Below are 144179 nucleotides of genomic sequence, written 5' to 3'. Positions count from 1 at the left end.
GCCCATCACTGGATTCAGCCATATCATATGCTGATCACTCAGGCAGGAATAGTTAAGACCACAGAGAGTGCACATGCAGCCTGATTCTTCCCCTCTCCCTTGACCTTCTGTGAGTTCTGGGCTATAGCCATGGCACTCAGTTCTGCTCTTCTTCCTTCCTTCCACCCCTCTTCACCCTGATTTGCCCAGCTTCAGATATTTCACTGCACAGATCTCTAAGATGTGTTTGTGTGTTGCACGTGGAATTCTTTGCTGAATTATAGCTGTATAACATTGTATTTTGAAGGGGAGAGATCCAGGGGACCCCCTTACACCACCATGCTTCTGATGTCACTATGATTTAGCCTTTGTTTTTCTTTTTGTGGAAGTTTTGAGTTTTTTTATTTGTTTTGCTTTGTTTTGTTTCTTAGTGAAGGCACTGCACAGAAGGCTCCTTAATTGATAGTCCCTCCCCCACTTCACTTTAAAATAGTCCCAGTTTGGAAAATAAATTATATGCTCACTTAATATATGAAACATAAGAGCGGCAGGTAAAGTCATTCTAATGCTTGCCATTGTCCACACTTTTTGACCTAATTAATAAATGTATTAAGAATTAATTATGGTTCTTTAATGAATCTGTGCCAGTTTTTAGTTATTTAGCAGTTACTTAACCACATATTTATACTACTTAAATTTCATTCTTTTTGATAAAAAGCTCAGATTTTTACTTTTCCTTTAATGCCTTTATAAACATAATCTTGGAAATAGCCTCTTGCTAAGAATTAAAAAGAAAAACAATATTCCTTTTGAACACATACCAAAATAATGTGATATATTTTAGTTTAATGTGATACGTTTTGAGAAACTAGTGAAGTTTTCTCTGCCATAGCATGTAGGAATATCAACAACCTCATCTATGCTTCTTTCACTTAACAAATGCGGAGGGTTGATATCTGGCAGTTACTCTGCTGGGCACACTTTTAGGTTGGTGGTACAAAGGAAGTGGTGAGGGTAAAGAAATTTAAAATGAAATGGAGAAACTTCCAGTTAAATGTAATATAAATTCCATTAAAAAGACAAGAGGAGAACAAAGTAGACAAAGGATGTCAGAAAACTTTTGGAAGAGGGGAATCCAACAGAGAAATAGTAACTGGCAAAATGACTAGAAAAAGTTCACATCTCATCTGATGTCAAGAAACAAGCCAATCAATTCCTCCCACAGAATCTAAGTGTAGAGGCAACAGGAAGCTATTAAACTACATGTTTCAGTAAAGTGAAGATTCACATAAAGAAAAAGGAAGAAATGAAAATACAGGAAACAGGGGACCTGAAACAGGAGAGCAACAAAGGAAAATCTCAGGATGACAGCTTACCCAGGTGGCTGCAGGGGACCAAGACCTTCAGGAGAGAATTCTGCAGGGCTGAAAAGAAAAATGAATTGATAGTGTTTGAAATAGTGTTTTAAGATTTGAAAAACTTATTAATAGACTCGACAGATCTGATGAAGCTTTTTAAAAAAATAGTAAAAAGTACATTGAAAATAATGTCATTAAAATTACTAGAGTTGTGGCGAGTGACAACTAAAATTAATAAATTAAAAGTATCATGAAGCTCAAAAAAAAACTTGGAAGAAAAGACCTTGGCTTGAAAAATAATTAAACTCTAATCAGGGTGTAAAAATATAAATTGAGCCCAATCAAATGATGAAGAAGACGAAACATGAAAAAGACTTCTAAAGAACCAGGTAAGGGGTTGCAAGACTAAACCCAGATGAGAGTGTAGACTTCCAGGCCCCCATGTACAGTGACTACAGGCATGATTCCAGAGTGTCCACTTGCCACTTGGCTAGAATCACACTGGGAGTTTACAATCCTTGAGTAGTCTAGAATGTTTGACCTCTGAGCAAACATAGTGAAATAGCAAGTTTTTCAACCTGGTTAAATGCATTCCTTTTAACTTGGTTAAGTGACTTGACAACTCTGAGAACCTTCAGAATTAAGAATAGAAGTCAGGAAGTATGACAAACTCTTAGCACTCATATTTTTTGTATTTCATTTAAGATAATCTGTGTTTGTTTTATAAAATATTTATAATGTCTAAGAAAAATCTGACATTAAGTTGTGATGTTACGGTCTCACGTAGGAAAATTTCAGTTTGTAAACAGTATTGGAAAGTTTAAGATAATGTTACCCTATAAACTCAATTTATTAAGTTTGTAAGAGTTGCTAAAGTTCTCAGTAAGTTTTGTTCACTTGGGTTATAAATCTGTCCTCTTAGACATATGGAAGGCTAAAGTATCAAATATATTAAATTTAGAAACGAAGTTTGAATGTTTAAGGCAATTAACAAACTATTTATTAACAAATAGAACAAATTATTTAGAAGAATTTAATCTAGTCAATCTGAATTAATTGAATTTTAATCCATAAACAAGTAAAAGAAAATGTTACTCATAAAAAAAAAAACCACTTGACATGAGGAGACATTTTTCTAAAAAGGACATACAGATGGCAAACAGACATATGAAGAAATGCTCAACCTCACTAACCATCAGAGAAATGCAAATAAAACCCACAATGAGATACACCTCACCCCAGTCAAAATGGCTATCATCAATAAATCAACAAACAACAAGTGCTGGCGCGGATGTGGGGAAAAGGGAACGCTTGTGCACTGTTGGTGGGATTGCAGATTGGTGCAGTCACTATGGAAAACAGTATGGAGGTATCTCAAAAATCTGAAAATGGAACTACCTTATGATCCAGCAATTCCACTCCTATATATCTATCCAGAAAAATCCAAAACTCCAATTCAAAAATCTTTATGCACTCCTATGTTTATTGCAGCACTATACACAATAGCCAAGACATGGAAATAACCGAAATGCCCATCGGTAGATGCCTGGATTAAGAAACTGTGGTACATTTATACAATGGAGTATTAGGCAGCCATAAAGAAGAAATAAATCTTACCATTTGCAACAACATAGATGGACCTAGAGAACATTATGTTAAGTGAAATAAGTCAGACAGAGAAAGACAAATACCATATGATCTCATTTATATGCGGAATCTAAAGAAAAGAATAAGTGAATGAACTAATCAGAAACAGTTTTGGAGACAAAGAGGAAAAACTGAGGGTTGCTAAATGGGCGGGGGGGTGGGGATAAGGGGGAAAGTGAGGGGATTTGAAAACAGTCGGTAACCACAAGATGGCCACAAGATTTTGAAAATTAATTTGGGGAATGAAATCAATAATGTTGTAAAGATTTTATAGGGTATCCGATGGACACGTGACCCATTTGGGAGACCACCTCAGGGATGATGTAGATGCCTGATCACTGCACTGTACACCTGAAGCTGAACAATTTGCCAACTATAATTTTACATACATATATGTATATATATACATATGTATATACATATATATATATATATATATATGTATGTATATACTTACAAGAAGCGGAGTACAGCATTAGGATTAGAGACAGTGGAAAAGTAATGGCTGTGTGCGATGTCAGAGGGATAGTGGATGCGGGGAGGGGGGTTCACACAGTGTGAGGGATATAAATGATAAACGTCTAAGTATTACTTTGTCTTGTGCACCTGAAACTAATAAAAAAAATAACTAAATCTCAAATTTTAATATTTATGGTTATATATGCATCTGTTCAGAATTGGTTGTACCACATCACTTCTTTTTTTAAAAAAACATATGCTTTAATCTGCTAAAGTAAACAATTCAGATCTTAAATTCATTAATTACATTGGCATGTACTCAGGCATGTACAAGTTATCTATATTTGTAATATATTATAATTAAACTAATGCAAGTTAAATAGTTAATCAATAATTAAATTTCTTGGTGATTGTTTGATCTCTCCTTCTCAAGTACGTCCATTTCAAAGTTTTGAAACTTCAAATGATGATTTAATATTAGCTCTTATTATGAACACTTCATTTATTGCTTTAAAGTAGTTTAAATATATATTTAAAAAACCACTTGAATTGAAAATATAATATGTAAGTTAAACAAAGGCTTAATGAAAACCAGGTTTTGTAATAAATAACTTTAATTAATATCAGTTTAAACCCCTAAAATTGTAAGATATTCTTTCCATGTCCTCCACATATATGTGTATTATATATGTATATATATGCATGTATGTGTGTGTATATATAAATATATGAAGACTGGGTTATGTTTTTTTCAAATGTGTTATTACTTTATAGTTAGACTTCTCTGGCCTCAATTTCCTTGTCTTTGTGAATAATAATATCTCCCTATAGAGTTATGGAGAAAATTAGAGGTATTTATAAGAAAAGTTTTTTCTGATCAAACCTAAAAATGCTACCCATGTATAGATGTTAATTCCACTTTATAACTGTGGTACCTATGAGGTACAATATGAGGATCCTACAGAGAGCCAGCAAATTTATTAAATAATTTTCAAAAATGAGAACTGAAAAAAAAGTTAGAGATTAGAATTATTTTTGCCTGATAAAGTAACACTGCATACATAGATAAAGGATTTTTACGCATAATGTGTTGGAACAAGACTTTTAAGTGCCAACTGATATGCTCTTCTACTCCCCTGTATGTGGCCCTGCCCATTCATTCAGAGATACACAATACCACAGGAATGATTTAGGATGGGGACAATTTTTAGAAATCAGGTTGTTACTTCCAAAAACCCACAACAGAGCTAATAGGCTTGAAAGGCAAAGTTTTCAGTTGTAAGAGGTAAACTCTAAGGAGAAAGAAAAGTGTTTTTTGAGCACCTAAAGACAAATGCTTGGTGGTCTATGCACATAGATTGTACAACACTAACCATAGAATGTGGAATGATGAATGATAATGCAGAAGCTTAGTTTTTATACACATGTGAAAAAAATGTTTTTTTAAAAGCCCTTTGGACAAAAAAGAAAGGAACCTACAAATATAAAGAGAAGAAAAGAACCTGGACTCAGATAAGAGAGCACCATTTACGCCATCCACTCAACCCTGGGCTGAACTTAAATTCCTTTATGAAAGAAGGAAAGAGGAAGGAAAAAGAAAAGACCCTTGTTTGACAATGTATTTATCCAAAAAAAAAAAAAACATGGGTGAGACAAAATTCACAAGTGTCTATATTGACCTCTCAGTGACTAGATTCATTCTCCACCAATTGCAGGAATGCAGGCTCAAGAGTTAAATGTGATTATAAATAAATAAATTTCCTTTTTGCACCAACTCTGTAACTATGAAATTACTACCCACTACAATAGCATGATGACCTTACTCTCCATCTCCACTGAGACAGAACAAGAAGAGAAAAATTTATGCTGAATTTCTAATTATTTCATATTTTTAGTTATCTATGCTCTTCTAATATAAAAACTTTTGAGTTGACTGTATTGACAATTTCTTTGCTATTTTATTTCATAACAAATATTCGTATAGGCAGAATTTCCCAAAGACTGAAATATGTACAGCAGGAGATAAGCAAAAAAAAAAAAAAAGTAGTACTTAAATGTACATTCTTATCTTAATATATAATGAAAAAACATTACTTGGTTATACAATTTTAAAAAGAAGGAGAAGGCATGGTTCGGTAGAATAAAACTGAACTAGAATTTCAGAAGATGACTGTGCCAACTCAACAACTCTATAGTTGTAACATCTTGTGCAGGTCAGTCTTTCTGGTCTTCAGTTTATTCGTCTTTAACCAGGGAGATTGAATTATCAGATCCTTATACTTCTAATCCTAAAATTCTATTATTTGGATAATAGTCTTCAAAGCATTTATAGGTATCAATTTATTTCAGTATTACCACACTCAAAAAGAATATAATAAACATCTCCCATGTGCCAAACAATGATCTGCGTGCATCAATGAACAAAACACATGAAGATTCTTGTCTTCATGGGGCTTACATTTTAGCTCACATCCTGTGAGGTAAATATTATTTCCATTTTACATTGGAAGTTTAAGGTCAGATGTAGGCAATTGCCTACATACTTAGTAGGAAGCAGACTTAGGCTTCAGGCTCAAGGCTTCTGATTCACAGGTTGTGCTCTTTCCACACTATACACATTGTAAAGGACATAAATCAACAAGGAAACAAGTTGGAGAAAAACAGAAGCTGTTGCTAGCTGAGATGGTTATTAGATATATAATGTTATCATATGCTCTTATTTGGGGTCTTTGATGATGCTGATCATTTTTTTACAGAAATGAAACCCCTGATGGCACTAAATGAGGAATAGGTCTTATGAAACAGATGGCTTAGCAGATGGTAAATTGCTCCTTTTCTTCTTGGCACCTCCTGCTGAAAGTATGTTATATGCAGAATAGTTAGGTATGTTTGACTTCTTGGGTCTTAACTAGAAGTTGAGATGGAACAGATGCTGCTTCCTTATTCTGAACTCAACAAATTCACAAGTACAATCTGCAGCATTTCCTTTTCTGCCACTCTTCTCACATTGTGTCCAATTTAATGGACTCTAATTAAAATATTCTACATTGAAACATGGCCGAAAATGAGTCAGGTGTTTCAGGGAAAGTAAACCACAGAAATTATTAGAAGTCACCAATTTCTCCCATTAATACGCATGGCAATCATAACCTTTGGGCAAGTCAATATTACATTAAATACATCTTCCAACCAAAATGTATTAGGAACAACAATGTGCAGGCCATTGGGATAGGTTCTGTGGGAGATATAAGGATGATGAGATGTGATCTTGGTCTTCAAGAATTTCATAGTATAATGGGGGGCTTAAATAAATGCACAAATCATTATAACACAAGGCACAGTGTGGTAACTGGTATAACAGTGGGTCAAAGAAAGAGTGGAAATTGAGAGGAAGGAGATCTCATTTTCTCTTGGTTGGATTGGGATGTGCTGGGCATGGTAGAGTTAGGATGAAAGCACTTGCTAAGGTCAGACTTTGCAGGATGATGAAGATTTCTGCAACTAGAAATAATAGGGAGGACTTTCCAGATCACGTGCTCAAATGTGGAGGTGGGAATGTTTACAGGAAAATTCCCAACTTCGACTAGAACATATAAAATACCAGGGATGCCAAAAAATGTAAACACATTTTAAGCGATGTTATCTACGTATTACTTTTCGAAGTTGAATTAAATTAGAGTAGCAATGTGCAGTATGACATTCACTCAAAAGATGGTGTTAATCAAATGAATGCTAGCGTCACCCTGTGACAGACAAGTTAGTCAAAGAAAGCGGCGGAAGCATGGTTGTCATTTGAGGAGAGTAAGACCATTTTGAACTGGTATTTGAAATTTGAGAACGTTGTGGAAGTACAAGGACAATGGAGTTGTGAGTATGCAACAGAACCTGCAACACGCCTAACAATTGCATAAATTCATGATAATTTTGAGACGCATGGTACTGTGTGAGGAAATTGAATAGGCATGCTCAGCAATACAAGTGGACATTTTGGTCAGTGTTGCTGAAGCAGTAGTTCGCCATAATCAGAAGTGTCTAGACGCTGACAGTGACCACTTTGAGCACCTCTTGTAATTGCAAAAGTCAAACGTGACTTGTATTTATCTTTTGTTATCGGTATATATTGAATATTACAATTTTAATACAGTTTTTTTCTTTCTTAAAATGTGTATACATTTTTTGGCATCCTCTGTATATGAAGAAACTGGATTGTAATGACCTTGCAAATCAAGGCAAGCTGTTTGAGCTCAGATCAGGTTGTAATAGGGAATTACTAAAGGATTTTGTCCGATAAGATGACATGATCCATTGATGTTTAAGCAAGATTAGTTTCTCGGGAGCTGGGTTGGATTACTTGGGAGAAAAACAGAAGGCAGTGAGACCAATTAGGAGGTTCTTGTTATAGTCCAGGGAAGAGATAATGAGAGCCTGAAGTAGATCTGGCACTTGTTAGAGAAAGAAGGCAATGAACAGGAGAGATGTTGAAGAGGCATTCACTATTATTTCCCCATTAGAGGGGAAAGCCTGTACCTTTTGTAATAACTGCAAACTAAGACTTGATCAAAGTTGCTAGGAACATTAAGTAACTAAATCACTAAGATAGGAGCACTTTGGTTGATTTTCTTTCCCTAATTTCATAAACTGTTAAATAATTTTATATTTATATATAGAGAGGAACATCCTAAACCCTTTTTACATGAGGAATCCAAATGATATAAAGGTCTCTTGAGCACTGAATTATTATTTAAGCACAGCCTAAATGGTAAAAACCTAACATAGAATTCAAAATAAAGTTTCTTTAATATACATCATATTATGTATTGTAAGGTGCCCTCTGATTCTTCATTCTGATTATATATGAACATGCAGTGTCATAAAATGAAGGTGTTATTAAATATTAATGGACTTTCCTCTAACCAATCTTCTCTCTGAAAGAATTAATACAAATATATTAAAAACAAACTGAATTTTTTATGGTATGTGTCATCCAAGATTTCTTTTAAAAATAATCTCTATCTTTTAGAACTAAATAACTAAAATCAAATACATAAATAAAAATTGTGCATGGAATGATATGGAATGGAATTCAACATCGGAAATAATTCTTTCTTCTGGGTTTGGATACACCACCATGGAATCGATACAGGCAAAGCTTCCCTGGGCCACACAGGAAGATGGGAGTGGTCTGCCATTGCCTAGATCCTATGGAAGGGTTAAATCAAGCCCATATGCTACCAAGTCTTGCTTCAGTCCATCCCCAATATTCCAGTCCACCACAAAGAAGAGACGACTTTTACAACCCTGAACTTCAACCACCAGAAATAATGTAATGTCATACCCCAGGTTTTAGACAAATATAATTATTCACTCTTCTTGGAACACCCTCATAAACTCCCCATAAATCCTTCTTACATCTTCACTAATGCAAGTAATCTTTCCCAACTCTAAGCCCCTATGGTACTATATCTGAGCTATATTTTTAGGTTTGCCATTTTGTAGCTTTTTAATATTATTTTAAGCATAGGTTATCTTCCCTAAAAAACCGTAAGTTTCCTGAGGGCAAAGTCAAAGTCTTTGTTTTCACAGCCTCATAGATTTCTAGTACTGGATTTTTTCCACAGAAATCACATAAGAGGAGCTGGTGAAGAAATGTCTAAGCCTTTACTTTGCAAAGAGCACTTCGTTGATCTCTAAAAAAAAAAAAAAAAAAAAGTTAAGAAGGTTCTTTAAAACTTACCAACCCTGTTATGTAAAAGTGAATGAAATCTGGATCTCAGTGTCAATTACCATCACTCAGATCTATCTCAGGCTTTATCAACATTTCTCAAATAAAATCAAAACTGGTGTTAATGTTATTCTTCCTTACCTCCTCATTTTTCCCCTCCCCTAGGCCTCGATTATAATTTTTAGAATAAATAATACAATATAATCTAAGTATTTTCTTTTTCTCAAATTGAAGTTTTGCTTTTAGATGATTTTTTTTTTCCTTTTTTAGCTTGTCTTTCCCTGCCTTTATATAACCTTTCCTTTTTACAAAGATCTCTGCCCTCATGGGAAGTAATCATTATATTTTTAACTATAAATGGAAAATAAATGTTAGTGTATTACATTGTGGACCTTCTGCTCAAATTGCTATTTGACAGAGCTTAGACAACTGACTTACATTTCCATGCCTCAGGTGCCCTCCTATCAAATTCCCGAAACAGTGTGTGACATATATATGCTTATTTTTCTCTAACAGAGCTAGCTTTATCATGAGGCAACTAAATTAAATATCAGTGATATTATAGGTTATGTAATTTGGTAACTTTCTGCTCCTTAAAGAATTTCTAGCCAATTGTCAGAAAATCGAATTTCCCATTATTGGGGAGGTAAAGAGGACTTATGTCTTTGAAAATGTCAGCCATGCCTATGTAGCCCAGGTATCATCTGAATTCACACTGCCTTTGAGGTATAAATAAAATTAGAAAGACTCCTTCACCCCAACTTCTATGTGAAGTCCAATGATTTCTGCTAATTCTCACTGAAAGCTCCAAATCTCTGATTTTTACAAGTATGTCTCAGTTCCTGTAGCTATTCTCTTCTTTCTCCTCTATACAAACCCAAATTTGGGACTCAGCCCAATTTCCTTGGTTACTCCTTCTCCAAACTACTCACTCAAGGTCTGTTTCTGTGGCAGTCCTAAATGAGGGTTTGGGTTTATAGTGGTGGGTTCAATATGTTACTGTGTTCTGTGCACCCAGTCCCCTAGAGGTGTGTACTAAGGGGATTTACATAGAGCAATACAAGCAATTTCAACTGGATTATGAGTCATGTATTCTTGGACATTCTTAACCACTCCAAAGCTGGGATTTCCCACTTCCTTCAGAGCCTGTGGCCTCCTGCCATGTGATTCTGCAGCCTTCTCCCCTAAAACAGACACCATTACCTGCCTCCTCCCCTTCCTCTTTTTTTTTTCTCACCTACACCCAGCAATCCAAATCCACATCTTACTCAGGTTTTTCCTGGGCTCATCACATTCCACCTAAAAAGATGTTTATGAAGGTATTTTTCTAAATAAAGCAGTTCTGTTCACAACAAGAATTCTGATATCAGTTAATAAAACATTTTCTCTCTGTTACATTTATATGTTTTTATCACCACAAAAATGTAGATTCAAGTATATACTTAATTTAATCTGTTTCACAAATATTTATTGAGCTTGGGGAAGGGAATTTCTGAAAATTCAGAGGATTCAACTATGAATCCTGCCCTGAAGAGATTTAGCTCTTTTTAGCTATTACAAATAGAAGGTCAAAGGGATAAATGATGTAAGAAAACTCAAGATGAGGTGCTATGAGCATTTAGATTTAGATGAACCTTATTTGAAAAGGACCAAGGAAATGTTTTCAAGAGTTGCTAATTCCATGTTCAATTTTGAAATGGCCAGTTAACCAGACAGACTATCTAGGAATACAATGGAGAGTACTAAAGGTCTTTTTGAGAAATTTTACAAGTTGTTATAACTTTGAACTTTACATTCAGAGTAATGTCAGATGGTTTGTAAAGAATTGAAGTTTTGGGGAGAGATCCAAGATGGCGGAGTAAATAAACACTGTGCCAGCTTCCTTCCATGAACACATTGAAACAAAACCCTTACATATGCTGCCTACAAAAAACTCACTTCAGATTGAAAGACTCATACAGACACAAATAAAGGGATGGAAAAAGATATTTCATGAAAATGGAAATGAAACAAATAAAAAGCTGGGATTGCAATACTTATAGCAGACAAAATAGACTCTAAACCAAAGAAGACAAACAAGAGAAAAAGAAGGACACAGTAATCCCACTTCTGGGTATTTATCCAAAGAAACCCAAATGCTACTTTGAAGGGATGTGTGCATCCACATGTTCACTACAGTATTATTTGCAATGGCCAAATGTGGAGGCAGCCTTCATGTCTGTCAGTGGAAAAATGGATAAAGAGGAGGTGGTACATACTTGTATATATACAATAGAATATTGCTTGGCCATGGAAGGGAATGGGCTCTTGTCATCTGTGGCAGCATGAATGGACCTGGAGGGTATTGTGCCGAGTGGAGTATGTCAAACAGAGAAAGACAGGTGCAATGCGATTTCGCTTATATGTGGAATCTAACAAACAAAATAAACAAACAAACAGAGACAAACTCATAGATACAGAAAATATTTTGATGGTTGCCAAATGGAAGGGGATTGGAGGTGTGGGTGAAAAAAGGGGAAGCGATTAAGAGGTACAAATTTGTTATTACAAAGTAGTCATGGGGATGTAGGGTATAGCATAAGGAATTATAGTCAATAATATTGTAATAACTATGATGTCAGATGGGTACTAGATTTGTTTCATGATAGATGGGAGACAGGATTGAGGGCAGGGTGAAAAAGGTGAAGGGATTAAGAAGTGCAAAGTGGTAGTTACAAAATAGTCAAGGGGATGTAAAATAAAGCATAGGGAATATAGTCAGTAATATGGTAATAACTATGCATAGTACTAGGTGGGTACTAAACTAGTCAGGAGGATCATTTCTTAAATTATATAAATGTCTAACCACTGTGCTGTACACCTGAAATTAATATAAAATAATATTGATTGCCAACTGTAATTGAAAATTTTAAAAAGGGGGGAAGGTGAAGGGAAATAAGAGGTCCAAAGTTCCAGATATAAAACAAATAAGTCATGGAGATGTAATATACAGCCTGGGTAATATAGTCAATAATATTGTGATAGTTGATAGTTTTATAGTATCAGATGGTTGCTGTACTTACCATGGTGATCACTTCTTTAGGCATATAAATTTTGAATAACTATGGTGTAACCCTGAAAGTAATATAACATTGTATGTTAGCTATATTGTTAATTGAAAAAATCTTTAAAAAGAACTGTTTTGCCCTCTACAAATTCCGTGTAATTCCTGGTTCACTCTAACCATATAACTAAGGCAAAATAATGATGCCTATTTAGGCAAAATATGTATATTATCTAGAAAGACAAATATACATGCTAGAAAGTTGTTAACATAAAAGTTATTAAATACAAAAATATATGATTAGGTTTTATATTTAATTAGATCATTTTAATTTTTTCATCATTTTGGTAGAAGGATGATCTAAATGAAATGAATGATTCTGCTAAATTTAGAGGATACCAGCAGGAGAAAACTAACTCTCTCCATAATCAACTTATAGTAGAGAACAATGGCCTTGGATTATAGGGCAGAAAAGATGAAGCCATGTGAAGCACTAGTAAAGCAAATTAGGTATTTATAATCTTCTGACTATTGAAATAATAACGTATCTAAATGGGTTACCTACCTAACTTGGTATCACTAATGGTAACAGTTCTATACAGATGTCAAAATGAAGATAATGGATTTATTTAGATATTGGATTCATTTTTTCCCATTTTATTGGCTATTGGATTTTATATTCCTTTATATGTAGAAGATATCAAAAATAAAGATATTTTCAAGGTAAACTTTTCACTAATAAGAAGAGGCATCTCTGCTACTATTACAACTCTATCTGGTGGTAAACTAGCATAAAAGCTTTCAACAGTAGATAAATGTTTATTAAGTGCCCACTCTGTGGCAGCACTGTGCTAGGTGTTAGATGGACTTCTAAGAACCAGGTGATCCCCACCCTCTTCGAGCTCATTTTCCAGTAAACGAGAGACCTACTTTTATACTAAGCAATCCCATTTCTTTTCTTTTTTTTTAATGGCTATGAATATTAGGAATTTTTTTCTTTTATTGAACTAAAATCTGTCTCCTTAAAATTTTTATCCAAGTTCTGCCTTCTGGAATCATGAAAAATAAATTGAATCTGTCATAAACCTTATCTTACAGGCAGAAGAGGCCTTTGAAAGATTACTTCATCAAAGTCACAAAAAAGAAATGTTAATAGGACAGGACCAAATATAGGGGCCTGCAGTCTACCATTAGTAAAACCTTCTTAGTTAACATCATTTTCCACAGACTGAAAACATTTTTTACATAAACATGTTCAGTCGTAATTTAAAAATATATCCTAAAAAATGTAACCGTAAAAAACAGGTTAAGAAAGATGGCATATTCATTTCACACAATATTATGAAAACATTGTATTTGTATTTAACTAATGTTTACACAAGAGTGTGTAAAAATACAGGGGCCTTCGAAGAGTAGAATATTAAGTGGGAGAAGAATTCTAGAGCAACCAAATAGCTGCATATTTAACACGTTTATCTCCATTCCCTCACAAAATCCCACATCAATGCCAGTAATTTTTAGAGTCCTAAAACCCAAAGGACAAAGAATATGAAAAATAAGAAGACAGCAGACAAGAGAATCAAAAATAAAATTTTGACTTTGAAAAGTAACAAATTTCTCGGTGACGTCATAGGAATGGCGGCAGCGGGGCACATTTTCTGAGTTCTCCTCCGGATTTTATTACAAACGGGACATATAACCCATCAAACAACTCTTCGCTCATCAAGCAGAACAGCTAAGAGACTCCTAAGAGACTCGTGTAAGGATTACTTGAAGGTGCGCAAATTGGGCGAGCAGGGGAAGAAAGAAGGGAGCGGAGAGGAAACGCGCGGTCTCGCGGTGGAATCAAGCCGGCGGCGGCGGCTGCGGCGGTAAACCGCAGCTCTAAAGACACAGGGAGATATAGAACACGCAGAACAGGGGGAGACTCGTGGAGGAACTTACTTGAAGGTGTGCGCGGATTACAAGCAGGGGAGGAGGCAGGACAGCGAAGTGGAAGCGCGCCTCCCCACCCCCACCCCCGCGGAGCCGAGGCCAGCGGCAACCGCCGCCGCGGCGCCAGGACGACGGAGCGCAGACTCGTGGAAGGTTTGCTTTGGAGTGCGCTAGTTAGTCAAGCGGGGGAGGAGAGAGGGGCGCAAAGTGAAAATACTACCCCCCCCCAGCGGAGCACAGGCCGTACAGCAACAGCTGCGCTGCGTGGCTCCCAGGTCGGAACAGAGGCTCGTGGAAGGTTTGCTTTGAGGTGCACTAGTGGAGCGAGCGGGGGAGGAGCGTGCCCACAGGAGCAGCGGAAGGCAGCACCCGGGGCTCTAGAGTCCCACGGGAGCCCAGGGTGCAGCGGGGAGCATAGGGTCCAGGAGGTGGGCTGCGTCCCACAGCTGATCGCTCCCGCCGGGGCGGGCAGCTCGTGGGCCCTAGGGCAAAGAACTCAGACGCCACACCTGGGCCCCTCACCGCGCTTTTCGAATCCTCCCCCCGCCCTTCCAGAGACGTAAACTACCCCTAAACTGAGGAGTAGTGTCAGATTACAGAGGGGCGTCTGCGCTCAGGCGCTGGGAAGATTGGCAGCCGGCTCTGACCTTCGGAAGAGGCTGAAAGGAGGGGATTTTCGCTGGACGAGGAGAGAGGAGACTCCCACACCCCCAGCCACCACCTTTTCAGGCCTGCGGGAGGAGTGTTAGTGGCTGGCCTGGGAGGGAGGAGACCCCTCCATCCCCAGGCCCCACCCTTTCTAGCTGGCCTGGGGCGGGGCAAGGGCAACCGCGGAAGCAATCCCTGAGTTCAGCAGTAAGCGGCAGACGCAGCTCCCGGCTTTCAACAGCTTAGAGATCTCCCGCCCGCCCCCTCCCACTCACCCATGGAAGGAGGGCCCTAAGACTCAGGAGTACTGGGCACAGGGCTGGTGGAGCTACTCTCAGCGTGCATTTGTGCAGGAAAGGACAGAAACTGCATGGTCTCTGTGAAAACTGTCATCCAGACCCCTCAGCCCCTCGCATTTAAATCTACACTCCCAAATTCACTCTGGGCACCAGGTGACTAGCGATGCCTGCGCACTAGGCAGGGAACTCTTTGGCACAGCGGAGGACAACCTGGAGATCACCTGGTGGGCTTAAGCCAAGACTGGTGCTGCTTTCTGTTTTGCTTTGCTTGGTGGTTTTTATTTTTTTTATTTTTTATGTTTTATTATTATTATTTTTTTTAATTTTAATTTTATTTTTTTTATTTTATTTTATTTTATTTTATTTTGCTTTTGTTTTTGTTTTGTTTTGTGTTGTTTTGCTTTGTTTTTCTCTTTTTTCCTTTCTCTTCTTTTTCTTTTTTTTCTTTCTTTCTCTTCTTCTTTTTTTTCTTTTTTCTGCTCGTTGTGATTTGCTTTGTTCTGTCTTTATTTCTTTGATATCTTTGCCTATGTTGAGTGGGGATTGTCGGTTGTATTTTACATGTGAATGTACTTGATTTGTTTTCCTTGTTGTTGTTGTTGTTGTACTTGGTAACTTTATTTGTGCTGAAACTGCCCTACCAGGGCCCAGCTTAAGAGGCACAAGATTCAACATATCCAGAAGCCAACTCTGGACCAAACCAGAGTACTACCGGGTTTGACCTACAAGTCACCCATGGAAGGAGGGCCCTAAGACTCAGGAGTACTGAGCACAGGGCTGGTGGAGCTACTCTCAGCGTGCATTTGTGCAGGAAAGGACAGAAACTGCATGGTCTCTCTGAAAACTGTCATCCAGACCCCTCAGCCCCTCGCATTTAAATCTACACTCCCAAATTCACTCTGGGCACCAGGTGACCAGCGCTGCCTGCGCAATAGGCAGGGAACTCTTTGGCACAGCGGAGGACAACCTGGAGATTACTTGGTGGGCTTAAGCCAAGACTGGTTCTGCTTTCTGTTTTGCTTTACTTGGTGCTTTTTTGTTTTCTTTTTGTTGTTTTTTTGTTTTTTTTTTTCTGCTTGATGTGATTTGCTTTGTTCTGTCATTATTTCTTTGATATCTTTGCCTATGTTGAGGGGGGATTGTTGGTTGTATTTTACATGTGAATGTACTTGATTTGTTTTCTTTGTTGTTGTGGTTGTTGTTGTTGTACTTGGTAACTTGATTTGTGCTGAAACTGCCCTACCAGGGCCCAGCTTAAGAGGCACAAGATTCAACATATCCAGAAGCCAACTCTGGACCAAACCAGAGTACTACCGAGTTTGACCTACAAGTCACACACCCAGAGGGAATTCTCTAAAGGCACAAGAGCCCATAGAGGCCAAACCTCATTTAAGTGGCCAACCCTCACCCAGCAGAACACCCTGTGGTGAGCAGAGCCAAGTTTCACAACTAGACGGCCTAGGAGTTAAACCCACCTACTCACAAGCAAAAAGCAATTAAAGTTCTTCTTGAACAGGACGATATACTAAACACACGAGCCACCTGTGGAGCACATGCAGAGAAGAACGAAGTAGTCCAAGTCAAATATAAAGGACACATACTACATAAGATAACCCAGCAAGAACTAAGAGCTCTAGGGGATCTTCCTAATACATCAAAGCAAACACAGAGAGTCAGTCAGAATGGGGAGACAAAGAAACATGTCCCAAATAAAAGAACAGAAGAAACCTCCACAACTGGAACCAAATGAAGCAGAGGTAACCAACATGTCAGAGACAGAGTTCAGAACACTGGTGATAAGAATGTTTAAGGAGCTTAGAGAAGACATAAAGAAGGATATAGAAATCATAAAGAACAACCAGTTAGAGCTAAAAAAGGATGTAGAAATCTTAACGAACAACCCGCTAGAACTAAAAAACACAATTACCGAAATTAAGAACTCACTTGAAGGAATGACCAGCAGGTTAGATGAAGCAGAGGATCAAATCAGCGACTTAGAAGACAAGTTAGCAGAGATCACTCAAACTGAACAACAGAAAGAAAAAAGAATAAAAAACAATGAAGATGGGTTAAGAGACCTCTGGGATAACATCAAGCGCAACAACATGCGCATCATAGGAATACCAGAAGGCGAAGAGAAGAAGCAAGGGATTGAGAACATATTTGAGGTAATAATGTCCGAAAACTTCCCTAACCTGATGAAGGAAACCAACATACAAGCCCAGGAAGTGCAGAGAGTTCCAACCAGGATAAATCCAAACAGGCCCACACCAAGACACATTATAGTTAAAATGGCAAAGCTTAAAGACAAAGAGAGAATCTTGAAAGCAGCAAGAGAAAGGCAGAAGGTTACATACAAGGGAACTCCCATAAGACTATCAAATGACTTTTCTACAGAAACATTGAAGGCAAGGAGGGAGTGGCAGGAGATACTCAAAGTGATGGAACACAAAGGCCTACAACCTAGATTGCTTTATCCAGCAAGGCTATCATTTAAAGTTGATGGAGAGATAAAGAGCTTCCCAGAAAAGAACAAACTGAAAGAATTTATGACAACCAAGCCAGCATTGCAAGAAATACTAAAAGGACTTCTGTAAATAGAAGAAAGATGAAAACAATTTACTACAAATCTAAAAATGGCAATAACTATGTACCTATCAATAATCACTTTAAATGTAAATGGATTAAACGCTCCAATCAAGAGACATAGGGTGGCTGAGTGGATAAGGAAACAAGACCCTTGTATATGCTGTATACAAGAGACTCATTTCAGATCAAAAGACACACACAGGCTGAAAGTGAAGGGTTGGAGTAACATATTTCATGCAAATGGAAGCAAAAAAAAAGCTGGAGTTGCAATACTTATATCTGACAAAATAGACTTTAAAATGAAAAACATATTAAAAGACAAAGATGGGCACTATATAATAATAAAGGGATCAATCCGACAAGAGGACATAACCCTAGTAAACATCTATGCACCTAACATAGGAGCACCTAAATATATAAAACAGGTACTGATGGACATAAAGACGGAGATCAACAGCAACACTATCATAGTAGGGGACTTCAACACACCTCTGACAACAAGGGACAGGTCCTCCAGACAGAAAATCAATATGGAAACAACAGCCTTAAATGATACTTTGGAGCAGTTGGATTTAATTGATATTTTCAGAGCATTTCACCCCAATGCTGCAGAATACACGTTCTTCTCAAGTGCACATGGAACATTTTCTAAGATAGATCATATGTTAGGACACAAGACAAGCCTCGATAAATTTAAGAAAATTGAAATCATACCAATTGTCTTCTCTGACCACAGTGCTATGAAATTAGAAATGAACTACAGGGGAAAAAAAACAGGAAGATACACCAATTCATGGAGGCTGAATAACATGTTGCTAAATAATGAATGGGTCAAGCAGCAGATCAAAGAAGAAATCAAAAGATATCTTGAGACAAATGAGAATGAGAACACGACGACCCAAAATCTATGGGATGCTGCGAAAGCAGTCCTAAGAGGGAAGTTCATAGCACTGCAGGCCTACCTAAAGAAACAAGAAACATCACTAATTGACAGTTTATCTTCACACTTAAGGGATCTGGAAAAAGAACAGCAAAATAAACCCAAAGGGAGCACAAGGAAGGAGATAATAAGGATCAGAGCAGAAATAAATGAAATAGAAACCAGAAAAACAATACAAAAGATCAATGAATCCAAGAGTTGGTTCTTAGAGAAGATAAACAAAATTGACAAACCTTTAGCCAGACTCATTAAAAAAAGGAGAGAGAGGACCCAAATTAATAAAATCAGAAATGAAAGAGGAGAAGTGACAACAGACACCACAGAAATACAAAAAATTTTAAGAAATTACTATGAGCAACTATATGCCAACAAATTTGACAACCTTGAAGAAATGGACAATTTTCTAGAGGTGCACAACCTTACAAGGCTAACTCAAGAAGAAACAGAAAGCCTGAACAGTCTGATTACCACCAGGGAAATTGAATCAGTAATCAATAATCTCCCAACAAACAAAAGCCCTGGACAGATGGCTTTACAGGTGGATTTTTCAAAACGTTCAAAAAAGAATTATCACCTATTCTCCTCAAGCTCTTCCAAAAAATCCAGAAGGAAGGAAGACTCCCAAACACTTTTTACGAAGCCACTATCACCCTGATCCCAAAAGCAGACAAAGACACCACAAAGAAAGAAAACTACAGGCCGATATCTCTAATGAACATAGATGCAAAAATTCTCAACAAATTATTAGCAAACAGAATTCAGCAATACATTAAAAAGATCATACACCATGATCAAGTGGGATTCATCCCTGGTATGCAGGGGTGGTTCAACATCCGCAAATCAATTAGTGTGATACACCACATTAACAAAATGAAAAATAAAAATCACATGATCATATCAATAGATGCAGAAAAAGCATTTGATAAAATACAGCAACCTTTTATGATAAAAACCCTTAAGAAAGTGGGAATAGAGGGATCATATCTTAACATAATAAAGGCCATATATGACAAACCCACAGCTAACATCATACTCAATGGGGAAAAGCTAAAACCATTCCCCCTAAGATCAGGAACAAGACAAGGTTGCCCACTTTCTCCACTTCTATTCAACATAGTACTGGAAGTTCTAGCCACAGCAATCAGACAAGAGAAAGAAATAAAAGGCATCCAAATTGGTAAGGAGGAAGTAAAATTATCATTATATGCAGATGATATGATACTATATAGAGAGAACCCTAAAGACTCCACCAAGAAACTATTAGAACTGATAGATGAATTTAGTAAAGTAGCAGGATATAAAATTAATATTCGGAAATCAGTTGCATTTGTATATACCAATGATAAAATAGCAGAAGGAGAAATTAAAAAAAACAATTCCATTTACAATTGCTCCAAAGACTATAAAATATCTGGGAATAAATCTAACCAAAGATGTAAAGGATCTGTACTCAGAAAATTATACAACACTGAAGAAGGAAATGAAAGAAGACATAAATAGATGGAAACACATTCCATGTTCATGGATAGGAAGAATTAATATAGTTAAAATGTCCATACTGCCTAAGGCAATATACATATTCAACGCAATTCCTATCAAACTACCAACGACGTTTTTCACAGAAATAGAACATATAATCCTAAAATTTATATGGGACCATAAAAGACCCCGGATAGCCTCAGCAATCCTGAGAAATAAGAACAAAGTGGGAGGTATAACGATACCTGATTTCAAACTATACTACAAGGCTACAGTAATCAAAAGAGCATGGTACTGGCATAAAAATAGACACATAGATCAATGGAACAGAATAGAAAGTCCAGACGTAAATCCATGCCTATATGCCCATCTAATCTACGACAATGGAAGCAAGAATGTACGATGGGGTAAAGACAGTCTGTTCAATAAGTGGTGTTGGGAAACCTGGACAGACACATGCAAGAAAATGAAGCTGGACCACCTCCTTACACCATATACAAAAACAAATTCAAAATGGCTTAAAGACTTAAATGTAAGATCTGAAACCATAAAATATCTAGAAGAAAATATAGGAAGAAACTTCATGGACATTACCCGGAGTAAGATTTTCACTGACATATCCCCTCGCGCGAGGGAAGTAAGAGAAAAAATAAACATGTGGGATTACATCAAACTAAAAAGTTTTTTCACAGCAAAGGAAACCATCAATAAAACAAAAAGGGATCCTACTGTATGGGAAAAGATATTTACCAATGATATATCTGATAAGGGATTAATATCACAAATCTATAAAAAACTTACTCAACTCAACTCCAAAAAAACAAACAACCCAATTAAAAAATGGGCAGAGGACTTGGGGAGACATTTCTCTAAAAAGGACATACAGAAGGCAAGAAGACATATGAAGAAATGCTCAACCTCACTAACCATCAGAGAAATGCAAATAAAAACCACAATGAGATACCACCTCACTCCAGTCAAAATGGCTATTATCAATAAATCAACAAACAACAAATGCTGGCGCGGATGTGGAGAAAAGGGAACGCTAGTGCACTGTTGGTGGGACTGCAGATTAGTGCAGCCACTATGGAAAACAGTATGGAGGTATCTCAGGAATCTGAAAATGGAACTACCCTACGATCCAGTAATTCCACTCCTAGGCATCTACCCGGAGAAATCCAAAACTCCAATTCAAAAATCTGTATGCACTCCTATGTTTATTGCAGCACTTTACACAATAGCCAAGATATGGAAACAACCGAAATGCCCATCGGTAGATGACTGGATTAAGAAGCTGTGGTACATTTATACAATGGAGTATTACGCAGCCATAAAGAAGAAAGAAATCTTATCATTTGCAGCAACATGGATGGATCTAGAGAACATTATGTTAAGTGAAATAAGTCAGAAAGAGAAAGACAAGTACCATATGATCTCACTTATATATGGAATCTAAAGAAAAGACTATGCGAATGAACTAATCAGAGACAGTTTTGGGGACGCGGAGAAAAAACCGAGAGTGGTTAGATGGGTGTGTGGGAGGGGGTTGGGGATAAGGGGAAAGGTGAAGGGATTTAGAAGCAGCTGGTAACCACAAGATGGCCTCAGGGTTTTTTTGAAAATTAATTTGGGGAAGGTATTCTATAATGTTGTAAAGATTTTGTTGGGTATCCGATGGACATGCGTCCTATTTGGGAGACCACCTCAGGGATACTGTGGATACCTGATCATGGCATTGTACACCAGAAGCTAAACATTAATGAATGCCAACTATAATTTTATATATATAATGTGATGGTTCAGTGTGAGGTCGGAGGGATAGTGGATGGGACGTATATATATGTGTGTATATATATATATATACACATATATACACACATATATGTATATACACGTATATGTATATATACGTATATATACATATATACGTATATATACATATGTATGTGTGTATACGTATATATACATATACATATATATGGCTGAAGGAGCCAAAACATTAACTGATTTATAATATATACTTTCAGAAAGACTCAAAAACTGGAAATAAGTACTAAAGGTGGGACTAAAAACAAAAGGATTAGTTGGAATCTATACATATATGTGTACAAACAGACTTACTTTTGTTATCTTTTATTTTAAAAGAGGGAAAGATAAGCCAAAAAAGATTTAAAAACAAAAAAAAACAGAGAAATATTTGTCCCTTCAAAATTCTGAAGGAAAAGTTTTCCCTACCTACACGTCTATGCCTGGAGACTATTAATCAAGAAAGAAGGCATATAATTTTCATTATAAGCCTTGAAGAACCATTTGACCAAATCTTTTTAAAACAAATAATATTTGCATAATTTTTAGATTTAATAAAAATTAATAAATCAAAACTGACTTCTAAACATATTACATAGAAGTCTCAAAAATAAGGGCAAGAAATATACACAAATGTCAGTGAAGTTGTATTTAGATTATTTGTTTCGTTATACTTTTCTGGGTGATCCAGACTTTCTTTGATGAACATATACTACTAATATAATGAAAAAAAAAATGTAAATAAAAAGGAACCAAATTGAGCATAACTTGATCTTTGAGCCCCTGATATTTCCTAATGTTTAACACGTTATTTCTATGTACACAAAAATCTACTCTTCAATTTCTTTTCCAGTATTCTTCTAGAAATTGTTGTTAAATTCATTGTTCTATTCCTAGAAGATGCATTCGTCCACCCATATCTAACATACACACCACACACCCCTCCTCACCCCCCCAAACACACACCTTATATAATTGAAATGGATATTATCCATCTCTGCATCCTTTCTATCCTATTCTGCAGGGCCTTTCAAAATCACCAATAATTGGCCTGTGACCACAACCACAGTTCTTTCACACCCTGGGATTCAGTTTAAGACTAAACATTTGAACTTAAAACAACTCAGTGCTCTCTTATTTATCTTTTCATAGCAGCCTGGAATTTACACTATATTTTTCACTTGGAAGATTCACCTTTTTACTGGAAGAGGTAAAAAATAGATGGATACTCACGTATTTTCATCATGATTATTTAAATTTCTGAGATTTGAATTTTTTGCTTCAAATTTAGATTATTGGAAAAAGTCTGTTTATGAAGAGGAAAATTTTCATTTTAAAAATATTCATCTTACCAAAGATCTTAAAATATCAAATACATCTCTATACTCTCTTTCATATGTTCTCCATTATTTCTTTTTCTATCACTAGTGTCTGAACCCAATCTTATCAGCACTCCTCTGGATCACTGAAATGACCTTGAAATTGGTCTCCTGGGTATCAAGAGTTCCCTCTCCAAACCATTATCTGGATTTGGCACCATGCCCCAAATGGCTTTGTGCTTTCCTGCCTAATGTGTCTCCTTAATGATGCTCAAATTGTCCTGATGCTTGGAAACCTCTTCCCACTTCCATATCTGTTACTCAAAGTACTGGATCATTTCTCATGCTCCAGGTCAAATTCCAATTCCATGAACCATAACCAACTTAAACCACTTGGAATTAGTCTCACTCTTTAGCTATTTTCCCTATAAAACATCTTTGTACTCCTATTATTGCTCCTATTTCCATCTGTTTCAAGTTACAGGTCATCATTGAGTCACCCAAAACATCTAATACAGGATTTTATTCATAGTAGAGGCACAATAAATGTTGAATTAAATTTTAGCTCAAATGGCAACAAAGTTGGATCAAGTCAAAAGTATCTGATAATACCAAAAGTAAGACCTACATGAAGACTGCTTGCCTTGCAGCCATTGCAACTCCTATCTTTTCGTAATTTTTTTTAAAAAAACTTATTTATCTCACAGGCATTTGGCAATTATTTAAATTTCAAGATCTTACTTATTACTTTATTATTTAGTTTAGAGAGATGTTAGTTCACATGGACAATTTATCTTATTTTCTTTGGCTCATTTTAGCTTCTTCATATGGCAAATCTATTTTTCTGATATCTAGATGAAAGAAAATTAGTCTGTCAACTGAGGTGAATAATGCCTTACATAAAGGACAAGTCAACGCCTGGATAGCTGTAAAATTCCATTGTTGCCCTCCATTTCCTCATAGAACATTTCAGGGAAATGAATGGAAATTAGCTCAAAGGGCTCCAACACTTTAATCACATTTTTGACATTTAATAAAAACATGTAAATAGGGGAACAAGCCATACTTTGAATTTCAGGATATTTCTGTAAAACTGACCAGGACTCTATACCAAAAATAGTGAACAAAAAACAAGTTTAGAACCAAGAATGCCAATATAAATTCCATAATCCAACTTTTTAAAGTTGACCTTCCTAAACCTCCAGTGGAATGGCCCTGTTTTCACTTTATGAATTGTTATAAAGATGCAATATTTAAATGTCACAGAATTAGTCTACTGAAAATTTTGCACATAAGCATGTAGTTTTACATAAAATTTTAATAAGAAGTTTTCTGTAAGTGTTTAATTCAACTTTGATGTAGCTGAACTGCATTCTTTCACTTCATTAAATAAGAAACTATAATATTTATAGTATTCTCCAAATAATTGGGATAAAATATGTTCAGACTGTCCTCAATTCATTAATTAATATATTATGTATCAGTCAGTGTTCCCTAGAGAAACAGAATCAAGATGATACACACACACACATACACACACAGTGGGATTTCTTTTAAGGAATTGACACAGGATTGCAGGGAATGGCAAGTCTGAAATCTATAGGGCAAGCTGGCCAGCTGGAGACTCAGAAAAAATTTCAAGTTACAGGATTGAGTCTGAAATTTGCAGGGCAGGCCAGCAGGCTAGAAACTCAAGCAGGATTTCTGTCTCAAGTAGAATTCTTTCTTCTCCAGAAAGCCTCTGATTTTGCTCTTAAGACCTTCAGCTGATTGAATGAACACCGCCATGTTATGGAGCTAACCTGTTTTACAGAGTCAACTGATTATAAATGTTAATCATATTACTAAATACCTTCCCAGCATCATCTAAACTACTATTTGACCAACCCCTGGGGACCACTGCCTAGCCAAGGTTGACACGTAAAGTTCACCATCACACATTCAGTCAGTAAATATTTACTGAACACTTCCTAGGGGCCCAGTACTACTCCAAACATAGACTTTCCCCTCAAAGCCATCACATTATCAGTGGAAGGCAAACAAGTAAATCAGCAATTACATAACTATGGGAAGTGTTGTGCTAAAGGAGCTAAGGAGGCTAGATTAAGGGCATCAAATTCAGCCAGTGATTTTGACAACCATTAGAAGAAAGGTAATGATTGGACCAAAATTTTGAAAGATGAGGAAGAGTTACTGAACTAGGCAGGAGAAAGAGGGGGGACAAAAATCATATGCAAAAGTAATCAGCATGACAAAAGGATGCTTGTGCATTTGTCTAGAGCAAAGGATGCGTGTGCCACCAAGGCAAAGAACTGAGCTGAATAAGTAGTCAGATGCCAGAACATAAGCCATGTTGCCTGAACCGTATCCTGAAGGCTATGAGAAGTCAACGAAAAGGGGTTCTACAATCAAATCAGCTTGTCAGAAAGATAACCTTGACTGCAGGGCTAAGATGGGCCAATGTTGGGAGAGTAGGGGTAAAGAGGGACTTAAAGCACAAAGACTAGTTTGGAAAGTAGAGACAGATAGCTAAGAAATTGTGAAGATCTGTGGCAGTGGAAGGAAAAGGAGCAGAGAGATTAAAAGATTTTAGGAAGTAGAATAAAAACGGTTTAGTAACTAACTGATATGGGCTGAGAGAGATGGAGTCACATGTGATGACTTCAGGTTTGGGATTTGGGTAAAAGCGAGCATGATGGTGCCATTATCAAAAATCTTGGTTAAAGATGTAAACTATGATAAGAAAGATAGAATAAGGTAAAAGGAGAAAATAAAGTAAAGAATACGCCAACAGCTACTATCACATCTTTCTACCTCAAGAGAAGACGGTGAAAATAATTTCATAGATTTCTCCCTAATCCTCTAAATTTCCTTCTACATGGCTAAACCATGCTTCGTGCAGAACAAAATTGGTTGCTTAATAACTGAAGTAAAACTTTTGGGTGTGTTTAATACTTAAGAATTTACTTGCAAACGAAATTACTTTGCTAAAATTATTTTTGCCTCCTCAGAAAAATGTACAAAACACTCCAAAATTCTGAATGAATTAGGTGATAAATAGGGCAACAGTTAGTTTCCTGTCCAAAACGTGGAAACAAAATTTCCTTCTGATAATTAAATAATGAAAATAACACATACTGAAATACATCAGAAATATGTAGAATCTCTAAGAAACAGATTGCTAACTGTAATAGCAAATCTAAACAATGCATTCATTTAAAATTAGAGCAGAAATAAGTTAACATAGGGGCCACCTAAGCAGCTCTCAAGAAGGACACCCAGTGAGTACTAACACCTGGTCTTCCTGGCATGTATGTTCCTGCTACTGAGATGCATGAATAAAGCTATTACAATTTGATGCGATTAAAATTTCAAACTGAAACTCCTTGTCCTTTGATTACACACACTTATGCTAGGTCACATGCTTAAAATTTGGCTTCTGAAGTAGATATTTATTTTCAGTTTGTCCCATACCAATTTCTTCTGAACAGAACTCCACATTCCCTAAACTCTTCTTCTTCTTCAGGGAACTTCTCCTTCTCTTATATCAAAGTAACAAAGTACCTGCCATGTTCTCAAAAACTCAGCCCCCAGTTACAGTAGAAAACAATGAAAGACAGAGCCAAGGAATGGACAGAAACATAGTCCTGATGACATCATTGAGCCCTTGGGCCAAACCATACCTGAAAGCCAGCCATACTTTTCAGTTACATGAAGCATTAAATTCCATATTTTGCTTATGCCAGTCTGAGTTTCATTTCCTGGAACATGCAAGCTAAAGTCCTGATACTACGCATTATTACACAATGTATAGAGGCTACATCCCATCTCTATGTTACCCATGAACTTGAAGCTCTATATACAGTGAGTTGGCTCTTGTCTTATAAAAAATTAACTGAAATACCAAAACCACAATACCTACATAGGACTCCAGTTATTGCTATAAAGTCTGACCTTCAAGTCCATTAAAGTCTATAAACAGCCAACTAAAAAGAACACATTCTTCTCAAATTACAGTCTTTGTTTTTAAATTGCAAAGCAGAAATAGAGGAAGTTTTTATCTTTTTCATTTGCCAAGTTAGAGAAAATGAGAGTGACTTATTTTTTTTATCTTAATTCATATAGGACTACTGAAGTTTAGTTCACATAAAATATTGCTATTACAAATTCTTGAAGTTGACTATCAGCTTATCAAACTGAAATCAAGATGGCTGAAAAATCTCATTGTGCAATTATGCAGAGTGGCGAGGAGATCATAAATGTGGCCCTCAAAATACTTTTCAGGCAATTAGAAATGCAAACACTTCTGAAAGTCAAGAACACTGCAGCTCCCTCCCCCATAGAAGATTCCATTTTTTTTTTTTTTAATTTAAGAAAATACTCCAATGTCTCATTACTGAGTTACTAAAGTACTCATAAATGCAAGTCAGAGACAAGGTAGATTATCTCCAAAAGTGGAATAAAATAAACTGAATGAAATTTAGCACAATTCTGCATTAAAATGTGCTTATGAAGGCATAACTCAAAAATAAATTATGTATAAAATTGAGTCATGTTACTGCTTTGATGTCAAAACCAAAATGTCTCACAGAGTTCACATGTAGAGAATTGTTAGTAAATACAGTAAAAGAATATAAGCTTCATTATTTTTGATAATGATTAAATTTTAAAATGTATCATAATTTTTATGAAAAGTTTTGTCCAATGGCAAAGACTTGCTTTCCGTTTTCCTACTTTAGTTTGACAACTTAGATCAATGACTACATAAATTTGATTATTTGAGGTCACATATCATGATTTCAAATCAATATTCTATAAACCTTGAGAAAAAGAAAGCATCTACTTATATCTCTACACAATCGTGCACGTAAAAAAAAAATTGTAATAAATAATGAGGTCATCCTCAAATTTTACACTATATCCTATCCAACCTCATTAAAGAATGGGTAGAAGGAATTTGGAGAAGAGTCTCTAATAGAAATAATGTGCCTATATAACTTTTCTTAGGCAAGGTATCAGGGGACATAGCATTTTAAGAGTATCATAAAAGATCATCAAGCAAAGATGATGAAAAAGTGTATTCTAAACAGCAAAGTCACAGAAAGAAATAGTTAATAATAACCAGTTACCATTGATTAAAGATTTTCTCTACACTAAATACACTTTATCTGTATTAGGTTATTTATTCCTTGAAAATGCTGAATGGTCGTCTAAGCTTGCACACCAAGTGTCCCTCTTCTCCATAGAAATCATTGACTGTGCAATTAAAACATCTGCCTTGGAAAAATGACTATATATTACATGGCATAAACTTTTCAGGAGGCTCACAAGTAGTTAGACCATAAATGAATGCCAATGTTGATAATACTGATAACATCTCTCATCTCACAAACCACTTCCATCGGAAATGACACTAGTATTCCAATAGCTCATCATTTCTACAGGACTACCTTAGTTCTCTTTCAATACGATGAGGAAGAGAAAGAAAAAAGTGATAATTCTAGCTGTAAGTAGTGTCCTCTCTCCCTTACATAGGTGTACATATATGTATATAAATGTGTGTATAGCTACATATCACAGATAATATTCCATAATAACCAGTGCCAAAATTAGCTAATTTGCTATGTTATTGGGGAAACATGACCAATGCCAATCAGGATAGCTCCCTCTTGAAGCAAGAATCCTTTTATTTTATGGTATCATTTTTCTTCATTGGCCTTGTAAATTAAAATGGTTTTGCCTCAAGAACAATGGGAGGGATCTTAAGTTTTTAGTCATCATTTAAGGAGGTAAACAATGAAATAGTAAAATAAATATTATCAGTTGAACCCTTCTTTCCAAATAATCCTTATGTAGAGACCTTGTTGATACGGAATTGGACTAGAATCCCATCCACCTGGCCTCCCCTCAATTCCTAGAGCATCTACTAGGGCAACTTCAGAGAGCTGCTAGAAATGAGTGATGAAGCCACACCAAACTGGGAGAGCAAAGCTCCGAGTCAGAGACCGTACAAGTGCAGCCCTGTGGGCCATATCTGCCCTGCAAGTGTTTTATTTGACTCACACTGGGTTTTGTTTTGTTTTGTTTTGTTTTCCGTTTTGTTTTTGTTGCTATTGTCAGCATTTTAAAATTGAAATTTTTTACATAAAATTTCTGGATTCTCAACTTTTATTTAAAAATCAGATGATCTGGCTATACTGAGGCTGCATTTCCACATGTGGGTAACCAGCTAGATCTGTGTGGCAGTGACTCTTTCACCTATGTCGTTTGCCACATTTCCTATCACCCCCTTTCATGTTATAATTTATAACCCTAAATTATGATTCCTATCTGGCCCTTGTAAAAGTTGACTTTGTGACCACTGACCAACCAACTAATAAAAGTTAGGCTACCAACAAGCTGACTAATCTTAAACAAGTTGTTAAATTTCTTAGGGACTCATTGTCTTCACTTGACATTGAAAAGGGAGTATAAGGCACACGGTATCTTTCTCTCTGAGTCCTCTAATAATCTAAAATTTAGAATAATCTCTTGTTAGAAAGGGACTGCCTACTATAACTTCTATTATTAGTGTAATCTTGTCTCGTTTGTCATTAAACTAAATTAAAAATAGTTTTCTTAGGGCATTTACTCACAAAAAGAATCCACTAATTTAGGAAAAAAGAAATAGACTTCAATCTTAAAGCCCTTGGAAGGGCTTATCCATGTCAGGCTTGATCTGGAAAATTCTGACTGGATGAGCAGTCTCTCTGAACACCTGGAGACTGCTGACTTCAATTAGATCACAGCCAGTATTGTCCATTGTCTGTTTTAAGCCTAATAAAGAAAAGGGAAAAGTAGGAGTTTATTCCTTCTTCAATTAAATCTTCCACACATCTTCAATTAATCTTCCTGATTTAGGAAGTGATTTTATCCAGGATTTACCCAAACATTCTTTACTATAATTACTCTACATTATCTAATGTGGATTTGTTTCCAATCTACTATTTCAAAAAAGTAAGTCACTTAAAAAGTACTTAGTAATTTTCTTGCTAGTATCGGACACTTTAGATCACATTCTCAAAAGTATATTGTGTATTTGCTGGATTAGACTAGAACAAGTGCATACATAACCAATATCTTCTGGGATCATCAAACAATCAATGTAAGGTTTTCCAGGAAACCAAATACTGAATAAGCAAACTGATAAGAGTATTAATTGTTCGATGTTCACTTGTAATTATAGAAGGTTCTTTTTATTTCTACAAGTGAGAAGGGTTTAAGGCATTGCTACTCATAAAGTGCAGTTTGTGAACCAGCAGCATCAGCATTCCCTGGAAACTTTTTAGAAAAACAGAATCTCAGGCAGGTGCCGCCACAGACCTGCTGCTTAGGACCCACATTTTAGCAAGACCCTCAGGTAATTTACACATAGGTTACAGTTTGGAAAGTACTTGTCGGGGCACAATGGAAGAGTAATGGGTAGGCCTGAGTTCTAACACTGATTCTGCCACTTATTGGTCATACTTAACTTCACCTCCTTCCTTCATCTGTAAGGAGAGACTAAATATTAATTACCTCAAGGAATTTTCCTTTATTTTATTTACTTATTTCACCTGAAAATCCTGGCACAGAGTAAGTCCTCAATAAACATTTGCAAAATCTAGCTACTTGAAAAACAGGTAGAATTATTTTGTAACCCCCTATAAAAATTCTCACACCACTTTGAAGTTAAAACTCAAATGTATTTTTACAATTTTTTTTTTTACCATGAGCTGAATCTGTTCATTTTGATTAGATGTGGAATTACTTTCTTTGTTATGTCTTCTCAGAACCTCAAATGGAGATTAAAAGAGAACTGGTTTCCTTCCTCTTGCCTCTGTCTTCTCCCAACTCATCTTTAAACACAGATGAAGAAAAGAGTCCTAAAGAGAAAAAAACTGAATGAACACTTTTTCAGGACCTCCAAATGAATGTAATGAAATTAAACCCCTTTAAAGCCCACATTCAACCCCAGAGGGTCCATGTCATTAAATGGTTACATGACAAGATGGCAGCAAGAAGCAAACTTAGCCACAGCACAGATGAAGTATTGGGGTAAAAGCCTTGATCTGTTCAGAGAGAAATAACCAGGGAGCAGGAGTTTGCTAAACTAAATAAGGAAAATCAAAACAGACAACAGGAATAAATGTAACAATGATACCATAAAGGACACCTTTGAGCTAAAATATGAGATATGCGCGATCAACAGCCCCAGGCAGCACCTGACATGAGACCCACCCTTTGACTACCCTGGGACTTCAGCTTTTGAACTATGGACCAAACCTACCAACTGTAAAATAGCCTATCATATTCGTACTATGAATGAACTTGCTCTTCTAATTTGGGGAAAAATAGGTTTTCTACAAACTGTGAGCTTAACCTAATTGGTAAGATTTAACATCTTATGGTATAAAATAGTTAAACTTAAATGACTCCCTAGTTACCATGTGCTTGTGGATCTTACATATGGCCACTTTAATGCTTTCACCCAATGTCATTAGACTCATAGTCCCGACTTGCCAAATCACAGACCTTGTATCCTTTCTGGTATCTTTTGGATATTTTAAAGCAGATGGGGAATTCCTCACGTCGAATTTGTACAGCTTCCTATCTCTGCTGCCCTTGTGCTCTCGTTCTTAACATTCCTCTTAGCTAATTCTGCTTGGCAAGGAATCCACATGGTGTAGTAACTTGACATCCTTTGAGGTGTCCCTTTCTCTACTCCTGGTGCCAGGCACACCGTCCTACCTGCCTCCATATTCCTGTCATAAACACCACCTGAAACTCTATTCTAGTCACCAATACATTATATTAAACCAATCTTGACCTCCAGTCCTCACCTAGATTGAAACGATTTCCACTTTTTCATCTCTTCACACATAAAGACAGAGGGAATACCACAGCAGAAATGCATGGGCACATAGTGATAAAGTGCTTTCAACTTGACTATAGAGCCATCTCTTTTCCAAGGTCATAAGCACCCACAACAGTCTGGGCAGGAATAAATTTTAGTCTCACATCTGTATCCTACACTTAATTCTCCCTTCCCATTGTAGCAGATACCTTCACTTGTTGCGATGATTTTTTTTCTCTCAGGAGCCCTCTTATCTCTTCTCTCTCTGGTTTTTTTCAATAACTCCTTATAGCCACTTTCTAGTCTTCACACATGTCACAAATGTCAGTAAGAGTCTGACCCTGGGTCTCAGTCAAATTGGGTAAAGAGTTGGAAATACAGGGAAGACCGAGAGGAAAAGGTTTCATATATCCATGTACTCAGTCCTGATTTTACTAGCCCACATTTTAAAACTAATTAGTAGCACATTTTGAAATATTAGAGATATAACTTTATATTAAAATCGTCCTGATCAGCATTTTATATGCAAATATTTCCTCAGCTATTGAGAGCACTTTTCTCAAAGTCTGAGATAAATCTCAATGTTATTTGGGAAAAAAAGTGAAGGTAGAATATGAGCCCAATAAACACAGTGTCAGGGCCCAGAGCAGGCTACCCCCAAATATCTCATAATGGCATATTGATGATTTCAAATTAAAATTACTTAAGAAAGTGCCAAAGCTACAACACACTGACCTCTCTTTCTTTCTCTTTCTTTCTTCCTTCCTTTCTTCCTTCCTTCCTTCCTCCCTCCCTCCCTCCCTCCCTCCCTCCCTCCCTCCCTCTCTCTCTCTCTCTCTCTCTCTCTCTCTCTCTCTAGCGCTATCTCTATATCACTGTGCCTGTGTGTCCCCCTGAAAGCAGGGGATAAATCTCCCCTGTGAAAAGCACCCTCCCTGTATCTGTAGACACCATTATCACTAGAGTTAAGAAATCCAGAGCCTAAGAGCCTGTATAAACAAATCTTGTTGCCTCTTTATTAATTTACTACCCAAGCCCAAACTTTATTTAGATTCCTCACTAATGAATATCCAAACCTTGCTTGGATTCCTTGCTAAAGAGCACTAACTTCTTTTTTGTCCTGTCAATTCTTCACAAATTTATTCTTTGTGTAAAAAGTATAAAACACTGGCTGGTTCATTTCTCTGAGCATCATTTATGATTCTCTTGTGAACACATATTAAATTTTCTTTTCTCCTGTTAATCTGGTCTTAGGTTAATTTTATTACTAGTCCAGCCATAAGAATTTTAAAAGGGTGGAGGGGATTCTACCCCTTCCCAACGATAGACTTCAAAGTTCACACAGACCATTAAATATGCTTGCAAATTAACATGCTAAATTAAAAATGCAATCATTAGTCTTTAATTTTCAATAGTATACACTTAAAAACTGAAAGAATCTTGGAATATACAAGACCAACTACTTCATTTTTGAAACAGGAACTCAGAGAGGTAAAATGAATTCAAAAGTCACCAGGCTTGCAGCCACTATGGAAGGCAGTGTGGAGATTCCTCAAAAAATTACAAATAGAATTACCATATGACCCAGCAATCTGTCTCCTGAGTATCTACCAAAAAAATCTGAAAACATTTATCCATAAAGACAAGTGTGCTCCAATGTTCATTGCAGCTTTATTTATGGTGGCCAAGACATGGAAACAACCAAAATGTCCTTCGATAGATGAATGGGTAAAGAAGTTATGGTATATATACACAATGGAATACTATTCGGCAGTAAGAAAAGATTAAATAGGACCATTTGTGACAATATGGATGGATCTTGAGATTATAATGCTAAACAAAATAAGTCAGACAGAAAAAGTAGAGAAGCACGTGATTTCACTGATATGTGGTATATAAACCAAAAACAACAAAAGTACAAGACAAGAAAATGAGAAACAAAAACTCATAGACACAGACAATAGTTTAGTGGTTACCAGAGAGTAAGGGGGATGGGGGGAAGGAGATGAGGGTAAGGGGGATCAAATATACGGTGATGGAAGGAGAACTGACTCAGCATGGTGAACACACAATGTGATTTACAGAGGATGTAATACAGAACTGTATACCTGAAATTTATGTCACTTTACTAACAATTGTCACCCCAATAAACTTTAACTAAAAAAAAAGTCACCAGGCTTGACTCAAACTGAAACCTCCTGATTCTTAGTTTGGGTCTCTTTCCTTTACATCCATTACCTTGTAAGTCTAGCCTGTGGGGTTAAAGTATTTTGCCACAATAACCTATTCATTCAGTCAGCAGGTATTTATTGAGCTTCTACTATGTTCTGGGTGATGTACAAAAAAGGATGAGTGGAAATCTAAGTTCAAACCTCAGGTCTTCCAAAACCTGAGGTGTGTTCTTATGCAAGTGGTGCGTATATATACCTACACCACAGTATCCTCATCCTAAAATGAGTGCAATAGTTAAATCATCTATAAGGTCTCTTTCAGTTCTCAGCTTCCGTAATTCAATTTTGCAGCTATACAAATGGTAAACAAAAACCCTCAGGAATGAAGATTTAAAGTTTCATAGATACTTAATCTGAAACCAAATATAAGATATTCACTTGGCAGATTTAGGTCATTTGGTAATATCTGATGAGTATTTTTTTAAATAAAAGAAAAGACTATGACAAATTATCACCTGTCACTATGTCCAAACAAATCAAACTACTAATAACTTTAAAAAAATAGATTTAATGTATATCTTACATTTTCAATAGAATATATTTTAGAATCTGTCAAGATAAAATGATTTCAGTCATGCCTCTCTTTAAAAAAAGCTGTTTGATAGCTCTAAACATTTAGAATTAAGACCCTAAATGCATTTTATGTAGAATTTCTAATGGACATAATAAATTAAATTTGGCACCCAGCTGAATTAGATTCATTTAATAGATAATATCTAAGGCCAACCTAGGCTGGGGAGGGAGATAGATTTTGATGAGCGTTTCAATATTTCAAGAAATGCCAGAGGTTTAGGTTTTTAAAATAATCCTAAATATGCTTTAAATCAAGTCCTATAAACAAAAGGACTGGCCATTTTATTTATTATAGTAAAGGAAGAGACTATGTTTAACTCTAGTTTTTTCTTATAAATCTATGATTATGGATCACTGTTAACCAAACCCTTTCTTATTACAAATGAGAAAAACAAGTAGTAGGGAGGTGGATGTTTTTCAGAAGTTCACACAGTAGAACCAAAGCTAAATCTGTGGCCGTCAATTCTATTCCACCACACTGTCATCCACTTTTAAGTTTTTTCTCTTTTTAACTTAATTGAAGAATAATTGAAATGCAACACACTATTTAAAGTATATAATTTGATAAGTTTTGATAAATGTATATACTCATAAAACCATCACCACAAATGACATTGTCCATCATCCCAAAAGTTTTCCTCAACCCCTTTGTATCCCATCCCTCCCTCAACCTCCATCCCCAGATGATCACTCATTTGTTTTCAGTCACTGTAAAATAATTTATGATCTTCCAGAATTTTGTATAAATGAAATCACACAGTATATGGTACTCTTTTGGACCTGGATTATCTCACTTGGCATAATTTTGAGATTGATCTATGTTATTGCACGTATCAATGTCCATTCCCATTTTATTGCCGAGTAGTACTGCGCTGTATGGATATACCACATATTTATCCATTCACCCACTAATGAACATTTAGGTTATTTTTGGTTTGGGGCTATTACACATAAAGCTGCTATAAACATTTATACAAGTTTTCATGCAAGTAAATGCTCTTGTTTCTTTTCAGTAAACTTCTACAGGCAGAATGGCTGGGTCATACAGTAAGCATATGTTTAACTTGAGAAATATCTGTCAGTTTTCCAAAGTAGTGGGACCATTTCACATTCCCACCAGAATGAGAGTTCTAGTTTCTCAATAAACTTGCCAACATTTGGTATGCTCAGTTTTGTGTGGGTGTGTGTTTTGTTTGTCTGTTTGTTATTGTTTTTGTTTAATTTTAACCACTCTAAGGTTATACCACCTCTATTGTTATTATTTTAACTCCTTGGATTTTCTTGACACAACTCATGTTATTCTGCAAATTGGGGAAAAAGAATGACACACAAAATGATGTGATATGTGACTGAAAGACAAGGATAAAGGTATTTTTTCTTAAGTTATTTTTAAAATAATTTTTATTAAATTTATTAGGGTGACATTGGTTGGTAAAATTATATAAGTTTCAAGTATACAATGCTATAATACATCAAGCATACAATTCTATAATACATTAACCTTATGTTAAACCTAAACCAAATTTAATTGCATTGTGTGCTCACCACCCAGGGTCAGTTCTCCTTTCATCACCATATATTTGACCCCCTTACACTCTTCTATCACCCCCCTCCTTCCTTACCCTATGGTAATCACTAAACTGTAGTGTGAGTCTATGAGTTTTTGTTTGCTGTTTGTCTTGTTCATTTGTTGCTTTCAATTTTATATCCCACATATGAGTGAAATCATATGGTTCTTGACTTTTTCTATCTGATTTATTTTGCTTAGCATGATAATCTCAAGATCCATACATGTCGCAAATGGCAGCATTTCATCTTTTCTTATGGCCGAATAATATTCCATTGCATATATGTACCACATCTTCTTTATCCAATCATTTATCAAATAAGAGGCAATACATCCTAACTCATTTTATGAGTTACCATGATACCAAAACCTGGTATGGATAACACACTAAAAATAAAAACTACAGACCAAAATGTCTGATGAATACAGATTGGGAATGTCGCTTTTTGTGGATTCTTTTATATAGAAAACTATAAAGACTGTTTTATATAGAAAACTATATAGATTCTTTTATATAGAAAACTATTATTCTTTTATATAGATTCTTTTATAGAGAAAATAAAAACTATTCTTTTATATAGAAACTATAAAGACTCCACACATATAAAAAAAAACTATCAGAAATAAAAAACAAAATCAGTCAAATTGTAGGATACAAAATCAATGTAGAAAAATCCATTGCATTCCTATATACTAACAATGAAATTTCAGAAAAAAAAATTATTTTTACCACAATGGTACATACCTAATGTCGGTATTTATTAACAATTAAAAATTGACTTAACTGACAGAAAAAGCAGAGAACCACATGATTTCACTGATATGTGGTAGATAAAACTGAAAACAACAAAAGAACAAGACAAACAAATGAAAAAACAAAAACTCAGAGATATAGACACTAGTTTAGTGATACCAGAGGGTTACGGGGGAGGGAGGTGGTAGATGAGGGTTAGGGGGATCAAATATATGGTGATGGAAAGAGAATTGACTCTGGGTGGTGAACACACAATGTGATATATAGATGATGTATTACAGAATTATACACCTGAAATCTATGTAACTTTACTAACAATTGTCACCCCAATAAACTTTAGTTTAAAAAAAAGAAAAAATTGACTTACAATATATACTACTTAAACATTCTCAGTCTTTTTAAAAGCATTATTTTTAAATTGACTTTTCTTTAACCTTTTTAACTTCTCTTTTCCTAAATAGAATCAAGTGGTTGAAAACGCAACCACCCAAGGGACAAGAGTAGATCATATAAAACAAAATAATTCAAGAAATAAAATAACAGCTATTTATTGTACACCAAATTGGCAAAAGTTTTTGAAATGACAATGTCTAGGATTGGCAAGGGTGGGTTTGGTAAATCCAATTATTAGTCCTGGCACAGACTTTTTAGAAAACAATTTGGCCATTTATAGTACGAGCCTTAAGTGTGTTCATATCATTTAACTTCCGGAAATTTTAAAACTCTAAATAAATAATCAGAGATATGGACAAACATTTATCTTCAAGGATTTCAGCATTATGCATGATTCTAGGAAATTGGAAATAACCTAATTTTCCAAAAGTAGAGGAATGGCGAAATCAATTATGGTTCATACATGTGACATTATGCTGCCAATAAAAACCATGGTTTTGAAGATTAACCACATGAATAAGTGCTACTCATACAATATTTAGAGGATGGGACAAAAAGATTGCCACAATTTTATAAAGAAAAACAATGTACATTAAAATGAAAGAAGGAAAGATACCAAAAGTTTAATAGTGGTACCTGTCCTTGAAGAGTTTACACTTGAGTTGGTAGATATATTGAATTAGTAGTTGTGTTACTTAGATCTATTTAGCAAAATGCAAGTAATATATGATATACGAGGTCTGACAATGAAGTTTGCAAACTTTGTTGCAACGATGTTGCTAATCTTTTTTGTTATCAGAGGGATTACTCATTATGAATTTGTACCAATTGGACAAATAGTTAACCAAGTTTACTACTTGGAAGTGCTGAAAAGGCTGTGTGAAAAAGTTAGATGACCTGAACTTTTCGCCAACAATTCATGGCTCTTGCATCGCAACAATGCACCAGCTGACGCGGCACTGTCTGTGAGGGAGTTTTTAGCCAATAAATAAATAACTTTATTGGAACACCCTCATTCACCTGATCTGGCCCCAATGACTTCTTTACCTGAGATAAAGGAAATATTGAAAGGAAGACATTTTGATGACATTCAGGACATCAAGGGTAATACGACGACAGCTCTGATGGCCACTCCAGAAAGAGTCCCGAAATTTCTCTGAAGGGTGGACTAAGCGCTGGCGTTGGTGCATAGCTTCCCAAGGGGAGTACTTCAAAGGTGACCATTCAGCAATGATGGATGTAGCACTTTTTCTAGGATGAGTTCTCAAACTTAATTGGCAGATCTCATACAAGTAATATATAGAAGCACGAAGGCTTATAAATTATCTCCATGAGGGAATATCCTTTGAACTGAATCTGGAGGAATAAGTAGCTTTCTAGATGGGAAACTAGTAAAAAGGCATTCTTTGAGGGAGAAATAATGTATGCAAAGCCCCTGAGTTGTTTGTATCCTTGTTATCTATTTCAAGGGCTAAATGTCAATTAATGTTTGTTGAGTACATTAAAGAATGAATTATATAAAAACACAGTTTTGTTCTCTCTGACTGTTCTTTGTCTCTATATTTCAGTCATTAAAGTCTACTATTACAACATAATGATACATTACAAATTTCAAAATTAACAAATTTCATATCAGTTATGTACATCTTAGGATGTTTCTTTCTAAAATCATTTTGGAATTTCTTAATTTCATCAGTAATTGATCAGAAATCTATTAAATTTTTAATGTAAAATGAGCTCATTCTGAAACACCAGAGGGCTAATCACCACCTCTTAAGAGTATTAATTCTTTTTCTTGCTGTATATCTTAAGAAACACCTGACGTTTCGACCAATAGCCCTTTATCTATTCACCAACTATGAATCAAAGGAATGACTGATTGATTTTAGACACCTTTTCTTATGTAAATAACTTGCTCAAGTTCATAAGTGGCAGTGCTGGGGTTTGAACTTATATCTCGCTCTGTTTTCTTTCTATTACACCAAAGAACTACTTAAAAACATTTGAAGATTGAAGGGATATAAGAAACTTAGAGTGCCTAACAATGCACAAATCAATACTAGGTTAAAGTAAATATGAATCTTTTTTTCTTTAAGTAATTGCAGATTTTGCAATTTTTTTTAACCTTGTAAACAGCAGTTACTTTTTCTTTTTTAGATTTTTTGGGGGGAAGGGGAACAGGACTTTATTGGGGAACAGTGTGTACTTCCAGGACTTTTTCCCAAGTCAAGTTGTTGTCCTTTCAATCTTAGTTGTGGAGGGTGCTGTTCAGTTTCAAGTTGTTGTCCTTTCAGTCTTAGTTGCGGAGGACGCAGCTCAGCTCCAGGTCCAGTTGCCATTGCTAGTTGCAGGGGGCACAGCCCACCATCCCTTGCGGGAGTCGAACCGGCAACCTTGTGGTTGAGAGGACGCACTCCAACCAACTGAGCCATCCGGGAGCTTAGCGGCAGCTCAGCTCAAGGTGCCGTTTTCAATTTTAGTTGCAGGGGGCAGAGCCCACCATCCCTTGCAGGACTTGAGGAATTGAACTGGCAACCTTGTGGTTGAGAGCCCACTGGCCCATGTGGGAATCGAACAGGCAGCCTTCGGAGTTAGGAGCATGGAGCTCTAACCGCCTGAGCCACCGGGCCGGCCCCAATGTGAATCATTTTTAAGTTAGCAACCTATATTTTATTTGGCGCCAAAAGCATAAATATGAAAGTACTTTTTTCTGTTAACAGCAACATTTCCCAGTCTTATCTGCAGCACTTGCCAACAACCGACATCGTGATGAATTTTACAGGGGTAACTGAAAAACTAACAATGTGTTGGCCAGTGTGGAAATTTCCCGCTGGATCTTCTGTGGTAGTGGAGTTACTCCTCAAATCTAAAAAGCCTAGAGTCTGCAGAATACCAAAGACTGGCCTCTTTCCTATGTATTTGTCAAACCATGGCCAGGAGTTGCATCTACTCAGTTCACTTTCTATTTTGACTTCCGTGGTAGTGAAATAGACCATGATCAATTCATAAAAACATTTGATTATTAATTTACTTACACAATAAACCCTTACTGAGTACCTACTAATGCAATCTATATGACAGGAACTTTTGTTCATTTATTTTAAAATAGTCCCATATAACCAAAGAAAATATTACCAATAATAGTTAGCATATATATCCTGAGCAAATATGTTTAGGTCCATTTCTATGACTCAGTTTGCATACGTTCTCTAAGGAAGACATATGAAAAGAATCTATAACTACTTCCCAGTCCTGTAAAAACCCCAGACCTTATCAGGAGGGATACGTGCCTTTTTCACCATTTTTATCCCTAGCCTTACGCATATGTTTGAATTGGTGTTAAAATAAGTTTGTTGAATAAATGAGCTCTATAATCTTTCAAATCTTTTGACATCATCCTTAAAAAAAAAAGTAGCCTTTGGATCAGAGACTCGGCTCCAGTCCTAACAATATGCCAAACCATCTGACTTCTTAAACAAGCCACAGTAACTGACTGCTTCCATGAGTCAGTGAAACTGAATGGATGGCTAGGGTGTTAAGGGATGGTACCAGATGTTCCTCAGCATAGCAGTAGTGGCTTTCAGCTCATTTCTAAAAATAATTGCTTTAGAATGAGCCCTGTGTGTAGACCAAGCCTTCCACCAGAGAGCTCGTGATGAACAAGCCGTCTTTTGGAGGTGACACTGGGAAGTACTTGCAAGTGGTCCAACCCCTGGGAACTATGAGACAGATGTAAAAACACTCTGGGGCCCTGCTCTCAGAATGCACGTATCAGTTCCAGCAGGAATGGCATAGTTGAAGGACTAGATGGCCCCACCGAGTAAGTCAACTGAGAAACAAAACTGACTCTGGGCAGTGAAGGGAAATACAACATGAAGATGAACTGGGTATCCTGGGAAGCCAGACAGGTGGGCCAGATGGAGACCTCCACAAGAAGTAACCAGTTTAGCCCCCCTTACAGGAACAGTGAAGCATGTTTAGAGGGAGTCGTGGAAGTCTGCAGGCATATAAAGTCTGTAAGCTGGGTCTGGGAGAAGAACACCAGACTCTAGAGGCAGTAATTACAAATGGCACACAGGTTAGAGCAGAACACAGCATGGTTGGACTAATGTTGAATCTGATAGTCATGAAATTTCCCCAAAGAGCTGTTAAAATCACCCTGGTGCTCGCTCTTTATACCAGTCCTCGGATTCTGTGAAATTGATGACTGTTTTTTGCTCAGAGAATCCAATTATTTGATTCTATTTTTAACTTTACCCTCAACTCCTAAGCTATCTAGGGCCAATTTTTTCAAATGGTTCTATGGGTGACTCCTTTGAATAATACTAAATGAACACTATCAAAAATAACTTAGATCCTACTTTAGTGGTCCAGTGATAAACACCGATCCCAAGGTTATCTGGTCTCCTCCTTCCATTGAACATGCAAAGCACTCAGGTAGGTGCAGGGAGGTTGAATGACTTCTTTGACATAGCACCACTAGTTAGAGGTAGCATGAGGACCAGAATCCATGTCATGAACATTTCTAGTTCAATGCTTTCTTCCCCTACATAGTGCTGCTTCTACTATAATGTGAACATATTTAGCTTTCCTTGACTACCACTTCCTATCTTGCACAAGACTGCATGAAATTATATTCTTATCAGAGTACATTTCCCAAATAGCTTACTTACTAAATCTCTCTTAAAGTGAGTATCTTATTTATTGGAGTTCTGAGTCTTGCCTTTCATTGATAAAAACAAAGCAAAAAGTACAATGCCCAATAGTTTTATACATCTCTAACCATATATGGCTCAAAGATGGTCAAATGCAATTTATGTATGGTAGTCACTGTGAATAGTCAATGACAAAATCACAAAAATCTTTTAAGTGGCTTTATTGATAAAGATATTAAATTTGATAGGATTGGAGAAACTAAGCAATTCACATTAAAATAAAGGCAGCGATGTAAAAATGCAATCAAAATTACCCAAGTAGGCATCCCACTTCACCTACTAAATAATTCTAAGACCTCGAACTCAAGCACTATGGCCCAGATTCTAGAATAACAAGAAGAAGGAAGAGGAGGAGAAGGAGGAGGGAAATTTGGAACTAAATAGCTTAAAAGACTCCTACCTAAATGAAGCCTCCAGAGCTCCATGTAGATATACTCCAATTCTGGTAATAACAGGTCTAGGATATAAGCATGGCTTGTGGACATAAGTCTGTGTGATAATAATCGCTAACTTAGGGAACAACAACCATATGACAGACATTTTTTCAAAGATATATATATATATATATATATATATATATATATATATATATACACACACACATATATGTGAACTCATGGAACAATTGTCACAGAAACTTGGTAAGATAAGCAGCATTATTTTCATCTCCATTTTCTAGATGAGGAAACTGAGGCACAGAGATTAAGTAACTTGCTAATGTCACACACATAGTAAGGAGCAGAACCAGGGTTTGAATCCAGTCTGGCTCCAGAGCCATGGAATTAAAATACTGTTATACTGCCTCTCTGATGATGGGTGACCTGGCAGGTTTGGGTGGGGGATAATGAGAGAGATTAAGAGATCTGGGACGGTCTTTTAAGGTAAAATGGATAATAGCTTCTAATTATAGCATCCTTCCTGTGGTTGTTTTCTTAAGACAGTTTATAACAAGGAGGCACCAATATTCATCCAGTTGATCGGGTTAAAACCCTTTTGCCTAAAACCCATTAGCAAGCCCTCTTAGGTCTCCCCTGAAAACAAATCTAGAATCCAAGCCCTTCTAACTCCTCCACTGTTACTACTGGGTGCTTCTGCTTCATCTTCCCCTGAAATATCGCGACTGTCTGCTCATTAGCCTCCTGGCTTTCACACTTACCTTTTTACAGTCTAATCTCCACACAGCATACGGAGTAATCATTTTTAAAACATAAAAAGTGATCACATCGTTCCCCTACTCAAAAAGCCTCCTATGGCTGGCTTCCCGTCACATTTAGAATAAAATCCAAACTCCTTACTAAGACCTGACGCTACATGATGTGGCCCCACTACCTCTCCCATCGCATCTTCACCCACCCTTCCTAACGTACTCCACTAACTTTCTGGTTGTTCCTCAAATATGCAAACTCATTCTCACATCAGGCCCCGGTCACTGGCATTTCCTTTTACCTGGAATGCTCTTCCCAGAAACATTTGTTTGGTTGGCAGCTTCATATCATTCAAGTGCCTGACTAAATGTCTGTTCCACAGTGAGAAATCCCTGGCCACCCCACCTAAAACAGCTCATCGCTTCATTCACTATCCATGACCTTGCTCTTCATTTCTCTTCAGAGTATTTGCCATTACCCAAAATCACAGTTGTAATTTATTGGATGATAACCTTTCTGAGGGCAGAGACTTAGGGTGTCTTGTTAATTGCTTTATCTTTAGTGCCTAGACAGCACCAGCTATAATAGAAAATGTTCAATAAATATGAAACCAAGTGAATTAATTCCTCCAAGCTCCATCATTTTGTGATGTTACAATACTCACAGGATCAGTGGAGGAGGCTGATATGCTGACTCCGTCAGATTCTGAAGAGGCCGGTAACTTCACCACCTATCTGTCTTAGGGCAGACTGCCTGGACTGGCGGCCCATATAGCCCCTTTCTTCTCACAAGCAGGTAGATGCTGTACGTCCTTCTTTGGTCCTGCTCGTCTCCTACATCCTCTTTCTCCAGTGATGGTCGGAGAAGGCTTTCACTGCTCTGTTCCCTTTGAGATGGACACACTCTCTCCCTTTTGGACCTACTATCCATTTTCTTTTTATGGAACAGATTTTGCTATCTGAATAAAACTTCCTGAAGTCTTATACTTCTGCTGCAATGTTCTGTGTTTTTTTTCCTACCAAAATATAACTGCTATGTATTTTCTGGATGAGAGCTAACTCATTAGCATTAAACACCTAGATAATTACTGCATTAAAATCCCATGCCATGTGGAGATGTAGAAATTAAAGCTGCCCCCTGCTTCCTTTGCTCTTCACAGTCTCTGGAAACTTTCTAGACTGCCGTGAGAATTCCTTTTTTTTTTTTTTTAAAGTAACAAAGGCTACCTGCTCAGCTGTCTCTTATTCTCTAGGTATTATCTATTCATCATTAGAAATGATAAGTTGCTGGCTGAGACTGATGTTTGTCCACTGAGATGGAAAGTTTCGAATAATTAATGATATCATTTATTTTTAAAACTTGCAGCAAGTCAGGTGGCATGCATACATAATATATGGAAGAAAAAGCTGCTTCTTCCCAGAACCTGATTCCCACATCATGATGGAAGGTCAAATAGGTCCAACATTCCTAGTACATGAAAGTTAAAAAAGAAGCCCTTGTTTCTAGTGGTAGATCAGGAAAGTACCCTAGCAGAGTCTGTTCACATATTCTAAATGCATTAATTCCTCACTTCAACATCTATGGAAGTAACCACTATCTAGTGATTTAAAAAACCATAAAACGGATATAATCCATTTCTTTTCATTAAATATCCCACTGCAACACCTATGATTTGACCTCCATATGTATAAGCAACAATAAAACCAAAAGTTTCTAAACTGGCTGATTTCTCAGCTCAGCCATAGGAGTTGAAACAAGTTAGCTCTAAATTTCCAAAATAGTATTAAAAGCAACAGTCTTTTTTCTGTACTAACTGGGACTGTGAATTTAATTCTCTAAAATCAGATCTGAAGTTGTGCCCTCTGCTAACCTGCTGCTAAGATTAGATCTACACATTTTAAACTCTATTTAAAGGAGAGATTACAGTTTCTGTGAGCCTGTCATTAAAATAAACTACCCCCAAGTAAAATATAATCACAATGAACCAGGGAATTAAGGTGAGATACTCACTAATTCATTCAAAGGACAAGTTAGCTTCCCTGCTGTTAGCTTCAAAGGTTGTAGATAATAAACTAAAAACTATAACCAAATTGAAACAAAGGGAAAGAACAATTTAACTCTTGACACCGATATAGGTCTTTTTATCATGTCTTTATATCGAAGATAAAATAAAGACAAAAGTGTTAATATTCTAATCAGGAGTGACATTAAAAATATTTTACAACGAATATGGTACCAGCACTGACCTAGCAGAATAGACTCAGTCTTCCAGAGTGAAGAAGTAGGTTCTTGAAGGACCATTTAGTTACTAATATGGGGGAGGTCTAGTGGGTTCTAGGGGAAGATTTGGGGCCAAGGCAGTGGGGGATGAAGGTGGGGCCACTCAAAGAGCCTGGAATAGAAGCTCTTTACCAACCAGTAAAAAAGTATTTCAATGTATTTAACTCCAGAAGGACCATACAATGCATGGCGATTGAACACTACCCTTCACAATACCAGGAGCTTTGAGTAACTAAAGAAGGGAGAAAGGAAGGGAAAGGAGGAGCAATGAACATTCCCATCCCTTTGAAATATTTTTTAACTTGCTATTTCTCTTCCCTTTGTGAGATGCTACTGATCCCTCAGAACTCAATTCAAATTTCACTTATGAAGTCAAATTCCTCACTCCCAACACAAATCCCCCACCCTCCTTGTTCTCATTCTCCCCTCACTGTAATTATATATGTATGTGTATGGGTATTGGCTCAATGTCTCTTTCTCACATTAGACTCTAAGCCCCAAGGGGGTCTTCGACTTTGTCTTTTGGCTCACCATTTTCTTTCCAGCAACTAGAAAAATACTTGATGTACATTAAATAATTTTTGAATAAACAAATAGATTAGTTCAACTTTAAAATGCTACATACCATATAAGACAAAATGAAAGAGCAATTAGTCAGTCTACTCACAGTAAGGAAGGAAGTCGTGCAAGGAAAAAAAAGAGAGATAAAGATAAAAATACCTAACACTGATTGAGTTCTTACTATAAGATATTCTCTGTGCTAAGTGTTACAAATGCTACCTTATTTAATTTTCCCGAAACCCTATGAAGTAAGCATTGCTTTGATTGTCCTCATTTTGTAAATGAGAAAACTAAGGCTTAAAGGAATAAAGTAAAATGCTAAAATTCCAGAGCTAGTAAATGGTAGACCAGATACTTGAAGCCAGGCCTGTCAAATACCAGAGGCTGAATTCTTCATCTTTACATGTTCTGCTTCTCCATGTTTAATCCATTTTACAAATGCCCCCTTCCTTTGGGGTAGATGAGCTGGCAGATATTTTTTGCTTCTGTACAGGATTGGATTAAGTATGCATAAAAACAAAAGTGATGCATTTTAAGAGGAGAGATAACTTGACAAGAAAACTGCTGTAGACATGTTCTGGTTATCTACTCGATGAGCAGATGGTGTACTTCTGAGAAATATCAGGATATATGAGAGAAAACATTTAGGCAACTGATGTGTATGTGGGTGCACATTTCTGGCTACAGCAGATGCCTGTTGCTTTCTGACATCTGCCAGATTCCACTCTAAGTACCAAAAAAAATACAGCTGATAAAGTTATATGGATTGTGTCTTTGGATATCAGTAAACTATACTTACCAGTCCTATGTGGCATCATCTAACCAAGGAACTCAAAAGCTGAAACTGGTCTCTCAGGTACTGTGGCACAATACAAAGAATGTAGACTTTGGAATCATTCAAGCCTGAGTTCATAATCCTGGGCCTCCCATTTGCATGCTGTATGATCTTGAGTGATGTTTTTAACCTCACACAGCTTAACGTTTTTTACTCAGTGAAATGATACAGTGACATACACACACACACACACACACACACACACACACACACATCCCATTTCTCTGAAGAATCCTGACTAAATGTTCCTTAAATTTCTGATGAAACAGAACAAAACAATTTTAGATCTAGAAAGTTGGAGGGTAGAATTGGGCCTTTCAGGGGAGCAGGCTTGAAACTGAAGGATAAGTAGAGTAGGGCTGGAAATATCCATAGGGCTAAAGACACTCTCAATTTGGAGCAATCACTTAAGAAAGGGCTCAGAGGAAGTAGACAAAAGTGTAGGAATTGGGGCTGCTGAGAGAGAACCTGAAAAGTAAATTCCAGCGACAGGCTTTGGGGCAAAGCTAATTATTGCTCCTTTTATTGTAGAAGACTTCCAAGTCTCAATTCGTGGTGTTTAGTTAAGGCTCAAATGAGAAGGGGGATACCCTGAGACAATGGCCCATTGAGTGGTAAGAACAAAGGGATACTCTAAAGCCAGGCTCTCTAGTTAGGGAAGATTGGAAGCCCTTTAAAGGTCAACTCTCAGAGAAAGTCTAGGAACTCAGAGAGATCCCCATTATGCAAGCTCACAGAGCCAATGATCTTAGGTCTGAGGATGTTTACGAGAAGGCAGCAGGTCCTAGGGTCGGTTAACTGAACAAAGCCTGAGGGTAGGTAAAGTCCATTTTCATCTTGTCTCCTTTACTTCCCACAGAGAAACTTTACAGAAATTTAGATCACTGAGATAACGCCTCTGCCAAAATCTTTGCTTGGTTCATGAACATACTTATATGTTTTTCCTGCAACTAACTGATTACACATCCATGCAGTCAATGAATGTCCATCCATGAATCATCAGCACATCGATTCTTTTAAATCATCCTTAATTACTTTGGCCCAATTGATAAGTATTGGCTTTACTGTATGCATCAGTTCATTACTAGGCAGTTATAAACAAGAATATATTAGTCAAGGAGGTGTTTCAGAGAACTAAAACCAATAGTATGTGTGATGTGCGTAGAGAGAAAGAGAGATTAATTTATTGATTTATTATGAAGAATTGGCTCAAGGTTTATGGAGGCTGAAGTGCCATGATCTACAGCCTGCAAGCTGGAAATCTAAGAGAGCTCATGTAGTTCAGTCTAGTCCAAAGGCCTAAGAACTAGGGGAGCCGATGGTGGAAGTCTCAGTTGGAGGGCAGAAAAACTGATGTCCCAGCTCAGCAAGTCAGCAGAAAGGGCAAGTTCTTCCTTCCTCTGTCTTTTTGTTTTATTCAGGCCCTCAGTGGATTGGAAGATACCAACCCATATTGGAAGTACAATCTGATTTACTCAGTCTACTGTTCAAATGCTAATCTCTTCTAGAAACATCCTCATAGACACAGCCAGAAATAATGTTTAGTCAAATGCCTGGACACCCCATGATCCAGTCAAGTTGACATATAAAATTAACTATCACAAAGAGTCTTGGTCATTATTCTGAGGATCTTATTTCTAAGACCTCTTAAGAAAAGTTATGACATTAAAAACTGGAAATGCTCCTAAGAAGTCATTTAAATTGTTATAGCATAGGCCAGGGGTCAGCAAACTTTCTATAAAGATTTAGATAGTAAGGCCTCTATCACAACTACTGAACTCTGTCTTTGTAGCACAAAAGCAGCCATACACAATACATAAATGAAAGAGTGTGGTTATGTCCCAATTAACCTTAATTTATGGACACTGGAATTTGAATTTTACATAATTTTCATATATCACAAAAAATTATTTCTCTTTTTATTTATTCTTCAACCATTTAAAAATGTTTTTAAAAATTCCTTAACTCACTAGCCATTAAAAAATGTTAGAATTTACTAATCCTTGGTCTAGGCCGATAATTCTTAAACTATGATTTTTGGTACCTTGGAAACTGCAATGTAGCTCCTGATTATATCTGATTCAAAATTGTGAGTTCCTTCTTGTGTTGTATGGGCTGGATAAATAACATGAAATGCCACAGACTTATTGTTATGTACGTGTGAAATTACCTGCTAGAAACCTACTAAATGATATATTAAGCACTACTTAAATGTCGTTATAAGAAGTAAAACTGGGGAGTGACCTCAGGGGCATAGTGGCATGAGAGGTCCCTGTGATCTCTCCCCTTGAAGTTACAACAAGTTGAACAGCTATAATTCAACAAAGGATTCCCTGCTCAACACACAAACATGTCTGAGAAATCCGAGAATCAAAACATCTGAAGGTGGGCAAATCCAAGTGAACATGGGAGGAGGCAAGGGAGAAGAGCAGAGACCAGTGCTACAGACTGAGCCCAGAACTCACTGTAGGTCCCAGGAGAGGGGAGGAATCAGGGTGCAAGGCCTCTCTGAGGCCCTGAGCATTCCTGCCCGAGTGATCTGCACATAGTGCAGCTGAACCCAGTGATAGGGCAGAGACAGAACACAGAAGTGCAGCAGCTGTGGCCTAGCAGCCAGCAATGCCAGGCAGAAAACAAAGCCACAGATCCTGGTCTCTTCCCCCCCAACCTCCCAGAGCTCGCCCCAGAAGATAACATAGCAGAGAGTGATAGGATACACAGCAGAATAGCTATAGCCCTGAGAACTGGGGAAACAATTCCTGAGTGGTAGATGCACACGTTGGCTAATCCCAGTGACAGGGTGGAGATACAAAGGCAAGGCAGCTGTGGTCTGGCAGTTGCTATTATTGACAGAACAAAGCCACAAAAACACCAGCAGCCTTGACCAGATCCCAGTGAGGGCACCTGGGACACCTCAGGCGCTGCAGCACTGTGTCTGCCTGCAGGGGTAACACAAGGATTTCACAGGCTCAAAACCCTGATAACCACCACATTCTCCCACAGGGGTGGTGCCCTAAGAATGAGGCAACCTGGTCAAAGAGGAGAGACCCATCTTCTCAGGGAATGTAAGGCATTTTCCACTACCCCCTTCTCCCTCCCTAGAGATACCAGAAGAGCAGTGCAAGAGAAAATAAAATGCTGGCATTCCAGTGCTACCTACTGGAAAAGGAAAGAAAGACCTCTCATCAACCTGTTAAAGAGGTATCACTCTTTAAAAAAGGGCAAAAAAGCAGAGTTCATTCCCATAAATGACTAGGCAGAGAAATAATCCATTACATACCATGAACAACCAAGGTAAAAAGGCAGCTCAAAAAGAAAATTTAAAAATATCCAGAAAATAAACTTAAAGACTTGGAAATACATGATTTAAATGACAGAGAATTCAAGATTGCAGTTCTGAAAAAATCAACATGATGCAAGAAAACTCACATAGACAGTTTAATGAACTCAGAAATAAAATCAATAAACAAAAGAAATACTCTAATAAAAGGACTGAAACTTTAAAAAAAAAATAGAAATTTTGGAGCTGAAGAACTCAATAAAAGAGATGAAGAATGAAAATAGCAAGCTTAGGAAACAGAGCTGACAAAATGGAGGAAAGAATTAGTGATATTGAAGAGAGAAATCTGAAAATGATGTAGACGGAAGAAGAGAAAGACTTGAGAGTAAAAGAAAAAATGAAAGAACTCTCCAAGAACTATCTGACTCCATCAGAAAGAAAAATATAAAAATAATGGGTATACCAGAAGGAGAAGAGAGAGGGGAAACAGAGAGTCTATTCAAACAGTCAATGAGAACGTCCCAAACTTATGAAAAGAATTGGATCCTCAAATCGAAGAAGCAACCAGAATACCTAATTACCTCAATCCAAAAGGCTTTCTCCAAGGCATATTATATTAAAATGGTCAAAAATTAATGATAATGAAAAATTTCTGAAGGCAGCCAGGGAAAAAAAGACAGTAACCTATAAAGGGAAGTCCATTAAATTATCATCAGATTTTTCAGCAGAAACTCTACAAGCTAGGAGTAGAATGAAATATTCAAATTATTAAAAGAGAGAAATTACCAGCCAAAAATAAGATATCCAGCAAAGTTGTCCTTTAGGTATGAAGGAGAAATAAAGACCTTTCCAAGCATACAGAAGCTGAGGGAATTTTCTACCACAATGCCTACATTACAGGAAACAATGAAAGGGCTTATTTCACCTGAAACAAAAAGACAAAAGGATACAAAACTATGAGTAAGATGACTAACAGAGAGACAGAAGCTGGAAATTGCAGCCCTTATTCAGAATAGGGTACTATACAATTAAAATGTAACATAAAGGTTAAAGGAAATAAAAATATTTTTAAAAGAGAAAAGAAAATACCTACTGCAACTCGGAAATGAACTCACAGCATATATAGGGATAATTTGTGACAACAAAAACATAAAGAAGGAGACGGTAAAGGTCTGAATTTGTAAAAGGAAATGGAGATAAAATGAATGCAGAAGAAAAAGGGCTACTGTATATATGAAACTTTCTTTTGCATAAACTTAATGGTAATAACACAAAAAAGAAATCCAGAACTAAGATACATAACATAAAAAAGAGGAAACAAGGGGGGGAAATCATAGAATAACACCAAACTAGAATAACAGACAGAAACACAAGGGCAAAGAAACAATGGAGACACTGAGCTACTAGAAAATAAAGGTAAAATGACTACAGGAAATCCTCATATATCAATAATCACCCTAAATGTAAATGGACTGAACTCACCAATAAAAAGGCACAGAGCTGTAGAATGGATCAAAAACAAAACTCAACCATATGCTCCGTTCAAGGGATACATCTCAGCTACAAGGACAAACACAGACTCAAAATCAAAGGGTGGAAAATGACACTCCAGTAAATGGCATCTAGGGAAAAGTGGAGGTAGCCATACTTATATCTGATGAAATAGATTTCAAGATAAAAAAGGTAACAAGAGAAAAAGATGGACATTTCATAATAGTAAAGGGGACAATACATCAAGAAGACATAACTTATCAATGTATATGCTACCAATCAGGGGGCATCAAAATATATAAAGCAACTATAACAGAACTAAAAAAAGAAACTGACAAAACCACATTTATAGTAGGGGACCTAAATTGACAGCTATAGATAGATAGCTGTCATTGACACCTATAGATAGATTATCCAAACAGAAAAGCAATAAGAAAATATCAGCCTTAAATGATACATTAGAACAAATCAACATAATCAACATTTACAGGACATTTCATCCCAGATCACCAGATTAATATTCTTCTCTAGTGTACATGGAACATTTTCAAGGATAGATTATATATTGGGCCAGAAAACTAGCCTCACTAAATTGAACAAGATTGAAATAATGCCAAGCATATTCTCCAACTGAAATGCATTGAAATTGGAGATCAACTGCAAAAGGAAAGCAAAAAGAAAAAAAAAACCACAAATATATGGAGATTGAACAAAATGCTACTAAAAGATGACTGGGTCAAAGAAGAAATAAAGGAGAGATTAAAGACAGAAACAAATGAAAATGACAACGACATATCAAAATTTGGGGGATACAGCAACAATGGTAATAAGAGGAAAGTTTATATCATTACAGGCCTATCTCCAGAAACAAAACAAACAAACAAACAAAATAAAACACGAAAAACAACCTGTCAATACATTTTAAAGAACTAGAGAAAAAAGAACAAATGAAGAGCAAAGTCAGCAGAAATAAGGAAACAAAAAATAGTAGAGCAGAAACCATAAATAGGAAAAAATTAAAATATTTATAATGTCTATACCATCCAAAGAAATCTATAAATTCAACACAATCCCTATCAAAATACCAATGATATTTTCACAGAACTAGAACAAATAATCTTAAAATGTATATGGAACCACAAAATACCCTGATAGCCATAGAAATTGGAAATTTGAGAAAGAAGAACAAAATTAGAGATAGCATGCTGCCTTATATAAAACTATACTCCAAAGCTATACTAATCAAAACAGCTTAATACATAAAACAGACACATAGATCAATGGAAGAGAATAGAGAGTCCAGAAATAAATGCATGCCTATATGGTCATTTAATGTATGACAAAGGAGGCAAGAATATACAGCAGAGTAAAGACAGTCTATTCAAAATTGATGTTGGGAAAACTGGACAGATACATGCAAAAAAATGAAACTGGATCACCTTATTATACTATATGCAAGAATAAACTCAAAATGGATTAAAAATGTAAATGTAAGACCCAAAATCATTTAAAAAAAAAAACTAGAAAAAACATAGGCAGTAAACTCTCTGACATTGCTCTTAGTGGTATTTTTCTGATATATCTCCTCAGGCAAGGAAAACAAAAGAAAGAAAAAGTCAGACTGCATCAAACTAAAAAGTTTTTATACATCAAACGAAACCATCGACAAAACAAAAAGACAGCCTCATGAATATGAGAATATATTTGTCAATGATACATCTGATAAGGGGTTAATTCCAAAATTTATAAAAAACTCATACAACTCAACACTAAAAGAGTCCAATTAAAAAGTGTGCAGAGGACCTGAACAGATATTTCTCCATAAAGGACATACATATGGCCAATAGACATATAGAAAGACACTCACTGTCACTAATCATCAGAGAAATGCAAATTAACACCACAATGAATCAACCCACACCTATCAGAATAGCTATTATCAATAAATCAACAAACTACAAGTGTTGACAAGGATGTAGAGAAAAGGGAACCCTTTATACTGTTGGTGGAATTGCAAATAGGTGCAGCCACTATGGAAAATGGTTTGGAAGTTCTTCAAAAAATTAAAAATAGAACTACTTATGACCCAGCAATTCCACTTCTGGGTATTTATTCAAAGACAGCCAAACTAATTTAAAAAGATATATACACTCCTATGTTCACTGCAGCACTATTCCAATAGCCAAGATATGGAAGCAACTCAAGTGCCCATCAATAGACAATTGGGTAAAGAAATTGTGGAAAACACACACACACACACACACACACACACAGAATATTACATAGCCATAAAAGTAATGAAAACTTACAATTTGAGACAACATTAATGGACCTAGAGGGTATTATGTTAAATGAAATAAGTCAGACAGAGAAAGAGAAATACCATATGAGCTCCCTTATATGTAGAATCTAAAGAACAAAATAAACATACAAACAAAATAGAAACATATTCATAGATACAGAGAAAAAAAACTGATGGTTGCCAAAGAGGAGCAAGGTTGGTGAACTGGGTGAAAAGATGAAGGGATTAAAAAATACAAATTGATAGTTACAAAACAGTGATGGGGCTGAAAAGTAGAGCATAGAGAAAATACCCAATAATGTTGCAACAACTATGTATAGTGCTAAATGAGTACTAGACTAATGGGGGAATCATGAAATTATATAAATGTCTAAATACTATTTGGTACACCTAAAACTATGTAGTACACCTAAAATATAAAATAATATTGAATGTCAACTGTAACTAAAAAAGAAATATTTTTTTAGTTAGAGCAGAATTAAGTGAAATAGAGAACAAAAAGACAATAGAAAAAACTAAACGCAACAAAGAGCTCGTTCTTTGAAAAGATTGATAAATTGGCAAACCCCTGGTTAGACTCACCAACGAAAAACAAAAGAGAAAAGGCACAAATAAACAAACAAACAAAAGTTACTATGCAGCCCACAGAAAAAAAAAGGATTATACAAAAATACCATAAGAGATGATATGCCACCAAATTCAACAACCTGGAAAAAATGGACAAGTTCTTAGAAATTGCCTAGACTGCCTAGACTGAATCACAAAGAACTGGAAAATCTAAATAGACTGGTCCAGCCATCAAAATCCTCCCCAAAAGCACAAATCAAGGGCCAGATGGCTTCACCAGAATATTCCACCAAACATTCAAAGATGATTTAATACCTGTGCTTCTCAAACTCTTCCAAAGAACTGAAGAAGAGGCAATACATCCTAATTCATTTTATGAGGCCAACATTACCCTGATACCAAAACCTGATATAGATAACACAAAAGAAGAAAATTATAGACCAATATTTCTGATGAATACAGATGCAAAAATCCTAAACAGAATACTAGCAAATCAAATACAACAATACATTAAAAAGATTATACAACATGATCAAGTGGTGGGATTCATTCCAGGGTCACAAAGATGGTTCAACATATGCAAATCGATCAATGTAATACACCACATAAACAAAATAAAGGATAAAAATCACATGATAATATCAACAGACACACAAAAAAGCATACAACAAGATACAAAATCCATTTGATTAAAACACTTAACAAAATGGGTATAGAAAAGTACCTCAACATGATAAAGGCCATATACGACAAACCCTCAGCTAATACCATACTCAATGGTGAAAAACTGAAAGTTTTCCCTCTGTGATAACGAACAAGACAGGGATGCCCCCTTTCAATGCAGTTATTCAACATAATATTGGAAGTCCTAGCCAGAGCAATCAGACAAAAGAAAGAAATAAAAGGCATCCAAATTCGTAATGAAGAAGTCAAATCATCACTTTTTGCAGATAACATGATTGTTTATATAGAAAGCCCTACAGACTCCCCACCCCCCAAAAAAATCCCTATCAGAAACAATAAACAAAAACAGTAAAGCTGTGGGATACAAAATCCATGTACAAAAATCCATTGTGTTCCTATTTACTAGCAATACAATTTCAGAAAAAGAAATTTTAAAAAATCACTTTGCAATTGCAACTAAAAGAATGAAATACCTAGCAATAAACTTAACAAAGGATGTGAAGGACCTATACACTAAAAACTACAAGACATCATTAAAAGAAATTGAAGAAGACACAAAGAAATGGAATATTCCATGTTCATGGATTGGAAGACTCAACATAGTTAAAATGACTGTATTACTCAAAGCAATATACAGATTTACTGCAATACCCATAAAAATCCCAATGGCATTTTTTTAAGAAATAAAACAATTCAAAAAAAATAAAAAATCATCAGACTTGTATGGAATCACAAAAGAACATGAGTAGCAAAACAATCCTGAGAAAAAAGAACAAGGCCAGGGGTACCACACTCACTGACTTTAAATTACACCACAAAGTGACAATAATCAAAACAGCATGGTATTAGCAGAAAAAACGGACTTACAGATCAGTGAAGCAGAATTGAGAACCCAGAAGTAAACTCATATATTTATGGGACAAATAATTTTCCACTAAGGAGCCAAAAACATACACTGGAGAAAAGAAAACCTCTTCAATAAATGTTTCTAGGAAAATTGGAAAGCTACATGCAAAAGATGGAAACTAAGCTGCTGCTTGTCACCATACACCAAAATTAACTCAAAATGGATAAAAGATCTAAATATAAGACCTGAAACAATAAAATGCATAGTATAAAGCATAGGTACTAAACTTGTGGTCTTAAGAGGATTTTATGAATTTGACTTCAAAGGCAAGGGAAGTAAAAGCAAAAATAAGTGAATAGTACTATATCAAACTAACAAGCTTCTGCACAGCAAAAGAAACCATCAACAAAACAAAGGGGCAACCAACTGTTTTGTAGAAGGTATTTGCCAACAACACCTCCTATAAGGAGCTAATATCCAAAAGTATATAAATAACTCATACAACTCAACAACAAAGAAAACCAACAATCCAAATAAAAACTGGGCAGAGAACCTGAACAGACACTTCTCCCAAGAAGACATATAAACACTGACAGATACATATACGTGTATATATATATATGTATATATATACACGTATATATATATGTATATATATATACATATATATATATACATGTATGTATATATGTATATATATGTATATATATATATGAAAAGATGCTCAAGGTCACTAGCTACCTGGGAGATGCAAATCAAAACCACAATGAGATACTACCTAACACTTTTAGAATGGCTTTTATCAACAAGACAAATAATAACAAGTGTTGGAGAGTCTGTGGGGAGAAAAGAACCCTCATACACTGCTGATGAAAACTGCTGGAGGAGTATGCAGTCTCCTGAAAAAAATAAGAATAGAATTACCATGTGACCCAGAAATCCCTCTTTTGGTTATTTCCCCAAAAAATCTGAAAACATTTATCCATAAGGATATATGTACCCCTCCTGTTCACTGCAGTATTATTCACAGTGGCCAAGACATGGAAACCAACGAAGTGTCCTTCGATAGATGACTGTGGTACATATATACTCAGCCATAGAAAAGATGAAATACTGCCATTTGCAACAACATAGATGGATCTTGAGATTATTGTGCTAAGCGAAATAAGCCAGACAGAAAAAGTCGAGAACCATATGATTTCACTCATATGTAGGATATAAAACTGAAAACTACAAAGGAACAAGACAAACACAAACTCATAGACACAGACAAGTTGAGCAGTTACCAGAGTGAAAAGGGGCAGAGAGTATAGAAAAGGATAAAGGGGGTCAAATATATGATGACAGGAGATTTGACTTTGACTTTGATTTGACTCAGAGGTAAACACACAATGCAATATGCAGATAATGTATTATAGAGTTGTACACTTGAAATCTATACAATTTTATTTACCAATGTCACCCCAATAAATTTTTAAAAATGCTCATGCAAAGAAACAAAATAACTGATCCAATCAATACTAGAATTTTTCCCCACCTCTTAGCATTTTTCGTTTTTGCAAAGATTACATTTTGTATCCCCCAAATTACTTCATGGACATTATACATCATAACAACATACTGTACTTTTATTCCATACCACTTTCCATAATTATAATTGTTTAACGTCTGTCACGCCCACTAGATTATAAACTCTGTAAGGTCAGTGGTCATGTCTGGTTTTTCACCTCTGCGTACTTAGCCCATAGCAAATCTGAAACATTGTAGGTGTGCAATATACATTTTGGGGCTGAAAAAAATGAATGAATTCCTTCTGGTTATAGATGGCTTCAATTCTTGTTTTTTAATCATAAAGAGTGTTTCTCTTAACTTCAACATGATCAATCGGTTGTTGATGGGTGTTTGAAATCCTACTGTTTGCAATGATGTTATGTTAGTACCTTCAGTATTTGGGGTCTACAATTTTGCACTGACAGGTCTTTAAGACAAGCATGAACTGTGATTCTAATATGAGTCATTCACACGTGTCCTGTTAAAACAGTTATATGAAATTCACTCCTTGGGTGAGGAGTGGAAGATAGAGGGGTGGCTTAACAGGGATGCTTTATTATTACCTCTAAGTTCTTATTCCACTGGAAAATGGTCAAAAGTTGAGAACAATTTGTAAGAGATGTGCTTTGGGGATGACAGGGACATATCTCTTTTCGTTTAGGACACCCTCTGGTTCAGAGGTTATGAACATTTGAATTCTAGAAATTCTTGCTTCTTCTCTACTACAAGTCTAGAATTTCAGAACATTTCTGTTAAGCCTCACTTCAGCTCCAATTGGGGTGATGCAGTTTATACTGTTTCTAAGGCAAGATGTGAACAGAAAGAAGTCCTCCCAACTCAAGATAATAATTCCAAATCATTAGCCCCCTTTATGTATTGTTTTTACAAACATGCAGGTACAAAATGGAGCTCTGGGGATTATGGAGTGGACCTCCATGTCTTAAAATCCAGGCCTCATGTGAAACATGAGAAAGACTTCTTTGGAAAACATCAGGACCACTGATCTGTACTCAATAGCCTCAAACACAGTTTTGGTCTAATTAACTTCAGTATTTCTAGCACTTAGTCAAGAAAGATGCAATTCCAGCTACTCTTATTTTAAACTATTTCACTAAGGGTAGCATTAAGGTAATTTAGGTAAAAACAAAATTTAAACAAAACAAGAAAAAGCAATGTTAATTACTTCAGGGAAATGTGTACACTCCCTCTTCATTGAATGCTCAATGGTTATTTGTTCTAATAGCTCTTTAGTGAGTATTTATTGTGCACATTCACAAGCTGCTCATCAGAATTGCTGATTCAAAGATAAGAGAAAATCTGCAAAACTGCCAGTAAGTTCACCAGATATAAAGAATCCTGAAGTCTCTTATGTTCTTAACTCCTTTGGCAACCTTTGCACAAAGTTATCAATGAATCTAAAAGACCCAGTTCTGCCAAATTCCAAGTGAAACTGATACGTACTCAGAATTTAACCTGCAAGTTTTACACAATTGACCCAATTTGCAAAGTTGTAAGAGGTGGCTAAATTGTTCCTGACACTCTATATAACAAGTCCTTGAAAAGAGATAATCTTGTCAAACTGTGATGTCTAACTATCTCAAAAAAAACTTAAGGAAAGGAAGCTTTTTTAATGTGGAAATGTTTATAATGGGAAGAACTGCTTGGATTAAAACTGTCAGAACATTCTAGTATTCTAATACTGGGGAAAAAAATCTGCCCAAGATTTGCCTTCCATCTATGGAATAACTATACAAATGAACATCTCTCAGAAAGACCCTCTTCTATCCATATCCAGCCTGTTCTCCTCTTCTTTCAATTCTAGCTAAACCCTCCCCCTTCCAACTTCTGCCTGAGTCATCTCCTAAATGCATCAGCCATATAGATTGCCTTTTTCTCTAAAGCATCATTTTCTCTGCTGCTCATTATATCTCTTTATTTCTTGGTTGCCTGGCTTTTGTTGAACTGTACTCTTCTCTATAACCAGAGCATAAACTCCAGGAGGGTTAGGAGAATGCATTGTTTCCTTTTAAACCAGGAGAGGGGTGTTATGAAGAGCTCCTCATAGGGTGCTGTGAGAGCACCAACACAGACAGGGGGATTCAGGCTGCCCAGAGGAGATATCCCAAAGCAACCTTCTCTCACTCCTAGGTCTCCACTTAACCCAGTGATACAGCAAAGGCTCTGGTTCTCTGTCTTCCTACTTTCTATACTTACCTCCTTTTGAAACACATCCACCTACACTCAACACATCTGGTTCTGCATCACTGATAAGACTTCCTTCATTTCTGTCTTGTAAGGATAGAAAAGGCTGGGCTAGAAACTAGTCTGCTAAAGGTTTAATGGGTTTTCTGATGTATTTTCATTTTTTCAAACACCTCTGCATTACATATGCTGTGGTGCTACTGCATATGGATTGGTTCCAGGTCACTGGCTGACAACCCTGTACTCCAGTTCCGGAGTGGTATTTCAATTGCAGACTTCACTGTCTGTTGAACAAGTATGTCATTTGTGTCAAAACAGAACATAAATAAATAATAATGCAGAAGACCTTCCACCAAGGGATTTTTGTGTTCTGCAAACAAATGGTAGCATTATACCCACTTTATGAGTCGGTGGCTCAGGATAGAGAAACTTTATGTATCTAAAAAGCATAGAAATGAACTTCCATGGTTTTCTTTTCCTAAATTAGGAGAGGCTTTCTCATTTGAACAGATATTTGTACACCCATGTTTATAGCACCATTATTTACAGAAGTCAAAAGTTGGATTCAACCCAAGTATCCATCGATGGATCAATGGATAAACAAAATGTGACATATACATACAATGGGTTATTATTCAGACTTTAAAAAAGAAGGAAATTCTGACATGCTACAACATGGATGAATTTTGAAGCTATTTTACTGAGTGAAATAAGGCAGTTGCAAAAGGCCAAATATCGTATGAGTCCACTTATATGAGGCACCTAAGGTAGTCAGTCAAATTCATAGAGACAGAAAGTAGAATGATGATGGCTAGGGGCTGGGAGAAGGGAGGAATAGAGAGTACACTGTTTCAGTTGGAGAAAATGAAAAAGTTCTGAAGATGAATGGTGGTGATGCTTACACAACAATGTAAATGTACTTAATACCACTGAACTGTACACTTAAAAATGGTTAAAATAGTAAATTTTATGTTATGCATATTTTACTATGATAAAAAGGGGAGGCTTTCTTGATCAATCTCAGTAATACCTCTTTCTTCCTCAAAAGTAACAAAAAGATGAGAGACTGAAAATGGGATCTTGCCCATCTCTTCACTTGGCTAACCTCAGCCTAGCTGTTCTACTGCTGAGTTATACAAATAGGACTGAGCCTTGATTGTTTTCTATTTAAGGTGTTAAAAATAAATAAACTGACTAGAGAAAACACATATTTTAATACAACTTAAAAACTTTTCTTTAAATCGCTATAACCTTCACACACCAAGTAGATTTTCATTTACTCTGCCCCTAAATATCTGAAATTCCATGGGACATACAACTTGAATTCCACAATAGAAAATAGGAATCAATATGCATATATAACTTAGGAAAAAGAACACACTTCCTTCAATTCTTTAAGCCAGTGTTGTTCACAGTATAATCTAACAACATCCTGCATCTCAGTAACTAGAAACCTATTAAAATTCTTATCCTAGACCGACTGAATCAGCATCTTTGGGACTGGTGACTTATAACATGCATTTTAAATTAGCTCCTCGAAGTTACATTAATGCACACTAAAGTTTGAGAATCATTAAACTAAAACAGAAAGGATACCAGTATCAGAAATATGTCTCCTTAGAACAGCAGGATAAGATGATCAGATAGGAATCCAATCGGAAGACAGAAACACGAGACTGAGTACACCAAAATCAACTTATAACCTGTCTTTGCCATGCCTAACCCTGTACTCACTGATCCTTTAACTAAGATAGACAACACTATAATGATGTCACAGATTTTAACAACAAAATGGCAAAGAAGCAAAAGCTCTCATGGGGAGATGTTCTGAAAGGAACAATCTGTCTTTATTAAGAGTTTTGTAGAACTTGAAGGAAAAATCTAGTGTGTCGTGTGTCAATGACAGGAATGGGAACAGGGCACAGTCCCTTGGTATTTTCGTCTTCGATCATCTGCCCAAACTCAACTTTGTATTATATAGTGATTATATTTTATTTGAAATACCTAAGTAACTTCTCTACAGGGCCACCCAAAGATTTTTATGCTTTGCTTCCTTGCAGTTTTCTGTCTCACATCTTCGAAAATTGTAGAGTGTGTTCCTATAGCCAAAAAATATCAGGTGGAAGGTATCAAAGAAATTAAAAGAATGCATAAAGTGGTTTTGTCTCTCTATGAACTTCTTTTCTATCCAAAAAAAGGAGGGGAGGAAAGAGGGCTTAAAATCCAAAGCAACAAAATATTAGTTAAAAATATTGTCAGTTATGCAAAAGCCTTAGTGTTCACACAGCCTTGTTCACGGTCCCAATATGCTTCCTATAAAGAGAACCTAAGAACACCATGGCTTCAAGATCTTTCAGAGTCAATGTGGTTTGAATGATAAGGCTCACTTCTCTTTAGCTCTTTTTTTTTTTAATTAAAGTTATAGGGGTGACAACTGTTAGTAAAATTACTTAGATTTCAGGTACAATTCTGTAATACATCATCTATATATCACATTGTGTGTTCACCACCCAGAGTCAGTTCTCCTTCCATCTTCTAATGTCCATACTGTGCTTTCATTCTGTCTTTTCTGCCTGTATGTCTACATTTAACTCTTTACCTCCAAAGAAAGAATGCTCCCTCAGACTGTGACCTTATAAGAACAGTTCCTCTTTTTTATCCTAGTTTCATTCATGAGATAAAATGTTATCAGTTAGCAAATTAAAAAAAAAGAATAAATCACTTTGGAGCATTCATCTAGTAGAAGGTCATCATCACTCCGCACCCCATCCCTTGGTGTTTCATATCCATGCCATACTCCCACATACTCTGGGTTCAGAAAGAAGCATCTGTCTGAGTAGCATGTGAGGACATCCATCTCTGGTACCAGAGAGAAGGAAGGGGCATTAAGAAGGAAGAGGCTTAAGGTCTTCCTGACTGAATGGATGGGAGAGAGGAAAGAATTCAGCTTAATTCAGAGGTTTCAAGCTGGGTAATAAAGTGCACGGTGACACCACCAGCAGAAATAGAAAAGAGAAGAACTGGTTTCGAGAGCAAAAGGATGTGTTTCACGTTAGATATGGAATTTTCAAACTGATGATAGGATGCTCAAATAGAAATGTATGACAGATAACTGCAGATACAATAACAATAGGGGACAGGCCTGGAGATGGTGATTTGAGCATTTTCAGTTGTGCAATGGTTATGTTATTATAGTGGATGAAACATCTGAAGAGAAAGTAAAAACAGGCAAGCACAGCATGTGACTGGACCTTTAAAGTATGACAAAGAAGAGCAGTCATTGAAAGGGAGAAGAGAACAGTAATCAGAGAAATTGGACCAGAACTGTAGTGACTCAGAGTTAACAGAGGCCAAGGGAGGAAGATATCCAAGAAAGTGGGGATTTCACTTTCATGAAGCATAAGAAAAAAGATCAATGAAAATCGGGACCAAGGAAAAATATTAGGTTTAGAAATTAGGAGGCTATTAATATGTTTCAGATGAACTGGTTGATGGTAACAAGGAAGTGGAAAAGATGGGTGATACCACCCATCTTTTGTCACATATTACATATGTGATACATATCATATATTGCATATGTGATACCACATATGTAATTTCAAATTTTCTAGTAACCACTTTAAAAAATAAACAGATGAATTTCATTTTAATAATATATTTTGTTTAACCCCAAATTTCAATTTGCAATTAATATAAAAATTGAGAATTTTACATTCTTTTTATCTATCATCTTCAAAATTTAGTATGTATTTTACACTTAGAGTACATCTCAATTTGTTTGCTACATTTCAAGTGCTTAATAGCCACATGTGAAAAGTAGCTTCTTTATTGGATATGTCAGAGTCAGAGAATGTAAACACGCCCCACGCAACATGACGCAGACAGGAATGGGTCGTGAAAGCCATGACCAATGTTGGAAGTGGGAATAGGTAACCTAAATGGATTATCCGAACCTCAGATGAGAAGTGGAATGACAGTGGCAGAAAACAGCCCTAGAAATGACATTAGGGAACAACAGTAGACCTCTGTATGCAGTTCAATGTACTAGAAGGAGAATGAGAAATGTGGAGGAGGCCACAGTAAGAGGGTTAAGGAGGAGGTTATCCTATTTGGAGTTATATTTTAGTTATGTTAAAAAAAAATATTTGATTATGAATAACAGCAGTGTGGAAATAAATGAAAACCAACCAAATTAAAACAAGCAGAGGCCATATATTCACAGCTAGCTAGAGCAAAAGAGTTAGCTGTCACTTGCATTTTGGCAGAGACTCAAATTAGGAAAGCTTTGTAGGAGAAAAAAGGGAAGGCTTCAAGTATGCTTTGAATGGAGGCTACTGGCATGGGGAAGCCATAGGCTAACTTACTAGAAGTGGGGCATGCTATGTGATTGGTTAGAGTATATATTTGGCTTTCTCTGTTTAGTCCTAAATTGGAAGCATGGGCAAAAAGTAGGGAAGTGGTTAGTTATTTATCAAGTCCAAGCCATTTGGGGCAGATTATAACAAGGGTTATTGTTTGGTCTCCTTCATTGTTACTAGAGATAGCAGTCTGACTTCCTAAAAGTCTGATTTATAGCAAGCTGGCTGCCTGAGCTACTTATTGTAAATAATGGCTTAATGTCCTGGGAATGTTGCTACAGATGATGGTTCAGAGTTCCATCTGTATATATGGTCTGGCCATTGTCCATTTGTATATTCTGTCTCAGTAGCCTTGCTCTGTTATCCAATGGAAGACAGTCCTTTTGAATTTAGTGTAGCTCAGGAAGATCCCATATTGGTAGTCAAAAGACCTGGGTCATAATCTCCATTCTTTCATTAATTAGTCATGTAAACCAAAAATTATCATTAAACTTCTCTATACTTCAAATTTTCTCATCCAAAAATTAAGAGAAATAAAAAGTTTTCAGCTGCAGAAAATAAAAAAGGAAGGCAGAAAGGCAGAAAAAAAGAAAGAAGGAAGGAAGAAAGACATCAATTACAAAGCAGAGAAAACAACACTTCAATATAGATTAAATATACTTAAACAAGAAATTGTAGACATAAAAGTTTTAAAACTCAGTGTAGAAATGAACAATCAAATGCGAAGATGTAATTAACCAAATGGGGGATATGGGGGGGAGACAAACATATATAAAAAATTAACACTAAATCACAAGCTATCTATGTACCTTCCAACATAGGCCTTAGGTGAGAATCAGAGAATATCATGTGAAATTCATGAACTAAACAGAAGCCTAAGTAAGGAAAAGTGGCACAAACGGCATTATATTTTTTTAAAAATGGTAGAATTACTATAAAGGTAATTTATACAAAAAATACAAACCTTCCTAAATACCAAAAACAATATTTAAAAAAATACAAAGGAAACATGATACAAATGTAAATAACAGAAACCAAAACTATCAATGATATTAATGAATTCAAATGGACTTACCTCATATATTAAAAGAAAAAGTTACTTTAGCGTAATTTTAGGGGGTTTAGCATAGAGCAAAACTCAACTCTATTCTGTATAAGAGAAACCCCTAAAACAAAGTAAGAAAGTTTAAATACAAAGAGATAGGCAAAGGTATATCAAAAAAATGCAAACAAAAAGAAGGAAGGAGTTCTTATCTTAATATCTTACAAGTTAGAATTCAGTACCTGAAGCATTAAAGAGGATAATAAAAGCTAAGTCATTATGCAAAAGACCATGAATCGCAACGGAAATATAAAAGTTTTGAATATTTGTGTACCAAATTTCATAGCAATCACTTTATGAAGCAGAAACTATTGGAGATGCAAGAACAAATAACCAGAATCACATGATAGTACACATTGTAACATACCACTGTCAGTCCAAAATAGGTCAAGTATACAAAAATAAAGATACAGAGGCCCTAAACAGCATAACCAATAAAGCAAATTGATGAATATATTTCAGACTTTGCATCCAAAAATAGAAAATGTATCTTCTTTCTAATAGCACATAAACATTCATGAAGATAGACAATATATTATGGTCCCAAGAAAATGTCAATGAGCTTCATAAAGTGGAAATGATAAGAAGATCATTCTTGCATATTAAAAATATAGAAGTTAATAACAAAATCAAAACATAAATAGGCCTTTCTAAAGTTAAATAACTCTCTATTAGACAACTCGAATCAAAGGGGAACTGAAATTTCAGATTTATAAAAATAATGGTAATAAAAACAATATATATCAAAATCAATGAAATACAATTAAAGCAAAGATTAGAGAAAAAAATCACAGCCATAAATAATTACCAAAAAAAATAAAAATTAAAATAAATATCCACTTGAATTAATAGAAATACATCTCTTGTTTTTGAATAGGATTTATTTACTATCACATAGATGTCAATTTTTCATGAGAAATATAACATTTAACTTGGGAGCAGTTAAAAATAAACAGAACACAGAAAGAAGGAAACATTAAAATAATTGCTAAAAATCGGTTATAAACAGAAAAACGTAGAATTAATAAATGAATAATTGCTGGAAAAATTAACAAAATACAGAATTCATAGCTAATTAATCAAACATAAGAAAAAAGCACAAATACACAAAATAAGAAATGACAATAACCACAAAAACGAGAAATTTTTAAAAATCATAACAGATTGCCTATTACTCTGTAAATAAAACGAAAATCTTAGATGAACATATACATTCCAAAAATTGACCCTAGAAGATATAAAACGTTGAACAAACTAATTTCCATCAAAGAAATATAGATAGTTTATCAAAACACAAGCCCACAAAAGCACAAGACCAAAATGGTGTCACAGGAAATTTTAGCAAACCTCCAAAGATCACGTTCCAATGCTTCTATGTTCCAAACCAAATGTGCCTACCTTCCTCTTAAATACATACCCCTTTAACTTAGCCCTACCCTACATGCCCACTATCATTTCCTGAGCTCAGATCCTCATAAACTTTGCCTGGATTTTCCATTCCTTCTTCCTCTTATTTTACCTGCGGCTGATACTCAGGTGTTATTTTTTTGCAAATGAAAACATGACCATGTATTTTTTACTTTCCTAATTTTATACTGGTAATTGAAGTTATAGGTGTGAAAATTACAATTGGAAAAACTCTCTGCTACCATCTTAAACATACTCTGATTGTCTAATAAATCTAATTATCTGCTTTCTGAAGCAGTTCTGGAAGTCCTCTTTCATGAGTGTCTTTAGTTGCGCATCATGACTGCCTCCATTTCCTGAATCGATTCAAAACGTTTTCCTTTCATGGTCATTTTGACTTTGAGGAAGAGCCAGAAGTCACATGGTGTCAGATCCCGGTGAATAAGGTGGATGAGGACACACCGTAATGTTTTTATTTGACAGAAACTGCCACACCAGAAGCGATGTGTGATATGGAGTGTTGTCATGATAGAGGATGAAGTAAAGACACCAACAAAAGAGGACTTCCAGAACTGCTTCAGAAAGTGGCAAGAACGATCGGATAAGTGTAAGTGAAGGGAGGAGGAGTATTTTGAGGGGATCAATGGCAATGTGTCTTTTACTGTAATAAAATTTTTTTTTAATTTTAAACATTCACCATATTTTTCAATCATACCTCACAGATGGTACAAGAGAAAATTTTGAGTAAGTAATCATGGGATATAAATTTACTGAGCAAAGGAATGCTTTACTTGAATATAGTTTGCTGTCATTTAATTTGCACACATTTGTAGATTATATTCATTTATTCACAAAAATTCAAGTAGTCCTCTTTTAAAACCTCAAGAAGTGAAAATGTAAATTTATGAGAACACTGTGATACTGACACAGAGCAAGGAAGGATTCCACCATGGTTACATTAAAAGGTAGTTTCTGGGAGTGATAAACTGGAAAGGAATCCAAAATCTTGAAATAAGTCCCAGCTCCATATATTTGACCCCCTTTAACCTCTTCAACCATCCCCTTCCCCCCTTACCCTCTGGTAATCACTAAACTGTCGTCTGTGTCTATGACTTTTTCTTTGTCTTGTTCCTTTGTTGCTTTCAGTTTTATATCCTACATGGAAGTGAAATCATATGATTCTCAACTTTTTCTGTCTGACTTATTTCGCTTAGCATAATAATCAAGGTCCATCCATGTTGTCGCAAAGGGCTATATTTCATCTTTTCTTATGGCAGAGTAGTATTCCATTGTGTATATATACCACATCTTCTTTATTCAATCATCTATGGAAGGACACTTTGGTTGTTTCCATGTCTTGGTCACTGTAAATAATGGAAGGAGAACTGACTCTGGGTGGTGAGCACACAACATGATATATACATTCTGTATTATAGAATTGTACGATTGAAACCTGTGTAATTTTACTAACCATTGCCACCACAATAAATTTAATTTAAAAAAGAAAATAAGTCCCAGCTCATATAGATGCCAACAGCGCTTAGTTCCCTTCACCAAAGGCTTACTAAAATTCCATGCATTGCAAAAAATCTAAAGTCCTGCCTTGATACTCAATTAGCATTCAGTACCAAGCAATTAATTATTCAAATGGAAAATCTGATTATGTCTTTTAAAACCACTGCATTTTCCACTTATTTTGAAGACCAAAATGTATGGAGTGTGTATCACTCAGGTCCTGGCAGAAAGAGATGGCTCGCTTAAACTAGGTAATTGAGAATTTAACAACGAGACTACAAAAGTGTAGAAGGATTCCAGGAAATCAATTAAGAATAATGCTTTACCCCAGGGCTAGCAACTGTAAGGAGGTTATTACTCCCCTACATCTGATGGCATAAGCCATTGAGAGAATGGCTACGCAAACCTGGAGAAGGGAACCTGGCAGGATCTATAGCTTCTGGGTGAAACTGGGACCAGCCAACCTACTATTATCTACCAGGTAGAACCCCCAAAGAACAAATGTCCTGACTTCACTCTCCAGGGAGATTTCCATTGGCTGAACACACCCAGATGCTAGAGGGCAAAAGAACTCTGATGCAGTCCAGATCGGTCAGTCCCCTGGGGTACAGAAAGGGTAAAGAAGAATAAGGAGTGAATTTGGAGATCAAATGGAAAATGTCCAATACAGTACTCCTTTGAGGCAGTTAACAGAAAATCTAAGTCAAATTTGTCTAAGCAAACAAGGGAATTTATTGAGTTACGTATCTGAAAACTATAAGAGTACCTCTATCTTCAGGCCCAGTTCACCAAGCATCTCACAGCATCTCAAAGGATGTCATTGAGACTCAGTATCTTTCCATCTCTCATCTCTACACTCTTCCATGTAGACTTTATTCAAAGTGGAAAGATATCTAACAGTTTCAGGTTGAAGTCCAGAAGAAAAAAAAAAAAACAGTAAAAGAATAATAAAATAAGTGAGGTAAAAAATACAAGGTTCTTTCAACAGTTTAATCAGTTCCTGGGTTTGATTCTCACTGGCTTAAATCAAGTCACCTGCTCAATCCTAAACCAACAAATTTAATCAAAGAAACAAAATATGATGATTGGCCTGTGCTGAATCACATGCCTCTCCTTAAACTCAATAGTTTAGGCCACGCAAAGCCCAAGGACAGAGGTGGGGAAAAGGTGGGCACTGTTAAAATTAGGAAAAATGAATGGTAGGCAGCCAAAAGACCACAAATGACTGCTAAGGTCTATTTGATAATCCAGTTCTCTTCTCAACTCTAATTATCATGATGTTCAGGAATATATGAATCTACCAGTTTGGACTGACCAAGTAACAGTAGAAAAATATAGTAACAACTTCCACCTTTCTTTTAATTTCCACATTTTATGCCAAAAGGCCATGACACATTTATTTATATGTATATATTGATATCTGTGTAACTCTGTATATAACACTTCCCATTATGCAGTAATTTGATTTGTTGTGCTATTAAACATTTATATTAGCTTTCTGGATCTATAAGCACTATACATACCATAAGCATTCTCTTGAGGTTGCTAATTCCTGAAAAAGAGAAGCCATTTCTCTTTTGTTAGTTTAATTTTCTTTGCAAACTATTGGTACAGGAGGATGAATTAATGAGTCCCTTTGGTGTTAATGAGAAAATACTTTGGGGTATTTTTCTCTAAAAAGGGACTATTTTTTTCCCAACAAAAATGGTTTTCAAACCAAAATATCACACTGTCACAGAAATTTAAAGCTGAAAAGATATGGATCTTTTGGGGAACTGAGAATCAACAAAGTTCAAGTGACCTAAAAATAGGTGGCATTTTAAACTCCAATATTGAAGAAATGAAAGTCTATGTTCCAGAGAAATTACGGTATCATAAGGTAATACGAGTAGATGTGCTCTCTTTTAACTTGCAATCCATAGTGAATTTTATCACTTGAGTGGCAAAGGACTCTTAAGGCTGTGCCTACGTGTATATTCCCCTTAAGTCATCCTGTTTAGGGTAGACATAGGATTCAGTTCTCTCAGATCACACTGATAGGGTAAATGGAGTTTTTTATTACATCTGTGTATTTGCTGATAAGACAAAATTAAGAATGCACGTATTTAATCATCATATTTTCTCTAAAATGATACAGAAAAACATTTATTTTTAGCGATCTACTGTGCTTTTTTACCCTTCGTCTCAATTATGAACCTATATATTAGTTTTTAAATTGCTTACCTACACAAAGTACATTAGCTTCTCGTAGGTTTGTAGTCTGCCTTCATGTTTATTCCTTTACAGAAATGAGCACATCTCTAAAATTATCCAATAACAAATGTAATGCTAGATGCTTAGCAAAGCAAGTGGGGAACAGGAAATCATTTTCTTTCAGCCTGTTTAACAAGAAACAAAATGAGATGTACCTAAATGAAAACTCAGAACTATTCAAGATTGCTTTCCCTTTGTCTCCTTCCTCCTCCCTGGTGGTTAGTGAACTGGGGGACTTACATAATGACATTATAACATCCAGGTAGAAGGGTTGTCCACCTTGGATTTTAAATGGTCTCATATTTGAAAGCTGATATCCTTGGAGATCACGTTTCCCCACTGTGCTGATAATTCACTGAGATGTGCAAGCATCCTCTTCTGATCTTGCACCATCTTACTTAGTGGTGTTCTCATCCCACTGAGAGACTCATAAACTTCCTGCAACTCTGTTGAGTCTTTCTTTTTCACCTATATGCAGCACCCTTTTGTTCTTGTGGACACAGAGAAATGGTGGCTGCTTTTTTTATATACATCTTGCACCACAAAGGTCTTAGGGATGTCAGCAAGCACTTGCTATGCCATACCAGATCCCCAGCATTCTCTGCTCCTTTACTCGTCAGTTGCTATGATGTGGTAAAGCTCAGTAAATCTACCAAAATCCCAAAGAGAAAGGGTGGCTCATAGAGAGGCAACCCATCAGAGGAAGAGGGAGAGAAGGGATTCACCACCACTCTGTCCTCTCCCAATACTTGCCCCAGAATTCATTCCAAGGGAGAAATATTCATAGAAAATGCCAAAGCTTTCTTGCCTTACCCATATTTCTATTCCCACTGTAAATCTTTACACATATTTATAATAGCTGCTTTAAAAGTCCTTCTCTGCTGATTCCATCATCTCTGCATTTCTAGGTTTGTTTCTATTGATGGATTGTTCACCTGGCTATGAGTCACATTTTCATGCTTCTTTGTGTGTCTAGTAATTTTTAATGGATATTGATTGATTTATATTTCATTAAAAGAAGTTGAGTTTTGTTATGGCAGTCAGTTAATTCACTCAGAGATTAATTTGATCATTTTGAAGTTCCTTTTTTAACTTTGTTAAGGCAGGTCTATAACAGACTTTACTCTAGGGCTAGTTTTTCTTGCCCCTAATTTTTTATGAGTAAAATTATAAGTATATCCTTTGGGGGATTCTCTATTGAATTCCCTGAGTGTCAAAAGGCCTTTCCACCCCAGATGGTCAGAACTCAAGCATCTATGAACCCTGTAAAACTCTGATGGTTTTCAGCTTGCAGGTTCCCTGTACTTGTTCTTTCCCTGGTGTTTATTCTTTGTCTAGCCTTGTAGAGTCTCAATCTATAAATATGTACACCTTAGTATTCAATCAAATAGTCAAAGGGATATCTATGCAAATTTATAGAGTTCTTTGCCTGCTTAGCTCCCTCCTTTTTGGTCCTCTGCCCCATAAATTCCAGTTGCTTAATCCTTCCTGAACTCTCATATCTGTCTTCTCAGCTCAGCAAGACTGCCACACTCTGTGTTCCACCTCTGTGCTTCACTATCCAGTAAGTGCCTCCTGGCAGATAAACTAAGTAATTGTAGGACACAACTAGCTTAATTCCCTTCTCTCAGACACTGCAGCCCTGCATTGCCTGTTGTACAATCTCTGAAAACATTTATTTCATGTATTTTGTCCAGTTTTTTGGAGCAGTGGCTGTTTATTATGGAAGGGTTAGTCTGGCACCAATTAATCAGTCATAGCTGCAATTAAATATCAAACATTTGATTTTCTCCATTTATACTATTATCAAAAATCCTTAAAATAATGAATATCTATCTATGAATGTGCCCAACTGAGAACAGAATCACCATTTAATTATTTGAATCAGGGAAAAAGACAACAATTCATAAATCATACGTCATACCTTATCCCCAATTTCCATAGATACATATATAGATTGCATAGTCAAATTTTATTACTACAGTGATGACTATAATCCAGATATGTGGTTTAGAAAGATGTGACTAGAAGATTGGTTCACAAAATAAGACAAAAGAGAAGTTACTGGGAGAGAGAAAGAAGACGGGAAGTAAAAATGGCTTCCTAGAGAACAAAGGAAAAGCAACTTCCTGGAGAACAAAGAAGGGATTAACTTCTCTTTTCTAATAAAATTGAAGAGTTTCAGACTTTAATAATATAGGAGATTGCAGTCAATGACAGGATAGGGAGCTAAGAGTTGCTCACTGCATGGCCTTGGGAAAATAAACAATAATGCACCAGAAGAGGGCAAATAGAAGCTCAAGCGAGAAAGATCTACGAGGATTTTCATTGCCTACTAGACCTTGAGACGTGATGTGATAAAGCTAGCCTTAGGAAAAAAGTATGTCACATGACCCAGGTGAACATAGGTCTTACATCAATATTAGAAGAAACTGAAATGAACTCTTAAGATAGAGTTTCAGGAAATTTTGGACGGTGTACAACCTAAATGGATAAAGACGTCAAAAAGTCTCATATATGAGTTCTGAGATAAAGAAAGGCATCAATGTTTGAAAAAGACAAATAGGTTTGTAAATACGAGATTGCCCAGAAAATTTCAGCAGCTATTTCATTTCATATATATTTCATTCAATACGCTAACATTCTACTTGGCATTTCTTATATAAAACGTATTTTTGTTGAATCTTCTTAATAGAATCTATCATAAGAAACTTGCTCACAATTCCATTCTCTCTCTCCATAAACACTGGGATAGGAGATTATGTGAACTCAGAATATTCCAAAAAACCAGTTTCCTAGTAAATGATATAAAGATTTCATTGACTCTATGCCACTAATTCTGAGAGTCCTACAGACATTCTTTTGTTATATAGTTATCCTTAATGAGTTATCTTTAATATGGCCAGAAATAAAAACCAATGGCAAAGCGTGGAAATATTTTATTATACAGAGATAACCAATGTGATGGTTATTGTTATTACTTGTTATTGTAAAATTATACTGTATTATTGTGAATTTTATTTTTCTCTGAATCTTTACATTTTAACAAGGGTACTAGTTCTTTTATCTGTGAAACTGATAAAAGCTATAAAAATAATTCACTTTTCCTTCATATCTAAATCCACAGGTATAGAATTAAGGAAGATTCAACAGGATAAAAGTAAAACATCACCAATAACCATTCATGCAATCTTTTTCCAATTAGGATGTTTCTATGACTTGTTCATCACTGAATTCCCAGCACCTAGATGTGCCTGGCACAAGTAGATATTCAATAAAGATTAGGTGAATAAATGAATTACAGTTCTCTATTCATGCTAGTCACCATGATGACAATGTAAATGAAAACAATAAATTCTGGATTATCGACTAATTAAAGGCCTGTCACAGAAAAATAGCAACAACAAAAAAAAAAACTTTCCTAACATGATGGTGTTTGGTTTTGTTTGAGATTGTTGGGGAAGGGGTTGAAAGTGGGCAAAGAAATGGACATGAAATGGTTACCAGCAAAACCCTAGACTGCAAGGGTCATATAGCTCAAAGGAAGTCATCTAGAGTCAATGACTCATGCAAAATTGGAGATAATTTTTTTACTCAGTGCTCAACATGGAAGTTATTTTGCAGAAATAACCATGGTAGATAACAAATATCCATAAGTTCTAGATCTTGGAAATAGCAAAATAAAAGCTTCTGTTGATAACTGAAATTAAGGCAATTTCAAAACAAAAGACATTTCATGTGTGAAATGTGTACAATTCATATTATAACATGATTTAAGTAAGATGTGATGATTCAGCTCAGAAAGACACTGGCTGTGGACCAGGGTGGAACCCAGTAAGCAATGCAGAATTTCTAAACATTCCTAGTCCCTTGAGTTGTTCTTCATATAACATGGTCTCCAGATGCTTTGCCATCATGGGCTGTACTGCTCCAAATGAGCTTCATTGTCTTAAAATGTGCCACTGAAGTACAACACAATTGTGATGGTTAATTTCATGTGTCAACTTGGCTCAGCAATGGTGTCCAGATATGTGGTCAAACGTTATTCTGGATGTTTCTGTGAGGGATTTTAGGATGAGATTAATATTTAAATTGGTGGCTTTTGAGTAAAGCAAAATGCCCTCCATAATGTGGGTGGGTTTCATTCAATCAGTTGAAGGCCTGAACAGAAAAATAGACCCATCTCCCTGGAGCAAGAGGAAATTCTGCCAGCAGATGATCTTCAGATTTGAACTGCAAAATCAGCTCTTCCTGGGTCACCAGCCTGCCAGCCCACCTTGCAGATTTTGGATTTGCCAGCTTCCATAATCACATGAACCAATTCCCTAAATCTCTCCATGCACGCACACACAAACACACACACATACACACGCATCCTACTGGTTATGTTCCTCTGGAGAACACAGATTAATATAACTAGTATGAGCATATTTGTTCTACATGCACAGAACATCACAGAAAGATTGTTCCAGTCATAGGTACAATGAAATCAACAATTAACACAAGATAAAAGACAAAAACCAAATGTAAATCTGGGAGAAGAAAAATAAAGAGAAGACAGAAAATTACATTTACTTTTTTAGCTGTCACATGGTTTAACTCACATTTGAGCTCAAAGGAAAAAAAAATGTCTTTAAGGTTAAAAAAAAATTGCTTCTGAAGTATCCAATTACCATGATCCCTGCACCTGTCAAAAAAGCATTTCTATTCCAAGTTGAACCAATAATATGGCCTACTTTTTTGGAATACTACCTTTTGTCTGTTGCTATAACTTCCAAATGACTTTTTTTTTTCCCCATAACTATTTCCCAATCCAAGCTGTGGTCCCATTGCCCAGAACTAGAATTTACTTCCAGGTCCTTCCATACAACCTGGTTAATTAAGCTTTGCTCAGCTATATGTGACATATGTGTCATCCCTTACTTTGAGTGAGTGTGATATCTACACGCAAATATTTGTACATTGTCATTCATCCACTCAAACATATTTACTTAGTACCTGTTATGTACTGTTATATACCTGCCAGTACTGAGCTAGTTATTGAGCACACAGTCATGAACAAGACAGATATGGCCCTGCCTTCACGGATCTTATATTAAGTGGAAGACAGATAATAAGAAAATAAATTATAACTGTTATGATGGAAATAAATGGAGAGCTGTAAAAGAGAAGAGGTCACCTTTAAGCTGAGACCTAAAGATAAAAAGAAAATTGAGAGAAGAGCATACCAGAAAACAGCAAGTACAAAATCTCTGAAGTGGGGAAAACTTGGAGTGCTTAGAAAGTATCAGAAAATCTATTTAGTTGAATCCTGATGACTGATGCTAAAAATGCAGTAAGATACATACATACCAGATCATAAAGGGGTTTATGGTGAATTTACTAAGAAGGATCAAAGCATAATGCACAAGAATTACCATGGTGCAAGTGGCTACAAGCAGAAGAGAATGTGTGTGTGTGTGTGTGTGTGTGTGTGTGTGTGTGTGTGTGTGTGTGTGACTGGAGAATTTGAAAAACACACAATTCCAGAGTGAATACAGTACAGACATAGAGAATTGTTAGAATATGATTGTAACGTAAGCTGAAACATAATCAATGATATTGAAACCTGCCTGAAGAAGTAATCTGTTAACAAATCTAAAATATTTTTAAAGGTACCTCTCCAGCCATCTATTAGCATGTGTATGGCGGGGTGGGAGGGGTGGGGAATTAATACATTGAGTTCTCACTATCTTCCTGTCACTGCTTCAACAATGATAGCTTGTATATCGGGCTTCCATTTTAAAAAATTTCTGAAAGCTTCAAAAAGAGCAATTTTATACATATATATGTATATATATTATATATATAATATGTGGAGAATATATATAAAATCCTGAAGCAACTCCCGTTCTACTAAGAGAAAAAGCCTCCAATAGCCTACAAACCCTGTACTTCCATGCTTACTCTGTCCTGCCTCACTGTCTTCCTTGCTGCTTCCTAATACATCAAGTGCCTTTGTTCTGGCTGTTCCCTCTGCCTGGAACTCTTTCCTCTCAAATAGGCTGAATCCTTCATCTCCTTCAAGTCTTTGTTCAAATGCCATCTTCTCAATGAGACCTGCTTTGACCATATTATTTTGAAACTACTACACTCATCCCTCAGCACTAATGCCTCTTACCCTGATTTACTTCTTTTTCCATAGGATTAGTCACCTTCTAATATACTATTTCATTTACTTATTATGTCTATTGCTCATTGCCTGTCTCCCTCCACCACAATGAAAGGTCCCGAAGGCAGGAATCTTGGTGTATTTTTTTGCTATTTCTTCTGAAACAGTGTCTAACCCTCAAAAAATATTTGCTCAATAAATTAATTCATTCATATATTAATTGCATTTGGAAATTTGACCACTCTCTGTCTACCAATAATCAAATGTCATATCTAAAGTGAGTAGGATCAAAATTAAATCTAGCCAAATATGCTGCATCTTCCAATGGATTTCATTAAAGAGGGCAATATACTAAATCAATTATATATTTCTAGAATCTGAAATTCTCTTTTGGTGCTGCCATCAATAAAATAAAAAAGAGTTACTGTTTAATAATTAAAAGATGATCAATCAGTCTTTTTTTTTTTTAAAAAAGTCCAAATTGCATTAAAAATGGGTATCAGACCACTCCAGAATGTAGTAACAAGGAATACTATTTATTAGCATCAATTGAACTGTCAATTTTTCTTGATTATAATCATGACATGTTCCCTGGCATAGTATTCTGAGACACTGCCACAAAATGAGAATCTAGGAAGTGTGTATGTTTGCATCTTTGTAGCAGTTATGACAGAACACCTGAAGATAAGTACACTGAGCTATTTCATGTCAGCATCTTTAAACTGTATTGTTTTTAAAAAATCGTGATAGATTTCCTCCAAAATATCCTCATTCTATTTCCAAGTCCTTTATGTAAACAAAGAAAAACAAGGGGAAAAATGGCTGGCTGAGAATAGCACTGCAGATGGCCCACTGTGTGTGGCCAAGCATTGCACATCTCAGGAACTGCCTCATCTCTGGAAGTACATCACACATGGATTATAATGTAAGTGCACCACCAACACCACCCCTGCCCTGCCCTACAGTTGGGTCTGTTCAGAACTAACTGGCTTAGATTAGAACTGAAATCAGTGATCTTTCCTCTTGGAAAAACTAATTCAAAATTACTGAGCTAATCAATCCTAGACTATAAAATATGAACTGATTTACATTAAAACAATATCCCCAAAACATTTATAAGTAACTAAAAAATGGAGGTGTTAAAAACGCAACTATCTTAAAATGACTCTGTATGACAGGTTGCAATTCCCATCCTTGAATCCTTGTTTAGTTGGCAGTAGGTTTTCTGTAAAGGGCAGAAAATTTGATACCCACAATGATCTTATAGCTCCCTCAAGTGGAAAAATATGAAACTGACAATGCGTTTCTTCTTGAGGTGTGTGATATGAAAAATAGACTTGGATAAATGAAGATGTACCAATCCTTATCAGAAGAGCTCACAGTTTGACTTATTTATTTAATAATGAGGATAGATTTTTGGCTGATCCAGCCATACTTTCCATTTAGTATTCCTATTCTTCTCTGAGTCAATTCAGGTGAGTCTGAATAGAACTTTGAACAGAATAAGGCTAACTACTTTATTTGTTAGCAAATCTGTAATCTAAACCTCTTGCACCATGTGTTTATGAATGAAATTAAGTGATCTGATTTTAGGAAAAATGGTTCAAGGCTATCTTTAGATGTTAGCGTAATAATAAATATTTTTAAAATAAGTTCCATACATATATACTTACAAATCATATCTTTAAAGAGCATGGTTTTAGTTGACCCTCTAAACCATATGGCATGGTAGAAAGAGTACTACATATACAGTGAGATAATGTGGATTCTAAAGTTCGTTTTTGAACAAGTTATTAACCTCCCCATATTGGTTTCTTCATTTTTAAAATGGCAGAGTAGAAAGAGCAGAGGCACTGCAATTGGTGGATTCTTAGTGCAATAGTCAAGATTTTTTGGTTCCAAACCATAAATTTACTCAAGCTAGCTTAAGCAACAAAAAGGGATTTCTTTTAAGAAAAAAAGGGGGAGGAAAAAAATGCTGAAAAATTAAAGGGAGGAGTATTAACATACCCCTGGGGTTTTAATCAGTTCTATCCACCCCTTCCTGATACACACATCCCATTCTTAAACCCCATATGAGGATGAGGCTTTGTTGAAATTGTTCACATTAGATTCAAGAACCAGAAAGATCCTGTCTACAAATATTTTTTATATAGTCATAGATTATTTGTGTAAGTCCTTCCCGAGTGATAATATACAAGTTTCTGAGATCCAGATAGACTATCTTTTGCATATAGTGTCATTAGCAGCTGTACATGTTATTTGGGAAAACTTGGGAAATCCAAGAAAAACTATTTAGAGATATGCTGCTTCTGCTCCTGCTTTATGTGGCTACCTTGATTCAGCTAAGTGTTTGTGTTCTTTGCTAAATAAATCAGGCATTTAATCTCTGTGTGTGTGTGTGTGTGTGTGTGTGTGTGTGTGTGTGTGTTCACACAGAGGAGATGGGGGGGGTCTTTTCTCACCGATCTATAACTTACTTGAAATGACATGCTTACATAACTTGTATGTCCATAACTAAAATGCTTCTACCTACCTCACTTTTACACTTGCAGTCTCCAGAATCCTTTTACTTTTTCATCTCTCTCTCCTTTAATTATATTGCTCTCTCCTCTTGAAATACACAAACTCATCTCCTCCTCTCTTCTCTTACCCCCATCAATTCCCACTACCTCATCCCCATAAAAAAAAGGGATCTAAGCAGACACTTAGTAGGTATCTACAATAATAGTACTTACCACTGTGCCATATTTGTTACTTTTTATGTCTGTTCCTCTACTGGACTTGTGCTGCTCAAGAATCAGGTGTTTTTCTCATCTTTACATCTCCAGAGCCTAGAAAAGATGTACATTTGTTTGTTTAGAAATGGAATTTGACAGCACAATAAAATATTCCCAGGATCCAGGCACCACTTCTTGTGTGCTTTGGCCTCTTTTCCTTCCCATATATTCACTTAATTTTTCATGCTGCTTAATTTGGAAAAGTTATTTAGAAAAGACATTTATAAAGGTCAAACAAGTAAACAAAAAATTACAGCAAGAAGTGAAAAAAGGTGTTTTCTTTCTATGTCCCCTTTGCGAAGCACCATATGTGGGACTAGTTTCTCAAACATGAGAAGCAAAACTAGTTCCCTCACTTTCTTTCCTCACCCCTCTTGTCCTACCTCAAAGATTGGGTGCTCTGTCCCCCTCAAAGTCCAAGGGCATTTGGGAAGTAAAGAACAAGGTTGCCTCTGGGACTTAACTACCGTGACTACCTCAGTTCAGGGCCATCACTAACCACAGATTTAAAAAAATATCCCAGCCTGAGTTTTGATTACACCTGCTTGAAGTTTATTTTTTTCTGTTACCACTGTGTATACAACATATAATAAATGTCACTCAATGAATGCTGCTTACCCTATAACAGCAGCTACTTTCTTTTATTGTCATGGCCATACCACGGCAATTTTAGATGTGGGGTGGTTGGAGGTTACCCTGGTGTTAGAATTAGGAAGAAGAGTAGACATGCCCTGTAGTGATGAAGGCATATGCTACTCAAGAATGGCTTCACAGGGTAGCATTCTCAGGGCAAGTAAGTGCCACTGTCCAGCATCTGGTTCTCAGACACTGAGCTGCTTAGTCCCTCCAGAGATAATCAGATCCTTCATAGCAGATCAACTGTAAGAAAATTATATATTTTATTTACTAGAATGTCTATACAGTTCATTTTTAGTAGTCTGCTTTTCTTTTCAGTGACAGCACTCTCTTTCCTAATAAAAGCTATTCTCTATGGTTATCGTTTAACACAAATCAATTGGTACCATTGATTAAACCTTCCTGATGTGTTATAGTGGCTTGAAATTTATCTTTTAAACTTACATTCTTCTTTGCTGCATTTTCTCAAGTCTCAGTAAACTGTTCACCTATTTGCCAGGATTTTTCACAAAATAGTGTGGCAGCATACACTATATTTTGGGCTGGGTCTTCTATCCAGGTGCTGAAACAGTGAAGGGGAATTTGATCTCCCCAAAGACACATCGCTGGAGCAGGAGCAGAATAACTACTACCACTTATTTTTGTTCAAGAAGACTATACGAAACTACACATAGTTAAGCGGCACGGATTTTCATATTTTGAAATAAAGTAAATTTATATTGAAATAAAACTTACTCTCAGAACCAGTTAGTCCTTCGATATAATAAAAATACTCTCTCCGGCAACTCTGCCTGCGAAGATCTATTAAGACCAAATTGGAACCCTAACTCGAGCTTTTACCAGCTGGAAAACATGGAGCAATTTATTGAGACTCTCTGGGCCCGTTTCCTCAGTCTCTAACATGAGAGTATATGAGACACAGCGGTTAGGTTTTCGAGTCAATAATTAACGGGGGTGGGGGGTTGGGGGGCGCGTGGAGCCTAAGTCACAATTACCTTTGAAAATAACTTGAATTACCCGTAAGTACAGTGTATTGACTTTACTGTACACATCATACAGTAAATCTTATGGGCACTAAATTTTGAGAAACCACTGAAACTAAAATATTAAGAAGAAAGTATATATGCATGCGTTTAGGCATTAAAGCCATTCTGGTTGTAAGTTAACCCTAAAATAACCGTGAATGGGTTATGGATAGAGAACACAATTCCAGTGCTTAATAAACGTTACTGTCCTTTATTTCTTTTGCCCTTTATCCTACCAGGAAATCTCCCAAAGCAGTCGTTTTAGGGAGGTTATCTCCGAGACACAGGCAGTGACTTATCCAGCGGGTACTTTGAGTGAAGAACCTTTGTAACTCTTTGATAAGAGTTCTCACCTGTTTGGGGCACTAGCACTTACTCGCGTCTCACCAAACTGAAGGATGAATTGTTTACCCTAGATTAGTGCTCGGGCCACTGCAATGTAATAATCACACATTTCTTAAAAGTAAACTTTTACACACATCACTAAGCCGGGAACGGTAGTCAACCCCCCTAGCTCAGGAACGCTTAGCCCACCCCTTCCGGCTTCCGTAGTCTCGCTCAGTATCGCGAGACCCAGGCAGAGCTCCGCCGCGCCGCCGCCGGGCCACCCCGGAACACTTCCGGGAGGCCACTCCGACGGACTGTGATGTGTGCTTCCGGCGGCTCCCAGGCTGCTTGGCAGCCTTCGCGACCAGCAGTCTAAAGTAGTGGGTACGGAACCGGGGGACTAGGAGCCCTGCAATCTCTAGCCATGGACCGGGACCTTCTGCGGCAGTCACTGAATTACCATGGGCCATCATTGCTCTCCATGCTCCGGAATGAACAGCAGGACAATCCACACTTCCGGAGCCTCCTAGGGTCGGCGGCCGAACCTGCCCGGGCCCCGCCGCCCCAGCAGCAGTTACAGGGCAGGTAATTGGACCGCGGCGCGGCTGCAAGACGGGGGAGGGAATGCAGCTCGGGCTCCGCTACTGCAGCGGGTGGTGAGTCCTTAAGGAGCCGAGCCGCGGCCGTGAGCACGTGACGACCGCGGCGCTGGTACCGAGGGTTGGATGGAAGAGGGTCCGCGCTCCTAGTGTGACGGCCATGCGGGATGCGGGCTGAACTTTTTATCTGGTAATTGCCTGGAAGAGGCGCGGATTCTTTAACCAAAATCCCTTGGGCTTTCGTATCTGGGGCTGCAGGCGTCACTCTTCAAGTTTCCCCGCCCTCCACGTACGGGCTGGCGAGTTAGGGAATCCCTGGCTAAAACTTCTGCGAGTCTGTACGGGCAGGACCTTAGGATGAACCCGATTGGGCGATGAAAGCTTTCAGCAGAAACTTGAACATACTAAAAGATTTTGCAAATAAACCAGTTTTCATAAATTTCATGAGTTTTCATAAAACTGGTCTCTTTTTTTAAGAAAAGAGAAGAGAGTTGACAACGTTGAAATACAAAAATTCATTTCCAAAAAAGCGGATCTGCTTTTTGCACTTTCCTGGAAATCAGATGCACCTACAACTTCTGAAGTTAATGAAGACAGTGAAGGTGAGTTGTATCTGAAAATCGTTTGATTGCGCTTGGTTTAACAGTACTTCACATACAGCCGAACACAAAACTATTGTAATTTTGTTAATTACTTTTTTCAGATCATTATGCAATCATGCCACCTTTAGAGCAATTCATGGAAATACCTAGTATGGATCAGAGAGAACTGTTTTTCCGAGATATTGAGCGTGGCGATATAGTGATTGGAAGAATTAGCTCCATTCGGGAATTTGGGTTTTTCATGGTGTTGATTTGTTTAGGAAGTGGCATCATGAGAGATGTATCCCACTTAGAAATCACAGTAAGTTATTCATTTTTCAGTTACTTGATTGCTTCTGTTTTTGATAGTCATCTCAATGCAAGAATTACGTCTTTGCATCCAATTCTGCTTAAGTGTACACTGCTGACAATTTTGAGAATTAAATAAGTATTAATTGGAAAAAAATAAAGTACCTTTTCCTTTTTAAAAAAAATTATTAACAGTGATAGAGTTGTTCCTCCACTTCTGTTTTTGGGGGGTTTTTTGATCCCATTGATTGGGGGGGTGGGGTCCTTTTTCAAACGTTCAAAGAGTATCAGTGGGTATGTTGAGATTGATTTGTATTCCCGGCTTATTTTTTCTAGCGGAACATGTTCTTATTTATTTAGTATTTGACAATAGATACTTCAGTGTGTATAATTTAGAAATATATTCCTGACCTATTTATATGTTTACAGTAATTAAATGTGATTTGTACATTATAGTGAGATACTATGCCCAAGATGAATCGTCCTGAATTTGCAATGATGTGTCACTTCAAAAGGTTTGATATTTGCTGTCAAACAAGGCAGATAGAAATCAAAGAAAAGCCGAAGGTATCACAGACTAGATAACAGACAAACTTTGGAGAATTCACATTTCATTTTCATTGTAATTCTCATACTTACTGGACAAATTTTAGTTTTATTTTTAACAAGTGCAAAATATCTTTTGTTTCATAATCCATACTGATATTTGGTTCCTAAAACTAAATGCAAATTTCATGAGATTTTAGTTTTTGAACTGAACCAGAAAACTTGTTTTATTGTTTGGGTCCAGAAATTACTTCAATTGAAATCCTTATTTAAATTTAGACTTTAGGGTGCTGGTTGATTTTTTTTTTTTTTTTAAGTTTATGTCAACTATTAATTACTTATACTGAACAACGAGGATAAAAGAAGATCCTTATCACCAAAGAATGGAACGGCTGTTTTAAAATACTTCTCATTGCAGGCTCTTTGCCCATTAAGAGATGTGCCTTCTCACAGTAACCATGGGGATCCTTTATCGTATTACCAAACTGGTGATATCATTCGAGGTGATCAATTTCATTATATTAGTAAAAAAGTAACAGTTGTCAGATTTTTGTTTTTATTAATTTTGAAAGTATAGTTTAATGAGAATAATGTTTTGAAAAGATTTTGTTTGTTTGGGGGGAGGGGTTATTTGCATTTTCTTGTTAGTCAGCTTGGTTTTCTTATTTTTTTAAGCTGGAATCAAAGATATTGACAGATACCATGAAAAGCTTGCAGTATCTCTATATGGCTCATCTCTTCCACCACACCTATCTGGTATTAAATTAGGTGTAATTAGTTCTGAAGAGCTTCCTTTGTATTACAGGTAAATTATCCACATTATGTCAATAGCAGTTAATTGCAAAATAGTTTAAAAAATACCAAATTTTGTCTATCTTCTGACAAAGTAGAATCTTAAATTATTTCCAAATTATGCTCATTGTATTTTTATAACTCTTAAATTTCTTCAAACTTGATAAAAGGAACTAAGTCATGATATTGCCGCACTTTCACGTACAAAAATGGTTATGAGTATTTAAACCCCATGTGATAATGTTATTTTTAATAGAAGTGGGACATGCTAATTATGTTCATTTTATATTTTTGTTGTAATTTTTTTTTTTTTAAGGAGGAGTAATGAACTAAATAGCAATTCTTTGGAATCCTATGAAAATATCATGCAGAGTTCTTTGGGATTTGTTAATCCAGGAGTAGTTGAATTCCTTCTAGGAAAACTAGGAATAGATGAATCTAATCCACCATCTTTAATGAGAGGCCTACAAAGGTACAGTAAATGAGTATTATTTTAAGTGGTGAGGTGATGGTGCTGAGCTCAAAGCTGCATAACTGAGGGACATATTTGACTATACTAAGCCTGGTGGATATGAGCTAGGTAATCCCATTTCCTTCTTGAATTGAATTTCTTATCAGGAATTCATGTGAACAAGTAGAGAAATATTCAGAAAATTTGTAAGAATTTTGCGTAAATGCTAAAGAAAAATGTTTAAGAATAGTCATTCCTTAGAGTTCAAGAATTTTTCTTTGTAAATGGCATACAAATTTCTTGCTTGGGATTCACTCTTTCAGTGTTGAATTTTATCTGTCAGGCAGAATAAACTATAGTTACCAAAAAAATAACTTTTGTTTTCTTTAATAGCAAAAATTTCTCTGAAGACGACTTTGCTTCTGCATTAAGAAAGAAGCAGTCTGCATCTTGGGCTTTAAAATGGTATGAAGACTTTGTCTTTCAACAATTGCATTATCTAGTCCAAAAGGTTAGGGTAAGGGAAAGCATTCTTATGTCATCAAGACCAAATTTATTTATAAATGAATTAAAATGCTTTTTTGACAATTAGTTTTCTTATAGGTGTAAATGGTGTTAGGTTGTCAACAGACTTAAGTTTTAGCCAACATTTTAAATTTTTTTCAAAAGGGATACCTGCATTTCACAAATATTTGTTAAACTATCCAAAGGCAGAATGTTTCTTAGGTATATGGAGAGTACTGTAGACTAAATATTAGCCAAATTTGATTTTGCTTTAAAATTCATCCATGCTAACATTTTGTTTGGATATTCTGTGAAATGTTTGTGATGCGTAACAAATGTCTTTTTAGTGTGAAGATTGGAGTTGATTATTTTAAGGTTGGACGCCATGTGGATGCTATGAATGAGTACAATAAGGCTCTGGAAATAGACAAACAAAATGTGGAAGCTTTGGTAGCTCGTGGAGCATTGTAAGTAGATCATGGGTTTTAAGGAATATTTACAAGGTAAATGTATACAAGATTTATGAATAGCTCACAAGATAAATCCCTCTAATTTTGTTTCATATCTAGATACGCAACAAAAGGAAGTCTGAACAAAGCAATAGAAGATTTTGAGCTTGCATTGGAAAACTGTCCAACTCACAGGAATGCAAGAAAATACCTCTGCCAGACACTTGTAGAAAGAGGAGGGCAGTAAGTGTCAAATTTTGTTTAATAGTGGAGATCTAGTATTCAACCAACTCTATAAAATTTTGAACTTAATGTAAGGAAATAGTATCTTTAACTCTCTTAATTCAGAGAATACTCTTAGTTTCAATTTTGGTTGAAAATGTTTTTTAAATATAGTCCTCTTTAAATTTTCTAGTCACATTTTCTTTCCATATTGCTGAGGTTCTTTATAATTGGAGATATTTTAGTGTCTTGAGTTCATTGTTCTGACTATCCTTATTACATAAATATATAAATGTAAAGGTACAAGAAATTAGGTGAGTATCCTTTTCCTGGACACACACCAGAAGTCTCTGTTTTAATTGAGAGGAATTTAATTTCTAATTTATTTCATCATTTTAGTATAATGCCAGAAATATGAATTGAGAGTTCCTGTTCTTAATTATGAATCAGATGTCACTGTTACAGTGTTTATTGCTCTACTCTGTCCAGTAAAATCCACAAACTCAGATTAAATGGAAGAGCAAACCATTAAGAACAAATCCTGTAAATTGTTATTCTCCTGAGATGCTGGTATGATACTTATAAATATTTAATGACTAACAGACTAGTCTAATTTGTAAAATATTTTGAAGAAACATACTTCAAATATAATTTGCTAACAGCCTGCTTTGATAATAAAAAACAATTTATAATAGCATCTTTTTTGCTATTATAATAGCATCTTTTTGCTAATTTTAAAAGTAAAATTATCTCTTTCCTGTTTCATGAATTTGCCTGATCATTCTCCAGTTTGTATGATTATATCAGAATTCCAAATTACTAAGATTTTGTAATATCTGTTTTTAACTCATATGAACTTCTGCTTCAATCCAAGTGATAGAGCATCTTTTTACTTTCTCACTAGGTAGATAGCTAGTACCTATTTAGATGTGGTTGTCTTATTACCCATGTATGTTGTCTTTTTAGTAAGTTAATGACAACACCATCTATCCAGTTCCCCAAACTAGAAATGTTTATCGTCTTTGACTGGTTCCTTCCTCCCCACACCCAATCTGACACCGAGTTATCCCATTGAAGCCAGTGTTTGTTTGTTTTTTATTTGTTTCACAGTAATTTTTCCTACTTTCTAAAAACTGAAAATATTTTGCAAAATCCTTTCATTTTTCTATATCCAAACTTTTGTAATTCTGATTTTTCATAGCATAGACTTGTGAGCGTCATCTGATAATTATATCTATAGGCTAGTTGTGATATACATGTATGTGTTGGTATTTCCAACTTTAATAGTGAGTATTCTGGGAAAATGTTTCTATAGAAAGGAAAATTCTTCATAAACTAGGAACAACCAGCCTATATAATTCTATGCCAAATCTCAAGATTATACTATATTTACAGGGGATATCAGTTGATCCTGTGTTTTCATGTATTATACTAAAATACCAATGCTGGATTTGCAGTATGGTTTTAGTTATCAGTAATGGATTCCTGTTTGATTTTGGATTTGGGATGTGTTTTTTTTTTTTTTTTAAATTGAGACATAATTGACATATAACATTGTATTAGTTTCAGGTGCACAACATAGTGGTTTAACACGTATAGCAAAGTGATTACCACAATAAGTCTAGTTAACATCCATCACCCCACAAATTATGTTTTTCTATGGTGGTGAGAACTATCAAGGTCTCTCTTAGCAGCTTTCTAATATACAACATAGTATTATTACCTACAGTCATGATGCTGTACATTACATCCCCAGGATCTATTTATACTTATAACTGAAAGTTTAACCCTTTGACCATCTTCACCTCCTTTACCCACCCACTATGCGCGCCTCTGACAACCACCAGTCTATTTTCTGTATCTGTTTTTTTGTTCTGTTTTGTGTAGCTTCTTTACTAAAGAAATAGTAGTAAAAAGCATATGATTAAGTATTGTTTAAACTGGAAAATAATTTGCAGAGCATGGTTTTTCCTGATAAGTTTCTCATATAAGCATCAGACCTATATGCATATTTGAGGACTTTATGTTTTTACAAAAAAGCTAAATCTTCCTCTCAAATTTAGGTTAGAAGAAGAAGAAAAGTTTTTAAATGCTGAAAGTTACTATAAGAAAGCTTTGGATTTGGATCAGACTTTTAAAGATGCAGAGGATGCTTTGCAGAAGCTTCATAAATATATGCAGGTGATTCTTTATTTCCTCTTAGAAATTTAGTGTTATTCGAAATTAATGCCAAACTTAACTTTGTTCCACGGAAAACGGTTCTAGATTACTTAAGGCATGAAAAATTTCTTTCTAGATACAGCTTTTCCTAATTGGGTCTGACAGTGCTTCGTAGTGTCTGGTTTTCATTAGCACTCAAAAGTACAAATAGCCCTATGAGAAAATTCCGATTGCCTACATTTGGTATGTGGTTTTGAGTACTGTCCTCGTAGTAAGCTTTCCTAGTGGCTACAAAATTCAGTGATGTTACTGTAATTCAGCTAATTCTAAAGGTATTTTTGAGAGATATTTTAAACTGTCTTTTCCTGTAATACTGATGATGATGTTTTCTCATGCATTTTCTTCTGAATTGGACCACTGCTGCTGTGTCTGTGACATCTGGTGCTGCTCATCCCCATCCTCAAACTGGAAAATGATTTCTTATGTAATCATGCGTCCAACTGGGCTGTGCTATTTTTTAAATGGTTTGTATTTGAACATGGTGATTCCCCCCTCCATTCACCTTAATGGAATTTCTTTGTTTGAATTTTATTTATAAAATCTACATCCTGTTAAAATTTTGGATTTTTAAAAATCTTAATTTATTTTTTCCCTTTCTTGCACTCTGGGTCATGGGTATCAATGCAATGACTTCCCCTCTTTTTCATGGAATACCAACTGCAATATGGTCCTCAATACTGTTCTGGTTATTCCATGATTAATGCCAAACACCTGTATGATTAATTTTTATACATTAAAAATACTTGTTTAATGCTGGATATATGGTGATTTGGGTATACCTCCTTTGGTTTCTGGTCGGGGGGGGTGAAAACTGGGTTTTATATATTCTGCTATTTTTAATGTGTGGTTTTTTCCGATATCTGGGTTCTAAAAGAAATCTTTGGAATTAAGAGAAAAACAAGCTGAAAAGGAAGAAAAGCAGAAAACAAAGAAAATAGAAACAAGTGCAGAAAAGTTGCGTAAGCTCTTAAAAGAGGAGAAAAGGTAAACTATAATATTCAGTATTTTTTACTTAAAGCAACTACTGAGTTGAACCAAAGCTCCATATGGAGGTAAAGTAAGTAAAAATATAAAAGTATTACATATTTCAAGTCGTCATTAACTATTTTTAGCAATTATGTATACCACAAATTTTTCTGCAAAAGAGATTAAAGAACATAGAAATCTAAGGCTAGAAATCTGGAAAAAAAAACAAATACCTTAAAATTAAGATATGTAATAATATTTTGTCTGTGTTTTAGGGAGAAAATGTTTTAGAAATAGAGCAGTGGGTCTCCACTGGGGGCGGTTTTATGCCCCAGGCACATTTTCAGTTGTCACACTGGTGAAGTGCTACTGGCACCTAGTGGGTAGAGGTCAAGGGTGCTGCTAAACATCCTACGGTGATATTGTAGGACCCCTCCACTCCCACACTGCCACCTACCCTCCCAGCAAAATTCCAGTAGTGATAAGGTAGAGAAACTATGCACGAGAGGTAGCCAGATATAAAAACTTCAGTTCTTTATGTGTTCAGGTTGTCTTGTTTTTAAGGTAATGTTGGAAATGTCACTGTCATTCAGAAATGGACTTGCTTACAGTGACACCTGTCGTGTACACAAGTATTTTTTCCCCAAAAGTAGTGCTTGATGGTAAAATTGGATCTTATAGTAACTAAAATTATTATAATTGCTTATATAAGCCACAACTTTTATGAAATCTTTAAGGAGAACAAAATAGAACTAAAATCTTTATGGATAATTAAACACTGATGAGTTAACTTACCTCTTTAGGCTAAAGAAGAAAAGAAGAAAATCAACTTCTTCCTCTTCAAGTGTTTCTTCTGCTGATGAATCAGTTTCTTCTTCATCATCCTCTTCCTCTTCTGGTCACAAAAGGCATAAGAAACATAAGAGGAACCGTTCGGAGTCTTCTCGAAGTTCCAAAAGGCATTCAGCTAAGGCATCCTCAGATCAGATAGATCAGAATAGGAAAGATGACTGGTTCCCAGTGCCAGCCAATACATCAGCATCTTTTCTTAACCAAAGACACGAAGTGGAAAAACTACTGGAAAAGCAGGATAGGTTACCGTATCAAAAGAAACAGGTAAAAGAGAAAGATAGATGCCCTCTCTCTTCATCTTCAGTTGAAATTCCGGATGATTTTGGAGGTAGGTCTGAAGAGCCAAGAGACTTTTATAATAGTTATAAAACTCAGGCAGGTAGTAGCAAAACAGAAAAGCCATATAAAGCAGAAAGACATGTTTCCAGTAAAAGAGATTCCTCAGATTCCTTCTCTAGGAATTCAGAGGACAAGATAAAAATGTGTGGTTATAGAAAAGTCGAAAAAGACATGGAGGGAAGAAAAGAGCACTATAGGAGGTGGGAGCCAGGCTCCGGGAGGTATTCCACTTCCCCAGCAAGCTCTGACTATTCTTCGAAGTCAGTAGAAAGATATAAAAAATGTACTTATTCTGGATCACGTGATTCCAGTAGACATGAGCAAAGATATCAATTAAGTAAAAATCAAGGAGCATATGAAAGAGAGGGTAATTACGAGGAGGATGTTAAAACAGAGATTCCAGAAGATGATGGACTAAATAGCAAAGGCCATTCAGAAAGTGAAGTTAAAAAAAATTTACCTCAAAATTTACTCAATATATTTAATCAGATAGCTGCATTTGAGAAAGAAAAAGGAAATAAGCAAAAAAATTAAAGGGATTCAGCACCATTACACTAAAGGCTCTTAAAAGTTCGGGACCTTTTAGTCATAACAATCCAATGCAGAAATCTCTGCTCCTAAAGTTATTTTATCTGTACAGATTGCAGAAAGCAAATGCTTTTTAGCTGTTCTCAAAGTTTATTTGTTTCAGTTGTAGGCCCCCTTTCACAGCTTGATTTTTAGGCTTTTGTACAATATTTCTTACTCTGATGATTTAAACTTCACTTAAAGATAATTCCTAAAGTATTGTTTCTTCATTGTATTATGGTGTATGAGAATTCCTTGGATCCATCTTATCCTGCTGCTTGAAAAATATTAAATTTGTGATCTGAACACTTGGGTCATTTTCTTCAAAAATTATTTCATTCTTTTCTGTTAAAAGCTTTCACCTTTGAAAGAGATACATTTGAATGTTACTCAAGCACCATTTTATAGTTATTTGTTTAAATGTTAAGTTTTTTACAAAACTTATTTTAAAATGGTAGACAGATTATCTGTCTGATCTAATTGGCCTCTAAAGCCTGATTCAATTAAAAATGGTTTGTATACCGGCTTAACAAGTATCTTAGGAGTAAAGCCATGAAAAATGAGTAGGGGCCCATTTTTCATTTCTATTTATTTATTATTTTTACCTTATCACTAGCAGTATAGTCCTAAGAAATTTTTTAACTTTAATATTGGCAAGAGATAAACTATATTCCAGGCAAGAATAGATCAGAATAGAAAAGAATCCTTTTAGCAGAAACAGCAGTGGCAAGGACAGCACTATAAATCTGGTTTTCTCTAATGGAAAGAAAATTAGGAAACTGTCCTAGTATTGCAAATGTCCAGTTGCGAACACACTGGGCATGTGTTAAATAGTCTTGAGCTGGCCTGCATTTCTGTTTTTGTTCCTTGACTCTTCCTCTTCCTGATGCTTCCCCTGATGCCTCCTTTCTCAGGATCTGAATAAGTGACCAAGCCAACAGAGCCTGCTTTTACTCAGAATAAATTCCAGCAACAGAGCTGAAAAAGGAAGAGGCTTGGATTGTAAAGATCCTCCCCAAATTATTGAAAACAGTATAGTATATTATTTGGGAGACAAAGAGTCATAGGTGGTGAGTTTATAATGGTCTTTAGATACTCTTTTCAATTTAAGATTCTAAGCACTGTAAATGACAATTGGCATTTAGTACGATCATTCATGGTGACACTGGATGAATGGGTTGGGGGATAGGTGAGTATCCATCTACAGAGGTGTAAGAGAATGATAAAGACACTTTCAGTCCTTGTTCTATCTCACCATTCTTGCCAACAGTAAAATATCAAAACTTTAATTATAACTGGGTGTATACTACTTGTGACCATCAGACTTTAGTGAGGGAGCCTTATGATATAGCTAAAATTTGTTTTTCAATGGAGCAGAGAAAGCAACTGGTCCAAAACAAAAGGTAATAGGAGGAACTGGTCAGTCACTCGAGCACTGGTCTTTGCACCAAGAAACCCAGGAGTCCCCAGTTCTTTCTGTGTATTAGTAGCTCTGGTGTCATCTCTACATAATCCTACATAGTGGTGTCTTTATGGAGTGAAAACTCACTTGGCAAAGCCGTTGCTTGACCTTTGGGAATTCCTGATACAGCTTCAGAATTTTACACCATTTTTATTTAATAAAATCTCTGAGCATTGCTATCAGCCAGCACTGATTTCCCAAATATCTTTGTGGCTTACTGTTATATTTAGGTTCCCCAAAAAAGCAGGATAGTACCTTATACAACAGCCTGCCCGAATTTAGGAAGTCCATCTTCCCCAGGGCTTCTTTCCTGGGACATAGTAAATTTAAGCAGTGGACACAAACCAATCTCTAAGGATGTGTTCAGGAAACCTATCACAACAAACAAACATACTAGGGATATACTTGTCAATAATCCCTAGTGATACCTTCAGCATTTTTTTCCCTTAAAATCATTATGTCTAGTTTATACATACCCAGGCTGTGTCTTGGTTTCCTTAAGTAGATGACTTTCTTAACAGGTGGATGTTACTGTAACTCCCAATTTGGAGATGATGGCATTAATCCCTTGTCTGACCATTTACCATTATTACACTGAAGTTGGAACTGTTAACTTTATTTAAGAGTTAATCGTAGGCTAGTATGCTGGCTGGAGAACCTAACTATTCCATAAATACTGCGTTAGACTTTGGTGGGTGACTCAGTAATAGGCAGAAGTTATTGTGCAGTTCCTATGTGTCAGGCCATGTGCAATTTATATATATTACCTGATGATTTCAGTAAACTTGCAGGTAACTTACTGTCTGTTACAGATGAGGAAAAAAGCCTAGAGAAGTAACTCCCAAGGTCACAGCTACCCTGTCTTCATGGAACAGTATGTAGTATTTGAAGTTCCAAGTAATTTACAAAGTAATATGCAGAAAATAAGAATTTTGGTAAAGTATAAGATTAATAACAATCAGTTTTTAGAGCTGATAAATCTCATATATTAGATGTTTCAGCCAAAAAATTGTTTTCCAGCTTCTTACCCATTTTATTCATTGGACTTGGCTATGCCTTTTGCCGATTGTTTCTAAAAATAGGAATACTTTCAAATAATCAGGAAAAACAGGTTACTACAGTTACTGCCTTTTAGAAGGAACTGCAAATAACAGTTCTAAACAGTGACAATTATATTTTTTCCCACGGTTTGAAAGAGAATAATCATTTAAGTACTTAGATTCTAATACATTTATTTGAAAACTAGTTTAATAACATAATACTCATATTCCACACTCTTCCAAGAGTTAAAAGTGTTGGGCACATGTTATAATGAAATATTAACTAGAACAACTAATTCTATACCTGGTCCACCTCCATTATAAATTTGTGGAATTCCTATTATAAATCAAATCACACCTAACTTTCTTTAAATTGTTAAATCAAGAAAGTTTTGAAAATTCTTTATGCTTGGTTGTCTGTATCTTGAGAGCAGAATCTTCAACGTGTTTGACTTGTTGAAGATCAGAGTAGACTAATTCCTAAAAATTTTAAGCTGCATTTTTATTGATTTAGTGTTTCTCTTTCCTATCACTTGTTTTTTTGATGAGGGGTGAGGGTAATGCTATTTTTTAGTTAAAAATTTTTAAATTACACCAAAAGAAGAAACTAACAGATTTTTTCCCCAAAAAATCTGGGAAATGTGTTTCAGTAAAGAAAACCTAATTTCAGTATCTTCTAGGGTAAATGAGAATTGGAGTACTGTTGTAAAGTATAATACAATGAATCTGTAGAAATTTCTTCCTGAAAGATTCTGTGATATCTTTCAGGAAAAAAAAGAATGAGTAGTTTCAAAAGTGTATAGTTTCATAGCTAGTGTGAAATAATGAAGTGAACTATTTTGTGACATAACAAACATCAAAATGACAGTGGAAAACATTTTCCCTATGCTTATGTAACCTGTAGCTTTGTTAAAATCTGCTCTTACTGCTTTCCCTCTATATGAAGAAGATAGTAGGAAAACGGATAAAACAATTAAACATTTCTTTGGCTTATCTGGACCCAAATTGCTTGACTTTTTTTTATCAGTTTTCACATTTTTCCACTGGATAAAATTTTTGATCATTTCATTTTGTAACACTATTTTAGTAGTACTCTATATCATTTACAGCATCCAAGACCATAGAGTGGAATTTACTATTTTAAAACTGTGAAATTTTTGTTTTTGTGTGTATAACTTGTTCAAAAGAGATAAAATGTTTACTTATTGGTTTTTTTGCTTTTACCATTACTGGAGCTACTGCTACCACTAGTTGACCTCGAGGAGCTGCCAGTTGGTGACGCGTCTGGAAAGGTCATCTCTAACACTTTAATTGAAGTCTGAGAAGCTGAAGTACTTGTACTCCTAGAAGACCTAGAAGAAAAAGCAGAATTATTATAAATTCAATTTAAAATCTATATTTTAATAGAGACCCCCTAATTAATGGCAAAAGATGACATAATCCCACAAGTAATTAAAGAGATCACAAAGTACATATTTTAATAGTGCTAATTATAAAAGTATGACAATATGAAATAATTTGTTTATTTAAAAGGAAAAGTTAATGAATATAAGAGTTTCAAATCAGTAAAATCTTCAACAAATGTTTTCGTATGAGAAAAACGTTTTCAACTAATAAATTTAGTGATGGAATCATTAAGCATTAAAGACCCACAAAAATTAAGCATAAAAGGTAACAAACGAGGTATGTGGGAATTCGGGTGCTGACAAAAGAATTAATATATTTTATATGAGAATGACGGACTTGTTGACAGGAAAAAATGATGGGATCATTGAAAAATCATAACTAGCCATACAATTTTGAAATACTAAGTTTTAAAAATATGTGTTTTATGAAAGTATAAGGATGTTCAAGTAGGGTTTCCAGGCAGGAATTCCCGCCTGTTCTCAGGAATTTTTTTCACTTTCCTTTTCTCGCATCCCTAGAAAAGTTGGTCGGGAAATCAGGGAAAATCGACTCCATGAACCCATTAATACCCACAATGGGAAATAAATATACTACTAAAAATGTATCTCCTAAACATTTTTCCTATTTATTGTTAGGGTTTCCGAGTGGGAATTACTGCCCGTTCCTGGGGACTTTTTTTGTTTTTCCATTCCCAAATCCCAAAAAAATTTGGTCAGAAAACCGGCTCCATGAACCCACGTGGTTAGTAGTATCAGCCATCACTTTGTGAAAACGATTCATCGTGGAGAACACAAAACAGTTTATATCTTGGGATTCAGGAACAGGAAAGCGAAAAAAATTCCTGAGAATAGGCGGGAATTTCCGCCTGGAAACCCTATGTTCAAGTGGTTGCCTACCATGTTTATGTAGAAAGTTTTCACTTAAACCCTGTCTTTTAGGACATCCCTTTGTGAAATCTACATGGACTAATGAAAAATAAGTGGCTACTGAATATAGGAAATGGGAAATTTAAAATTAGGATCATCAATAATTTTTATTTTGTCAGCAAAGCACAAGAGTTTTAATTTAACATCCCTGATGATAGAATTCTGTATAACACTAAACTGCAGGAGTAAAGAATAATTTCCTTTTCAGCAAATTAAAACAGCATAAATAAAATCAGATCCTATTTAAAATGTTATAGTGTGGTTTTAATCATAAAAATCATACTCCATGTCTCTCTGCATGTAAGTTGTTGCCCTTTTATGGTTAAACAATTCTCCCCCTACTCAGGGTTGACCATGTTGGATATAACCTCCAAAATTTCACCCTGCTTCATCCTATTGAAATAGCTGGTAGTCACAAAACACTCGTGCCATTATGGAAATGGTGACACCAGACAGGTTTGAAAGGAAGGTGCTCTGCTGTCTGCATCTGACACTGATACGGGGTAGGAAGGATGAGAGCACCGGCAGTGTATTGGCAGATCCAACAGGTGTGGCGATGAGGAAGTGGCTGGGTTCACTTAGTGTAGCAGCCGTGATAGTTAAGGACATGGTTTTTCTAACCTTCCACTTAACTTACCTTGCTGACAACAGTGAAGTCTGTGAAGGAGATCTAGAACTCTGACGACTGCCTTTAATACCGGCTGTGGGTAGTTCTAAACCGTTCTGGAAGAATATTCAATAGCAATCATTAGTACCACTGCATTTTAGAAGAATATTTTTTATTTCACTTTATGATGAATGCCAGAAATTACTTTCATGAAGTATTTAAGAACTATTTAACTAGAAAGTAGTGTTACTACCTGTTGAAAGCATGTTTGAAGGATGATGCGGATCTCAGCATTTTCTTCTGTAACATCAACTAACATTCCATCGATGACCTTGTGAAACTGTTTCAGTTCACGAAGTTTGATGTCTTGTTCTTCTAGTGTTTCATCTTTTGTGTTTTTCAAAAGACGGATTTCCTTGGTGAGTTTTGCACACTGTTGGACAACAGTGGTCAATTATATAACTATTTTCCAGAACTTAATATTTTTTAATGATGAAGGAGGATTTGGTTTTACCATTTGGAACTTCAAAAAATGTAAATATGACAGGTCAGTTTTTTAAAATATCAATACCTGTTTAGTTACTCTCTCTAACTTGGGTTTTTGCTCCTCTGTTTCTTTACTTAGTTGAAGTGAATAAGCCTGCTTCTCTAGTAATGTTTCTTTGACGTTATTTGTAAAATGTTCTATAACTTGTAAAGTATTTTCCATGCTCTGCAGAAAATAAAATGGTAACATATTAGAATCAAAAATGACTTATAACTTGCCATTTGTCAAATATTCATTTAATTTCAATTCATTTATTTTTGTATATCATATACATTCTACTGATAAATATAACGGTTTTATGGATTAATTGGGAGAAATCCATATGTTGGGAGAAAAATAAACCAATAATCATTAAAAGCATGCAATTTTTCAGAGATTCACAATTCATATCATCTGTTCCTTCAACTTTATTAGGGAAAAAAAATCTAAATTTGATGTGAGCCTGCTCGTTTTCTCTTTCAGTGATGTGCTTTAGTAACTTTCTACTAGATTATTTTTATCTTTCAAATTTTTTTGTTGTCTAAGGAGCAATCTTTAAGGTGATATTTAAGGCACTAAATGAAATAAAAGTACATTAAATAAAGGTTAATGGATAGATCATAGATCATAATTAACTAGCCATGATTGATCCACTAACGAGTGATGGTCAGAAGTCCATCCTGTGCTTCACACTGGGATTTTAACTAATGCTTTGATCACTTATTTTTTTCTCGTTTAAACATGAGACTTTTACTATCTACGTACTTCTCTAAAAAATTGTTGTCTTTGTACAAGGTAACAAGAAAGTAAATGTAATAATAATGATAGTTAACTTCTACTGAAGGTCTATTACTAAAACCTGTAGAATTTACCTTGATATCTTCCTGTAGCTCTCTGATTTGTCTTTGTTTGTATCTGTATTTTTCATCAACAGCTCGTTTTTGTTCTTCTAGTTGGATTTTTAGTACATACTCATCACCTAGAATTTAGAGAATTTTTAGTTAAAATCTTTAACATACTGTGTAGAAAGCAATCTTAAAGTCTTACATATATTTAAAGTTGTAATATTTTTTTTCTTACAAAAGGTTAAAATCCATACGTCTACTTACTGAAAAACAATATGGGTATATGTAGTAGCTACGTCAACAGAAAACAACCAATAATAGTGCTAGTTTCTGCAGATTTGAAATTAATCCCCTAGAGAAGTGATATGCCATATCACTAGAACTAATAATGGAAATAACGCCTTAGCACTTATTTGAAGGGGAAGGGGAAGTAGTGTTTTCTTAATCAAACGGTACATTTTTTGTTTTCCATGTCTCACAGTGTCCCTTTTTAAAAAATAAATGACTACAGCTTTCATTGCATGTATTCATAAAAAAAATGTTAACTCCTACATACTAGATGGAGTCACTATTTTAAAAGATTGTTTATAATTGTTGTTGCAGCTGTTCAGCACTTGCAAGGTGTTTTCTAGAGCGTAGATTTCTTTTTCAGCTTTGTTGATCTTAGCATCCAAACAGTCACCTTCCCTTTGAAGTTCTTCTTTTTCTTGAGCAGCCTATAAAATACAGAATAGAACTGATTAAATAAAAGTAGTGGTATTAGTTGCACAGCAGTATAAATATACTTAATACCACTGAGTTGTACACTTAAAAATTGTTAAAATGGCAAATTTTATATATTTTTACCACATTTTTTTTTTAATTAGAGAAAAAGAATTGTGGAAATGTGGCTAGAAAAAAATGAAGTCTATAAATTGCTGCAAACCAAAAATTCCTGAGTGGACATATTCAGTGACTTCCATCTTACCTCTGTCACAGCTATGCTCTCTAGAATTGTACCCAAAAGTTCCAAAGGACTTCTCCAATTAGGGGTTATAGGGATCATCATAAAGTGAAATGCATATATGTTTAAAAGTGCCCCAAACACATTTTTAGTCAAACGACTAATAATTTCATTCGTTAATGTATTCTTTCCCTAGGTGTGTGTATTTAAACCAAAATGTGGTCATTGGAAGTTTTCTTGGTGATGTTTCAATTCTTAATATTTTCACTGTTTTATTATGCTTCAAAATGTTACACATACCTTTGTAGCAAACAGTACATAATAAAAACTAAAGCTTAGCAAAAAAGTAAAGTTTTTAGATAAATTATACCTAATTCCTTTGAGTCTAGAATTAGCAATGATTTCATTTAAAATACGGTATAGTGAGAAAGCTAGAATAAATCAAAACAGCTAGATTTTAGTTGCAGATTTCCTACTAATGAATGAGTAACATTAAATCACTTCCCTTTTCTGAGTTCAGTTTCTTTGTCAAATGAAGGGGTTGAATTTGCTCATTTATACAAATTTCTGATCTAATTCCACATACACTTCAACTTCTAAAACTTTGATCCCATTTGCTTCTAGATCAGACCTTAAATAATATATATCTTTTATCCTGGGTTAGAAAAATCTGATATTTGGAAGAAATTTTTATGTATACATTTATATCAATATTTTAAAACATTTTCTAGTAATGAAACACTGGAAAGTTTCATTAAATTGTCAAAATTGAACTGTTTCTTACAAAGTCTAAGAGGAACGTGGAAACAAGATTTGAAAGATGCCAGTTCTTCATTGGTTCCCGATCACATTTTTCAGTCTGGCTCTTAACAATCAAATAGTAGATTATATAAATGTCTAACCACTATGCTGTACACCTGAAACTAATATAAAGTAATATTGAATGTCAATTGTAAAATAATTTTTTGAAAGACGTCAAATATTAAAAAGTACTAGGGTGAATAAAAGGAAAAACCAAACCATGTGTGTCCATAGACAAGACCAAAAACAAGTTATGGATTGAATTATTTCCCAAAAAACAGATGTTTAAGTCCTAACCCCTAGTACCTCAAAATGTGACCTGTTTTAGAAATAGGGTCTTTGCAAATGTAGTCAAGTTACCATGAGGTCATTAGGGTGTGTTCTGGTATCATATGATGTGTCCTTATAACAAATGGGAAATTTGGACACACACAGACATTCACAGGGGGAAGGCTGAAGAGACACAGGAGGGCGCCATGTGAAAATGAAGGCAGAGACCATGGTGATGCTTCCGTAAGCCAAGGAACACCAAAGACTATAGGCAAGCCACCAGAAGGTAGAAGCATAGAACAGATTCTCCCTCACAGCCCTCGGAACCAACCCTGCCAACACGTGCATCTCCGACTTTAGCCTCTGGAACTGTCACACAATAAAATTCTGTAGGTTAAACTGCCTAGCTTGTAAGTACATTGTTACAGCAGCTCTAGCAAATACAAGGAACCAGCAAACTGTATTTAAAGGGCAAGATAGTAAATATTTTAGGCTTTATGGGCCATTCTGTCTCTGTCCAAACTACTTGTACTTAATACCACTGCTATTGTAGCATGAAAGCAGCCATCGACAAGACGTAAATGAATGAGGTGACGTGTGTTCCCATGCTTATTGAAAACTAGTGCTGGGCAGCATTTGGCCCAGGGTCTGTAGTTTGCATACCCCTGGGGGAAAAAAAAGGAAACTAACCAAACTCCTCCAGTGCTATAAACATGTGCCCATCAGGAAAGGTCACCTTGAAAGGAATGTAAAGGATATAAGGAAGGGAAAGAATCTTGAACTGACTAAATTTACATCTTAAATCTACCTACCACATTCAAAAACAAAAGTGACAGTTAACTTCTAATTGGCAAGTTGACATCTTTTCCAGCAGTGCAACTGCTAAAGTATTTTCAAAAAGTTAAAAATTGTTCTCAAATATAAAATGAACATGTGCCAAAGATTTTATTCAACTCATTAATGAAGGAACTAATAAAATGTTTAGACAAGTTCAAAAGGAGAATTGGAATTAATATACAGTCAGAAATGCTGAAATAAATTTGCTTACAGATAGGAAACTTGAATATCTTTTAGGAAATGAAATATGCTTGGGTTGTCTTTCCTACAGAGTATAAATCAGCTGTATTTCTACTAACCAAAATTCATTTGCATTGTTATGGACAAAAATCATATGCTTTTTACTATCAAGTTTTCTGTAAGTTAACAATGTATCCTTACAGAGTTATAAAATAGCCTAGTCAGTAGAAAATCAGCCAAAGCTGTACAATACTACGGAATCAGGTAACCCCTGGAGGGCCCAGCAGAAAATGCTGTCTGGTGTCACCATGCAGTGGCATCATTGCACACCCACTGATTGCTTTTGCCCATTTTTAGGCACTGGATAGTTTGCACAACATAAGACACAATGAGTTTAGTTTTAAAGAAAGTTTCATTTTTGCACATCTGGCACGTGAAGTGTTATGAGTAAAACGTTTATGCCACACAACAAAACATGGGAATATAACTGGTAAGCTGTAGACCCTAGAGAAGGTGAAAAATGAACTATGGCATCAGGAAATTGAGAAAATAAGATAGCCTCGATTCATTTAACACATACTGGCATTTATTCAGCACCTTCACTGTGAACAGAAGGAATGCTCTTACTTTTCCTCATAAAATTTGCCGTTTTCCTGAGAAGTGGATGATGATGATACTATTTTATAACAGCAATGACGATAGCTAACATTTATAGAGGGCTCATTTTGTTCCAGGCACTTAAGGGCTTTACATATATTTTCTCACTTCTCACAACAAAAGTAATAGTATTATCCTCGCTTTGCAAGTGAGGAAACTAAGGCCCCAAGTGATTACCTAACATTCGAGGTCACTTACCTAGTCAGTGATAGAACGAAGATATGGTCAAAGGCACGCCAACACCAGTGCTTTTAGGTAAATCATCACAGCCCTTGTTGCTACAGAAACAACTGCAATTGCAACATCTACCTTCTTCCCAACACTAAACAGACTAGAATCTACCTCTCACCCCTTGGAAACCTTCAAAACCTGAGAGGAGGAAAGTCCCATTAATATTGCGCAGAAGCCTGAGGAGTTATTAAAAAGATTTTGAGAGCCAAGACTCATTTCTCATATAGATTGGGTAGACTTTCCTGAGACAAAGTGGTAGGCAACTTTAGGCATATCACACTAGTGTATGTGTTAGGGGCAACCTCAAAAGACTACAGCAGAAAACTTGGAAGATTAAGGAGAAGTCGAGGGGAGGGAGCATCCACGGGGCCATTCTCTACCGGTGTGAATTGGGAGATCTTCCCACTCCCATCCATGTATGATACAGGAAAAATGAGTTAAAGTTACAATTTCCATTCCTTCTTTTGGTGCTTTGAGGAACTTCCTAGACCTCTCCGTAAAAGAAATCATACCTGTTCAGGGTATTTTCTACATGGGAAAGATGAATATAGTACTGCTCAGGAAGGGAATTACATCCAATTCCTGAGCACTTCTGTAAAGATAACCGTGAGATGGCAGACAACTCGGAAACATCAGAAAGAACAGCAGATTCACCTGATCAGTTTGTCTCCCATCTAATACGAAGGCAAAGGGACAGCTGTCTTCCTCTGAATACCTGCCCTACAGGGACAACAGTGGTAAGTTGGACTGTAAGGTTTCAGAAGCAGTATAGCGGCTGGTGATAAGGTCTAGGGGGCTGGCCATATGCGTGAGTGGCTGTAGTGAAGTAAAGCTTTGAGCCTGAGGTGTTGTACAGGTTGTCACAGGCATACTAAAGACACCCAGAGTGACAGCAGGTCTTAGGGTAAAAGAGATTATAAATCTTGAATACATGAGGGAAAATGACATGACACAAAGATGGCAAAAAAAAAAAAAAAAAGTGTCAAAGAGTAGTCCAGACCTCTCTTTGTCCTCAGGACTGGAGGTGTATAAAACTAACAGAGCTTCAGAACCTCCATTAGCAACTCATGTTTTATGGCCCTAATTAAGTGCAATAGTTACCTAAAGTGCTATGGAATTTCAAGTTTCACAGCCAAAAAAAAAAAAAAAAAAGCCATTTTGCCATTTTGGCTGTTAAAAAGCTAACAAAGAAAGGATACTTCATCCTATAACAACTATATCGATTAAGATTACCTTTATAACATAATAGGTCTGTGTTTTCTCCTCTTCTCCTTCAGGAGGCATCATAACAACAGTAAGAATTTCATATCTGTTCTTCAGTTTATCAACTTTACTTAGCCTCTCATGAAGCTCAGCACTAATAAGGAAAGAAAAAGAAAAACACTGACAAACAAATAGTTTTTAAAATAACTATAGTGTACTTACAGAAGACATTTGTATATTTGTTACTACTGAACTCAAACAGATTAAATATGTTCTTACTTTTCAATTTTATAATTCAGTGTGAAGGTTCTCAAATTTCACCCTATTTGAAAGGTGACAAGTTAGCCTGCCACAGAAGACACAAGATTCCTGAGTCATAGAAAAAGCACTTTATCACTTATGGCATGAGCTTCCTGTTTGCACTGGTGTCTCCTTGCTCCTGAAGTACCATGCGGGTGAGGAGGGCTCAAATGAATGCTGCACACAATAGGTTTACATCACAAATGAAGAACCTCAAGCTTAATCTAAATATTTTATAATAGGAAATAAGCAAACATGCCTAACCTTTGCTCCAGAGGGAAACACTACCTCTAGCTTTCTGAGGCTGTTCACTATCCAAACATCTTTTAAAAGATAGTCTAATGTTAGTCAAAACCACAATGAGATATCCCCTCAATCTATTGCTACTATCAAAAAAACAAAAAAAGTATTGGCAAGGATGTGGAGAAATTAGAACCCCTATGCAATGCTGGTGGGACTGTGAAATGGTGCAATCGCTACAGAAAACAGTATGGCTGTTTCTCAAAAAATTAAAAATAGAACTAGCATATGAGCCAGCAATTGCACTTCTAGGTATAAAGTCAAAAGAATTGAAAGCAGATGCTCAAAGAGATATCTGAATACCAATGTTCATAGCAGCATTATTTACAACAGGTGGAAGCAATCCAAATGTCTATGGACAGATGAATGGATAAACAAAATGTTATATATACACACAATGGAATGTTATTCGGCCTTAAAAAGGAAATTCTGTCACATGCTACATGAATGAAACTTAATTCTGTCACATGCTGAATAAAATAAGCCAGTCACATATGGCCTGCAAAACGTATAATATTTAGTATCTGGCCTTATAGAAAATTGTGTGGGATATAGCCCTCAAAGCTAAAAATTAATTATTAAGCGGGGTTGCTGAATACTTAATATACAGAAATCAACTATTTCTACATACCAGCAACAAACTAGGAATTAAATGTTTCAAAAGGAAATAACATTGAAAGTAACATTAAAAAAAATAACATGTAGCCAGGAATAAATCTTATAAAAGATATGCAAAATCTTTAGGGGAAATTGCTTCAATAAATGCAGTTATTAGGTATCCATAAGGGAAAACATGTTAATGAATCCTTATCACAAACCATACAAAAGAAATCAATTCCAAGGGAATCGACAATCTTAATGTAAAAGAATGATGAGTAAGCCAAAGGAAAGAGAGAGGAAAACACAGATTTATGGCTAATATATGTCCCATATATTATATTAAAAGGATTTTCAAATGAACAAGAAAGAGATGGACATCCAAGATGATAGAAGGAGCAGTCAGTTCTTCTGACATCACCATTATGTTTTCAAAATTCTTTAGCAGCATTTTAAAAGTCTAATTGTTACCTTATGTTTTGCCGTTCTTGATCAACATATCTTATTTGTGATGCAAGCATTGTTTTGTGAACGTTAATTTCTTCAGTTCGTTCTTCCATAGCTGTGTGTAACTGTTGTTTTCTTTTTTCCAGAGAAAGAACTTCTTCTGCTTTGCTGTAAAGCATGTCTCGAGTACGTTTAACTTCAAGTTTTAAAAGATTGTCTTCTATCATCAAATCCTATCAACATAACAAAATTATCAAATGTTGAAGTAATTATTTTTATACCCAAACCAAAATATTTTTCTTTTTTATTGCTACAAAAGTCAAACTTGAAAATATGATGTTTTCTATTTTGACCATTGACCAAGATATTATCTAGGGTTAAATTTAGATACCTCCGAATCATAACTGGTTTTTCTTTTCTTTTTATAAGAAAACAGTTTATGGCTATTCCAAATCTTTTTAATTCAATTTTAAATGTAAAATTTTAGTAAAAAAAAGAGTTATTCCTAAAATTGAAACTTAGAATAGCCAGAAAATATATAAAGTCCTATGGATGAGCATTTTTGTATTCTAATCTAAATCTCACAAAATAATGTGTAAATAAATTTTTATTTTAAAACAATTCAGTCATGAGTAGAGTACTGTACAAGAGTATACAAATAGATCAATTTTCAAAATATAATACAAGAACATAAAACTATTTAGAATAGCCCAACATTGGGAAAAAAAACAAAACCAAAAAATAGGATATGGTAACTTCATGCAATGGACTGTAGGAAGACTTAAAATATGTTTTAAAGAATATTTAATGTTTTTGCAACATGTACAATATATTTTAAAAATTTAAATACAGTATATACAGCTAATTTTCTTCAAAAGACTAGGAGGAAATATTAGGTTGGTGCAAAATAGAAAGCCCAGAAACAAACACTTCAAAACATAAGATTTTGAAACATAAGATCTCAAAACATAGCTTTTCAGTAGGAGAAAAGATTAGATCCCTACATCTCCTTTGTACCAAAACAAATTCCAGATGAATAAAAGAACGTAATGTAAGAGATAAAACTACTACAATCCAGCTACTGGAAATAGTAAACATTTATTTGATTTTTAGTGTGACAAAGACATTTCTAAGCATGAAAATTATACAGGGAAAAATACTTAAATATATGATATTTAAAAAGTTTTTATGTCAAAAACTGAACAAAAATGTAAAGACAAATGGGAAAAATATTAGCAATATTTACGACAGAGTCAATATTTTTACATATGAAGATCATTTGCAAAGCAATTAAAAAACTGGAAATATGAGCCAAGAAAATAAAGTAGGAATCCAAAAAGAAAAGTTAGAGAATATATTATAAATGTTTTAAACATTTTTATTTAAACATAAATATTTAAAATTTTATGATTAAACATAAAACATTTCAAGTGTCACCAATTTAAAAGATGCAGACTAAAAACAATGAAGTAACCATGTTTACCCATCAAATTGACAACAATTTTATGAACTATATCCAGTTTTGATGGTGGTGAATAAAACAGAATGCTTACAACACTGCTCCTGGGAGTATTAACTGAACCCTCTAGATTGTAATTTTGCTTAAAAATAGTTGCAAGACACTAAAAATATTCATTCTTTTTGAATCTTCATTATACAGTTAGAAATTTATCCTAAGGAACTATCCTATAGTACATTGTACAACAATTGTACAATGATATATGTGCAAAGAACATAACACTATTTAGAATAGCCCAACATTGGGAAAAAAAACAAAAACAAAAAATAGGATATGGTAACTTCATGCAATGGACTGTAGGAAGACTTTTAAAATATTTTTAAAAGAATATTTAATGTTTTTGCAATATGTACAATATATTTTAAAAATTTAAATACATTATATACAGCTAATTTTCTTCAAAAGACTAGGAGGAAATATTAGATCTGTGCAAAAGTAACTGTGGTTTAAAAGGTTAAAAGTAACTGCAAAAACCACAAATACTTTTCCACCAACCTAATAATATACTTTAACACTGTTTATCTTATGTACAGTGATCATAATGACTTATTGTCTTCTTATAATTTCCTATATTTAAATTTTTTCTATAACTAGCATGAAAACATGTGAGTTTAAATATTATATACACATATGCTTTTACTGTACCTGTTTAAAAGCTTTAACTTTATTAAGTTCTTTCTCTGCTCTCTCAGTGAAAAGGTTTAGTTCATTTATTTTGGTCATGAGGAACTGTTTTTCATCACAATTTTTCCTGTTTGACTTCTTCATAAAGTAAAGATCATTCTGTAAAAAGGAAAACACAAGGTACATAAATATACTTTTAAATAACCATATTAAATACATACTATTAAACATATCTTACATTAAATTATGCACTCCATGAAATATTTATAATATTCAGATTTTTAAAAATCTTACGCTTCATGCTCTGACATCTCTAGTACGATATATGTGGGTATTCACATTAAACGTTTTTCATTTTTCTCATCTATTGATGTTTTGGGTTTAGTTTCAGTATGTGTGCTTACAATCCAACCTGAATTATTAAGTGACCACCATTTAGGGGAAGAATTGGGAGGAGGGAGCCCAAGCTTTGGTTCAATACATAGTTCACCTTCTAGAGTTCATTATTTGATTCAACCCACGTCCCAGAAGGTAAAAACATGAACAGTGTGAGAAAGCATAGGGGCTTGGTTAACAATACAAGCTCTGGATATAAATGGTTATAATTACATATTAGCCATCTGACCCCGGTAGGCAACCAACTCTTCCTGAGTTTCCTCATTTCTAACTATAATAACAATACCTACCTCCCTGGGTTGTTGTGAAGATTAAAGATGTTACTGGCAAAGAGTATGTACGACAGTGTTTAATACATGGATGTGTCTGTTATTATTGTTGTTAGTATTACATATATAATCACATATCCCTAGAGAGAAAAATGCTAGATAAGATCTAACTCCTCGGATGCATAAACGGGTTGTAGTATAGATACCAGTTTTCCAGCTTTATACCAGTTTGTAGCCCTCCTTGCACCCTGAACCCAGAACAAGGTCTGTGCTCTTAGTCCCCTCGGGGTATGTACCTAAAGCAAAAACTTTCTAGTTCCAAGATCTATCTGTCTTCCTCTCTCTGTCTTTTTCTCTCTCTCCTTCTCTCTACACACCTCCCTCCTTCTTCTGCCTTTCTCATTGCCTGTATTTCTCTGAAGTATCAGGACCTAAGATTGCAGCAAGATAGTAAGAATTTTTTTGCATAAAGCTGTGATTTCATAAAATTAACTTTTAGAATGAAAAAATGGAATTTAATAATTTTATTATTAAAAATAATCTGAAATTATTTTTAACCAGATGAAATTAGTTTCTATTATACAAAATCAGAGATGGGAGAGGGAATGCAGAATGACTTTACAAACTGATGCTACTATTGAGAGAGATACCCTCCTCCATAAGGAGGGTATCTAACTTTAATATCTTTAAAAATTCACTTGCATTTCTATAAATGTATTTATCTCTCTGTTAAAACCAGAGTCGGGATAGGCATAATGCATAATGGTACTAGCCAACTGCTAGTTGGCAGTTGATAGGCAGTTGATAGGCACTAGCCAACTGCATGATGGGCAGAGCCCCAGAGTAGTTTCAAAAAGGAACACTAGAATCATCCCTCCACAGCAAAACAGACAATTCAAGCCACAATCAAGAAACGTGTTCAGATACACAGATCACCTTCCTATTTTTCTGTAGCACTAACATTCTCATATTATATATAATTAAAACAATAGCATTTATTACTGTATTTCCCCAAAAATAAGACCTAGCCGGACTACATTATGTTAGATGAGACCCAGTCTTATATTATAGTAAAATAGAACCAGTCTTATGCTAATTTTTGCTTCAAAAGACGCATTAGAGCTGATGGTCCAGGTAAGTCTTATTTTGGGGGAAACACGGTAAGTACCTACTAAAAGCACTGTATTAAGATTTACGTTGTTTCTAATTCTTCCAAATGCCCTAAGAAATTTTTTTTCCATTTCATAGATGAGTAAACTAGAGCTCAGAAAAGTAAAAATAGCAATAGTGGTATAATCTTGACGTTCAAACCCAGTTCTTTCTGATTCCAAAACATGTGCTCTTCTTCCATTTCATCAGGCTACAAACTACTCCAAACCAAAATTTTATCGTAAAACACACACACACACACACACACACACACACACACACACACACACACATACACACGATGCCAAAAAAATGTATGCATATTTTAAGAAAGGAAAAAACTGTATTAAAATTGTAATAATATATATCCATAACAAAGGATGAATATAAGTCACGTTTGACTTCTGCAATTACAAGAGGTGCTCAAAGTGGTTACCATAGCGTAATTTTAATGCAGCTTTTTCCTTTCTTAAAATGTGTATACTTTTTTTGGCACCTTCTGTATATATTAAGTTTAAAAAGTTAATCGCTCCCTTTCTCCTTTGCAGCCTTAAAGTAATTCAGAGCAATTCTTCTTACAACCACTAGAGGACACTCGGCACTCGGCCTTTCCAGCTCTCCTTCACGCTCAGGCTCCAATTAAAGCTTAACATAGATTTTATATTACACTGTTTCCCCTAACATAGGTTTCATATTATCATAAATATATTAAAATACCTAATGCTTAAGAAAATTTTCATCTTAACAAAATTGAGTTATTTGAAATATTACAACTAAGTAAATAATTGAATAACAACAATAGATGACCCATAAAAGAGTACCTTCTTTTAGAGGTTAGTTCATACATGAAGGGCAATCAAGTTATTATGGCACATACAAAAGAGAAAACTGGAATTTATCAATGTTTTAAATCAAGAGTATTTTGAAGTCACACGGATGAGGGGACTAGCTGTAGTTACTTAATCTGTAAAACAAGTAATATCTTCCTCACAAGACCTTTATAAGGATTAACTGAAATAAATTACTAGAGGCAGGTAATATATTTAGCATACAGTAAATACATAATGGTAATGTTATATTTTCATAGTATAGAAACATGAACATCAGTTCAAACATTTGTTATATATATTGGTAGCTGGCCATCTACCCAAAGTAAAGTCTTAGGTACATATTGACTTAAAACAGAATGACCAATGACTAGAATATCTGAAACATAAAATGTATTTTGAATAAGTTACATTAAGCTTCTTGATCTCTGTTTCCAAAATGACAAGTGTAGATTTTTTCTCTTCCAATGTCTTTTTAAGTTCAACAACTTTTGCTTCAAGGGCTTGTCTTTCTTCTGAATTAATTTCTCCCTTTAACCGTGACATTCGGCGTTCCATTCGTTGAATGCAAAAATCCTGTTACAGTTTTTAAAAATAAGTCAGTAAGGAGAAACAGTTAAAATCATTTCTATAAATTTAAAGACACAGTGACAACATTCTTATGAGTTGGGCTGTGTGTCATCATTTACTGGAGTCACTTTAACCCTTCAGTAATTGATAGGATAAAATCCTTTTTACCCTAAGGGGAGAAACAGCAACCTATCCAACAACCAGAGTACATGATAGTAATACAGAAGTAATCTTCTGAAAATATAACAGTCATATAGGGAGATATTTATCATAGTACCATGACGAAACCTGAGTAAATCCACTGGATCTACATGGATATGAATTTTCAAAGGTACATTTTCTAAGGGACACCAAAAATTGATATAGTCATAAATTGTTAGCCATGAAAGGCTCAAAACTTCTAATAAATTATTTTTTTAAATGATATTCCAGCATTTGTAATTTTGAGAAACTAAGAATATATTAGATGGGGAAATTAAGATGTAGAGAGGGAGGACATTAAGAAATTAACATGATGACAGAATATATAAGTAGAACAAATAAGGAAAAACTGAAAAAATACTTTTAACCGATTTGTCTATGGGTGGGGGTGGGAAAGCCTATGTCTGCATAACTAAGAATTAATATATGGTTTTTCTAGATTGCAGATATCCAACTCCTTGTTTTGTTTTACTCCAGGTCCAATTGCCCAGGTTCCTTTAAAGCATGGTTCTCTCTCACTAGAGAGAGTTGTTTATCCTTTTACCTGTTTATTTCATATCAAGAAAAAATAGTGACCCAACATGGTATCCCATCTTCAGCATCTGTGCTGTTTTCTTAGACCATCACAACTATAATAAATCAATCTTGACCATCACAATTATATCTTGGTATCTTGACCATCACAACTATAATAAATCAATATGGAAGATATTCATAAGAGTAACATTTACCTGATTGTACATAATTTCTTGCTGTTTCAAGGTTTCAAAATCCAGTTTGTGTAATTGATGGTTGAGGTGCTTTAGAGAGGAACGAGTTCCTTCAATTTCTGATATAACAGCTTTTTCTTTCATTGTCTCAGTCTGTAATTCCTGAACTTTCTTAAATAGCACATCTTTCACTATGTTCAATTGAACTCCGACTTCCTGATGATGATGATGATAATAATAGTGAGTAATGAAATTATAATATCTTAAGATGTATTATTATTATATGAATGTTATAATTTAGGGACTCATACATGACCACGCTAACATTTTAGCCCTTGAGAATATAAAGCCCTTCCCACAATTTCAACAAATCCTCAGCATTTCTTGTAGTCTATTCTAGTAAACTAGAATAGTAGTTTTCTATTCCTGTATCATATATCTCAATGTGCCATCTTCTATCCTTCCCACCCTGGCTTTAGAATTTGGCCATTCGACTAGTTTCCTTATAAAATAAAATGTACAGCTTCTAAGTTCATAAAGTTTACTAAAGTCTTGAGGATGTTACAGGAAAGAAGTCACATCACGCATTCCCCCATCTTCTTTGGGGCCTTAATCAGTGGTGAGCTGGTAAATATTTAACCACCAGCTTTCCAGTGGATAAGAGGTTAGGGAGAAGTGGCTGATTTCCATGGTGTAAATACTCCCACTATGGTCAATTACAATCTACTAACATGATTGCACTGAATGCAGAGTTGGGAAGAGATACACAGTAGTAGACCATTATGCAGTATTTCCAATATATAGATATACTAGATGGAAGAGATCTTAAGTAACCTTAAAAGCACAGATAACAGTAAAATCATTTGGAAGTGATGAGTATTTGTTACATTTGTTTTAAATATTATTTATTTAATTGTAAATCTATGTAATTTAATTTTAATAGTAGCTATGTTTAGCAGCCAACTTTCAAAATTCTGGGAAATTTACTGACAGCCCCTGTGAGCTGGTCGGGCTGGCCCCATCACACTACCGGCACTGTCCCTTACTCACACTTCGTTTCCAGTTGGCCTCCCTACGTATGCAGCCCCCTAGGAAATGAAAAACAATCCCCCACTCCCACTGCTCCTTTCTCAGGAGGCAGATCTGTCTTGACCTCAAAGCTTCACGCCCAATGTATTCTAGGCTTCAAACAGATCTACCATGCCAAGATCTATTGAAAGTCATCATTTTAAAATGTTGAAATAATTTCCCTCTGTATCCTTATATCCAGATGAGCATATTTCCCTTTGGCAACCAATGAACTTCAATATAAAACCAAAGATGTCTGTAATTTAAATTTTCTGTAATTTAAATTTAAATTTTCACAAATCAAGAAATGTACTCTGATATAAACATATACAATGCATTATTTTTCATATAATAGACAATTTTCATTGGGTTTAATACCTTCTTTCTCAAAGACTGCCTAGCAGAGTTCTAAAGTTAGTGTTTGGTGTTAAATGACATAGTATACCTCCAAAACATCCCAGGTTGGGATATTTCCAAACAAACAAACACAATCGAACAGCTACAAAAACCAAGATTACAAACACAACCCTGCTCAAGCACATCACCACACATGCTACAATCTCATTTTTTTTCCAATTCAGCTAATTTCTTCAAAAATGTCACGAGTTTTTCATTCTGTCCCCAAAAGTTCTATTTCACATGAATTTCACAGTTTTTACAGATGTCTGATAACGTCTAATACTATCCCATCTCATGTGCTACGGAATCATGCTCTTAAGGGAAAAAAAATAACTTTCTAAGAAAATAATGAGGTACAATTTGGACTCAAATGCCACTCAAGTCAAGATTACTGCATAACTTCATTACTCGGGAATTTTAAACATACAACAGCACCCCAGGGAAGCAAATGTAAATGAAACGTATTTCATAGAAGCCTCAGCAAATGAGGGGTTTTTGCCACCATTTTCAGCTGCCCTGGTTCTTCCCCCTCAAAAAGTTAAAAGCAAGAAGTAGTAGTGCCTACACAGTGTCCGGTCACACAAGTCGCTTCGAAGTTTTCAAATAGGAAATGGTGAACCAGCCTTTTCCAGTTCCTCAAACATTGGCTTTAATGCTACCCACATACCAAAGACATTAAGAAAGAAGTGTGGATGCCAGGAGAGTTAGTAAAATGATACCATTCGAGTGCCTGTCGTTTACCAATAGATGATGCCAGACTATAAGAGATTAAAGAAATAGCAGTAGTATGAAGAGATACAGGTAATGAATGTAGACCACTGGGAGGAATGTGATCACAAACAAACAAAAAGGATGATAATCATGCGGAAATCAGTTGTAAAACAAGGGCACTTTTCAAAGTACCTTTGTAATATCAGAACATATATATGGATGACAGGATCGTACACGGACACAGTAGGAATTGGTAAGGCATGGACTCTAAGGTAGAAGGGCTACCTTTAAAAAGAGACATCAAAGTTAAATGAGTTCAATGCTAGAAGTGGAGCAAACGCAGAATAAGAGCTTAAGAAGACAGCAGGTCACAAACATCCTCAGAAGCAATGAAAAAAAAAAAGGCCCAACAACTCTAATTGTAAATGTGACAACACTGGAAAATAGAGCCTCTTAAAAGACCTTCTGCTCCTCCAATCTCAAAAGTCTAATTAATGCATTATTGCTTAATTTGTTGTGATTTTTTTTTAATTGAAACTAAACTTTACCTTTACACCCTTTTCCTCCTCCCGTAGCATATCTTCCAAATTGGTAGCTTTCTCTTCAACAGACATGGTTTTCTCAGTAACCTGCTTTAATTTTGTTCTTGCAATTTGATTATGATTTTTAATTTTGTCTAACCTAGAGAGAGTTTATGAGGAAACAACAGAAAACATGTCTAAGAATTATTCAATGCAACAAACAGGAATAGTTTATCCTAAGATTTCTTTATATGTCTTGAAGGTTTTTTTTGTCATAAAACTTTTTCTTACCAATATACACAAGGTCTGACAATTAAGTTCGTGAACGTGTTGCAACGATGTTGCTAAACTTTTTTTGATATCACAGGTATGATTCATTATGAATTTGTACCAACTGGACAAACAGTTAACCAAGTTTACTATTTGGAAGTGCTGAAAAGGCTGCATGAAAAACTTAAAACGACCTGAACTTTTCACCAACAATTCATGGCTCTTGCATCATGACAATGCAACAGCTCACAAGGCACCTTCTGTGAAGGAGTTTTTAGCCAGTAAACAAATAACTGTATTGGAACACCCTCCCTACTCACCTGATCTGGCCCCCAATGACTTCTTTCTTTACCTGAAGATAAAGGAAATACTGAAAGGAAGACATTTTGATGACATTCAGGACATCAGGGTAATACGACGACAGCTCTGATGGCCATTCCGGGAAAAGAGTTCCAAAATTACTTTGAAGGGTGGACTAGGTGCTGGTGTGGGTGCATAGTGTCCCAAGGGGAGTGCTTTGAAGATGACCGTCGTGATATTCAGCGATGAGGTATGTAGCACTTTTTCTGGGATGAATTCGAGAACTTAATTGTCAGGCCTCATATTTAATAAACCATAAAAATATTGCTCCTGAGCCTTTGTGATAAAAATCCCAGGAAAGTTTCTTTTAATTTAATAATTTAGTAGCTATATTTTATAGTTATTTATCAAGAAAATTAATTTTTCTATAAGGAGTCAAAAATTGTAAAAACATGTAAGTATCTTTTTTCTTACCTTGTTGTTTCTGCATGAATATCCTTCTTTATTTTGGAAATATTTTTCCTCAGAGCTTCTAAATCACTGGAACTTCTATTCACGGTAGCTTTTAAAGAGTCCAACTATTTATTAAGTAACAAACAGAAATTATATATTTACTTTATATTTTATAAATTAATTTCATTTCTAAGAAGTTTTATTCTGAACACTTCAATCTCTAACCTACATCACACCCACAAACACAGTAACCATGTTGCTGTAATACATATTAACAGTTTTTTTGGTCTAATATTAAATTTTAATGACTTGTACTATTAATACTGGCAAATAATAAAGACCTACATATATGTGGTAAAAGTACATTAGAGCAAAGCTTCAGAACATTGCATTTGGCAATGAGTTCTTGGATATGTCACTAAAGGCACAGGGAACACAAGAAAACATAGGCGAATTAGACGTCAACAAAATTAAAAGCTTTTGCGTATCAAAAGACTGTATCAACAGAGTAAAAGGGCAACCCACAGAATAGGAGAAAGTATCTGCAAATCATATATGTTATTAAGGGATTAATATCCACAATACATGTAGAGAATTTATAAAACTTAACAAAAAAATTTTTTTTCAATGGGCAAAAGACTTGAACAGACATTTCTCCAAAGAAAATATACAAATGGCCAAAAAGCACATGGAAAGATACTAACATCATTAATCATTAGGAAAATGCAAATCAAAACTACAATAAAATACCACCTTACACCCATTAGGATGGCTACCATCGGGGTAAAAAAATAAATAAATAAATAAATAAATAAATAAATATATATATATATATATATATGTATATATATACATAAAAGTGTTGACAAGGATATGGAAAAACTTGAACTCTTGTGTACTGTTAGTGGGAATGTAAAGTGGTACAGCCAATGTGGAAAACAGTATGGCAGTTCCTCAAAATTTTATAAATAGAATTACCATATGATCCAGCAATTCTTGAGATTATATACCCATGTTCATAGTGTAGTCACACAGCAGCCTAGCCGTCCATCCCCTCTAGTCTTTCCTTAGGGAAAGATGACCCTGCGGGATTGTCCCTCATTGGGGTTGAGTTTACGTTATCCTAAGTCTCCACGTTTGGTCCTTGTAAGCAGGGTCTGCAGTCAAAGACGAGTAAGTTTCCTCATGGGAGAGATGACTTAAGCCAAACCGGACCCCCTTAGAACCCCCATGAGTTAATGTAATAAAGTTAAGAGATAGCTGTGCCCCTCCTCTTCTGAGAAGCTGCTGACGCATGCCTCAACTATTGTCCTGCACCCTCAAGTGTAAAGGACCCATTAGAGCGATAATATCTCGCTCTTCCTGCTTGGCTCCTGGGATAGTTGCACCTTGTGAGACTTGTTCCCCCAGGGATTGTATTTACTGCACCTTGGTCATTTGGGATGGTATGCATCGGTTGCTATGGGACAATTATGGAAATTGGAAAAATGTTTATCATGTGGTGTAAGAGTTTCACAGACCCTACCCCTAATCATGTGATTCCTATTGTAAAAAATCAATAAATACCCACGGTGACCCAATTCGGGGCTCCAGTCTCTTGAGGCTGCGAGTCCCCTGGTCCTCTGTGATTTAACTGTATATGAGTCTCTGTCTCTTTATTATAGTTTAACCCTCGCCTTCGCACGGCTTGTGTTGTGCAGGTAGCAACATTCGTAGCAGTGTTATTCACGATAGCTTAGAACATGGAAGCAACCCAAGTATCCATCAACAGATGACTGGATTAGCAAACTGTGGTACTGTGTTTCCCCAAAAATAAGACCTAGGCAAGGTAATCAACTCTAATGAGTCTTTTGGAGCAAAAATTAATATAAGACCCAGTCTTATTTTACTATAATACAAAACCTGGTCTTATATTAATTTTTGCTCAAAAGATGCAATATAGCTGATTGTCCAGCTAGGTCTTATTTTCAGGGAAACATGGTACATACATACAATAGAGTAGTATTCACCCCTATAAAGGAAGGAATTTCTGACAAATGCTACAATATGCATACACCTTGAGGACATTATACTAAGTGAATAAGCCACATACAAAATGACAAATGCCATATGATTCTACTTACATGAGGTACTTAGAGTGGTCAGAATCATAGAGACAAAGTAGAATGGTAGTTGCCAAGGACTTGGAAGAGGGACGAATGGGGAGCTATTGTTTAATGAGTAAGGAGTTTCAGTTTTACAAGAAAAGAGTTATGGAGATGGACTGTGGTGATGGTTAAACAGCATTATGTATTTAATACCACTGAACTTTAATACCACTGAAGTGTATGTACATTTAAAAATGGTTAAGATAGGGACTGGGGAAAAGGGGGTAAAGGAAAGTGATTGCTAATAGGTATGGAGTTTCTTTTTAAAATGACGAAAATAGACATCATCAAAATGGCGGTGTGAGGTGAACCTCTGTAAAGCTCCCCTGGAATTTACAACTAATCGAACAAAAATAACTCCACAAAGGATTCCCTGCACAGCAGACAGGCAAGACGAAGAGGCCCACTACTGAATTCACCTAAAGGTGGGAGAATCGCGTGAGCAGGGGAGGAGGGAAGGGAGAAGTGCAGAGACGGAGCCCCAGGGGCACAGGACGCAGACCTAGCTCAGTGCTCCGAGCTCGCTGCATCCCAGAACTACCGCAGCTGCGGGAGAGAGAAGAACTCAGACTGCTAGGGCTCTGCTTATGGCCCACAGGGCTGAGGGGGCAGCACATAACACGGCTGACCCCAATGTTGACGGCAGAGACCTCGGAGAAAAGACTGAGGGAAGAAGGTTGAAAACAGTGGTTTAAGCCCTCACTGCTGAGCAGTGAATGGAAGCCTTAGGCACTGAGACTAGAAGCCCCCTCCCTCCCCTCCCAGAGCTCGCCCCGCCCCCACCGCCTGGTGCTAGAAGTGATAAAGTAGCAGTGTCAGATCAAAAGGACAGGACTTTTGCTGTTCTGAGAACTGTGGACCGCAGACACAGATTCACAGCCCAACTAGTTCCGGCAAAGGGGAGGGAGCTGTGGAAGCAGGACCACTGTGGTGGTGGTCGCCGCCATTGCTCTGGGCCACCTCTCACAACTCACCCCGCCCCAGGCCCCACCTATCTGGGCGGATCCCTGCAGGACTAAACAGAACTGCTGAAACATATGGGCTCTGAATCTGGTGCAGGAAGAGCTTTGGAACTTCAAAAGCTCTCCTCATCCCCACAGGGATGTGGCGCCCTATGACCCAGGCGAACTGTTAACAGAGGAAAAGCCCGTTTCCCAGGGAATCCCCCCATTGTGTGAGAAGCTGGAATAGTGCAGAGAAAACATAGCACTACTGTGTGAGAGAGGAAAAAAAAGGCTGCAGTCGGAGAGAAAATAAAACATTCTACTAACAATATTGGAAAACAAAAGAAAGACCTCTTCCTATCAACCTGTTGCAGAAGCCACTCCTGTAGATGTCTAGGAAGAGAAATAATAAATAAGTAATTGCCATGAATAACCAAGGCAACAGGAAAGCTCAGAAAGAAAGTAAAATGTCTCCAGAAAAGGAATTAAAGATATGGAAATATGTGACTTAAATGACAGAGAATTCAAGATTGCAGTTCTAAAAAAACTCAACGAGATGCAAAAAAACACAGAAAGGCAATTTAATGAACTCAGAAACGCAATCAAAGAACAACATGAGCATTTTACGAAAGAGATTGAAATTTTAAAAAAGAACCAAATGGAACTCAATAGAAGAAATTAAGAATGAAATAACCAGCTTAGGTAGTAGAGTTGACCAGATGGAGGAAAGAATCAGTGACATCGAAGATAGAAACCTGGAAATTACACAGATGGAAGAAGAAAGAGACTTGAGACTTAAAAGAAATGAAAGAACTCTACAAGAACTTTCTGACTCCATCAGAAAGAGCAATATAAGAATAATGGGCATACCAGAACGAGAAGAAAGAGAGAAGGGAACAGAGAATATATTCAAACAAATTGTTGATGAGAACTTCCCAAACTTGTGGACAGAACTGGATCCTCAAATCCAAGAAGCAAATAGAACATCTAATTACCTCAATCTCAACAGGCCTTCTCCAAGGCACATTGTATTGAAGCTGTCTAAAATCAACGACAAAGAAAGAATCCTCAAGGCAGCCAGGGAAAAGAAGACGGTAACCTACAAAAGACAGCCCATTAGATTATCATCAGATTTTTCAGCAGAAATTCTACAAGCCAGGAGGGAGTGGAACCAAATATTCACACTATTGAAAGAGGGAAATTATGAGCCAAGAATAATATATCCAGCAAAGACATCCTTTAGATATGAAGGAGGAATAAAGACCTTTCCAGACATACAGAAGCTGAGGTAATTTTCTAATACACGACCTGCACTACAGGAAATACTAAAGGAAGCTATTCGACCACCATCAACAGGGACAATTTGTGGCAGCCAAAACATAAAAAGAGGGAGAGTAAAGGCCTGAGCCGGAATATGGGAATGGAGAAAGTAAGCATGCTGAAGAAAATGGAATACTCTAAATATCAAACTTTTTTTTCCATAAAATGATGAAAATATTCAAAGTTAGATAGTGATGATGGTTGCACAATTCTGTAAACCATTGAATTATACACTTTAAAAGAGTGAATTATGGTATGTGGATTATATCTCAATAAACAAATTATGAATGAATAAATAAATTCTTGCATTCTTTCCTACAATTGATTTAAACTATAAAATATTTAAGAATGAGCTATTAAGCAGTGACATTTAACTTAGGCAAGAAATTCATTTATTTTACTTTTTCAGGATCTTATGTAATTATTCTCTTTGGGCAGAAAAAATCTCTCCTTTATCAGAAATAAAAATTATTACTCGTAGAATAAAAAGTTCTACATTATTCCAAATTCCCAACTAAACAGTGGTAACTTCAGATAATATGGTCTCAAGGCACAAATTTCTTAAAGATCCTTTTACTGCTAAGGGGATCATGTCCTCTCTCTATGGAATAATCTAGTGGGCGTGTATTCCTGCAAAAAGCAGAAAAGAACAAAGCAGAAGTTTTGTTCTCTCTTAGTCTGTTTCAAAGTATTTTATCACTACTTTGTCCCACTACCAGACTGAAATTTATCCTTTAACAAGGTGAGAAACTGAACTTAAACAGGTAGTTCCACCTAGAATTTGAGTTAAAACTGCCATACACATGTAACACCAGAAAGATGCTCTTAGTTAATACTAATGTCAGTATTCACCTTCACATTTGCCCATTTGCAGGTTATAATTTCCAGTCTAGACCCTTTGAAGCCTTTTGCCTTGGGTCACTTACAAAATACCAAGTGTGACAGGCAATTTGGGCACCGTGTAACTCCATGAGAAGCCCTTTAAATCATCTGTGATGTGAATGGCCCCCCACACACATACACCTTGCTGCCTTCACCAATCAGAGGCTCAATCAAAGAATCCTAAAAGTTCCATAACAAGGAGAGACAAAACAAAAAGAACTAGAAGGCAATTTCTGAAAGGAAAGACATGCTTATTTTTATAGTAATCTGTCATAAACACACAAACCAGTCATTTTAGTTGACGTACCTCATCCTTTAGCTGATTCCTATTAGTTTCATGTTGCTGATATTCTGTTCTACATTTTAAAACTTTACGATCAGCAACTGAAATTCTTTTCTCATACTCTGCATTATTTCCAATCTCACTTTCCAAAAACTTGATCTTCTCCTTAACCAAATTTTCTTTTTCTCTCATTTCCTGCTTTGTCCTTGCTAATGCCTAGGATTTAAAAAAAAAAAAAAGAAAAGAAAATGTTAAATATATGTTTAATGTAATGGACAAAACTAAAACTAAAAAGAATTGGTTTTCTTTTTCAATTATTTTTTATTAGTTTCAGGCATACAGAACAGCATAGTGATTAGACATTTACATAACTCAGAGTGATGACCCCAACAAGTCCACTACCCACCCGACACTGTACATAGTTATTAGAACATTACTGACTATATTCCTCATGCTGCACTACACTTCCCTGGGACTAGTGTTTTTAAATTATAGTTGACATTCAATATTATTTTATATTAGTTTCAGGTATACAGCATAGTAGCCAGACATCTACACAATTTATGAGGTGATCCCCTCAATAAGTCCACCACACATCTGACACCACACACAGCTCCTACTATACCGCTGATTACACTCCTCATACTGCACTCCACAGCCCTGTGACTCTCCCGCAACTATCAATTTGTACTTCTTAATCCCTTCACCTTCTCACCCAGCTCACAACCCTCCTCCCCTCCAGCAACCATCACTTTGTCTCTCTATCTATGTGTCTATTTCTGTTCTGTCTGCTCATCCATTTTGTTCTTTAGATTCCACATATAACTGAAATCAGACTTGTTTCACTTGACATAATACCCTCTAGGTCCATCCATGTTGTCGCGAATGGTAATATTTCATTCTTTTTTTTATGGCAGGTAATATCCATTGTATATATGTACCACAATTTCTTTATCCAATTTTCTATTGATGGACATTTCAGTTGTTTCCACATCTTGGCTATCATAAATAGCACTGCAGTGAACATAGAGGTGCACGTATTTTTTCGAATTAGTGTTTTGGAATTGTTTGAATATATATCCAAAAATGGAATTACTGGGTCATAAGGTAGCTCTATTTTTTGTATTTTTTGAGGAACCTCCATACTGTTTTCCACAGTGGCTGCAGTCCCACCAACAGTACACGAGCATTCCCTTTTCTCCACATCCTTGCCAACACTTGTTGTTTGTTGATTTATTCATGATGGCCATTCTGACAGGTGTGAGATGATATCTCATTGTGGTTTGAATTTGCATTTCCCTGATCATTAGTGATGGTGAGCATTTTCTCGTATGTCTATTGGTCATCTGTATGTCCTCTTTGGAAAAATGTCTATTCAGATTCTCTGCCCATTTTTTAATTGGATTGTTTGGTTTTTCTTGGTGTTATGCTGTATTATAAATTTGGATGTATCACTAGCAAATCTTCTCCCATTCACTAGGATGTCTTTTCATTTTGTTGTTGGTTTCCTTGATGTGCAAAACTTTTTCGTTTGATGTCATCCCATTTGTTTGTTTTTTCTTTTGTTTCCCTTGCCCAAGGAGATATATCGGTAAAAATATTACTAAGGTAACATCTGAAGGTTTACTGCCTATGTTTTCTTATAGGAGTGTTACGGTTTTGGAGCTTATATTTAAGTCATTAATCCATTTTGAGTTTATTCTTGTATATGGAGTAAGAAGATGGTCCAGTTTCATTTTTTTGCATGTATCTGTCCAGTTTTCCCAGCACCATTTATTGAATAAACTGTCTTTACCCCAAGATATATTCTTGTTTGCTTTGTCATAGATTAAGTGACCATATAGGCATGGATTTATTTTTGGGCTCTCTAGTCTGTTCCATTGATCTATGTGTCTGTTTTTATGCCAATACCATGCTGTTTTGATTATTATAGATTGTAGTATAGTTTGATACGAAGTGGCATGATACTTCCAATTTTGCCATGGTATTCAGGGTTTTTTATATTTAAGATTCTTTGTTCTAGTTCTGTGTAAAATGTGTTTGGTATTTTGATAGGGATTGCACTGAATCTATAGATTGCTTTGGGTAGTATGGACATTTTAACTATATTAATTCTTCCTATCAATAAGCATCGTAAATGCTTCCATTTAATGTATCTTCTTTGATTTCTCTCCATAATGTCTTATAATTTTTTGAGTATGGGTCTGTCACTTCCTTGGTTAAATTTATTCCTAGGTTTTGGGGTGTTTTTTTTGATACAATTGTAAATGGGATTGTCTATATATAGTATCATGTCATCTGCAAATAATAACAGTTTTACTTTTCCAATTTGGATGCCTTTTTTCTTTTTCATTTGATAGCTGTGTCTAGGACTTCCACTATATTGAATGAAAGTGGTGAAAGTGGATATCCTTGTCTTATTCCTGTTCTTAATTGAGAATGATTTCAGCTTTTCTCTGTTGAGTATGATGTTAGCTGTGGGTTTGTCATATACGGTCTTTATTATGTTGAAGTGTTCCTTCTATTCCCACTCTGCTGAGGTGTTTATCATAAATGGATGCTGGATTTTGTCAAATGTTTTTTCTGCACTAATTGATATGATCATATGATTTTTATTTTTAATTTCGTTTATGTGGTGTATCACATTAATTGATTTGCAGATACTGAACCAACTTTGCACACCAGGAATAAATCCCACTTGATCGTGGTGTATGCTTTTTTTTAATTCATGGCTGAAATTCGGTTTGCTAATATTTTGTTGAGGATTTTTACATCTATGTTCATCAGAGATATCAGCCTGTAATTTTCTTTTTTTGAAAGAAAAGGCTTTTTGTCTGGTTTTGGAATTGGTGTAATGCTGGCCTCATAGAATGAGCTTGGGAGCCACCCCGCTTCTTGAATTTTTTGGAACAGCTTGAGAAGAATAGGTGTTAATTCTTTTCTGAACATTTGGTAGCATTAACCTGTGAAGCCATCTGATGCAGGACTTTTGTTGGTTGAGAGCTTGTTGATTACTGATTCGATTTCATTAGCAGTAATCAGTCAGTTCAGATTTTCTGTTTCTTCTTGATTCACCCTTGGAAGATTGTGTGCGTCTAATAATTTCTTCATTTCTTCCAGATTGTCCAATTTGTTGGCATATAATTGCTCGTAGTATTTTCTTAAAATTTTTTGTATTTCTGTGGTGTCCGTTATATTTTTCTATTATTATATTCAGTATTTATGTTATCAAAACTTCCTAACAATGTTTTAAGAGATATTTTTATATGAATAAAACAAATTATTAATATGCTACACACAAAATATAATAAGCTTATATTTTTAAAGGTCTCTATATTTTCTTTCATCTACTTGGTACTTTGCTAAAGAGATGAGGAAAATGTCAATCTTTTATAAATGAAAGGTGACATCTAAAAAATATAACAGTGTTAAATATTATTCACATAAAAAGTTGGATTGCAATAAAATTTTCCAAATATTTCGCAGGACCAGCTTTGGGGTTTTTTTTTTTTTTTTTTTCATTTTTTGAGAAATAGGATTTTAGTTGTTTGCTTCAATAGGAATGCCTTCACTCAAGCTTTTTGCTGGTCACGCAGATACAAATTAATAGAATATACAAAGTACTATAGAAACAAAGAGATGATGAAGCCTACTCAAGAGGAATCATTAAAAGGCATTTCTAAGAGGCTTCATTTGAATCCGGGCTAAAAAAAAATACATGGAGATGCATAAAAATTCCACTGTGGTCAAGGTGCAGGGAGGGAAGGCAGGGATGGAATGAGGATAGATTAAGAAAGGGTAGGTACAGATGAAAGGGACGAGGCTGGAAAGGTAGAGATTAGGGCTGAACTGTGAAGAAATTCAATTTTTCAATTGTCTTCTTAAAGAGGGTCAACTTTTAAGCAATGTGAAACAAAAAATATTTTAGAGCTGGGGAATAAAAAGATCCTAGCTTTGGAAGTGAATGTTGTGATAATATGTTAGATGGTTTTTACAAATGATTGTTATGGTAAAATGTTGGGTTGGAGGGAGAAAAAAAATTTACCCTAAAATACATTTCTTTCAAGTTTTCCAAAATAGGGTCCCACAAACAACTAATGCCAAGAAATGGTTCGGGGAGGTATGTGTTCTGATATCAGTAAGTTTTAGAAATGCTGCATGTAATATTGTACATATAAGTATATTACATAGATATGTATCTGAGATGCCCTGCATTTAAAAAAAAAACATTTTTAATTTGCTTAATCTAGTATTCCTATATGTTCTCTATAACAATCAACATTCTATAATTGTAGCATTCTATATATTTACTGTGTTCATTCAACCAAAGGACAAAACTTAGTAGGTTTATATGTCAAATGATCATTCTAGAATTTTCTGCCTTATATTGATTTTTCTACCACTTAATCAGATACTTTAATATCTACTTCAATGTTCACATTTTTTAACAGAGCTATCTATTCAGTTAAGTTTTCATATAGATATGCTTATAAGTAATGTCCCAAAATTTTTATACTGGAATAAAAGCATAATAGAAAAACATTTTTTCTCTTCTACATAATGTATGTTTCTTTAAAGAAGCCAATTAAACGATCATATAATCAGACTCCTGTCAAGAAGACACTGAGAAGGAACAACAGGGTCCAATCTCAGATTTCATCTTCTAGTGATGTGAATTGGCTCTCATTGGCTCACCAGAACTCACACATCTCTTCTCAATTCTGTGCTCCATGGAGTCCTGTTGGTATGGAAGTAGTTTCATCACAGAAATCAGAATTGCTACAAACCGGGAGCCAGTTGTTAAACACTTAGAAGCATACCTCTACCTATGGAGCCACTTCTTAACACTCTTCCTAGTCTCTTACAATACAGAGAGCCGGGAGATGTCAACCTATAAATAAGGAACCACTGTGAACATGACCAAGGAGCTACAAGTTGTGTATTCTGCCAAATCAGCAGGCTGAGTCAATTCAATTATGGATTTGCATAAGAATGCAATTGTTGATCTGCAATCTTGTACTGGGCACATTTGATTGACACAGAGGAAGCGGTTAGGACTTGATGTGGGAAAGCAGAAAGGAAGTCAAGAAAGAGAAACCAACATCAGCATTAAGAATTAAGAGGAACACATAGTTAAGATGGGTTCTCTCTGTCCCTCCTAGGGAGGCATAGGCCATTTTGTTGATAAAATGCTGGTCACGTACAGAAATTTAAAATAAAAGAATACCATATTTGCATATAACAAGTAAACCACATCCAGATATCAGAATTCCAAACTCCCAGTGACCTGAGCTGCTTGCCCAATGCCGTTCCATGGAGTAGATTCAGAACAGAAGTTGTATCTTCTCATGTGTCTTCTTACCTCCTTAATTCCTTCTTCCAATATTCCCTCTATCTTCCCATTTTTACTCACCAATATTGTACCCCTTAATGATTTAAAAAAAAATTCTTCTAAATTACCTCAGAAAGTAGTAATAGATAACAGTAGGCCTGGTGTTCCACCCCTTCTGAACTTCTACCCCATTATTGGTGCCTCAGCTTTGAAAGTAAAACTTTATTGCAATCTAAGTTTCTTTCCTGAATCTCATTCCTGTCTCTTGGCTCTCCACGAGGCTTATTTCCCTACACCTGTGATTACTTTGAGGACAGAGAGCACACATGTTAAATCCAAGGCACCCTGAACAATCATGTGTAAGCAGGGCATTAGGTTCACTTCAATAACATTGTCTGTTGACTTTCTCTTATTCTACATGTCAGAGATGGCAGGATCCAGTCTTCCAAATAACACCATAAGTAAGTAATTTTCATAAAATCACTTTTCTAAGTTGATATACAGTCAGCTCTGAAAAACATTTAACAAAACTACTGAATTTCCTACAGAAGTGACTTTCAAATAACAATGTGATTTATATTTGAAATGAATGAGTTAAATACTGAAGAGATAAGTATAGCTGAACATTGCAAGGAGGGAACAACTACTTTACCAAGGCACAGTTATCAATGTCTCGATCTCTCTTCTGCATCTGTTCTATTGTACTCTCCCACTGTTTAATGAGTTCTTGTCTTTCATTGTGAATCTTACGAAAATCTTGTGCCGCTTTATCCAATTCTAACTGTCAGATAGAGAGAAAATAACATTTCTGTGAATTTAAGTGCTTTTGCAAACATCACTGACAATGAACAAATAAAAATCTTCAGTAAACGAACCTGCGCACTTAGAGTCTCCATAAGTTCATTGTCAAGTACCTTTCTTCTCTGATTACATTCCAAAGTCAGTTTTTCTAATTGCAGGGTCAGTGCCTATGAAGTATTAACACACAAAAAAATTCACGATTATCATTTTATTAACTTAAAAGCTGTTAGCATATTTCACATTAAGTATTATTATGTTATAAATATACATTTATTTGATATCTAAAATAACTATGAAAGAATAAAGATACATATTTTAACCCCAAAGGGCTGCAATGAAAACTCAATTGTTTTTTAAAAGACTTTAATACTTTTTAAAGTATGTTTGGTTTCAACTGTACAATTCTATAATACACCATCTGTATATTGTATTGTATGTTCACCACCCAAACTCAGATTTTCTGTCACCATATATTTGACCCCCTTTACCCTCTACTACCTCCCCCTTTCCCTCTGATAATCTAACCAATGTCACCTCAATAAATTTAATTTAAAAAAATATCAACAACAAAAAAATTTTAGAGTGAAAAAAATAAAGTATGTTAGAAAAAAGATTAAACAATTTTCCATTTAAATAATGCATTTGGTATTAAGTCTATTATAAAATATCATGTTTCATAATACTAAAGTACCACCAGATTTCATTACAAGTAGATTTTAAGTAATGGTTATAATATATTAAATAATCAATAGCACTATACTCTCAAATCAGCAAAAACTATATGTAACATTCAAATTATTATTTAGACAAAAGAAGTTAAAATACGTACCTATAACTCTAGTACAAAACTTTTCTGAAATACTTTTGAGAACCCTTCTCAATCAGGATTCTTAACTTGAAGTCTAAGAATCCCTAAATGGTCAAAGGGCTTCAGAGGATCTGTAAAATTTTCAGCAAAATTTTGTGGGTATTTGAGTATAGTCATGTTTCTAGAGTGAGGATACTTGGCTTTATTAGATTCTCAAGGTAAGCTCTGACCCAAAACTGCTGCTTTAAAATTCTAAGTCCAATTGAGATAAAAAGGTTGACACACTACAGATTCGGAAAAACCCTAACATTACAATTTCTAATTTCTCACCCTAATTTTATTATCATCTTGCTGTGCATACTTCTGAAGAGTGAAGGCATCACTGTCTTTATGAGCTGATTCTTCTAACCAGGCCTCCAATGCTTGCTGGTCCCAGTTCATTTGACATTTCAAACCATCCAGTTTTTGAGTAAATTTAAATATGTTATTCTAGTATCCAAAGACAGAGGACAGGGGGAGATTATTAAACATTATCTACTATACCAACTAAAATAAAACATAACATTACATACTACAGAACATATTAAAAAGGAAAGAAGAAATCCTGTCCCTGACCTCCAGATTGTATATAACATACCATATTTAATTATATGACTATTATACTTGTATTTTAAATCTTTAGTTGTAAAATAGAGGGGAAATAATTATACAAAGTTGAGAACAGTAGTTGAGCCAAACGTTGCTTAAAAAGGATTTAGGGTAGTTGCCCCAGAGCAACCTCATTAGTCACTCCAGCAAAATCACCCCAAGTAAATGTGCAATCTTGGTGAATATGATGTGCTTGATATGCTAAGTCAAGCCCAAGACAAGTCCCCTTCAGCGCCACTTCCAATCAGATTGCTGCCTCTAAGAGGCTTCTTATAAAGAGATTATAGAAGCACTTCTAATTGAAATAAAGGTAGCAGTTAAGGAGTTAAAAACATTTCTGTACATGCATTCATTTAACAAATTTAGAGTCATAAAAGAAAACAGATGAATATACAAATACAAATATAATAAACTATGTACATGTGTATGTATACACATACATACATGTACATTTCTATCTGTATATGCATATGTGAAAAGAAGAATCAAATTTGGAAAGAGCTCCCATATCATGTAACTAAAAACTAAGGAAAAAAGCAAAATGAGTACAGTAGTTTTAATATTAGTCACAAGCTGATAATATAAAAGGCAAAAATTTTGAATATAAAATGAAATTCAAAATTAAAAGTTTTTTTAAAGTGGCTTTTAAAAATGTAGCACTTATGAATAAATTATTCCCAGTGTCATATAATAGGCAACTAGCATGGTACTTTGCACACAGTAAGGGTCAATGAGTATTTGGTAAATGAATATTAAGAAAATAAATGTAACATTGTACAATTGTTTCATTCAAATCACAGTTCCATGTGCCTTTCATTGTCCAAAAAAATCTAAGTACATTTTATGAAACTAATGAACACCTTTCCCATACAGAAAAAAATATCAGTATTTGTTTGGTGAGGGAAGAAGGAACAATAGCACAAAATTTTAAGTAGCATTTCAACACATACTTCCTTATCACTTTTCTTTTCCCGTATTGAAGCCATCTCATTTTCCAGTCGTTGGATTTCATCCTTCACTCGTGCCAGCTCTCTTTCAGCAATGATCTTAAAATGTTCTTCGCTTTCAATCTCATGCTCCCTGGCTTTGCAAAGAGACTAGAGAATAATATACAAGATAGAGGACTTTTTGAATTTAATATTAAAATGTATGTATAATAATCTGTTAGACAAAAACATAACAAAGTTCCCACAAAATACTTAGATTAAGTATTATTAATTCCACTTCTCTTAAATTTACAACGCATTAGACTTTGTGATTCAGTGTAGTCGGTGTCGCTTACTAGTTGTAAGAAAGTTAGTTCATGGGATGTGCTAGGAGAAAATATTGTTGTCAGCAGTTTTCAGATATTATGTTGGTCTAGGGAAATTGAAGAAAACCAAAGTTTACATGGTGAGACTTAAAAAGATATTACTTACCTAAAAATAAAATTGGCTAAAAATACTTAGGAAATGAGTTATATGTATTGATCACATATTCTAATTAACTGAGATAATTTTAAAATGCTTATGTAAACGCTGATGGTTATAAATATTTCCTAGAATATATTAATATATAATCATGCCTTTGTGTTATGTTTTACTAATAAAATGCTATTTGCTGACTACTACTCTTACAGTGCTTTAAAGTTATCACCATCAGTATTATTTTTACACTATTAAAGCTGTTAGTATTGTAGGAAGTTTACTGCCTTTTGTCTCTATTATCCTACTTAGTTGAGGTTTGACTATAATTAAATATACCTACAGAGTCTCTCTCAAATCCCCAACTCAATGGTTTAATAATTTGAGGAAAAGTTGTTGTTCCAAACAGCATATTAATTACTCAACAATAAATACACAAAAAAATCTTGAGTATTGTCTTTAAAAGTTCATCAAATTTTTAACTTTCCAATAAGACTTGTCAAACCATGAAATAGTTATTTATCTATATTAATTATAAATTGGTTTTAAAAATATGACTTTCTTAATTTTTAAGAATTATATACTTTTCGAAAAATGGTAGATGAATTTTTAAAAAATAGTGTGGGGTGGAAGTTAATAAACTCTCCAATGCTGATTGGCTGAGATGTCTGCTTTGCTAGGCATCATCAGGAAATGAGGTTTTACACATGAATAGATTGCCCATAAAACAGATGTTTATTTAATTAATCACCGTAGTTTTTAATTTTTATTATTTGTAGTAATATTTCTAAAATGTATTATACTTTTCACGAAATGTTCCATGACTACACACGATATAATCCATTGAATTTCAACATTATATACCTGTGTAAATAAGAGTTCTTGTTTAACATTTTTGAAGTGAGAAGTCATAGCATTAATTCGACCTTCATAGTCACGTAGCTGATCTTGCAAGCTTGACCTTTCATTCTGCAGCTTTGACAACTGTAAATAATAAGTACTATGATTAGTCCTTAGTTTTTACCATATTAAAAGACATAAAATCAAAAGAAAATTAAATCTTCATTTACTTTGCTTCGTTAAATATCCATTTGAACTTTTAAAATCTACTGTCCTTTCAAATATTATCAAATAGTGTTGCAATATAGAGATTACTGTGGGGAAACAGAACAGAAATCTCTCTCAGATTTGCAGCATTAGCAGGGTCCACAGCTAAAATACATTTTAAAGGGAAAAATGGAGATTCTATTCCATAATTAAATGACAAGATCTCTAAAACAAACAAAAGTATAGTAATAAGGCCTAACAATAAAACATAGATCACGAACGATAAATTTGAAAAGTAGCTGGACACCAGGCATAATAGCTTCCCCCTGAATTCCTATTCAAAACCAACAGATTTAGGCTAAGTTTAACAGAACAGAACTCACTCTCACATCCTTAGAACCTGTTTCTTAACGCATTTGTGTCTTTGAATTAGAACGAAACCAACCAATATAAATGCATAACAAATATACAACAATAACAACAAAACCTTTAGGAAATACTTTTAGGAAATTACAAGATAGATTCTCAAAATCATTAGAAATCCCTTAAAGCAATATAAAAGTTCAACAAAACAAAAATATGTTTCCTTTTAGTCTTGAGCTGCAGTTCCCAAAGTCGGGGCTACAACACAGGAGGTGCACAACACAATTCACTGAAGTACAGAAGAGAATATTTGAATTGTGAACTATGGAAGAAAGAAAAAAAATACTCATTTACTCATTTGTTATTTCCCATATTTTATTAAATTTACTAATAGTAAATATGTATTTCTTGCTTATTTCATTAATTTCAGTTTTTAATTCCCTCTTTTGTTTACTTTATTGTTGTTTTTGTAATTTATGAAAAGTTCTTAGTTTCTTTACTTTTTGTCTGATTGTTATGGACTGAATGTCTGTGTCACCGCAAATTCATATGTTGAAGCCCTAATTAATCCCCAGTGTGATGGTATATGGGGATGGGGCCTTTGGGAGTTAAGGTTTAAATTAGGACATGAAGGTAGACCCCTCATGATGAGATTAGGGTCCTTATAATAAGAAGAGAAACCAGAGCAAGCTCTCTCACTGCCACGTGAGAACACAGCAAGAAGGTAGTAATCTACAAGCCAGGAAGAGAGCTCTCACCAGAACCCAACTATGCTGACACCCTGATCTCGACTTGCAGCCTTCAGAACTGAGAGAAATTAATGTTTGTTTTTAAATCACTCAGTTTATGGTATTTTGTTATAGCAATCCAAGCCGACTAAGACACTGATTTAAAAATGAAGGCATTTAAGGCTAAAAGTTTTCACTAAGTAAGATTTTTGCTGTTTCCCATGGATGTGGGTATAAAGCAGTCTCATTTTATTGTTTTCTAATAGGTGACGTTTCCCTTTTAATTTCTCTCTGATATAAGAGCAACCCAGGAATATATTTCTGAGAAACTTGCCTAAGTATTTAAGATGGATTCCTTAGCTCACGCTGCCAAAGCAAAATACCAGAGACTCATTGGCTTAAACAACAGAAATTTATTTCTCACAGTTCTGGAGACTGGGAAAACCAAGATCGAGGGGTCAGCCACTCCAGTTCTAGTGAAACCTCTCTTCCTAACTTGCAGACATCCACCTTCTCTGTACTCACACCCAGGAGAGAGAGTTCTATTCTCCCTTCCTAAAGACACTAATCCCATCATGGGCCCCAATCTCATGACCTTATCTAAACCTAATTACCTCCCAAAGGCACCGCCTGCAAATACCATCATATTGAAATTTAGTGCTTCAACATAAATGAGAGCTGGGGAGGACACAAATATTCAGTCTGTAACAATGGAGGGTAATTTTTTAAATTATTATAAATTCCATTGGCTTATGATCAGAGATGTGACCTATAAAATGTCTATCATTCATTGTTTTAATTGTGGTAAGGTATACATAATATAAAATACACTAGTTTAACAATTTTTCGAAGAACATTAAATAGTGGCATTAAGTGCATTCACATTGTTGTGCAACCATCACCACCATCCATCCCCAGAAAATTTTCATTTTCCCAAACTGAAAGTCCGTACTATTAAACACAAACTCCCCATTCCCCTGCCTTCCAGCCCCTGGAATTCACCATTCTATTTTGTATCTCTATGAATTTGACAATTCTAAGTATCTCATATAAATGGAATGATACGCTAGTTATCCTTTTGTGTCTAGTTTATTTCACTTAGCATACTGTCTTTAAGGTTTATCGTTCACTTTTAATGCATTAAGATCTTCCTTTTGGTCTAGCACATGAACCATCTTTGAAATATTTTATGGACATATTTTTAATGTATATATTCTCTATTTAAGGGATATGCTCTCTCTGTTCTTATTTTTTCTTGTAGTATTTATATCCTTTATATCCTTATCTTTGTCTATTAGAATTATCTAATTCTGAGGTCAATATTGAAGTATCTTATCATAACTGCATTTTTGTCAAGGTCTACATGAGTTTATAATAGCTTTTACTTTTATGTACTTTGCTGTCGTGTTGTTTGGTGTATACAGGTTAATGGCTATTATATTCTTCATCAATTATGACTTTAATCTTTGCATAATGAACCCAAAATAAAAGTGTCTGTTTTTAAATGAAAGCATAATGATTAACTCTCCATAAGACGGTAATTCCTTCCCCGTAGAGTGCTATCACCTCTTTCTTAAATATAAAAGTACATGCAAGGACCACCAGATATTTATCAAAAACTTACATAATGTGAGGGATATCAAGATAAAAAGATACCAGAGGAAAGAGATAATTCAGGACATAAAAGATAAGAATTAAACACACACATGCGAGTGCGCGCGCACACACATACACACACACACACACACACACTCAGAGAGATTGGAAATTATATTTCACTCCTAAAACAAGATCATGTGCTACAAAAAAGGCAACAAGAAAATAACCTGAAAATTAAAAATATGATTGATATATTTGCCAAATAAAAATTGCAATGTAAAGATGAAATGAAACCCTAAAAGCTTCCAGAGATTAAAATAGTAACCTACAAAGAAATAGAAATCATTCTAATATTAGCTTACACACCAAAAACACTGCTGTAAGATAACAGGGTGATATTTTCCAAATTCTGTGGATAAATTATTTTTAACCTAGAATGTTCTAACCAGTCAAATTACAATCAAATGTGAGAGCAAATTAAAACATTTTCTGATTCAGAACGTTTACATCCCATATACCCTTAGAGAGACACAGAAAGTATTCCTTCAAAAACAAAAGGGCGGGGGGGAATGATCCAAGAAAAAAGAAAATATGTGATCTAGGAAATAGAGTGAGAATCCACTAAGGAAAAAAAAAGTTAACAGTTAGGAAATAGGCATATGGAAAAATTGTCCATATTGGAAAATGGAACTCCAAAAGGAACGAGTGGGGGAGAAAGTATCTTGAAAATCTGATACTATGATTTAAGAAATATAAACTTAAGGCAGACAATGCAAGGAATCACACTGGCAACTTAGGATGCAAGGAATTAAAAGCACAGCACGATGGGTCTACCCTCTTTTGCGGGTAGAACCTAACCAGTCAAAAGATGAATCGAAATGAAAACTTCAAGAAAAGAACCTTGAGTATAAGTGACTATATTAAGGACCGTTAAATCATTTCAAGTATGAAACTAAGACTAAACACTTGTAGTAAAATAAGGGCATTGAATAAATAAAACTTGATAATAGAAAAATAATAAAACCACTATTTAAATGGGATAAAAGAATGTGGAAAGAAGAGTAAAACAGTTAATTCCTTCATTTAAAAGATGAAAAAGGGAGTCAACCCATACTGTCTACAATTAAAACAAAGATTTTTTTAAAAAGCAATAATTTAACCATTTCTTTTTTTCTTATGTCATTTTTCTTAATGTTTAAGGAAGTTTTTATCAATCACTATCTCTTGTAATCAAGTAATACGTATCTGAAATTCAACAATTCCTTTCTTTTTCTTCTTTTAAATACAAGTAAAATTGAATTTAAATTTTTATGTTAAAAACAGCATATATAGTAGGATTCCATTTTTATAATACTCCTGTTGGTCTTTTCTATCTATGTATCTGTAGACTGTGATGTCTGGAATATTTGTTTATGCCATGATAGCCACTTCTATGGTCAACAGTGGGTACTTGTGGGAGGGAATCTTATATTTATTTTACACCCTTCTTTTTTGTTTGAATATCTTAAATATACAAGAGATGCTTTTTTAATGTCAGAGTTTATTCAGGTGAAGTGATTATGGTCCTCATCATTCTTCTTTTAATTGCTCTGTAATATTTTTAAAATAGCTAATATAAGTAATATGTATATAACATCCTATGAGAGAAATATTATGGAACAAACTAACATTTGAATGGAACTTTAACCTATATTAATGTCCTTAGAGATGTATAACAATGCTGTGAGATCATTATTTTACTAACCTCCAATTTATAGAAGAAAGAGGCTCAGCGCTGCAGGTAAGTAGGATCTGAATTCAGGGCTGGATAACTCTTATTATTCCTCAGTACTTAGTAATAGATTTCTTATATTCTGTAATGTTGCCCTTCATTGAAAACAAAAACTGCAGCCATATAAATTAGGAATGAGTGAATAGGTAAGAATATTTTGGGGGGAAAAATTTTCAAAAACAAAAAAGAGTGAAGAATTTTCATTTTCAGAGGAAAACCTTCTCTTCCATCCTATAAAAAGTAGTGTAAACATCATCTGTTCTTTTTGGGCCCTCTTCCACACAACACATTGCCATGTGATGGAACTTTAGACTGCTAAAAGAAGTTTTCTCAGCTGGTTGCAATTTTATTTTTAACAACTACTATGCTTTGGTTGCAAGCTAGTGTAAAATATCCCTTGTAATGTAAAACATTTTATAATATTCTGTGACAACTTAATCCACGCTTTGAAAAGCTGTAAACTGCACATCTCTCATTCTTACTAGAATGTCCCTCTTGAAAACAATTCTTCGAGTCACTTCATCTTTAAACATCATAGGCAAAACTCAAAGAAAAATGTCAACCAAAACCTCTTTTGTTTATAAACATCAGCAAATAAATGTTGCTACACAAACCTCAGAAGTCCCTTTGCAAAACGCACTTACATGTAATTCTGAGGAAGGAAAAACAGGGCACGGAAACCAACCTTTCCACTCCCGCCCAGGAGTCTGGAAATCAGTACGTAGAGTGGGAAGGGCGCAGGGAGTAAAGATTCCGGCTTTATAGTCCTAAATATCAATTATCGCTTCTATATATCTATACATATTTTTATTTTATTTTATTATGTTTTAATGCTTAGCAAGTACCGCAAAGGGCGGGCAGGTAAGGGAGGAAGGAGATGCTGAGGAGCGTTAGATAACAGATGGGATTAGGGAAGGAAAAGAGAGAAATAAAAGTGTTGGAGTATTCCTGCGAACCAGAAAAGGTGCTTTCACCGACCCCCCTCTCACCCCGCCTTTTTCACCTGACCCTCACCTGATCTTCCAGTATCTTGTTCTCCTCGTTTGCCACCGGAATGGCGAACCCATTTTCCCAATGCAGCTCCGCCAGAAATTGGCTACTCATGATGGCAAACGGGACCTCAGAGAGGGTTCAGAGAAAATAGGTGCCTTTCCGACTAGCTCTTGAGCAGCATCCGAGGCCACCCGGGGCACTCCCGAAGTCCTAGGTAGTTTCCTCTCTGGAGCCCTAGTAACCGTCCCGCGCCCTTAGTTACCAAACAGGAAGAGTTCAGGCCAAGAGGCGAAACTTCCGGTTGGGAACTGGCTCCCAGGATTCGGAGCAAACTTTTTCCTCTTGGGCGCCACGGGGAGCGCAGCCCCTTACTCCTCCAGAGGTTCGCTGGTGTTGTCAGGCGCCGGCAGAATTGTCCCCCAAAGTGCGGCTCGGGTCGTCCCCCAGGCGCCCCGGCAGAGAGCAAAATCGTTGGCGCCTGCAGTCGCCAGGGACCACCACGGGGTACGGGAATGACTTTGCCCGGCCCTACTGCCAGGGGTCGCCTGCGGAAGATGAGAGCTAACGAAAACAATAACTCGAGCTTTCTTTGCAGGTGATGTTTGAGTTTCATCCGCAGATGAACTATCTTAGGCTGAAATAGACTTGCATTTCGAAGCAGAATTCACTCCCTAGAGTCATCGCTGGCCGTTTTGGTCTCGGTCGGTTTTAATCTTCCGATCTCCCTCACTGTGTTCCTGGGCCCCATTGTAGAGTCCTAGCTGAGGGCAGACGTGGGCTGCGCAGAGATGGCACACTCGCAGCGCAGTTGGGTGGTCCCTCCCGCGCCACTCCTTCACCTTTGTTTTACTTTACGGTTTCATTTAACATTGACAAATCTTTAATTTCACGTAAAAATCTGTGTTTCTTTCTAACTTCGAAAAAGGCTAGGAAACACTGAGACCACATGATCTAAAGGCATTCGGTTGATGAGGGGCCCGATTTAGGCTGGTGAGCACAATTTGAATTACCTGCTTGGCACTGGTCGGCATTTGAGTTAACGGTTTCTGTTGTATAGTATCTCAGAACTGGAAAGACAAAACCATCAACTAACATAAGCCTTTCTTTTTCTAAATAAATAAACTGAGGCGAAGAGATGAGAGCAGGCAGGACCTAAATTAGGATACAGTACAAGTCTCCAAATCCAAACTATGCTTTCTGCAAGGAGGGATATTCTTGGCTGGAATACCTTCTACCACTTTATCGTGTGAATCAATTTTGCTTACCCAATAAAATATTTGTAGTTTTTTTGCTTCTCTTTAATTTTATTTTGCCTGTACCGGGTTAAACTTTTTATAATAAAATGTTTACATATAAGAATAGAGAACAGTGTATAATGAACCACCATATATTCATCACCTTGATTTAATATTCATATTTTGCCACATTAGCTTTATCTGTATCTTTTGCTGAAGGGTTTTAAAGTAAATCACAGATATCATGAAATCTCACCCTAACTACTTGAGCATACATCACTAATGTTTAACATTTAATTTTTTAACATAAACAATATCATTATGCCTAACAAAATTAACAGTGTCAAAACTCTTCAGTATCATCTAATAACTATTTCATATTTATATATCCTTAATTTCCTGAAAATGTCTTTTTACCATTGGTTTACTATTCTTGTAGTAGCTTTGTCTCTGTGTTTATGTGGTTTTCTATCTATTTAATCTTATGGACTTAGAAATAGTGTCTTCAAAGACTAGACTTAGTAAGGCATTTTATTCCCCACTTCTACAATGCCTAAATTCCCAAGGTGGTATGGGAGAAAGACTCGGCTCATAGAGGAAATTTTGACATATATAGAATAATGGAATTTTAGAGCTTCCATAACTGCATAGATCGTCTTTTATTTTATAATAGTTTAGTCATTCCTACTAATGAAAATGTTAGTTTACCAGAGGGTAAGAAGGAAGGGGGGATAGAAGAGGGTAAAGGGGGTCAAATATATGGTGATGGAAGAACTGACGCTGGCTGGTGAACACACAATGTGATACATAGATGATGTATTACATAATTGTACACTTGAAACTTATGTAATTTTACTATCCGTTGTCACCCCAACAAATTTTAATAAAATTAAAAAAGAAAATGTCAGTACCCAACATATATTAAGATGGCATATAGTTATTTATATTTGAGATTTGTTATAGCAATGCTGCTTTTAAAAATTATTAATGTTGTTACTATCCATGTGTCTTAAACATTCCCTTTCTAATTTATCATCCCAGTTCCTAATGTGGATATTGAGGCAGCTGCCTTGGCCTGTGCCAGTCTGTTGATCCACCCCTCTTAGTATCAGCTGTAGCTGAGCTGCCAAATGCATGATAGCAGCTGTCTTTGTTGAGTACTTCCCTAGGTCCCAAGGACATAAGAAATCTGGCAGCCAATAACCTACAAAGAGTCACATTTCCCATATCTCAAGGATTCTATTTCCTGAATTTCAGGATAACAATTATACAATGTTGAATTTTGGGCAAAATGTCCATACATTTCCAAATTCTACATTTCTGCCTTAAAACAATATTCCTGCATCTCCACCTCATCACCACGGTATTCCATATCATCTAGTTCCCACTTTTATAATTCTACAACTTCTGCATCATAACTTTATTTCAATTCATTCAGATAGATTTGGAAAGAAAACCCAAAGTTTTACAAGTCTTGTTGCTGACCATGAGATATTCAATTTAATCCCAAGATGCTAAGGTAGATATTACCTTTCTACTATCTCATTCACAAGTAGATAAATTTATCCAAATCAGGTTGTTCAGGCTCCAATATAAAGAGATGTTTTTGTTCTGCAAAAACGTCATCTTTACAATAAAATAGAAAAATACATATATGTGTAATGTAAAAGGAAAACATATCCATTACCCCCAGGCCAATCTTATTCCCAAGGGATTGCCACTGTTTGGAGTTTATCCTACCAGCATTTTTTTTTTTAATGAAGCTGTAAATATACTTTTTTTTCTATAGAAGTAAAATCATATTAAAAATATTATTTTGCAAATTCATTTTTCACTTAACAATTATGGCCATGTTTCCACATCAGTACATTAGACCTCTGGTCTTTTAATGGCAGCTTAAAATTCACTATTAGCAATCAATTTTAACTTTTTAAACAATGATACAATGAACATCTTTATAATACTGTTTTTTATCATTTCTAGGGTATACCTATTTTCACATTTTATTATCTCTGAAATTGGGATTCATTTTTCAATCAGTGGTGTCTTGGAACTGGTGAATAAGATATCATCTTGCACACCTTTCTGTTTCTGCAAGACATTTTTAGAAGTAAAATTAATGGAAAACATGTATAAGCAAATTTATTTTTATAGATATCACTAAATTATTTGTTAAAACATTTTTATGTATCAGCAGAGTATGACATTGTCGTTGCATACTCTGGACATTATGAAATATTAAATATTTTACAACCTAAAAACTAAAATATGGTATCTTATTTTTGTTTATTGACGATTCTATAATTATGAGTGAGGCTGAGCATCACATTTCTTCTGCTAAGAATTTCTTCATTATATCCTTCGGCAATATTTTCCCATTAGGTCATCTTTTCTTATTTAATTATAGTGCTTTGTATGATACAGATAGTATTCTTAGTGCGCATGTGTGTGTCTCTCTGTGGGTGTGTATAATACTTTTCTCCAAAATCTGTTTTTTTTAACTTTGTTTGTAGTATATTTTGCCATACACACCTCAGAAACTGTTTGCTGATATTAGTATGCTCCATATTCCAATGGATACATTCATCATCAACTTATCCAGTCTATGGGCTGCATTCAGCTCAGCTATTGCTTCCCTATTAAAATATTTTCTCCTCTTGCCTTTTATGACTCTTTTACTGTCTGTTTCCTATTAACATTCTAAATCTCCTTTGCTGCATTAGCTTGTCCTGTTTGGCCTCTTAATATTGGTATTGCTGAACACCCAAAACTGGTCCATCTACTCTTGTTACACTTACTTTCTAGGATAAGTGTAACATATCCATTTTCATGGCTTTAAATACTGTCGCTGGTATTTTTTTAAGGACTCCCACTTAATATTTCTCTAGCCCAATCCCTCTTAGGCACTGTAAACATACCCAACTGCCCACCTCAGAGTTCCATTGAGATGTCTCCTAGAGAGCTCAAACTTGATACACAGGTTCAAGACAGAATTCTTGATTTCATCCCATGCATATTCCAAATCTCTTTCTAAGTCTGCTCAACCACAGTAGAACTATTATCCAGCAGTACAAAATTAAATCCTGGGAGCTTCCAGTCAAGATGGCAGAATAGGTAAATGCTGTGCTCACCTCCTGCCACAATCCCCTCAAAATTACAACTAAACTACAGAATCATTGAGAATCACCTAAAGTCTAGCTGAACAGAAGTCCTATAACTAAGGATATACCAAAAAAAGCCACCTCAAGATTGGTAGGAGGGGCAGAGATGCAGAACATGCTGGTCCCACACACAAATGTGACAATTAAAAATTGGGAGGGATGTCTTGGCTGTGGAGTTTCCCACTGAGGAGCAAAGGGTCCAAGGCCCACACCAGGCTCCCCAGGCCCAGGTCCCAGTGCCAGGGAGAGAAGTACCCATAACTTCTAGCTGTGAAAATCAGTGGAAAGTGTGGCTGAGAGAGACAGAGGGCAGCCATAGTCCCAGGCATTCCTCTGAAAGGACCTACCCATGGACTTACCTCAAAAAGCAACAGGGACATACAGGGAGGAAGTGAATTGTCTGGCTTCAGGATGAGAGCTGAAGGACCAGCTTTCTTGCAGACAGAAGTGATGGAAGGTGCTATTGTTCCCTTGTTGAGATCTCCCACCACCAAGCCTTCACATGCAGATGGACACCAGATCTGAATCTCCATCAACCTAGCTAACACAGTTCACCCCACCCTGCTGGTTCCCTAAGATTTGGCCCTACCCAACTTTCAGGCCCACCCAAACCACTTCTAGTGGCTTTTTTCTAGTGGCTGTTCCATACAAACAGCCTGTCTTGGCTAATGCTGCAAACTTTCCTGAAATCTCTCAAAGATTTCTCTCAAAAACCCCAAACAAGCAGCATCTGACTGTGGCATACCCCATACCTATTGCTAAGCAGCCCCAAGCCCAGCATTAACAGCAGCTGGCCTCAGTTCTCAGCTTAGCCTCTCCCAGGTATCTCAAAGCCCAGCACGAGTGGAAACCCTCTGCAGATCATTTTGTAGATCATAGCAAGTGGCCTCAGGAAGAGCACAGGCAGTGGTTGACCTTGCCCTGCACCAGAGCATCTCATGAGGCCCCAGAACCAACACACCCGGTGGCCAGCATCAGACCACACCAGAGGACCACCCAACCACCTTCACAAATGACATACCCAAAGTGTAGTCTTGGCATGCATGAGAGACCCACTAACGCAAATCCTATTTGGTATGGTCAGCCCCTGCACAATAGCTCCTTCACTGCAGTCACGGCCAGTCCTCACAACCAATCAGCCTGCAGGTCAGTCCCTCCCATTGATGTGCCAACAGCAATGAAGTCTCAACTACAACTGGGCAAACACAACCCACACAAGGGACACACCTGAAGCACCCAGCTCAAGTAACCAGGGAGCCTGTGCCACTGGGCTCCACAGGACACCTACTACATAACACCATTCTACGAAGACCTGGCAACATAGCAGCTTCTCATACATAAAATCAAATACAGGGAGGCAGCCAAAATGAAGAGACAAAGAAACATGTCCCAAATGAAAGAACAGAACAAAGCTCCAGAAAAAAAACTAAACCAAATAGAAATAATCAATCTACCAAATGCAGAGTTCAAAACACTGGTTATAAGTATGCTCAATGATCTCAGTGAGAACTTTAACAAAGAGATAGGAAACATAAAAATGGAGATTTAAAAAAAAAAACAGTCAGACATAAAGACTACAATACTGAAATAAAGAATATGTTAGAGGGCATCAACAGTAGATTGGAGGAAGCAGAGAAACCAATCAACATTTTGGAAGATACGGTAACAGAAAACACCAAATCAGAACAGAAAAAAAAAGAGAAAAGAATCCAATGAGGATGGTTTAACTCACCACAATTAGTACTTACATTTTTATTGGCTTATTTATTTATTTTCTCTTTGCCACTAGACTATAACATGCATGACAGTAGAAACTATATGCATTTTGTTCACCCTATATTCAGAAACTAGAACAATACCTGTACATGGTAGTGCTAAGAAAAAATCTGCTGAGAGAATAATATATACAAATGAAAAGAGTTTAAATTTTTTTGTAGTTAAATCTGTCACTCTTTTCCTTGATAACTTTGTTTTGCACCAGACTAGCCTTTCCCAGAAGACTATTAAAATGGTCTTCAATATTTTTCCAGCACTTTTATAATTTTACATTCTACATTAAAATTTTAATGCACATAAAATTTATGTGTGTGTGAGAGAAAGTAGACTCAGTTCTTTTTCAAAACAAATACTGATTTTCCAGCATGACTTATTAGATAGTCTATCTTGTTACTTTGATTTGAAATCTGTCCTTTTTTGTATACTAAATTCTCATATACACAAACATATGTTTCTGTATATCTCGTATTTCATTGATTTATTTATCCGTCTCTACAAAAGTACCATTCTGTTTTGAGTAGCATAGCTACTTAATATGGTATGTCCAAACACACTATCTATCATCACCATCACAACCATTCTTGTCTATTCTCAAACACTTCCTTGAAATCAAGTTGTCAAGTTCAAAAAAAAAAACAAAAACAAAAAGTAAAAAAAATCCAGGGTGTTAAAGAATTTTATTGAAATTTCCTTGAATATACATAATAATTTAAGAAAAACTGAACCTTTTTATTGTATTGTTTTCTGACCCAGCAATATGGTAAACATCTCCAGTTTATCAGATTTTCTTTTATGCAATTCATTCTTGATAAGGTTGCTTATGACTAGATTCAGAGCATTTATATAACCTCAGAATTAGAAGAAATTCCCAAGATTCCCCTGGTTGTAACATGAACTTCAGCAACATGCAATGATTTTATACTTCTACTGCTTAAGTACCCATTCCCTCCTGAGGAAATGCATTTTATTACAAATAGATAATAACTTGGATAATGATATAGCATTCTTTTTGGAAGACTGTCAAAGGGGTTTCATAACTGTCCTGTTGTACAATTTTCTTACCTATACAAAACATGTTTTTAGTGGTGAATATCTTGACTAGTATCTATAACCTTTTGCAAACTTTCACAAGGCTATGTCAGATATTTGGCTGCTCTGTTGGGCCCGGTTAGTGAAAGAAATGGATATGTCTTTACAAAGGAACATTTACTTCACAACCAAATATTGTGTAATATATCTGAAATCACTGTTCCTTTTCTTTAATGTTTTTATCATTGTTGCTGAAACATAGTAATCCCTTGATTAATACTTGCTGGATTAATGAATGGATTATTCCTAAGGATTTATTTCTCCTGATAACAGGGGACTGTAACTATATTTAAAGAAAACATCTTCTACTGCAGAGAAACAGTAGAGGAAAGACCTCCATAATTATAGAGTTTCTAATATCCTTTTCTGGGAAACACACATTCACAAAATTTATTTGCCCATGGCAACCACTACCTTGTAAAAAATATTACATAATTGAATTGGGTACAGTGGAATGTGCGTGTGTGTGTGTGTGTGTGTGTGTGTGTGTGTAAAATCAATTACAGTAGATGGGCAACTTTAACAAACAGCTATCAATTTTCTGTGACTTATTTCCTAGATGCAAGGACAGCGAGAACAAGAAGACTCTTTATATCAAAGTATTCTCATCTATCAATAGAACAAACCTCAAAATCAAAATATTTAGCTAAATGAATACTATAAGATTTGATATTCGTATTTTCATACTTTAGCAAGTGGACACATATAAGTAGTTTGCAGATTTTATTCGTTTATTCTAATCCAGTAGATGGTGCTACATGTCTGTATATGTAAAGTACCACAATGCCTTTTTTTTTTTAAATCTTTTCTTTCTTTTTTAGCCAGAACTCTCATCAAGGTCTACTATTATAACGAAGCTCATTATTTCCGACATCTGAGCCAAATCTCTGGGTGCAGCATTAAAGATGTACTTACGGAGAAAACCCCCCAGAAATAATTGTAGACCAAATATCAACCTAACAATCTCTTAACAGTTGTTTTTTTTCCTCAGCTCATTCTCACTCTAAAATGACAAAATCTTTGGTGTCACACAGAACTCTGTGTCAGTCCATTAAAAACATCCAGATGCAAAATCATAGTCCCTCTTATTCTTCTAAACACTGTTAGTTGCTATTATTGTGTTTTAACATAAGAATGATAATAATAAACAATGAAAGTTTAAATTTAGGATTGCAATGAATAGATCAACATATAAATCAACCATTTAAGAAGATAACATATGCTAAAAATCTTAGGTATGTGAAATTTTATTAACC

At 35.6% G+C, this 144179-nt stretch overlaps 2 protein-coding genes across 4 annotated transcripts; one reads left to right on the top strand and one right to left on the bottom strand.

The window, feature by feature from the left end:
• Positions 1–81914: 81914 nt before the first annotated feature.
• TTC14 (tetratricopeptide repeat domain 14) lies at positions 81915–91352 on the top strand. Of its 3 annotated transcripts, XM_081025351.1 has the most exons (12): positions 81915–82215; positions 82707–82831; positions 82933–83132; positions 84084–84168; positions 84341–84470; positions 84774–84929; positions 85302–85373; positions 85760–85879; positions 85982–86104; positions 88147–88264; positions 89178–89287; positions 90073–91352. In XM_081025351.1, the coding sequence occupies exons 1-12, from the start codon at positions 82055–82057 to the stop codon at positions 90992–90994; spliced, it is 2322 nt and encodes a 773-aa protein (XP_080881477.1). In that variant the 5' UTR covers positions 81915–82054; the 3' UTR covers positions 90995–91352. The 3 variants fall into 3 exon arrangements, with proteins under 3 accessions (XP_080881477.1, XP_080881479.1, XP_080881478.1); XM_081025353.1 differs by lacking the exon at positions 84774–84929 and having other exon boundaries at positions 90073–91346; XM_081025352.1 differs by lacking the exon at positions 89178–89287 and having other exon boundaries at positions 90080–91346.
• Positions 91353–93505: 2153 nt separating this feature from the next.
• CCDC39 (coiled-coil domain 39 molecular ruler complex subunit) lies at positions 93506–135918 on the bottom strand. The gene is made up of 20 exons (XM_081025340.1): positions 135684–135918; positions 130026–130145; positions 128709–128855; positions 127441–127599; positions 126377–126469; positions 126154–126282; positions 120194–120385; positions 114615–114718; positions 113598–113730; positions 110893–111087; positions 109802–109966; positions 106771–106908; positions 104631–104839; positions 102993–103116; positions 98397–98556; positions 97868–97974; positions 97041–97181; positions 96723–96902; positions 96500–96585; positions 93506–94881 (listed from the first exon to the last, which is right to left on the bottom strand). Exons 1-20 carry the CDS (start codon positions 135771–135773, stop codon positions 94728–94730), a joined length of 2826 nt encoding a protein of 941 aa, XP_080881466.1. The 5' UTR covers positions 135774–135918; the 3' UTR covers positions 93506–94727.
• Positions 135919–144179: the final 8261 nt, after the last annotated feature.

This window comes from Rhinolophus hipposideros (assembly GCF_964194185.1).
Source record: "Rhinolophus hipposideros genome assembly, chromosome: 2".
NCBI classification, from domain to species: Eukaryota; Metazoa; Chordata; class Mammalia; order Chiroptera; family Rhinolophidae; genus Rhinolophus; species Rhinolophus hipposideros.
This window is presented reverse-complemented; position numbering and strand designations above follow the sequence as displayed.

Coding starts and splice junctions, on each gene's coding strand:
- TTC14 (XM_081025351.1), top strand. CDS start 82,055: ATGGACCGGGACCTTCTGCGGCAGTCACTGAATTACCATGGGCCATCA. Junction 83,133..84,083: donor TATCCCACTTAGAAATCACA/GTAAGTTATTCA, acceptor TTCTCATTGCAG/GCTCTTTGCCCATTAAGAGA. Junction 84,471..84,773: donor GAGCTTCCTTTGTATTACAG/GTAAATTATCCA, acceptor TTTTTTTTTAAG/GAGGAGTAATGAACTAAATA.
- CCDC39 (XM_081025340.1), bottom strand. CDS start 135,773: ATGAGTAGCCAATTTCTGGCGGAGCTGCATTGGGAAAATGGGTTCGCC. Junction 96,586..96,722: donor TTCAAACATGCTTTCAACAG/GTAGTAACACTA, acceptor ATATTCTTCCAG/AACGGTTTAGAACTACCCAC. Junction 94,882..96,499: donor ACTTCACTGTTGTCAGCAAG/GTAAGTTAAGTG, acceptor TTTTTCTTCTAG/GTCTTCTAGGAGTACAAGTA.